Source organism: Oryx dammah, unplaced genomic scaffold, assembly GCF_014754425.2.
Source record: "Oryx dammah isolate SB20612 unplaced genomic scaffold, SCBI_Odam_1.1 HiC_scaffold_27, whole genome shotgun sequence".
Classification (NCBI taxonomy): domain Eukaryota; kingdom Metazoa; phylum Chordata; class Mammalia; order Artiodactyla; family Bovidae; genus Oryx; species Oryx dammah.
The window spans coordinates 105,239,795-105,379,764 of NW_024070211.1; the positions used below are offsets into that span (position 1 = coordinate 105,239,795).

At 38.2% G+C, this 139,970-nt stretch overlaps 1 protein-coding gene, 1 non-coding gene and 1 pseudogene across 2 annotated transcripts; 2 read left to right on the forward strand and 1 right to left on the reverse strand.

The window, feature by feature from the left end:
- Positions 1 to 2,286: 2,286 nt before the first annotated feature.
- On the reverse strand, positions 2,287 to 3,388 carry LOC120854150 (annotated as a pseudogene).
- Positions 3,389 to 12,606: 9,218 nt separating this feature from the next.
- CSRNP3 (cysteine and serine rich nuclear protein 3) lies at positions 12,607 to 117,860 on the forward strand. Its single transcript, XM_040229261.1, has 5 exons — positions 12,607 to 12,812; positions 29,433 to 29,603; positions 89,035 to 89,294; positions 104,883 to 105,179; positions 107,385 to 117,860. The coding sequence occupies exons 2-5, from the start codon at positions 29,456 to 29,458 to the stop codon at positions 108,435 to 108,437; spliced, it is 1,758 nt and encodes a 585-aa protein (XP_040085195.1). The 5' UTR covers positions 12,607 to 12,812; positions 29,433 to 29,455; the 3' UTR covers positions 108,438 to 117,860.
- LOC120855265 lies at positions 72,973 to 73,079 on the forward strand. The gene has a single exon (XR_005719228.1). It is a non-coding gene; the product is annotated as a U6 spliceosomal RNA (small nuclear RNA).
- Positions 117,861 to 139,970: the final 22,110 nt, after the last annotated feature.

Consider the following 139,970-nt stretch of genomic DNA (forward strand, 5'->3'; position numbering starts at 1 on the left):
TATATTGTTTTAAACTCATACACAATCCCTAAATTCCTTTAATTCCTCACCAGTCTTCTTTTATACATTTTAGTTGTAATCATGTTTATTTATATTTCTGGTAAATTTCTTCACTAATTATTATCTTTTAAACATTTATATTTTTATATAGTCATAATGCTGACTTTAATGGCTATATGATATTCTATGACATTGATAAATATGTAATAAGTAATAAGTATTGATATTAATTACATATATAATAAGTAATATGTAATACTTAACTTGTAGTTTATTAAGTCTTAAATTTATTGCTTCCACCTTGTTTCAGGGTGGCTATAATATATAGTAAATTAAAGCAAAGGGAAAAAATAAATAAATAAAGAGGAAATGAAATAACGTAGTCATAGGCTTCCTGGGTCAAAGTGATACTGTACAGACACAATGTAATAAGCATCAGTAGACAACATTAAAGTCACCTCACTGTGCATGGCTGGGAAATGGTAGCAATATAATGCCCAATTTTGTCTCATCATCATAATCCCGTTTCATAGATAAAGATGGGCTTCCCTCATAGGTGACTCAGTGGTAAAGAATCTGCTTGCCCCTGCAGGAGATGCACGTTCAATCCCTGGTCTAGGAAGATCCCCTGGAGAAGGAAATGGCAACCCTCTCCAGTATTTTTGCCGGAGAAATCTCATAGACAGAGGAACCTGGTGGGCTACTGTCCTAAGGGTTGCAAAAAGTGGGACGTGACTTTGTGATGGAATAACAGCAGCAACAACAATCAAAAACTATCAGGCTTCCCAGGTGGCTCGGGTGTAAAGAATCCGCCTGCCAATGCAGGTGATTTGGGTTCGATCCCTGGGTTGGGAAGATACCCTGGAGGTGGGCATGGTAACTCACTCCAGTATTTTTGTCTGGAGAAGCCCATGAACAGAGGAGGCTGGCAGGCTACCGTCTATAGGGTTGCAAAGAGTTAAATACGACTGAAGTGACGGCATACACGTAAATAACTATCAGCAACTAAAGAGGCAAAGATTAAAATCTTGCTTTGGCTTCAAAAGAGTAGCAATACCTGTAGTATCCCTGGTTGTCAGCTAAAGTTATCAGGAGTCACCCAGGAATCCCTCAGGAGTCACAGTATTCAGATAAAATGTATTTACACTTCTTTCTATTCTTAATCTAAGGTAAGAAATTCTTAGAATATCTAGACAGAGTTTAAATGAGACTGTGATCAAAAGTCTTTTTTACCATTTATTTGCAAGACTGATGGCTTTTCTTCAATGGCATGTTGATGTTCCAAATTAAGATAGGTGTGAAAGGTTCTTTAGCCTGATAACCCGAATTAAATAACACCACCATCTAATACAAAGGAACACATATACACTCTGATCACATGTGTATATAACAGTCATGTGTGTGTGTGTGTGTTTTAGTCTCTCGGTCATGTCCAACTCTTTGCGACCCCATGGACCCGTCAGGCTTCTTTGTCCATGGAATTCTCTAGGCGAGAGTTCTGGAGTGAGTTGCCATTCCCTTCCCCAGGGGATCTTCACAACCCAGGGATTGAACCCAGGTCTCCCGCATTGTAGGCAGATTATTTACTGTCTGAGCCACCAAGGAAGTCAATTATATACCAGTACAATAAGGGTGTATAATTTCCTTCCCTCCAGAGTTAAAAATTAGAGCCAAACATGCTTGGATCATGGTTTCATGTAATAGTGCTCTTTGATAAAAATAGATATGAATAATGAATACTAAACAGGAAGCTGACTATATGAACAGGAAAGAAAATACATTCCTCATTTCAAAGAAGTCAGTCACTAGCATTAATAGCAAGCCTGGGGATTAAGCTCATTAAAACACCTGCCTAAAGGAGAAATCTAATTTATTTTTTTGTATGTCTTCATGTTGTATGATTAATATAAAGCATGGAGGTAGATTTTGTGATCTGGACCATGATCTTAATCTGCATAGAACACTTTTATATAGTTTCCTTATATGAGTATCACAGTTAAGTTCAATTAATGGTATTCCAGATTTGAAGTTTGATTGTGAAGTTGATTGTGCTTTCTTTACCTTTAATCAGGCCACTGAGAGAATGGAGAGAAATGTGTATCTGGATAACTGATTTTGTCTGTGAACTCCTCTGCCAGGCACTGAACACTCAGGATGGAATCCTTGTGTTCTTAGGGCCTTGTACTTTTTTGGGTGCATTTTAGGCGTCCAGTGTTTACCACTGACTGGCTCCATATCTTTAATTAAGTACAAAGACTTTGAGAGTCATGTCACCTAGAGATCATTTTATACACTGCTCTGTTTGGCTGCCGATCTCTTGTTTCTCTCCTCAGGAATGCTGAGGCAGATACCCTTTTACGAAGAAGAGCAATCCATGGTCCGTTGTCTGTGCCAATAATGAAATTGTTGGAGAGCTGGATGGCAAAGCTGTTGCCATCAGCACCTTTTACGTGAGCTACATCAAAAGAACCAGGATGTCTCTCCCTGTCGGTGATCGCAGCAACTCTTCCCAAGTTGGCACCTCCAGTCACCATGAGCAGGTTGCCAGTGTTAAATTTGATGAAATCAGTAATATTTCCAGTCTTCAAATCAATCTGAATGATGTCATTCACCTTGATGAGGAATTCGGGAAGCAGATAGAGTGAGCATCATGGGTCACCAGATGAGGGATTCCTTTTGTGCCCATGAAGAGCTGTCTTACTTTCCACAACTGATACTTGGCCTCCTCAGGTGTAATAGGATGAGCAAAGCAATCCCTGATGTCATAGATCAGAGGAAAATTCTCTCCAGTCTTGTCAATGCTGATGACATCCATAAAATCATCAGGGTAGGTGGTATCAGTGTGGACCTTGCCATCAATCTTAACGAAATTCTCTATACAGATCTTTTCTACTTCATCCCTTGGGGCATACTTAAGCCTGTTCCTTCAGTTCAGTCACTCAGTCACTCAATCGTGTCTGACTCTTTGCGACCCCATGAATTGCAGCACACCAGGCCTCCCTGTCCATCACCAACTCCTGGAGTTCACTCAAACTCATGTCTGAGTCGGTGATGCCATCCAGCCATCTCATACTCTGTCGTCCCCTTCTCCTCCTGCCCCCAATCCCTCCCAGCATCAGGGTCTTTTCCAATGAGTCAACTCTTGGCATGAGGTGGCCAAAGTGCTGGAGCTTCAGCTTTAGCATCATTCCTTCCAAAGAACACCCAGGACTGATCTCCTTTAGAATGGACTGGTTGGATCTCCTTGGAAAATGATTTGGCAGAAACATTCCCTCAGCTTATGGGGACTGGTAGCTGAATGAGGAGCAAACACACCAGTCAGTATATCCAGCATGCCATGCTCTGGAGCTGCTACACGTTTCAGGTGCTACTTGGGACCACAAGTCATGGCTGTCCTAGGCATGAAAAGAATTCCTCTGTATTTCTAACATTGGTTACTGATATCATCATCCATACTGTCCTCCAAATAAAAAATCCTGGATTCAGGGTTCCCCCTCATCCCCACCTAAGTATCTGCTGACTTACTTCCTTAATATCTTTCCTTTCCATAACTAGGGCTGCTACTGTCTTCATTCAGAGCTTTGTAACCTTTTCCTATTGGATATTTCAACTGTCTCATTTGGTGTCCTTTTTTTCCAGACCTTCTCCCCAGTTCATTCTCCTAAATCATCTAATAACAAAACACAGATGTAGTCAAGCAGTTTTACATCCCCTATAAGTACAAACTGATTCTTAGTTGAATTCCAAATAAGCCAGCATTACGAATGCACAATCCCATATCAAGATCAAATGAACTTACCATTTTCACAGTAAAGTTTTTCACTTCTTCCACATATACATTAGTCATGCCTCAGATTCTGTATATATTTTAGCTCTTCTGCCTAGAATACTCTTCTCCTTTTCCACAGAAGAACTCTTACTCATCCCTTAAGATTCACTTTCCATATCACCTCTTCTATGAAGCCCACTGTGACTATCTCATGTAACATGATAGCAGTGGAGACACAGTGCATTAAAGTTATACTGTCTGGGTTTGGATACTGACTCTGTCAGTCACTTAACTGACAAGTCACTTAACTAGCCTATTCCTCAGTTTTCTCATCAATGAAATGGAGATGGTAAAAGTAACTTACCTCATAGGCTTGTTGCAATTGTTATGAGTCAATTTATATGTGTAAAATAAAACACGTCAGTCTTAGTTAAGTACTTGATAACTATTAGCTATTTTTATATAGCTTATTCACTCCTGTCTTTATGTTCTTACACATTTTTCAATTAGAGGATGTATCCCATTATGTTGTATCTATTTCTTTATATAGGTCCCTCCCTCCTTTGCTGCCTGTGTCTTATTCATCTCTTTAACCTGTCAGAGCACTGAATCAGATTCTGAGCATATAGTAATCAGTGAATGTAAAATGAATATGTGAATGAATGAATGAACTCAGGTAAATAATATGCTAAAACTATTTCTGTATGTCTCGTATAAATCAGAGTAGATTCAGTCTAGTCAAGTACCTATACACTTGTGTTAGTGAAATAAAATATAAGAAACTCCTTCTTGTGTCTTGAACCCCAAAGCAGTGTCATAGCTCTTTTGTGTGCATGCTTACTCACTTGGTCATGTCTGACTTTGAGACCCTACAGACTGTAGCCTGCCAGGCTCCTCTGTCCATGGGATTTCCCAGGCAAGAATACTGGAGTGGGTTGCCATTTCCTTCTCCAAGGGATCTTTCTGACCCAGGGATTGAACCCCCATGTCCTGTGTCTCCTTGTATTGGCAGGCAGATTCTTTACCACTGATAGTTCTTTTAGTTATGATATAACCTTCCCATTGATATGGAAAAGCCACTGGTCCTATTAAATTATTATTTTTTTCTTTATCTTTTTTTACCTGCCCAGTTCCAGATTTTTGGTCCCATGTTAGACATCTAATTCAGCATAAAAAGAAATCCTTATAATCACAGTTGATGGTCACTATGAAATAAATGTATCCTTTGTGTTCTCAGAGAGGATGTTTGCTTCATTTACTCTTTTCTCTGGATAAATGCTGTTTTCTAATGCCTTTGTGCTGATAAAGAGAAAGAAACGTAGGGGAAAACCTGGATATTTTCATCTCTGGGTCACTTTGCATAAAGACTTCTTTGCAGCTGTGTTCAGATGATTTATATACATGTTGTATATGCAGCAGCAGCAATTATAGCAATACCTACCATTTAACCTGCATCATTCTGCATGGCTGTTCACTGGCTGCTTAACCTAACATCTGATACTTTGGTAGTCTAGTATCCAAATAGAATGAAGAATCAGAAATATAAAGCTCTGGTAGACTTGTATACTTTGATAGGTAATGGTGTGTGGTTTCAGGGGTGTCTTAGTTTGCATTATCCAAGAGTATCTACCTTTTTAATCTTTGTAGAATTAAGACATATTTTTATTTTCCCAAGTTAGGAATCAAATAGCAGAAAGAAACATAAGTGGTCTCCTCTATGTACTTTATCTATTTAAGGAAGATCCTGTTGGTTTATAGTCTTTTGTAAGCTCCCAAACACATTGTTAACAAAATTTGATGTAAACCAATTTTCACAATATTTGAAAGACAAACTGAGGCCAATACAAATCAAACTACCCATGAAATTACTAAATCTATCTAACAAAGCTAGTTAGATGCTCTATACAGGTCGTATATAATTTGTAACTAAATCACAGAACTGTTGAATTTAACGTAATAAATCGGGGAGCTTGGCTTATCCAACCAATTTAAAAGTCCTTCTTTCTTTATGATGAATTCCTTTCTCTTCATTCCTCAGTTGCCAGGGTTTCATCATTTCTTCATATCTCCTCTTCCTCACCTGCTGCCTTGCTCCTCTCCTGCTAGCGTTGACCATCACTTATTCATCCCTTTGACCATACCTCCTTTTCTATGCCTCGGGTACTTCCCAGTGTCTCCTATGTTGCACAAAATCTCTGCACTTCAAGCTTCATCACACTCTAAGAAGGGGCACCAGACTTCCTTTTTTCTCCTTTAACCTCCCAGCACATGCGTCAATCTCCTGCCACCCAAGCTTCCTCACAGATCCTCTCATTATAGTAAAGCTATTACCCCTGTTTCTGCTTTTTTCCCAAAGTACCATTCCTGGGAATTCCCTTTTCTTCTGGCTAGTGAAGCAATCTCTTCTCTGTTAGTTCAGATATCCCGTTTCTGCAATACAATCTTCTTAAATAACTCAGTCTTCATGTGCTTGGACACGCTCTGAATTTTTTTTTTCTTTTTTCTCCACCTTCCTAAATTGTATTTTCTTTTAATGAATCTATTAAATTCATCCATTTCACTGAATGTGCGCATGCTAATTCGCTTCAGTCATGTCCAACTCTTTGTAACCCTATGGACTGTAGCCCACCAGGCTCCTCTGTCCATGGGATTCTTCATACAAAAATAATGGAATGGTTGTCATGTCCTCCTTCTGGGGCTCTTCCCAACCCAGGGATCGAACCCCTGTCTCTTAAGTCTCCTGCATTGTAGGTGGATTATTTACCACTAGCACTCCCTGGGAAACATGTATGTATATGTAAATATATATATGTATTTGTGTGTGTGTGTGTATATATATATATATATTAGACTGCCCTTTCTTGTACTTTTATGTTTTTTATGTTGTCTTTGTCCTACACATGTAAAAAGGTTCTAGTTATCAATATCTGAATAACTACCACAACACTTAGTGCCTAAAACAGCAACCATTTTATTACATCTTTTGAATTATTTAGGACAAGAATTTGAGAAAAACTCAGCTCAGTGATTCTTGCCCCATAGTAACAACTAGGGTAACTTCATGATACACCTTTGGTGGATAGGTAGATTTGGAGGGTTCATGATGGCTTTACATATGGGTTAGGCATCAGGAATGGCCAGAATCCTGGGCTCAGTTCAGATCATTTGATCAGAGTGCTACTATCTGGCTTCTTTGTGACAGTCTTAGTGTAGTTATTCCTCTCACATGGCAACTCAAGGCTCCTGGAAGACTCAAGAGACTCTAAGAGGCTGGAGTAGAAGCTTTATAGTTTCTTAGAAACTAACCTTGAAATCTCCAAAATATCACTTGTGCAGCCTCTATTGGTTAAGCAAATCATTAAGGCTAACTTAGAATGAAGGCAAGGGAAATTAAATTCAACCTCTTGATGAGAAGGATACCACAGGAATATGTAGCTAATACATGTTATATAGATAGATATAGACATCTGGATATGACATTTGATAAATGATTTTCTGATTTTATGAAACAATATTGAAAAGAAATTATATTCATTGTACCTAAAATATATGTTAAGTCAATAAAATAGTCAAACTTTAGAAAACATATCTCTATTGTACTACTCCTCCCATAACTTGCTAAGCAACTTTTATTTTTTAGCTAGATAGATTATAGTCTTCTTGGGTACAGTGTATTTTTCATTTTTATATCCCTAGCAACTCTCTCAATCTTAGTACATAGTAAACTCTCAAATGTTTGTTGAATTGAATTGAGTTAGTCTTGGATTTTGACATTGATGTGGCCAACTTACTGACTTCTTTGAATATACTGTAAAGAAGGGTGAAGGTACCTTGAAAATACAGCCTTATCAAGGGTACATCTAACATGACGTACTGGTATATGCCAGTGTGTATATATATGTGTGTATGTGTGTGTGTATGTGTGTGTGTACGTGCCAATTAATACGGTTCTAGTTAATGCAGGTGATGGTATCTGTTAATCTTCATCTTTCTTCATGCAGTAGAATTTTCAAGGGACCATTCACTTGGCGTGTCTATATCCAAGTAACTGAATGAATTGGATAGCAAACATTCTGGATGACTTCTGACAAGCTTTAGTTATTTTCTAGAAAAGAGGGGCAAACAAAATGATTCTATTATGCCTCTTTGTCATTAGAGAAAATTCAAGCTAGTAAGAGTCAATAATAAGAATTGACATATCTTTTTTGAATTCACAGCTTTTCATATACAAAGCAAATTAAAATTTTCTTTTAATCTTGGATGGAATTGCCTTCTTTAAGCTGTGATCTTGTGTTTCTCCGGTAATTTCAAATGTAAAGAACTGTTGGCTGATGAACCTGTTATATGAGCAGAAGCATTGCTGTTCATTGTGTGAGAATCAGAAACTCTGCTGCAGTTCTCTTGTCATGTCCCTGACCAAGTTACAGAATTTTGATTGGAAGGATGGGTATATTTTGTAATTGGTTTTAATCCTGAGGCAATTTTGAGATTCATTTCAAATTACTTACTAAATTCATTTCTAGTGTATTTTCTGCAGGTATTAGGGAAAAATCACCTCTTGTTTCAGAAAGTCCTATCTACTTACTAGAACTGTTTATCTCTGCTATTAGGATAATGCATTTAAAAATTCTCTTAACTATTCATTAGAATTTTACATCATTTCTCCTTATTTTACTAATATTAGTTGACAATGCTTGGTTAAAACTTATTTAGAGAACTGAAGTATAAAAATGTTGCTATTTATTTCCATGACATGTTATCCAAAGATTTTTCTGTTCCTATTTGCAGACTTGACAAATAAGGCATAAGATGATAGAATAATTCACCAAGGTCATTTAAGACAATAGTAGACCTGGGAAGCTTATATACTGTTTCATGATCATTTTGGTTTTTTTCTAGATCTTTCCAACTCTGTTGTCCATCTTTAAATACCTTTTTCAACATTAATGAATTCAATAAGCTTTTACATTTAATACATTCTTTACACACTATAGTCTTTCCATTGGAGATATTATTTTACTGATAATTTGTTTAAATTGCTTTCTATTTCTATATCCTTTGTTTTTATTTATAGTTCTTTATTATAAATCATTTCTATATATACATTCACACAAAATTCATATATATGGATTTTTATTTCTAATTTCACAACCTTTGCCTCTCCCTCTCCCCAAAATTTGAAGGTAACTTAGTTTTCTGCTGATTCTTTTTTTCCATTTGGCAACCATTTTATTTCACTGTTTTTGAAGTGATGCAGTAACAGAAAAATGGCTGCCTTTTGTTTATTTCCTTGTACATTAACATGATGACATCATCAAAGATATTAGCTACAATATGCATATCTTTAAGAACCCAGAATTACACTATAAGCCAGAAACCCTTGTTTTCCTTTTTCTTTTAATGCCCCAAGGTTTTCTAGCTTTAGCGCGTCTCTTATTTGCAGGGGAAAATGAACATGAGCATTTTGGAACAAATACATTAAAATGGTGGCATTTGAAACATATCTGAATATTTTTTCAAGGTTAAGAAAAACCCATGAAAAGGCATTTACTTAAATCATGAAACATTCTAAATCAATGTTAAGACTACAAAAAATATTATAAAGAATGATGTTAAATCATCGTATTTAGAGACTGGCTATTTAGCCACACATGCTATTTTGGCTTTAAATTATTTTTTAAAGTTTCAGCTGACACAAAAAATTTTAAATTATAATTATTTCCAAAAAATAACTTTTCATTAATGAAAAGTTTAACAGGTATATAGATTTACTATTTTTAGGATTACTATATTATGTACAGGCATTATTAAAATGTTCTATATATCTAACTGTACAGAAAAATTTATTTTCTGATATTTTATTTATGGTTTTCTGACTGACTTTTACTTCTGTGCTCTTCGTTGCACATTGCATGTATTTGTCCTAAGATTCCCATTGAGATTAACAAGAAACAAGCTTTCAATTACCAATTCAATTTAGATTATTAAAGAGATAAGAAGTTTATTTTTTCAACTTCCAATTATTAAATAGCTTTTTCATTTGGAAATCCACTATCCATTTTCAAATTTTGAGAAATAATTTTAGGTAATTATTTTAAAATATACTTTGGAAAGATAATCTGACTATACCTATGTGTATATATGTATGTGTATTAATTCAGTATTTACATAGGAGAAAAATTACTATAAATGTTGAGTAGTCAGCTTTGAAACTACTTGTTAACACTGAAATCAGATAAGGTAAACCATATGCTTTATTGAGGTAAGCTGTCTAAAATAAGTTACTGTGATTTTAAGAATTAATATGAACCACATGCCCTTTAGATCTTTAAATTGAAATCTTCATTGTTCTTTTAAGTCAGCTCTTCTAGGAATGTGTCATCTTTTGTGAAGATAAATTAATCATCTACCTTACTTATATACATCAATAAAAGACACTCTCTCATCTACTTTATCAAAAGTAATTAGAACATCTCTATTTTTATTCATATATTGTATCTATTAGTGACTGAGATTTTCATTGAGGCGATTTTGAGGGAAACAGTGACTTATCCTTTAGAAAACAACCAAGAAAAAGAAACACCAGCAATCTAAAGGTTAAACATACTGTCAAATCATTCAGTTCAGCAAGGTTCTTTAATAACATTTGTACAAAAGTACTTTCAGAAAGCAAAAGGTGGGAAACAGCTTTTTCCTTAGTTCGCCTTCCTTAAATTATTTTCCAGCCTCTTATTAAAATGAAATCTAGTGAACTTCTTTTGAATTCCTGCTCAAATGTTTCCTATAATAATAAAAAAAAATCTTGTGAAGGGATTTCCATAAGTTGTGCTGCATTAATGACTTAGAGCAGCTCCCTAATCTGTTATTCCTTCCTCCTAGCAGACCTCAGCTGATAAAAATATCCATAGACACAGTGAAGTCAGTGGCATGCCTGGCTTTCTCAGACAAAACTCCCATGTGATCACATATAGGCAGCCTCAGTGAGGCTGATGCCGTGCAGCAAGCAGTAGGTAATGAGTCTTTGTGCAGAGTGAAGCTCTTGTCGCTGAACAATAAAGCATACGGTACCAGCAATAAAACACAGGGCTGGCAAATTTCAGAAGATTCCGCTGAACCAGGAAGAACAGTGCCTTCGGTGATGCTGACACACATTAGAAAATGTTAATCAATTTATTTTGGATTCTAATGAAAAAAGAGTGCAAGGACTAAGACTACAGCTATTTGAACAGGTCAGTGATTTTATAAATTACTCCAACACTTCTTTGTGTTTGATTGGATTTAAATTAGGATGGGCTGATGTGTATTTTGCCTTAAAAACTTTGCAAGATATTTACAGTGTGTAACATGAAGGATGCACTTGAAGTGACCCAACTCAATTAAATGGCTGATGTAGTCAGATGTGATAGAGAAATGTTTATATGATTATAGTAAACTGAAAAGTTATTTATCCTATTTAAAAATTTATGGGTTAAAAAATCATTCAGTAATTTCTAACCTTCTATAATGCAGAAATAACATATGGGAGAATACTAACAAATAGCTCAAATAAAAATCTTCACATTTATTTTTCCATGATTAAAAAATTCTGTACTGCAATAGTTTGTGTCCTATGAATTAGATGATATATCATTCAAAATTTATTGATATCTTTTAGTGTACTACAAGAGATTTAACATAGTTAATTATTTAAATAACAAATTTTAAAACCAAGAAAATTTTGAAATGTTAATAATGCTATCTCCCAGAACAATGCATTTTCTATTTAACTATAAAATAACATATATCTATATCAATCTGTTGTGTGCCTTTTATTTTTCATGTTATATTTCTTTATTGCATTAAATCTTTTATTTCATAAATATTAGTCACTCATTAAAGGAGAAAACAAATTAGCTTAATTTTAAAAAGAAGAATGGATTAATTATGTGACGGTGCATACTTCCATTGACTCACCATTTAGAAAAGAATATGTGCCTTCATGGGTATTTCTAAAAATATGTAGACATGACCTTCTGTACCTAGAAAATAATCACTTCTTAGGTTTATGAGCAAGAGAGTTTGTGTTTTAAATAGAGAGACTGCTGTGTGTAGGAAGACAAGGGAAGAAATAACTCTAGCAAATAATAGCACAACACTGAACATCTCTGCCAGAGAGACAAGCGTTACTGCTGCATGAATTTTGGATCAAAACACATAGTTTAACTTTGCTCTACATTTTTATTGCTGTGTTGTTTTAAAGGCATCGTGGGACCTAAATTCTTTACAATTAATTTCTCGGACATCATTTAGGATGATCTTAAGGCACTAGGGCGCATTTAACATTTTATAGAATTACCACAGTGGCTTCATGTATTCGTATAGTGACTCAATGCCTGTAAGATGCTGTTTAAACCACAACAAAAAGAAATATCCCATGTTCCTGATTGTGCGTGCACTGTGCCTTCCAAGGGGGGAAAATAGCTATGTTTCAAAAACAAGAGGAGTTAATGAAAATTTTAAATTGGCCTTCCACATGTATTTAAATGAAGTATTTGACTATTTGGGTTTCCTTGGTTACCATAGTCGCGGCTGACAGCTTCTTTTTGGTGGGGAAGGGGAAAGCAGGACTCTAAAACAAAGAGTTAAAAACACTTATACATTAATAGCAAGGGGGCCTGGGGGTGGGGCTGTGATACGGGCAGCCCGGCGCAGTCGGTGCCCACCCCCTATCGCGGATTCCAGTTCTCGGGTGATTCAGGTATTCTGGCAGAACTGCAGTTCCACAATTCCTTACCCAGCATTCCGTTTCAGCTGCTGGAGGGCTGCCCGAGCCTTATGCAAATGAGACCAGCTCCGAGGCTTTGACTGCAGAAGCGAGGGGGGGGGGGGGGGCAGAAGGGAGTTCAAAGGTCACAGGGCTGGTGGAAAGCTGGATCAGTTGCCCGAAAAAAATGCACTGGGCTCCTCTGCAGCAGTGTTTTGCAGCAGTTACATGAAGTGTGCTTTATGTCTCAGAGTGAAGATCTTACAGCGTGTGTGCCGTAGTCGTTTAAAGTGCACGCAGGTACGGTGACAGATTTCGTGATGCGCCTGATTTTATTTCTATAAAAGACACCGATGAGGATTGGCTATTTTAATTCATTGTGGAAATAGGCAGGGTGTTCTCGATTTTCACCTTCCCTTAACTAGTTTATTTAATCTTCTTAATGTTGTCTCAATTTGAAACGTGGGTGTTTTGTTCCAGTGGAATAATGTCATGAGAGAAAAAAATTGCATTGGGGATTCTAAATAATTCCATTTGGGAGAAAGTTTTTGATTGCAGGGAGGTATCTCGGTTGAAACATCTAGTTGAATGTCAAGACTTTAAAGTTTTAGAGGATTTTCACATTTTTAATAATTTTGTTTTAAATAAGAACCTAAGATTCTCGTGAGGTATCTGGAACTAAATAATGGAGTTCTTTTGTTCATAACCCACATGATACCATAAGGACAGTTGCATTAAGTTATATTTTCGTTTCCTTTTAAGAGAGGATTCATTTTGGAGAGTCTTCATTCTGCATTTCATTACTAAACACCTTATCAAAGAAATAATTTCTTATTTGGGGGTTGCATCCCTTAAATCCTTTAATTTTCATAATTGTTATTAATTTTGGGGGGGACTTTTTAGATAATGCTGTTTTGAACTCAACATGTTCAGCTTCCTATGACTTTTCCTTTCAGTTAAGTCTGGATTGTGAAGTGAACCTCATAAATGTCACAGGCAGGAAAAAAGTCTTTTTCCATGGACTAAATTTCACACTTTTGTAAAATGTGTGATTACATCATAGTAAAGTCTGACCTGAACCAAACAAATGTGTCCTCACTTTTATTGTTCATATTGCTTTTTTATTTAAAAAGCATATTTTTAAATAAACTTAATTAAAGCAGCATGATCAGACTATGTATGTCATTAAAATTTTCAAATATGTCAATTCAGCAGTTACAGTGCTGATGGGGAAAAATGTTATTGTAATTTGCATCAAATATTTATATATTTACATTATAGGTGTATGTGTATGAAAATAAGTTGGAAAGATGAAGAGGCAACATGTTTCGTCATGAAATTACTTTATGCTTTCATATTTGCCTAAGATATTTTGAGTGAATTTTATGAACCTTACCTACAAAGAGCTAGCACATGTTTAGATAATTACTTTCTTTTGCATTGAAAAGGGGGGCATTAATTTTATTATAATGATTATCAAGATTTGGTAGTTTGGCACTAATATCTTTTATTTTAAAATGGGGTATGGGGAGCATGGAGGGCAGACCAAAACAAGAGAATGGCCATTTAAAACAGTGAAGGACAAGTATTTTAAATATTTATGAAATCACTTCATAGTAGTCATTTAGGGCCAGATTCTCATCCTTTATCACTCTATGGGGACATACTGACATTTATCCAGGATCCTGAGATTAAATTAGAAAAAGATACTCATATTTTGTATGAGTTTTGTAAAAACAAATAAACTGCCATTTTCTTCTAAACTCTCTTTTGTCACTTTCAGTAGTGAGCTTAAGGGGGTATATTTTAAATCAATCACTCCTTTTTATGTTGAATGGAAAATGCTGTCCTTTGGTCCAAACAACATATTTGGTTACTTTTGTTTTGTATATAGGTATATAATTGTTCTGAAATACATATTTACATATATTTTATATATTTATATGTTATATATAATATATATGATATGTTATATTATATACATATGCATACATACTACATGCATACATGTATTTCAAACAGCCAAATAAAGTCTTTCTTACAGTCAGCTATATTTTATCCAACAATTTTGAAAAGCAAACCTCTTTACTTTTAGCTCAGGTCATGCCCAGAGTTTATACCTAGCAATCCTCTATGTGTGTTACAGGCAGGGCACAGGGAGGAGGAAAGAACTAGGTTTAAAGTTCATTTAGCCTGTCCAGTACTATTAACTTTGTAAATGCAACTGCTACTACCCGTTAGCACATTCTGAATATAGAAATAAAAACAGTGCGGGCAAAGAAGGAGCGCCTGTGAAGATTCTTGTAGAAAATGTGGTAATAGACAAATGTGAAATAAAGAGAATTGTTGTGCTTTCAAGAGCCACGAGAGAGCTATATATGTCCTGCAGCAAATTTATGGCTTTGAATATCCTGGAGAATTTATGTCTCTATGTAAATTCACTCAAAACTTTGAAGTCTTTTTTGCATTTGCTTGAACCATACAGCTTCCATACAAATCTCAGCAGCAGGTACCTAGTAAGTTCATGGTCTGGATACTTAAATGCATATAGAAAAATGCATTTCTGTAAATGCAAATAAAATTAAATTTAGAAAGTTAAGAGTAAATAGAGTAAAGTAAAAACAAATCATTGAAGGACATATACTTAGTGTACTTTAAGAGGTGGTATTATATCAGACTTCAAAGAAATCTTTAAGGATTTTTCAAAAATTAATTTCCTGCTTTCTGATTACCAATCTGTCTTTGTCATCATTTGAAACTAGAGACCATATTGTAAGCTTGGAAAAGATTTTAGGGCAAACATGTTGTACTCAGTCTAGCAGGATGGAACGTAATCTAAAATCTACAAATAGCTGTTGTTGTCTCAAAATTGTGTGTGTAGGTTTTAGGGTGTATTATCAATATATGTGTCCTTTTCCTGAACTTCTGGTGCCTATGAAAAAGAAAGAAGAATAAAATTACAACATATAGATGGAAAATGTTCAAAATAATTGAGTATTCAAAACAATCACATTTTTTCATCTTAACCTGGCATTTCTTAGGAAACAAAGCAAATGATTGCATTTTTATTGGCTATTCTAAAATGTAAATAGACTTGTATTAATTTTGTTGAAGAGTATAAGGATAATAAAATTGTAAGATGGTTTTAAAGGTCTTATTTTTGTTCCATATTATTAGACAGATGGCAACATTATAGTAACACTTTGTCTAGGACAGTTGGAAAGTAATGTACTAAATTAACCAATTTTCCAAATATGTAAAGTTTATAAGTTAAATGGCCAGTTTTTCTTTAATGCTAATTGGTTTCATGGAAGTAAGATATGGTACATATCATTCTGCTTTGTTGAGCAAAGTGGAAATCAGTTTAGGCCCTTCTTCATGGCATAAGAATCATTATTTCCACCATTACACTGACTTATAGCAAATGATAACACTGTTACTCAACTGTACCCCAGTACTAAATAGTGTTAGTTGCTCAGTCATGTCCAACTCTTTGCGATCCCACAAGCTGTAGCCTACCAGGTTCCTCTGTCCATGGGATTCTTCAAGCAAGAATACTGGAGTGGGTTGCCATTCCCTTCTCCAGAGGATCTCCCTGACACAGGGATTGAACCCGGGTCTGCTGCATTGCAGGCACGTTCTTTACCATCTGAGCTACAGGAAAGTCCAGTACTAAATAGTGTTGCTATTATATACTTTTTAGCATATAGCTTTATATGCTTTCTATATACTTTATGTGCCTTTTATATTTTACTTTCTTTTCTCCTTTTAATATTTATTATTTTAGTAATTAATAATTACTCCTTATCTGACAGTAATTAAAAATGAAGTGTATGCACTTTATTTTACATTAAATTCCATATAGCTTAGACTTTGGTGGGCAAAGTGGGGAGAGGTAAACGTCCCTCTATACTACGCCATGTTCTGACCTTCTGACGCATGCAGATATGTAGTATACTCAGCATAGAAACATAGAATTTGTCTTCATTTTTCTTACATTTAGGATATTTAAAATCATGTTGGAACTCCAGATAAATGAGAAATTGATTTTTGTTGCTACAATGAGAATCATACTAAATCACCAACAGGGATTTGAAATTACTTTTTCTAATAGGGAAATGAGGAGTTTCTAACAAGTATACCAAAGAAAACACACAGACCAATTATCTTGGTGGCGTTTGACTAAACACTGGTGCATATACCTCTTCTTACCAATTTCAGGAGTTGTGGTCTATTTCATTCTTAAATCCTGGGACTTTTAGGTACACCACCTTCTACCACCATGCTAATTATTACTCAGGCAATCTCTCATCTCCATGTAAGCTTATGAATGCACATATTCATTTAGAAATGCATTATTTAGTTGTTTGTGTGTGTGCATGCATGTACACATGTGTACACCTAACATTCCCCCAATCATATACAAGAAAAGTAAAACAACAGAGCCATCAATCCCTATTTCTTCAAAATTCACTAGTATAGTGTATATGTTAAGACACATACAGTGGTTAATATCATACCCATTAATAGATGGTCTCTTACATTCCGAAGATTTTTGAGGAGCTGAAGAAATGTTGCTTCTCATTCTGTAAGAATTAGAATAGTCCAAAGTGCTGGGGAAAATTTCCATATCATGGTCTTCTTTTGCCCACTAGCATTTAAAAATGCCTGAGAACTACTTTAACAAGCCTGGGTAATGTTGTCTAATACAACAAAACATTGTAAATCTAGGGCAATTCATGAACAACTGAAAAATCAGGAAAATGTTGTATATTGTTTTCTTGATAAATAAGTGCTTTTATGATGTAGTTTTAAAGAATGTGAATTCACACTATATTGTGGAGCGTGAAAAGACTGAATAGCATGGTGTTTGGGAGTTTACCTTTAAGTTCCAACCCTGAAAAAAAAAAAAAAAAGTTCCAACCCTGGCATCACTTCTAAAGCATGGTCTGCCATTTACAATCCATGTGGCCCTGGACAGCGTTCTTGAAAATTGTAAGCCTCATCTTCATTTGCAACCTGGAAATAATTGTATCTATATCAAAGAGCCTTTATGAAAACAAAATGGCATGATGCATGCCTGGCACAGAATATGAGCATTAAAAGTGGTAACTATAGTAATAGCATATTAGAAAGCAGAGACATTACTTTGCCAACAAAGGTCCATCTAGTCAAGGCTATGGTTTTTCCAGTGGTCATGTATGGATGTGAGAGTTGGACTGTGAAGAAAGCTGAGCACTGGAGAATTGATGCTTTTGAACTGTGGTGTTGGAGAAGACTCTTGAGAGTCCCTCAGACTGCAAGGAGATCCAACCAGTCCATCCTAAAGGAGATCAGTGCTGGGTATTCATTGGAAGGACTGATGCTGAAGCTGAAACTCCAGTACTTTGGCCACTTCATGAGAAGAGTTGTCTCATTGGAAAAGACCCTGATGCTGGGAGGGATTGGGGGCAGGAGGAGAAGGGGACGACAGAGGATGAGATGGCTGGATGGCATCACTGACTCGATGGACATGAATTTGGGTGATGGACAGGGAGGCCTGGCATGCTGCGATTCTTGAGGTCTCAAAGAGTCAGACACGACTGAGCAACTGAACTGAACTGATAGTAATAAATTAGTAATATTTTTCAACCTACAGGAGTTGGTTCCCTGGTCCTCATATGACAAGTTCAGCTTAAGTCTATAGTTACAACACTCTTGATAAGATTTTAATGGATGAGAAAAAGACATGTTTTCCAAAGATAGAAACCCACTAGGAGTTTCTTAGAGGTCATACCTAGGAAGTACTGGGCAGTTGTTACCTTATATTCAGATGGGACAAGTAGAGGTGGCAGCCACCATAGTCATCAAATTCAAAGTATATGGGGTTTCATAGTCCTACCAACTAGAAGTATAATATCCACAAAATCCTCACAAATGTAGTAATATATGCTTTTTAAAAATTCTCTTGTTTTATATCCTTTGTTGACTTAAAATTTTTCATTTTTAAGGCTTTGCTCTACTATTTTTTTCTTTTCCATGTTGACTTTGTAAAATTAAGGCATTAGTTGTTCATTTGCCACCCAAAGTTCCTGGTTTATCCATAGACTATGTGTTGCAGGAAGGGGGACCTCTTCAGGGCTGAAACTGGACTCTTGTCTAACATTCGGAAATGAATTGTCCAAAGAGACACGTGTGCTGACAAAGCAAGAGATTTTTTTGGGAAAGGGCGCCCAGGCAGAGAGCAGTAGGGTACGGAAACCCAGGAGAACAGCTCTGCCACATGTCTCGCAGTCTCGGGTTTTATGCTGATGGGATTCCTTGCCGGGTTGTCTTTAGCCAATCATTCTGATTCAGAGTCCTTCCTTGTGGCACACGCCTTGCTCAGCCAAAATGGATGCCAGAGAGAAGGATTATGGGAGGAGGTCGGACATGTGGTGTCTCCTTTTGACCTTTCCTGAACTCCTCCGGTTGGTGGAGGCTTATTAATTCCGTGTTCCTTACCAGGACCTCCTGTCATAAAACAACTCATGCAAATGGTTACTATGGTGCCTGGCCAGGGTGGGCGGTTTCAGTCAGTGTGCTTCCCCTAACATATGGACCTTTCAGTTATAGAGGGAGCATGGTTCGTGTTCGGTGCCCAAGAAACGTTTGCTGATCCAGTGCTGTTGTAGAGCAGGATTCCAGTTCTGCCTCATGACTTAAAAGCGCTAATTTGTTTAAATCATGAAAAAAATATTCATGGACTCACTGCTGTTTTAAACTTCCTCTGTATCAGAATGCTGTCTAGAAATACTGCATCAATTGGTTTAGCCACAAGGTTTTTCAAAAGAAATCTAAGAAATAGATCTACATCTTTTTTACTTAAAAATTATTTTAACAGTAACATACATAAAAGTGTTCTGTGATGACTATACATGAGTAGCAAGTGTTGGATAAATTGCTGGTGGAGGCTGGGGGATATCATGATTCTGCTTTTGTGAAACTTGTTTGAATGATGGAACTTTTCTCAATAGTGGGTTTCCAAGTTTTAAAAGATTGTATGAGTTTGGTGTGATTTATTTCTATTGTGAATGATTTTAATTTATGCCAGGAGAATCTTCTCTGAGACTTGAAAATTCAGGTATTTAATCTTACTCTCTAAATTATTTTTACTAATTGCTGCTTCATGCAATGTCAGCTGCAGGTTGAATAACTATTTACTATCTGCCTTCGATAGTAAAAAAATCTATATCTTGCCTAAGGTAATGATCATTTTAAAGAACATGTTAAGTACTTTTTCTACTTATTCTAATTTTTCAAATCTTCTTAATTTTTTTTGCACAGTATTTTTGGCAGGATCCCAGTGCTTAGATGGCTATGGTCCTGAAGTTTGACCATATTTATTATGATGTCCACTTTAGGGTACTTTACAAGGAAGTGTTTTTAAAAGATCTTTCACTTCAGTCTATTCCCGTGATTCTTCTGAAGGAAAAGGATGTCATATCTCTCAAATATCTTTTGATCTATGCTGACTACTCTATTATTTAGTCAGAAAATTTCTAAATGACTGAAGAGAAACTTCTTAAGTGCTCAGGAGAAAAAAATGTTAACTTCCAGTGCTGCAGTAATAATTTTAAATTCTTTCACATTTGTGTGGTCCTTTTTTTTTCCTAATTTGGGAAGCCTTGCCAGTCATCCAAGAAATTAGACTAAGTCTTAATAGAAGCATATAAAATAAATTTTTCATTGGTACTTTTGTTGTTGGGGTAGGAAAAATAGGCTTAAAACAGGCACTTGATCAGTTTTCAACAGTTTTAAAAGCCTTATCATGTTCCTGGTTGGGTCTCTCTGCTCTTGCTAACTGAAAATGCATCCTGAAAGTTAACTTTAGGGAACAACTTTGGCTTTCTGTCCACATGTATTCTATTATACCATGTTGCCAAATAACAACTAATGTACAACGTTTTTAGGGTTACAAAGCATTGAAAATCAAGTTCTGGCTATCTTATATGGACACTAATCCCAATGACAGGCAGTATGGAAAGCTTCTTGGGGTTCTGTAGAACCCCTTCAGCATTAGTAAGTGGAGTGGCCTTCCATTCCTTTGTCAGCAGGGCATGCATCAGTTTAGACACTGCAGTTTGCACACAGTGAGGCAGGACAGTACTGACAGGTAGAGGCACCCACCTTTGATGGAGGCCAGGCTTTTATCATTTACTCCTTGGTTGTGGGGACTGTACTGCATCAGAGCCTGTTCTTACTAGGTATTCCCTGCCCCTTATTTTGATGGAAGTGGAAACTGAGACCCAGAGGAGATAATCCTCTTACCTAAAATTAGGCCACTTGTTAGTAGCTGATCCAGGATTAGGTTCCAAATTGATGACCATTCATTTACTGAACAGGCACTGGAATACATATTCAGTTCAGGAAGAACCTTTCAGTTAAGTATGTGACAGTCAGGTGAACTAGTAATTCTGATGCAGTGTAGTAAATACTGCTCAGTGCATCAACCAGGTGCTGTGCTATGAATGTAGAGAGGTCACTAGGCCCAGTGTGATGCTGGTCAGGGAATATTTTTCAGAGAAAGTCTGGCTCAGGTCTCCTGGACCAATGACCTAGATCTCTGAAATCACAGTTTCCTTTGCTAAAACTACCCTGCAGGTTTTGGGAAAAGATTACAGAGGATAGGTGCAAAGTGGCCCATAATAGATATTCACCAAATGGTGACTGGCATTATTATAAAAGGAATGAGGCAGTCTAAACTACATCTTAGGAAAGACACACACTGTTTAGAAAGGAACCCTTGAAATCAGTAAGGAATGTCCACAGGAGATGCAGTTCACTCTTTGGCACCTATGGCAGAAGAAGCTAGGGGAGAAAGAACCTTGCCTTAGGAGAGGGATGACCCTGGTGTAAAGGGAACAGGAGGTAACAGATGCTCAGACTTCTAGGATACTTTAAACTAATGTGTTCACAATTAATTATTCTTTCAAGTTCTGGATGTCCACCAAAGCTGAGGAAATGGCATTAAGTCACTAGAGCAGAAGTTTTTAACCAGGAAATCCATAGATAAATGGCGTATGCACGTGTGCACTTGTTTCAGGGGCAAGCATTCATTTCTTTAATTAAATTCTCAAACTGCAAATCATCAAGCTACAAAATTGTCGAAATTCAAAAAACATAAAGTAACTCAGACCTTTAACTCAAGGTCACAGCTAACTCTGGCATAAGGAATTCATACATAATTGGGGAACCCTCCAATTGTTTCTCCAACAAAAATATTCATTAGACAAGAGCACTCCCAGCATTTTTGGCTTAAGCAGACACCTGGACAAGAGAAATGTATTTGGCTAACTTGTACTTCTTGAATTGGCAAACCACCAGTATCATTTTTCACATTGGTGGTGCCCCATGGAAACACCTTGCAGGATTTTACCTTGTGAATTCATTGCCAAGTCCCTATCTTCTTGGCAGCAGCTATGTTAATTTCTTGCCAAATGGGTTAAGGCAGAAATGGCCTAGTATTGTGGAAGAAGATATCCCCCCTTTTTAAAAAAGCAATGCATAAGCATTCTGAGACCGTTTGGCATGGTGTGGTCTAGGCATTGAAGTCTGATGCCAACTTCTTAAGATAATAATTATCTTATTTAGTAGCAACTTCAGCCAATAGTCAGTGTTTGCTTCATGTAACAGTGTAAGGGCAGTAGCAGTGTGAATGTTAGGGCAGAACAAAGATTACTCTAATTCATGGTGTAAAAAACAGGATGCAAAAGATTTTGATTTAAACTAACTCATTTAAAATTGTATCCTGATGGGCTTTCTGGTGGCTCAGTGGTAACGAATCCACCTGCAATGTTGGAGACCCAGATTTGATCCCTGGGTTGGAAAGATACCCTAGAGGAGGGCATGGCAGCCCACTCCAGGATTCTTGCCTGGAGAATCCCGTGAACAGAAGAGCTTGGTGGGCTATAGTCCATGGGGTTGCAAACAGACATGACTGAGTGACTAAGCACGCATGCAGTTAGGAACACATCTTGATAACTAATGACATCCCACCAGAAAATACTACAGTATGATATTTTCAGCCAAGCCCTCTTTTCTTAAGTACTGGAATAAAACCTGCACACCATCAGTTGAGCAACTGTCCTCTTCATCCTCTCTCTGGCCCTGAAGACAATCTAGTTGATGAAGTGTGACGTTGTGAATAATCTTGGTTTTGCCAGCTAAGCTTTTCCCACCTGCTATCACAGAAGAGCCATACACCAGTATTTTCATCAACCTGTTTGCGGTGCTTCTCATCTCATCATTTGAATTTGGTGAAGCAACCAGAGGAAACATCAAAATTGCTTTCCATTCTGCATAACAGTAAAGGAGAATGATCTGCTTTTTTCTGTGCAACTGAATCCTAACGCTGGTGGTTCCTGGGCTCTGGGCCCATTGCTGACTGAAGTGAACAGCCTTAGCTTATCAGAGTTGTTGGGAGAGAACTTTATTATGGTTTCTTAGCTTTTTGTGCTTGCTGGAAGAATTTGATGAGGATGTAAAGTAAATTATTTTCTTCTTTGATAAACCAGGAATAAATATCCTTCAAGTCAGGTTACATTGCAAGCTAACACGCTCCTTTGATATATGCCACATCACCAAGGCAGAAGGGTCTTTGTTAATGACCTTTGCAGTTAAAGATTACTCTCATTTTGATTAACTACAAAACTAGCAAGCAACCAATGCAAAGGATACACCCAGGTAAAACTGAGCAGAGGGGCTCTAGACACACCTCTTTGTTACTGAGAGAGGACCATGTATAGCTCCTGGTCTAAGTAGCCTCCATGGAATTAAGGACCTGCAGGTCAAATGAACCATCAGGCTAGGGAAGAAACAGCATCTCACTGAAAATATCTCCCCATTTCAATATAAAGAAATTCTTGCCATGCCAGAATTACTTCCTTTTAAATGCATTTTTTTCCAGCATCAGTGATAGGGCAGGCTTGCCCTTAACTTATTAACTATCTCCCACCACCCCCCTCACCTTTTTTTCAGTTGTTTGATGAACTCATGATTCACCCTAATTACCTTACATGTTTCATCTACTGGGTTTTGTCTGATTGGTAAAGAACAGGAATATTCATATGCAGTGGTTCCAGATCGTGAAGTGAAGTGAAATGAAGTGAAAGTTCCTCAGTTGTGTCCAACTCTTTGCAACCCCATACAGTTCATGGAATTCTCCAGGTCAGAATACCAGAGTTGGTAGCTGTTCCCTTCTTTAGGGGATCATCCTAACGCAGGGATCAAACCCAGGTCTCCTACATTGTAGGCAGATTCTTTACCAGCTGAGATATAAGGGAAACCCAACAGTATTGGAGTGTGGATAGCCTGTCCCTTTTCCAGCAGATTTTCCTGACCCAGTAATCAAATCAAGGTCTGCTGCATTGCAGGCGGATTCTTTGCCAACTGAGCTATCAGGGACGCCCCAGTTCCAGTCGGTAGGTGGCATCTTTTATGTAGATGTTTTCTTGATTTCATAGTCATTCTGCTTTTTCACCAAGAGCCAAGAGCACCAGTTAGGGATGTAAAAAGAAAAGCAGGATGCCCAGTTAAATTTAAATTTCAGATGAGCAACAAATAATAGGTAAATTTATATCTCAAATGTTATTTTTTTTAATCTAAAATTCAAATGTAACTGGGTATCCTTTATTTTAATTTGCTAAATCTTGCAACTCTAAAATGAATCTTCTCCAAATCAAACAACTTACTGTACAGAACTAAGAGATTGACAATGCTCTTAGCCATATTTTCTGTGGCCATTTCCTTATAATACATAGCAAAACATTAAAAATAGGGACAGACTGTCATAAGAAAAAAGGATTAAACATAAGATGAATATAAATGGGATAGTAAGAACTCAGTGAGTTACCTAGAAAAGCTATGAAATTTTTAGTCTGTTGAAAGAGAGGAACATGAACAAGATTCCAACAAATACCCAAAATTTAGCTTCAGTCCTTCTTCCCGAGACATTAAAGTATACATTTTTATCCAATGTCTTACTTATTTTCACCTTCCAGCTTTCTGGTTTCTGACATTTTTCTCCAGAAATACATTAAATAAAATAATCATACTTATAGAAAATCTAGTGTAATTTATCAGTATCTTTTTGAATAGAGATGGAAACATTTCTACTTTTTCACTACTTTTTCTTTAAATGTCCAGAGGCTTCTCACATCTAGTACAAATATGAAATAAATAGTATATGTTAATTAAGAATAACAGATATCCAAGATTATAAGATGTTTATTAGAATTTTAAAGTTGAATTTGGCAATAGAAATGGCACTTGAGTGTAGACAAAAAGGAATCACAAACCAAGAGGCTGGCCAAGTGATGAACTCATGGACTATATTAATAAACAAAAAAATTAGATAAATCAGTGCTAGACAAGGAGAGACTATTGGCTTTGAAATGCGGTGAGCTTATTGAAGCCTCTGAGTGAGGTTCTTCGTAGTGATACCTAATTGGGTGGGTCCTTGCCCAGTGGCCCTGTAGTAAATGGTCACAGGACTGACACCTGACCCAAAATGGGCTAAAGGTTGCTCATGCCTTGGAACATTAAGCTTAAACTGTGAGACTCAGAAGTTGCTAGACTTAAACCCGGTAACAGTGGTGCTCTTAAAAAAAAAAAAAAAAAAAAAAAACACCTCAAGGAATTTCTACAGCCGTAATCTAGAAGTGGTCCTTGTTCCTGCTGTTCCTCAATTTTGCATTTCAGCTGTATTTTAGATTGCATCAACTAGTTCAGTATTTTTCCAACAGATGTCTTTGTGCTTAAGTTAGCTAGAATTGACTTTTGGGTTGCTTGCAAGCAAAAGAAATTATATGATGCTTTGAGGTCAATTTCATCTCATTTTGATTCTCATCTAATCAAATATGCCAGATATTTTGTTAGGAGAGATAGAATGGTGAATGAGATGAACATGATTCTGCTTTATGGAGCTTTTAGTCTATCAGAGAAAATAGACACTGACAACATAATTAACTATGGAAATGGAAGAATTTCATTCATTCATCATACAAATATTTATTGAGCCCCTATTAGATATAAAGCATTGTTGCTTAGATGCTTGGAACATCTGTAAAGAAAACAAATATTCCCACTTTTGTATCTTCCAGCAGGGGATAACAAATAATTAATAAACCTAAAAAGTACATAAACAAATAATATAGATTTAGAAGGTGGTAAGTGCTATGGGAAAATAAGCTAAAAAGAAGATTGCAAGAAATCATGCATGCATCAAAGGGCTTAGAGTCCAGAGAGAAAAGACAGGTTGGAGAAAGTGAGTTATTATTAGAGCTGAAATACTGGCAAGAAGGCCAAATGGTCCAAAAAGGTGAAGTTAACCAGAGTATGTTGTTAAAGACTTTATAAGCCATTTTGAGGATTTTGAACTTCATGCTAAGGCAATCCAACACCACTTAAGAGTTTTAAGCTATGGACATGATCACATTTGCATTTTAAATTTATCTTTCTGCCTCCAACCTGGAAAACCCATTGAAGGCTAACCAGTAGTAGATGAGAGAGAATAATTAGGAGGTGGTTGTCCTAGTCCAAGTGAGAAATGGTGATACTGTTGATTAACATGTGTTTCTTGAATTGGAAAATGGTAGCTGTATTTAAGTGGCTGTTAACGAGGCAAATTTTCAGCTTATCATATTTAGAGTAAATTAATGCCTGTCAGGTTTATCTTCTGTTCTTCGAGCTTTGATGCTGTTTACCAATTGGAAATGTTGACCACTTTTTCATTAGCTTCGTACCTACCAAGTTTAATTATGTCTCCTCTTTAGGAAAAAAAATATATGACAAGTTAAGGAGCTGTGCAGCCACAGGACAAGCTTTGATTCTGTTCACCTGCATCTGTTCCTAGCTACCTACATATGGTTGGCCTCAAATTCTGAGAGAAATAATACAGGGTACAAGCGAACCAAGTATATACAACTCCTTTATTAACAGGCCTTCTCTTTAAGTTCTTGCATTCTTTTCTTCCTAGTGAGACAGTACAGATGATGTAGGAGAAAACCACGTGCTCCTTTTACCATTCCACTATTAGGTCTTGATCACGGTTTATCTGCTGCTAAGCAATAGGTCATTTGGCCCTCATAATTTGTGATAACATCTTGTTACACTCACATAATATTTTTTAAAGGCTGTGAAACTAGACAGGTGTTATGCTTGGTTGCTGCACAAGCAGTTTAGCACTTAACCAGTTTCACTGGTATGAATGAAGTTATAAAGTTATAAAGTGTAAGTCGCTCAGTCGTGTCCAACCTTTGTGACCCCATGGACTGTAGTCCACTAGACTCCTCTGTCCAGGGAGTTCGCCAGGCAAGAATACTGGAGTGGGTTGCCATGCCCTTCTCCAGGGGATCTTCCTGACTCAGGGATCGAACCCTGAAACACATATTAATCAAGGATATCACCATTTCTCACTTGGACTAAGACAACCGCCTCCTAATTCTTCTCTCCCATCCACTACTGTTTGCTTTCAATGGGTCTCCTGCATTGCAGGCAGATTCTTTATCATCTGAGCCACCAGGGAAGCCCAAAGTTAAAGTTATACCCACCTGTAATTATTTGAATGTTTAATTTTCAGCATAGATACTAATCCTGCCTTAAGCAGTCAGTTCCTTTTTCCCTTTGCCCTGGGAAGAGCTTAGGCTCTTTCAGTCCCAAAGATGTGCAGTCAGCCTTCAACTCCACTGCTTCAGGTCTTGCCAGTACAAATGTAACAACAATGGGAAAAGAGATTTTTGAATTCTCTTAGCATCCCTCCAAAAATTTCCCCTCTCATGCTTGAGGAAGTGAGAAAGGAAGAGGAGAGTGCCAAGTACCACATTTTGCCATGCTGGAATGTAGTTTCCTTTGGGCCAATTAGGTGTCCTTGATTCTCAAGAAATCTGCCTTTCTTAAGGAAGTTGGAGGAGATCAGATGGTTAAATGGCACTTAAGGACGTGGTTTTTAACTGTCACCATTGCAATGTCTTATTTAAAAATGTACTTTTTAAACATGGGTTTCCATCTTGTATTACTTTGTGTCTTGGTGTCTCTCCCTCATGAATTACTTTGCATCTTGTTTGAAGTGAACAATTTTCAAATTTATATCCTGTCCTACTTTTATTTCAGGAACTTTACTTAAAATATCTTTTTCCCCCTCCACCCTGCTCAGATATGCATGAACATTATATGCATTTCATACTCTTTAAGACAGAGAAAATAATAAGGCAATCTGAATAATGGTAAAAGAAGAGTCAGAGTAGAGATTTTATTCTCAAAAGAGTGGACAGTGCAGTATCTTCTTATTGCTATCAGTTATCTATTGTTAATATAAGTCATGAAAAGACATAAATTAGTAAAACAAGGCAATAGAACATGAATTTGGAGGTATTCTCAATTCCATGCAGCCCAGCATAGTGAATGCTTGCTTCTTGGGAGCAGGTAACACATTCTACTCCTTTTTGTACCCCCTTACTCAACCGAAGGAGTCAAGCATATGCCTACTGGTTACTAAACACACGGATAGATGAGTAGAGTAAACTGAAATTAATGATACTTAAGAGACATCTAATACTGTCCTTAACTTTACTAGAAGTCACACCAGTGATGGACACAGAAGATTTTGATTAGGAATTGAGTGCTGAGTTATATAACTCTCTGGGGCTGGTGTGTGGCCACATTCGAGGAAGGAAAATTCCAAGAAAGGAGCTACTGGAGAACAGACTAGAAATTAGGCAAATGGCCCTCAATTTGAGTATGTGTCAGAATCACCTGGACAGCTTCAGAGAGCAGTGTCCTAGGCCCTAACCTCCGAGAGAGTTTCTGATTCAGTAGATCGGGAATGAGGCTTTAGAGTTTGCATTTGTTAGAGTTTGCATTTCTAGGATTTCCCCCTTAGGTGGTTCTGATGCTGCTAATCCAAACAGAATTTGAAAATCTGGCCCAGCTCCAGGGATCTGGTCAGCCTGTGCGCTTTGTGATTTGCATAGAGAAGGAGGTAATTACAGCAATTTCTGAAGCCAGTACCTAGATAATGTAACAAAGAACTTAAATGGGAGTTAAAAATCAGCTGACATAAATAAGATGGAAGACAGAATGAATGGAATCAACTTAGTAATACCTTCAGCTTAGTTAATTTAATTTAGCAATGTTAGACCATCCACCTATATCTGAGCTAATATATAGATGTTATTCCTGAAATATGTTCACATTGGCAGAAAGTTTATGCCCTTGTGCATATGTCAAGGTAAATGATGAAGATGGAGAGAGGGCAGCTCAAGGAGAGGAGACACATCATTCATCCTAGAGAAAGAATTTAGGAGAAACTACCTCCACTTCCCACTCTTCACTCTTCCCACCCAATTAGTGCGATATCCCTTGTAAATATCCTTAGGAGGTTTCTGAAACTGTGGCGACAGCTTCAGCAACCAGGTATCATGCGGAAGCGTTTCACTTTATTGTAATAGTTAAGCGGAAACCACCTAAAATATAGACCTGATTGCATATGCTTCGTTGTGCTCAGCTAATTGGGTTTCTTGTATTTTAAAAGTCGAGTATGAAGTTTTTGCATACTTATCCGTGTTCCTTCCAGTAATCGTTTAGGACTTGGGGGAACATTAACGTTTATCTTTGTTGCAGAATTTTACATAGTGAAGTGGATTTTCTCAACTTGCCAACAGAAAGGAATAGAGGTAGTGCATTAAAATGCAATATGTCTAAAAAACTGTTATATTTTGGTAAGCAAATGGTCAGATGCTCATATTCAATCTAAGCTCATTTCTGAAAATATTTTTTAAAAAACTGCTTAGTGATCCTTTCAAGGGAAAACTCAGCTCATGTATAAAAATGACTCCAGAGACCTTGGCTGCACATCCAGCGGTCAAATATTTCAATGCTCCGCTGCTCCCGTTCCTGTTACAGGTACATGTGACAGCCCTGCAGCGATGAGTGGAATTTTAAAGAGGAAGTTTGAAGAAGTTGACGGCTCCTCGCCCTGCTCCTCTGTGCGGGAATCAGATGATGAAGTTTCCAGCAGTGAAAGCGCTGACAGCGGGGACAGTGTCAATCCGTCCACTTCTAATCATTTTCCCCGTGAGTACAGAAGCCGTAACTGAAGCGGATGGTTTGGTTCTACAGTGAAAATAATTGTACCATTGTGGTGATTTTTTTAACTGTTATTACTAATTTTGTTTTGTTTTTACAATTGAACTAAAAGCAAGACATGATTAAGGAAAAATGAAAGATTTTTGAGGCATCTGTGGATTCCTTTGTATGGTGGATTATTTGATTGTGTTAACCAACAGAGTCAATGAAAAATGACTTTTTATATTATTACTTTTCAAAGGAAATGCCCTACTCTGGCAGTAGATGGGGAAAGACGTGTCTAGGCACAAAAAAATGTATCCTCGTCAAAGCTGAAATGATACCCTCGGAGGAGAAAAAAAGTGGGGAGGATGTATTTGGGAGTGGAAGGTCTGGGCTCACTGAGAAAGGGCATGGCCAGCCATGATTTAAGAGATTAAAAGCAGCAAAACTCTCCCAGATGTGCAAGTGAGTGCTGTTTATACCTCTTTTTACCCATCCCTTTATTCTCTTATCCTTAGGAATAATATTTAAAGCCCACAAAATAAAAAAGGTGTATTCTTTCTCTTTTTCCACTGTACTGTAGCATCACACCTTCCTATCAGGCAAGGTATTGTGAGGTTTGAAGGACTGACGAGAATTTCATAAGGTAATACAATAGACAGGCTAAATGAAACTGACTGTTACTAGCTAAATAATATTGAGTTTATGTTTCCCATAGGAAGCTTTTAATATATCGTGATATGATGACAGATAACTAATTTTAGTTTTTTATTTTTCAGTTAAGTAGCTGATTTTATTAATATGTCATTACATATTGTAGAATTTATTTTGGTAATGTGACTACCGAGAAAACCAAGAGAATTAATCATATTTTTAAGAGTTAATAAAAAGCTCAATAAAACTATTGAATATGAAACACATATACTAAAATCAACAGCATTCCTTTAAGCAAGCACAATTCATAGAAAATAGAATGAGGGGACATCTACAATTATTATAACAAAAATGTCATCAAATATTCAGGGACAAAGTAATTGTATGATGTAGGTTGATCTTCAGATATATTTACAAATGTCATGATAGTGTGAAATGAGCTTGTGTTTTGATTTTGAAGATGTATGTTACCTGTTTGGTCTTAATATTAACGGTGATAATAACAACAACATCATCATCTAAGATGTTTTGTGAAGATCAAAGAGCAAGTGCGATAATACACATGAAAGAACTTTGTAAAATGTCAAGTACTGAGCACATGTTATATTAAAATACATTCTCATAGCTCACATTTATTGGGTACATGCTGTAATCCAATAGTTTTATATACATTATTCCTACCCTTTACAGCCATCCTGGAAGAACCACTACCTTCAATTTACCGAGGAAATAACTGAGGCTCAAAGAGGCTAAATATCTGGCCCCAGATCACATAGGATTTAAGACTAAACACACATATATACATGTGTGTGTATATATACATATATATATATCTCTCTCTCTCTCTCCATGTATTTATGTGTCCTATCCCATAGTCTTCACCTTTTCTATTATCTCATTCTGCCCTTTAATTATATAATATTGGACATATCTTTATAATGCGATTTATTGTGAGTTAGAAAAGTACTTGAATTAATGAAGAGACAGGTTATGCTTCTGGATATAAAGGTAAATCTATTAAATCTTTCCACATAAATTTGTAGATATAAAAGTATAATCTTTATAAAACCCTCAACTAGACTTTCTTAGAGATGATGGAATAATGAAAATCTATTTGGAAAAATAAGCTAATGAGAATAAAGGAATATTTTTAAAAAGCCATAAATCTTGAAAAGCTACTCCAGATATTAAATAATCATAGACAATTATATAGTTTAACATTTTTGGTACTGTATTATATATAGGAACTAGAGGCAATCTCAACATAGTATAGATAAGAATTATATATTATATATATACATATGTTATATGAATAGAGCATTATAAAGCAATGTGAGAGGGAGGAAGTATTTAATAAATGATTTTGGTATTAGAGTTTGAAATAGAAAAATTCAGAAGCATATCTCACAACATATACCAAAATACATTTCAGATGGAGTAAGTAGACAAAGATTTTTAAAATACATATCATGGGGGAAATTACATATTTGCTAAATGTTTGGTAGGATTGTTATCTGAGCTTTGAAGTAACATAAAAAAGTCACATTGCAAAATACTTAAAATATTTAATAATAGAAAAGTATTAAACATACCTGATCCCCCCAAAAGCCCAAAGTAAAATAATCTATATTGGAAAGAAATTTGCAGTTAGTATGGCAAAGGATTATTGTCTAATGGCATACAAAAACACACATGTAAATTTTTTATATAAATTAAGATACATACCTTCAAAGATAATCAACATGATAGCAAATATAATTAGCAAATATTTTGAAGCATTACAGTAGTAATAACACAGAGTAAAGTAATACTAGTGAGACTTCATTGTATGAAATCGTGGAAATTTCATCTCCATGAAATTAGTGTTCTTCTCTCTAATAAAAAATGGTAGTACAGTACTTAAGCGCTGGTGACGGTCACGGTACAAATTGTATGTACATCCATATTGCTACTGATGGCAATGAAATTTATAAAGCACTTTGGAAATATAAGAGCCATAATGATATTCATCTCTATACATGTATACTTCAGATAATTTGTCTAAAGGGGAAAACATCAAAAACACAGGGAAAATGCATAATTGAAAATGTAGATGGTTGAGGGCAATGCCAAAAAATGGGGATTGGGGCAGGGAAGAGTACGGTCATGTGTCTAAGAGTGGGGAAATGATTCATTAAGTTTATGGTAGCTGATACAGTTAATGTATTTTCATGATAATTATGAAGATATGGGCTTCCCAGGTGGTGCTAATGGTAAAGAATCTGCCTGCATGCAGGAGATGCAGTTTCTATTCCTGGGTCAGGAAGATCCCCTGGAGCAGGGCACAGGCAACCCACTCCAGTATTCTTGCCTGGAGAATCTGATGGACAGAGGAGCTTGGCTGGCTACAGTCCACAGGGTCGCAAAAAATCGGACATGACTGAAGCGACTTAGCACAGCACAGCGTGAAGACTTGAGGCAGTGTTAAGAAAAGAACACACAATTTTACCTACACTGTCAGGGAATGTCTTTGTCTCATGCTGCTGCTACTGCTGCTAAGTCGCTTCAGTCGTGTCTGACTGTGTGTGACCCCATAGATGGCAGCCCACCAGGCTCTGGAGTGGGTTGCCATTGTCTTCTCCAATGCATGAAAGTGAAAAGTGAAAGGGAAGTCGCTCAGTCCTGTCCGACTCTTCGCAACCCCATGGACTGTAGCCCACCAGGCTCCTCTGTCCATGGGATTTTTCAGGCAAGAGTACTGGAGTGGGGTGCCATTGCCTTCTCCTAAGTTACTGTAAAAACTGAAAGCAATTTGGTTTTTTGAAGTATTAGAATGATAGATTAATTTCATATTTGTTAATTTTTATTTCAGTTAATATTTATATATCTCACAAAAAGTGTTTTAAATTTAAACTAAAATAACTGTAGTTTAGATTGTGTTTATGTAAGCAAATGGCATGATCGCTAAATCATGCAATGCTTCAGTTAGCTAGTAAAGACTTTTTATGAGTTATGTCCAACAGATGTTATTTTTCCTGTTGAATAAAATAGACATATTTTGTGATGCCCAAGAAGTTACTGAAATTTTCAGCTCATCATTTATTGTCAGTGGTAGTTGGCAATGGTTAGTTTTCAAACTTGATAATTTAACTTTGTATTAAATGAAATCTGGCAGAGATTTTTCATGATTTTTAAAAACAATTAAATGATTGATTTAATAAAAAGTGCCCTTTTGATTTAATAGTCTCTTTAGTTCACCATATTAACATTATGGGGAAGGAGAAAAAGTGGGAGGAAAAAAGGCAAAACATCAAAAAACAAAAATTCTCCCTAGAATATTAATATTTGCTGTATAAAAGATCTGAACATGTTAACCCATGTGAGAGTAGCTAAAAAGATTTCTTGTTTCTTGAAATGTATTTCAAATCATTTGCTAGCCCCAAATAAAGGCACAAATTTTTGTAAAATGTTTTGTTTATTTTTTTCAGTTAGATTAAAGTATGTACTGATCTGCAGTCATTTTTAGAAATATGTATTATTATTGATGAATCTTATTTCTTTAATATATTTTTCTACTTTCAAAATAAAAGTAATTACCGTAAAGAAGGATTTTTGATTCCTATCAAATTTATGTGGTATTAGGAAACCAAATTTAGCTTCACACAGATCTTTTAAGATATGGTTATTTAAATCTCCCTCATTGTGAGCTCGTCTTTCAAATTTAAAATGTCAGGTACACCCAGTGCTTTATAAGCACTAACACACTGTGTAACATAACATCTTGTTATCATCACAAATACAGAAATTGACACAAATCAGGTGGTACGAGTCAGCATCTATGGTAGTAGAAGATTCCATGTTATTCCATGCTTTCTGTAAGTATATTCAGTTTGTAGCACATCACATTATGATATCAAAAGCTTCGAAATGTAAATCGGTAAAGACATTATGCCTTTTTCCTTGGACTTCTGAGTTTTGCTAGGCAACTAGCATACTCGCCAGCAATCAACCAAGGTCATATCTTGTACTTCCCTTGAGATAGAAGCAGCTGGATTCTGTATTGCTGTGGAACGCTTTGTTTCATCAAATCCCTGTGGCTCTCTAGCCAGTCAGCCTGTACTTGAGCTCTGTCACAAGGAGAGCTACGGAGAAGCTGGTATGATTTTTTTCCTACCCTCTCAAGATTCTTGGCACTTCATACAAGTAATGAGAAGCTGTTCGATGAAGCATCCTCTCCCAAGGAACACGTATTTTTCCTGAAACATAGTGTTTCTACAAATAAACATATAGTTTTTAGGAAGTGGAAATATAAAAAGGCAAAATGATAGGTATTCTAAATTGCATGTGAAATCTGATAGTGGATGTCTTATACAGGATAAGAGTTTCTAATGTACACTTCCACATTCTTGAGTTCATTGCATAGCCTAAAATCATTGTTTGATTAGGAGCCATTATTATACCCATTTTATACAAGTAGAAGTTAACATTCAGAGATATATTATTAATTTATCCAGTGGCTGAGATTATAATCTATGTTTTGTAAAATGTTTTGTTTATTTTTTTCAGTTAGATTAAAGTATGTACTGATCTGAATCCTGCCCTCCCTCCCTCCTTCCTTACTTCCCTCGGTTTTCTCTCTGAATGCACAGGGTGTGAATATGCTGCCACATGCAGCCGAGTCACCATTTCCCTCCAATGTCATTTCCCTCCCACAGACTGCACATTTTATAGTGGGATTAGAGATAAAAAGTCAATGGAAATCAGATCTTGACATGAAACTTTGTGGTGGAAGTATGACCAAAACATATCTATTCTCTTTACCAAGCGGTTAAAATGCACTGAACATTTAGTTTCGGTTTTGACAGATATCGTGTATCTTATATTCGGTCTCTGTGGTAGGTCTTTTAGACATGTCAAAATGATAGACTACATGCGGTAAATACAGCTCAGATTACAGCGACAGGTCATGTCTACTCAGCATTGTGATAATAACTTAAGAACTTTCTATAGCAAAAACAAACATAGCAATCAATCCCTGAATCAATGATTTTTCAAACAATGGAGGTGTGTTAAGGCAGAAAGTGAACATCGAAGTTTTAGGGAAGTCTTTGAGAAGGAGTTACCACCATGTGACCCTCAAAAGCTTCTTTCTACCTTGTGATAATATGGTTCTAAGAAGAAGGATCAAAATTGGTCTTAAGTTAGAGCAGAAACCAAGTAGGAAAAAATAAGCAACATAGGTCAAGGAACCTCTGATAAGCTGTTAAATTAAGACCTTCCCAGACCCTGACTCCCTTCATCTCCTTGTGCTAGAAAAGAACCAATTAGCCTGGCATTGTGAGATCAGATCTGGAACCAGTTGCAGATTTACATAGTAGGTCATGTCCCTCTCTGGACACTAGCCATGGACCAGTTAAGTAATTAAGTGTTTAGTTTAGTGGAAATGTGGGATTTAAGTAGTTTGAATGAAAGAAATAGATACAAGTTAGTGGTCCGTTTGGAAAATATTTAATACTCATTTGAATATGAATATATTATAAAAGCCATTGACTGATAGACAGTGGAATTATTTTTGTATTATTTTGCCTGAGAAATCTGGGAAATCCAGTGCAATGAATCAGAAATAGTTAACCATTGCTGCCTCCTCTGACTTTACTTTCCCCATCCCTCAGGCTGAAAGTTCTCTGCTTCACAATCTCTGACTATGAAGTTCTGTACCTGCTACAGGCTCATATCAAATGTTTTTTTCTCTATGAAAACTTTACCAAGTCTCTTATTCTATTCATCCTCTTTGCCTGAATCTCCTGGTATTTCACAACATTCAAACACTTTGGCAATGGTTTTCTATCTTCTTTCCATCCCAGTAGTTCCCACCAAACCATGATGTGAATAGCCATGTGATAGCTCACTGAACCATTAGCCTCTTGTTTCCTTGACCACCTCTATTCTGGAGTCTTGTCTTCTATTCCATTCATATCATTTATCTCCACTCCTCATAGCTGCTTGTGTCCACAGCTTTACCCATGATACTTTGACAAACCAGAACAGCTCTATCGTTGAAATATCAAATCTCAGTGCTCTAAACTCAGACCATACCCCTCTCCTTCCACTCCATTTCTCTCTCTACCCATATTTTTATCTCATACCCTTGTTTTCCCCAACATGTGGGTGCATGCTACGTTGTTTCAGTCATGTCTAACTCTTTGTGAACCCCATGGACTATAGCCCGCCAGGCTTCTCTGTCTATGGGATTCTACAGGCAAGAATACTGGTATGGGTTGCCGTGCTCTTCTCCGGGGGATCTTCCTGACCCAGGGATCGAACTCACATCTCTTATGTCTCCTGCATTGGCAGGTGGACTCTTTACCACTAGCACCAGCTGGGAAGCCCTTTCCCCAACATAATACCGACTTACTATCTTTACATATCTTTCCACAGCACCTTTTATATTCACTCTATTGTTTTGGCTTTTTTTGTGGAGAGTGTGGTGAGGCCTGGACTCTTAACCATTTTCCTCCCATATCCTTTACTCCATATTTCCTTTTTATTCAAAACAGCTGAACACTTTAAGAAGTTTTGGAGAAAATGATGAAACTGGGTGTTTTCAACTTGGCTGCCCATTATTGCGACACGGCCTCCTCCTAAGGTGCCTAGGGTTGTTTTCTCTTCCATCTCAAAGCACAGAGTACTTACCAGACTCATCAAGTCCCTCCAGCTTTGACCTCATATTGAACAGATTACCTTGCCTTCTCATCATCACGAACCCTACTTTCCTCTTTTTCTTTTCTGCATGTCCTTCTTTCTATCTTTAAGCAGGGCATTCAAAATGAGTTTCAAAGGAATGAGTGTAAGCTTAGCAAAGGCAGGAGCTAGGTCTTTGTATGTCTCATATCTAGTAACCTCTTAATCAATATTTGTGTAAGTGGATGAATGAACACTTATTAAGTACTTACTGTTTGCCATAGCACTAGTACTAGGAGCTGGAAATAAAAAAGTAAAGGAAACACCATCCAGTTCTGTGGAAACTTATAGTCTAATAGCTCTTCAGCCCTTGTCTAAATTATTGTATTCTGTTTTACGCCATTGTTATTTGTGTGTATACCTTATCTTTTTGGAGATGTATAGAGCTTAAGCATATAGTCTCAGCACTAAGACTGGTGCTGGTTAAATTGGTAATAAATACTTGATAAATAGCACTTAGCTTTGTAAAGAGTTTTCTTTTTTAGTACAAATAAATCACATAAAGAAAAAAAAGATGCATTTGTTGTAGGACTTCATAATTACATGGACATTAGTGGAAATAAATACCAATTTTCAGGCTAACTCTGTAATTTATGAGTTGGATGGGTGTCATTGTGATATATCAGGATCCTGATTTATCGGTTATTATATCCGAATATGTGTAATAGTGAATTGGGTTTTAAATAGGTTCCCACTGTAATTATGTATTCCCAGCATGTACATGCACCTTTCTGGTTTCATTTGCTTATATACAGCTTTCCCAGGCAGAAACATCACTATTTAATTGGATGCTGTGCAGCTATTTAGGCAGTAGCAATATAACACACTTGAGAGAATCCAAGATGGTTTCACCTTCACCATTCTTTGAAACAGCTAGGGAAAAAAGGGTATTACCAACTCATACCACTAACATTATATAAGTACAACTCATTTAGTGTTGTTTGGTTTGGTTTAAATTTAGAATCAGGACCTCACATGTAGCCTTAATAAATGATGACTTACTATATTGAGTTGTTTATTTCAGCCCTAAGATTTTTTAAAAAAATTCTGTTTTGGTCTTACTGTATTTCCCCTAGAGTCACATGTTATATAATAGGTCTCAAATCTGACCGATCCCCATATGTGTTGTACTCCTAGTACATATGACTTGCATCTCTCCTCTGGACTGCTGCAGGAGCCTGCCAGCTGCTCTGAGCTTCCTTTCTTGTAGGAAAATCTTCTTCTTTATGCAAGAGTGTTTTGGATCACATCTCTTTCCTATTTGAGTCCTTTAGTTGCTTTCAGTTGTATTCATTACCTCAGCCTCCAAAAATCTATGACTGAGATTTTGCTCTCCTTTCCAACTCCTCTCCTGCCTTCCCTCCATCTCCAAACTCCAGCCATACTGATCTTGACTCAGTGATTTGAAGGTAACAAAATTTCTTGCTCTAAGATCCTTCTTGGAAGAGTTTTCCAATAACTGACTGTTGATATTTGAGGTTCCGGCTTGAATATCTGCTTTTTGAGGTAGCTGTCTCTGATCACCCTATCCAGAGTGTGCTGATCCAACATCTTCATCTGTTAGTGATATATATGCAGGTTTTTACAGGAAAAATGATACTATCTTAGAGTTGCTTTCCAATAACCTAGCAAAAAAAGGAAAAAGAAAGAGCAGATGAAATGAGATTTAAAAGTATGCTACTCTCTTATATTTTTATTTAATTAAAATTTTACATAATACATTAAAATATGTAGGTACCATTTATCCTAAAATTTCTGTGAAAGGTCAAGGGCTTAAAAAATGACCCAGTAAAATTTTGAAAAAGAATAAGGAAAGGGGAGGATGTGCTTAGCCTAACATATCTCAGTGCTGAAAACGTTATAGTAGTTAAAGAACATGGGACTGCACATGGAACAAACGGGCAGCTTAGAAACAGAGCAACATTTAAATGGCAACTTAGTTTACATCAGAGGAGACATTGCAAATGAGATGGAAAAGCAGAGACTCTTCTAGTGAATATTCTTTGAACAACTAGCCAGTCACATTGAAAAATATAAAATTAGATCCCTGCCTCATACCATATATGAATAAATAAATTCCCAGTGAACTAAATCAGTTCAGCAATGAACTAAATACCTAAATGTAAAAAAAAATCAAATACTGTAAAACTTGCAGAAAAATGTACAATATCTTTATGTCAGGTATGATGCAAGAAACACAAAACATAAAGAAATATTGATATATTTGCATATATTAAGCTTGTTTATATGACCAAATATGCAATTAAAAAGGTGAAACAATGGGCACAGACAGGAAAAAAAAATATGTGTAATTCATTAACTGACAAGGAATTACTATTTCAGTATGAAAGGAACTCTTATAAAAATAAAAGCCAATCCAATAAAAAATAGACATGAATATAAATATACAGAAAAACGCTAATTCAGTTATGAATAGATGTTCAACTTTGTGGTTAGTAATTAGGGAAATTAAAGTTGAAAGAAGACACTGTTTCACACGACATACTATCAACATGGCAAAATTTTAAAGTTTGACAATATAATTTATTGACAAGCATCTATTGAGACAGGAGCTCTCTAATGCACTGTAAGTGCCAGATGCACTGTGGGCGTGACATCTAGGAGACTTGGTAGTGAAAAGTTAACCATCAATATGGGGCTTCCCAGGTGGCTCCGTGGTAAAGAACCTGCCTGTTGGGGCAGGAGACACAGCAAGGCAGGTTCAATCCCAGGTTTGGAAAAACCCCTGGAGAAGGAAATGGCACTTACTCCAGTATTCTTGCCTGGAGAAACCCATGGACAGAGGAGCCTGGTGGGCTATAGTCCATGGGGTTGCAAAGAGTTGGACACAACTGAGCAGGTACGCATGCATGCATGCGCCCATCAGTATAGGGTTGGATAAGCTGTGCTTTGTTCATATAATGACAAAATAGGTAATAGACTGAACTGAATAGTCAGATTTATGTATATATATACCATTCAGTGAAAATTACAAGTTGCAAGACAGTACTTACATCATTAAAACACAGAAAAACAAACTATTTTATGAAACAAAAAATATACATAGGAAGGGATGATAAAAAAGGATGTGAAAATTGGTACCTCTAGAAAGGAAGGCTCTAAGAATGGATGGTAGGTGCTTTAACTGTACTTTCTCATTTTCATTTATATTTCAAAAGGAGGAATCTAAAGTTAATATGCTAAATACTAATATCCATTAAATGTCAGTAATAAGTACATGTTAACATCTGTAACTTTGAAATATTTTACAATTTTTGACAAGTTTTATGTATCTTTCGCTTTGGATAAAAATCTGTGAATTACCCACTCTCCACATTCCCATTATTTTCTTTCTCTGCACCTTTTTTCCCTTTCATAGCACATACCACAATTTGCGACTATTTTATATTTGTTTACTATTGCATATGTATTTTGTTTACCATTGTATTCTGAATAAGGAAAAACAGTATAGCCTGCAGCCCACTAGAAACTTTCAGGCCAAATGTGGTTGTTAGTTCTTAGTTAGTTCTTAGTTCAGTCGCTCAGTCATGTCTGACTCTTTGCAACCCCATGAATTGCAGCACACCAGGTCTCCCTGTCCATCACCAACTCCCAGAGTTCACTCAGACTCACGTCCATCGAGTCCGTGATGCCATCTAACCATCTCATCCTGTCGTCCCCTTCTCCTCCTGACCCCAATCCTTCCCAGCATCAGGGTCTTTTCCAATGAGTCAACTCTTTGCATGAGGTGGCCAAAGTATTGGAGTTTCAGCTTTAGCATCAATCCTTCCAGTGAACATCCAGGACTGATCTCCTTTAGGATGGACTGGTTGGACCTCCTTGCTGTTCAAGGGACTCTCAAGAGTCTTCTCCAACACCACAGTTCAAAAGCATCAATTCTTTGGTGCTCAGCTTTCTTCACAGTCTAACTCTCACAACCATACATGACCACTGGAAAAACCATAGCCTTGACTAGATGGACCTTTGTTGGCAAAGTAATGTCTCTGCTTTTCAATATGCTATCTAGGTTGGTCATAACTTTCCTTCCAAGGAGTAAGCGTCTTTTAATTTCATGGCTGCAGTCACCATCTGCAGTGATTTTGGAGCCCCGCAAAAATAAAGTCTGACACTGTTTCCCCATCTATTTTCCATTAAGTGATGGGATCAGATGACATGATCTTCATTTTCTGAATGTTGAGCTTTAAGCCAACTTTTTCACTCTCCTCTTTCACTTTCATCAAGAGGCTTTTTAGTTCCTCTTCACTTTCTTCCGTAAGAGTGGTGTCATCTGCATATCTGAGGTTATTGATATTTCTCCTGGCAATCTTGATTCCAGCTTGTGCTTCTTCATTAGGTAGAACTAAGTTTAATGTATTCATTTAGCACCTTTCTCTTGTCCACAATGATAGCCAAGTGATGTTATCAAATTTTTTCCTGAAACCTCATACCTTCATTGCCTTGGTCCTAAAATGTAGGGAGCCATCTCTTTCCCAGGTGTCATGTTCCAGGCTTCAGAGTGATATCTAGAAAAATACTCATCAAAATTCGCTTCTTGTACTTACAAAATATACTATACACTGTTATACTCTATATACAGTAAGTCCCACATAACCTTTATGTTTCCTTTATGGTGTTAAAAAGGAATATTGTTTCTTTATTTGATTATCAGTGAATAGCTGCTTGTGTTTGAGAGCTATTGTGAAAGAAAAATATTTAGGTTTGCTATGATTTTGCTTTCCTGATTGCATCAGTTGAATTTGTGAGAAAGAGACTCTACTGCAAATTCCTTCAGTTTGTTGTAATTGAAAAAGTCACAACTGAGGAGCCAGAAGATCCTCAGTCTAGTTTTATTTCTGTTAGAAGTAGCTCTGACCATGATTATATCGTTTATTTGGAAAAAAAAAAACTATGAAAGAGATTGATTTTCAAGGTATTTTAAATTGTGTAAGATTCAGGTAATCCTTTTTCCCTCCAAATATAATATGCCTCTGACGGTCTTTTAGCTTGAGTTAGTATCATGCTTGAGGACATCTTAGTGTTTTCAGTGTTTATGTTTGTATACCATTAATGTAGCTATATACAAGTCCAATAGAATATTCCATCTGGCACTTTTAGTTTATAGATTGCACCAGAAAAAAAAAACAAAACAGAAAATCATGTGAATTCTTTTAATTGATGACATTTTAGGATGTCTTGATTAAACAGATTATGCACTCAAAGTATAGTAAGTTATTGTTCTTGTTTAGTCGCTTAGTTGTGTCTGACTCTTGGCAATCCCATGGACTATAGCCTGCCAGGCTCCTCTGTTCATGGGATTTCCCAGGCAAAAATACTGGAGTAGTTTGCCATTTCTTACTCCAGGAGCTCTTTCCTGACCCAGGGACTGAAACTGCGTCTCTTGCATTGGCAGGATTCTTTACACTGTGCCACCTGGGAAACCCATAGTACATTAGAACTGTAAAAAAAGACAGTTTAATGAGGATGGAGTAAAAATAAGGGATGATGGTTGGAATAAGGAGTTAATGTATGTTGTCCTATTGACATTGAAATGTTAGGGAATAAATAAAATATTCATGTACTTGTAGTTTTAAAAAATTATCTTCAATGCTCTCTTCATCTGAAATGTATAAGTGAACATTCTGGAACATCTCATTACCACAAAGGAGTATTCTAACTAAAAATTTTTAAAGAAAGCCACAAAAGAATGAAGAATTGGAAGGGATGATCTGTCTGGAATATGTTTAAAATACAAAATACATAATCATTTGATGTCATGGAATGTTATTTATAAAACTAAATATCTACATTTGTCTCATTTATGTGCTAGCTGTGTTTTTAAATCGGTAAGGTCAACCCTACTTGTCAGCACAATGTGCAGACATTTGGGGAGTATATTTTAAGAGGCTTTTCTGTCCTAAAATATCTTCTACCACATGACTGAAATTCCCACCATTAATATAATCACTTTGGGATGATTCCTTTGGAATGACTATTAAAATCCACAATAAGTGGCCTTCTATTCTATTAGTTAAAAATATAATGTCTAGACTCAAATTGCCTATATTCTCTTCAAAGATTGTCTGCTCAGTAGCAAGTAATGTAGTAGCCTAACGTTTGGTTCAGAGAAGGCAATGGCACCCCAACTCCAGTACTCTTGCCTGGAAAATCCCATGGACGGAGGAGCCTGGTGGACTGCAGTCCATGGGGTCGCTAGGAGTCGGACACGACTGAGCGACTTCACTTTCACTTTTCACTTTCATGCATTGGAGAAGGAAATGGCAACCCACTCCAGTGTTCTTGCCTGGAGAATCCCAGGGACGCGGGGAGCCTGGTGGGCTGCTGTCTATGGGGTCACACGGAGTCGGACACGACTGAAGCGACTTAGCAGCAGCAGCAGCAGCAACGTTTGGTTTTCTCATCGATGCGTGCATGCATGCTCCGTCTCTGTCATGTCTGACTCTTTGAGACCCCATGGACTGCAGTTTGCCAGGTTCCTCTGTTCATGGGATTCTCTGGACAGGAATACTAGAGTAGTATTTCATTCTCCAAGGGGATCTGTCTTTCTGACCCAGGGATCGCATCTCCCATGTCTCCTGTATTGGCAGGCACTTTCTTTACCCCTGAGCCACTGGGAAGCCGTCCTCATCTATAAATACTGGTAAAAAATATATCTACATTGGAAGTTTGATGGTGGCTTACATGAGTGAATACAGGCAAACTGCTTTCATTGTACTTGATTTTTATTAAGTGCCCAGTAAGTGTTAGCTATTATCATAATGATGGCTCTAATAAGAGACAAAACAAATTTTCTTAATACTTATTCTGGAAAACTACATGAGCAGAGAATAGTTTTCAAGAGGAAGGAGACATATGACAGTTGTGTTTTTGGTAGCATGGGATAGAAGTCTGAAAAAATATCTAGATCAGAGATGCAAATCCAAATAAATCTTCAGATCCAGACAAGTCATAGGTCTGTGAGAAAGGAGCCAAGTGTATGAGACGTGAAGGAATGGTGGATCTAGAGTATACCTCCTCAAAAGACTTTAGATTTAATGATGACAATAATAACAGCAAATCTATTCCAGTGAAATTCTTCTTGAGGCCGTGTTCAGTTTACTGACTACCTGTTTGATACTCATGATCTAGGCAGGGGAACAATATTTAGGGAACATCATGAGATTCAATACAACAGATAACGGAAGTAAGAATTTCCAGAGTTTACTCTCCATTCTTACAGCAGTAATAACTGGCATTTATTGGGCTTGTATTAAACATCTGTACTGGGGACTGCACTTACATTTTACACGTGTTATTTTACTTACTTGGCATAACCTATTAAGTATATGATGCTGATTTTAAGTAGTTGCCCAAAATCACAAAGCTGATATGTAATGGGGCCAGCTTTTGGTCTTTATGTCAGTGTGACTCTGGATCCTGTACTTTTGTATTATTAGAGCATATTGTTTCCCATAATTATTGTTGAAAACAGCATTGACAATCTTTCTCATTCTAGCATCACTGCTCAGACTTCTGAAAACATTTCCTAACTGTCCTCATCCAATTCAGAAAATATACAGTCTACTGATAATTAATCAAATAGCAGATAGATTCCATTTAAAATGAGAGGTGCTAATTTGACACTCATTACATGGATTGGGTTCAAAGTAAATAAGGTGTATTGGCTTATTGTTTTCTTTGTATTTAAAATGCAGGACAGATAATCAGAGTTTCGTCCTCTCACGTTTTTTGAAGCTGAACCCCTGAATTTTTTTTTCTGAGTTGTATTTTCTTCTTAGAGTAAAATGAACAGGGAAGAGTTGCTGACATTGTTATGACTGAGGCGTAAGGCTGGGCATTGTGGCACCACCAGCCAGGCCCACCTCCCTGCAGGAAGTGCTTCAGAGCTGCAGAGAAGAGGGTGTCTTGGCAGCTGCCTCCCCTCTGATTGACCACATCAGGCTTTAAAAATATCTATGGGCTCATTAGCATCAGCCATTTGCAGAGTTCTCTCTCTGACCATTTTAATGGAACCGTGAGAGCTTTTATGAGTGCACTCCACCACAGGTTTTATGGGAAAGAGTCACAGCAGGTGTTCGATATCTTTTGGACTTATTCTCCTGAATTCTAGGCACTGTCAGAACATCAATAAAGGGTGACTTTTGTGTAAATACCGGCACAGAGAAGTACGGTGTTGGCACAGGTATTTCTGGAAAGTTTTCTATAACATTTATCAAGGACAGTGTACTAGAAGAAATAGATAGTAACCTGAGGTTTAAAAGTCAGGGAAGGTGGGAGGAGGAAGGGAGCGAGAAAGAAGATAATGCAGTCGATCACATTGAAAATGTATACTGACATACTCAGAATATGGGATCCAGAAAGGAAAAAGGGTAACAAGCAGGAAAAGCATCGCAGGGTGGAGGCCTGTGCTTGGCCCAGGCCCACAGCACAGACAGTAAACAAGTAATAAATAAGAATATGCATTAAAAAAACAATTGCTGTTCAAGTGAGAGGGGACATGGGTCAACCTATGGCTGATTCATGTTGATGTTTGGTAGAAACCAACAGAATACTATAAAGCAATTTTCCTTCAATTAAAAAATAAATAAATTTTTTAAAAAAGAAAAATTTCTGATGTTCTAGTTAGCATCTCTTAAAGTTTCCAATTAAGAGACAAAATCTATTCCAAACTCACTAAAAGGGTAGGTTTCCTTTCAAATGTAAAAGAAATGTGAGCTTTTTAAAAAAAAATTATATTTACTGCTATACTTTTCATGAATTAATACACTTAACAGCTGTTACTTTTAATCCTAATTTTGCACATGAAGGAACTGGAATTCAGAGGTTAGTGTCTTCCTGGGTCCTATTGTTAGTAAGGGCAGAACCACATTCAAACCCTGGTTACTTCATTCTAGCACCTGAATTTTTAACCATGCACATTTACTTTTCTATGGCTTCCCCCCATGGCTCAGTGGTGAAGAATCTGCCTGCCAGTGTAGGAGACACAAGAGATACAGGTTCGATCCCTGGGTTGGGAAGATCTCCTAGAGGAGGATACAGCAACACACTCCAGTATTCTTGCCTGGAGAATCCCAAGGACAGAGGAACCTTTCTATGGAAGCATCAAATGATCTGCTCAATGAAACTTTTTCTCCTCTGATTTACAGTTCTTAATCTAGGCTTGATTTTAATCTTTGCAGAAAACTATGTGGGTGTGATTTAATTTTCTAAATATGAAATGAAATCATTTAATTTTGTAAGTATAAAATATAATCTTAATCCAAAAAACTTCATTGTACAGCTTTTATTTGTATTGCCTTAAAAGTAAAAACATTTATAATATACATATATACAGTTTTGCTTTTAATAAAGATTACCTTTATATTGTCTATGTAATATTTACAAAACCACAGAATGCTTGCCAAAGTATTAAATGCATATTGGCCATATGCAAAGATTTTTTTAACTTTATTTTTGTGGTTATTCTTGGTACTCAATTAGTTCTCCAATTTTCAATTTTATGCTTTATATAGAGTAGCAAAATCAATTACCTTAGAATTCTTGAATAATAGAACTATGCATGTATAAAAGAGTGTGTCAGAGTACTACATGACCTTCATTCATTTTTCCAAAGGTCTGAGGACATGGGTGAAAATATTGGTTGTAACTCTTAACCAAAATTTCAGAAACTGAGACCTGATTGAAGTAAAGAGGCATTTATTCTGGGTTTGTTAAGACAAAACTTGGGAGACGACAGATTTAAGAAGCGCTTGAATTTGTGTTTCCCTGACTATAAAATGCTGGAGGCTGATGAAACCAAAAAAACTGCAAGGTTACATAAATTGTTTTCAATAATTAGGATTGGAGCTAGTAAGAAGTAAGAGAATTCATTAAGCAAGGATTGGTTGGGATCTGAAGTGGCTTGAGTGTTCCTTGAGTTTGATATGTTCTAGAGAAAATTCAAGTTCTTAGTAATGAAGAAAGGTGTCTGAAACCACATCTACAATGGTAACCTGGCTTCATTTTGGATGCCTGAACTACAACTATTCCATTTAGATTTTTAAATGATCTTAAAAATGACATCATAATCATCAAAACAGAAATTCTAAAAATATTGTTTGACTCTATTTTGATGGTTATCATAAGAGCTGTTTTGCTGTCACTTGTATGTTTGTTGTGTACTTTGAGTTATTCCCATAAATATTATATTGATATAAAATTATATTAATTTACCAGCCTTGGTGGGACTATTTGCTCCACAGAAATTGGCAAATACCCCCACATCAGGGCTATCAATTTGTTATTTTATAGATTGTACAATAGAAAAGAATGGAAAAATGTGAATAATGCAAATTAAATCATTTCTGTAGCTTTTACAGTGTGCATAACACAAGAAGCTGAATAAATATTCTTCTGGTCTTCAAAAATTTTATCCTACTTAGCAGAGAAGTCATTCATGTCATTGGCAGATGAGTGAAGTTTCAGCATGTTTTTGATATTTCATTTTCCTTTTTGGCCTATGTGTGTATGCTCAGTTGCTCAGTCACGTCTGACTCTCTGCAGCTGTGTGGACTGTAGCTTGCCAGGCTCCTCTGTCCAGGGAATTTTCTAGGCAAGAATACTGAAGCGAGTTGCCATTTCCTATTCCAGGGATCTTCCCTGATCTAGGGAACGAACCCACATCTCTTATGTCTCCTGCATTGGCAGGTGGATCCTTTACCACTAGCACCATCTGAGAAACCCTCTTACCCATTTTCTTAAATGAAAATGTCAGCCAGTATTCATATCTTAACCACACTCATCTATCATTTGCAGCTGGAAGTTGGTGATGGGCATAAAACTTAGGCAAAATTCAATTAATAATCAACTCTGTGAGAATCAATTGATTAAATGGAATTATAATAAAGAATATTTATATTTTATTATTTGTAAGTAGTGGGTCTATGCATTCTTTATATAAATAAATACATTTTTGTAGAGAGCCAGTTGTTAACTATTAGATTTAGCTCTATGATTGTTGTTAAACCCACTAATTTTTGTGCACCTTAAACTTTGTCTACACTTTTCCTTTATTTTTTTGAATGCCCTGGGTATAAAATTTTAGTGTTTCTTAACTGATCAAATAGTTAATTATCATAAGTATTGACTCATTACAAATTCTTAAAATTGTTAAGAATTGGTCGGGGAACAGCACTCATTACAATAAAATGAAAAAATAATTTGGATGATAATTTATAGATACTTAAATATTTTTAAAAATACCAACTTTTCTCTTATGTTTCTCAACCATTTCCAGTCTTTTTATGCCATGAGCTTTTGTCTGATTTGTGGTCAGTTAGCTCAGTTACAATTAAAGTGTGAATATCAGGCACAACTCCAGACTAACCACTGCCTCAGCTTCCTTCTCCTCTATTGACACAGGCTAGCCCCAATTCTGATCAGATATCTGTCCTCCAATTCTACAGAAATGAGGTAGAGGACAAATACATGAGAATATGCCACAGCAACAGAAAACCACAGTTCAAACTGTTTGGTCCTCAGTGATCTTTGTACACAGAGTGTACCAACAAAAATATTCCATCTGTGACTTTTTAGCACAGTGGTGGCAGGTCATTTGCTGTGCTGTCTTTAAGTAGATGCTTGAAAAACTAAGAGAGTCTTTTTTTCCCCTCTTAGAAGTTGAAGTGTGTTATCTGATTAACATAGCGCTTATTGTCATCAATGTTAGTGAATATCTACTAACACCCAAACAATACTGTCATTTAATTGGACTCTTAAATTCACAAAGTTAGGTACCTTTGTTATTTAGCAGAAAGACAGTATGAACCAAGAACTAAACAAATTGACATTTACACAAATTACACCATTTCATATAATTGTGAAGCCAGCATTGAGACATCTTTGCTATCCACTCACCTTTTCCCCCTCTCTACAGGCCCACACAGAGAAAATTATATATGTGGAAGGATTATGGAGTGCTAGAAATAATAGCCTTCACAGGGTTGGGAAATGCTCTGAGGTTAATTATAAAGGGTTTATTAGGAGAACCAAACTTGGCTTTGACTTAAAGAATGATTTGGTAATGTGTTACAGTTTGGAAAAAGAATTATACAGCAGTACTCTTGCCTGGAAAATCCCATGGCCGGAGGAGCCTGGTGGGCTGCAGTCCATGGGGTCGAGAAGAATCGGACATGACTGAGCGACTTCACTTTCACTCATGCATTGGAGAAGGAAATGGCAGTCCACTCCAGTGTTCTTGCCTGGAGAATCCCAGGGATGGGGGAGCCTGGTGGGCTGCCGTCTATGGGGTCACACAGAGTCGGCCACGACTGAAGTGACTTAGCAGCAGCAGCAGCAACAGGATTATGCTGGATTACCCTTATGAATGTTGTTATTTATGTGGTGTGACTTTGGGAAGCTGTTCAAAAGTGCTGTAACATGTTAGGAATACATTCTTTTTCATTTAAACCCATCCTTTGCATTATTTCTTTGGGGATGGTTAATATCAGGTCTTTAAAGCCATGAAATTGTCAATCACAGCCAAAGTAGTGAACGACTTGGTTTCTAATAGAAGGTGCATGGGGCCCCAGTAGTGCCCTGCATGTCTGAATTATAGAATAGCTACAATGAAATCCACAAAAAGAGCACTAAAGCCAAATCTCTCCTAATTTATAATTTTACCTAAAATTATTTCTAAAAGAATGTGAGTATCCTCTTCTGTGTCTTCATTTTCCACTTACTGAGTTGTGAAATTAAAAAAAATTACAAGGTTTTTTTTTACCTACTTACCTAAGGGCTCAGTGGTAAAGAATCCAGCTGCCAATGCAGGAGATGCACTTTCGATCCCTGGGTTGTGAAGATTGCCTGCAGAAGGAAATGGCTACCGACTCCAGTATTCTTGCCTGGGGAATCCCACGGACAGAAGAGCCTGCCCAGCTACAGCCCATGGGTGGTAAAAGAATCGGACACAACTGAGTGACCGAACAACCAACTCCTTTTGGAGTCAGATTCACACGTGCTAAAGATAGCAACTGTGGAGTCACATTGACTCTTTTTGCTTCCACAGACTATTTTATTACGTTAAGAGTGAGCTTAGGGAGCAAACAATGCTTCTCGGTGAGTGGGGTCACGTGTCATTTCCCCCTCCCGACCATAGAGTACCTCAAGTGTGTGTACTAAGTTGCTTCATTAGTATCTGACTCTGTGCGACCCTATAGATTGTAGCCTGCCAGGCTCCTCTGTCCACAGGATTCTCCAGGCAAGATTACTGGAATGGGTTGCCATGCCCTCCTCTAGGGATCTTCTCAATCCAGAGATTGTACCTGATAGCTGCTAGCAAAATCAAGACATGGTATAAATATTGTGAGAACATATTTCAAAATCAGTTATAAAACTTTTACACACACACTGTAAAGCATTATCAAAAAGAGAAGCGTTAGAGGCTCAGAAATTCTTGTTTTGTATCCAGAGTTGGTTTACTGTCAAATGTCCTGCTATAGGTAATTTCCACCTGTGCTCTTCCCTTACTTGCTCAATCTGATAAAGGTACTGAATTGCCTATACAGTCACCTAAGTCAGAAGGACTTAGAAGTTCCGAGTAAAAATATTTTAAAGAGTTTTTTTCAAGCATACTAGTGATATCATTCATTTGATTATTAATAAGACTAAACCTGCTACTCTCATTGAAGGAGTAGATGCTTAGTAAGAGTAAGGTTTGGAAATCACAAATTCTCGGATAAAGTGCATATATTTGAAGTGGGTACTCAAAAGACATGCAACCGTTTTCTTCTGTATTTTTAGAGATTTCATGTATTACCTAAGCAAAACTATTTAATTGCCAAGTTGTTTTAAAGTAGAATCAAAGCAACTTTGTAGTTAATAATTACTTATTATGTGGTTTTCTATAAATGTTGTTGGATAAAGCATACAAGCTCTTAAAATTTTTAGTTTATCTTTATGATTAATTTGATCCAGACAGAACTTATAATGATATAAACATTCTAAAAATATCTAAGATATCTGGTCATCTACTGTTCAAAAACAGAAAAGAAAAAAAAAATGGAATGTTTTAAAGTGAATAAATATTTTAAATTTTCTTTTCTTTTTTTGGAAATCTAGGTAGATGCTGTTGTAGTTAAATAAAACATGTTCACTTAAAATGATTACAAGTCCAAAGTAGCTTTTTTATGTGTATTTCACAATTAAAAGTTAATGTGGGGGATGGTAATTTTGATATTAAAAGGGAGCCTCAGTTTGAAAACATTGAAAAACCATTGTTCTAAATACTCCAATATGATTTATTAAGAAATAAGGACAAGTCCAGTGGGGTTGATAAGAAGACAGTTCAGGACTTATTAGTATCTCCTAGATGCCTCTGTCACTTCAATTGAGTACTCTATTCAGATCAACTCTACATAAATGCTTATTTTATTTAAGAATTATTTATAAGGTTAATAAAGCAGGAAAAGGTTTTACTTAAATATTACCATCAAGTTTGCAAAATACTGCAAGCACACTTTGGATAAATTGTGACTGATTTTCCATTATATTTTGTAATGTAAGCTCATAGTGGGTAGTACTGGTATCCCATAAATGCGGTGGCTGATATCTTTTTAAAAATTATTTATTTATTTTGGCCGTATAGCATACCTTGTAGATATTGGTTCCCTGATCAGAGAGCAAACCTATGTCTTCTGCATTGGCTGCGCAGAGTCTTAACCACTGGACTGCCAGGGAAGTTCTGTGGCTGATATCTTCTTACATCTGGTATTTGTAAGGTGCCTTTTCATTCAGTGGATGCTCACATATTTTCATAGAAGGAGTTTATCTGAAAGATATTACATTATAATTCCTTCTCTACAACAAAATGTCGATATTACCTATGGATTAACTGGCCTCAAGCTTTGTTTACCAGCCCTTAATTTTATCTTCTGTGTATGTGATGTATATATAAATAGATACAGTATTCTCGCCTGGAGAATCCCATGGATGGAGGAGCCTGGTAGGCTACAGTCCATGGGTCTCAAAGAGTCGGACACGACTGAGCGACTTCACTTACTCACTTACTTATGTGAAAGTGAAAGTCACTCAGTCACTTCTGACTCTTTGCGACCCCGTGGACCATATAGTCCATGGAATTCTCCAGGCCAAAATATTGGAGTGGTTAGCTGTTTCCTTCTCCAGCCGATTTTCCCAACCCAGGGGCTGAACCCAGGTCTCCTGCATTGCAGGCAGATTCTTTACCTGCTGAGCCACAGGGGAAGCCCAGGAGTACTGAAGAGGGTAGCCCATCCCTTCTCCAGCAGATCTTCCCGACCCAGAAATGGAACTGGGGTCTCCTGCATTGCAGGCAGACTCTTTACCAGCTAAGCTACCAGGGAATATGTAATGATTTACATACATGATGATTATATATTATATAATTGTATTATATATGATTATATATTATATATAGTATAATACATGTAATGATCAATTCTTTAGTGGGTCTTTTTCTAATCTGCTTTTCTTCAAACTTATACTTTAAGAGAGTAATGACCATCGTATAGTAACCTTGCTTTTCTTACTTTATTTCCCTGATGTTTGAAAGAACATATGGATATGGTCACATTATGATACATTTAAGCTGGAAATCAGAAGCCAAACTAAACAAATACCATCCTTGGTAAGCAGTTGTGGATCACTGTAGTCCTGGGTGCTTTGCTGAGTCTTGTCCAACCACAGCTGTTCTTGGCAGCTTTTACTGCAGGCGTCTTACCAAAATATTATTATTTGTGTTCTGCTCACTTCCTTCAATCCGTTTTTGAAATACCATTGATGCCAGCTTTGGCTTTCTTTTCTGGCTTTTCATCTCACTTTCCTCCCAGCAGACAAAATTGTCCTCAAGTATTCTTTCATTCGATATGCTAAGAATGGAAGACACAAAGAAATAAAACATGACTTGGCCCTCAAGGAACTCCCAATTTTAGTGATTGGAAATGAAGATGCAAACAGTTTTCAATGGAGCATAAAATGAGTCCATAGAAGTTAAGGAAAGTTGTGTCAAGCAGTGCAGCAGCAGAATATTTCTGTTTAAAAGAATATGGACCAAGAAGATCATCCAGATGAGGGGATATTTGAACTGCTTTGTTTTTATTTAGCTGCAAATAATAGTATTCCTTTATTAAAGAAAGCTTAATATATGTTCTCATCAAATTCTCTATCTGTTCTTGTTCTTAATGATTTGTACCATTGAAAAAATTAATCTAGTTTAAATAGATTAATTAAAGTCTAAACACATTTTCATCTTCATACCTGTGAGATATAAAGCATATTGCCTTAGTCTTGCTTCCTCCTTGCATCTCATTGTTTTGTCTTCCCATTTGATATTTCTATCTAAGTATGCTATTATTTCCACAAAGGATTTGAATATTTATTTTTCTCTTTAGAGACATCCTGTGGCTCAGCTGGTAAAGAATCTGCCAACAATGCGGGACAGCTGGGTTCGATCCCTGGGTTGGGAAGATCCCTTGGAGAAGGGGAAGGCTACTCACTCCGGCATTCTGGTCTGGAGATATCCATGGACTGTATAGTCCATGGGGTCGCCAAGAGTCAGACACAACTGAGCAACTTTCACTTTCACCTTAGAGCCATCATCTTTACTAAAAAGGGAATTTTCGTTAGATAATTTAACATGTTCCCCTACTCCTCAGTTCAGTCACTCAGTTGTGTCCGACTCTGCGACTCCATGGACCGGAGCATGCCATGCCTCCCTGTCCATCACCAACTCCCTGAGTTTACTCAAACTGACATTCATTGAGTTGGTGATGCCATCCAACCATCTCATCCTCTGTCACCTCCTTCTCCTCCCGCCTTCAGTCTTTCCCAGCATCAGGGTCTTTTCCAATAAGTCATTTCTTCGCATCAGGTGGCCAAAGTATTAGAATTTCAGCTTCAACATCAGTCCTTCCAATGAATATTTAGGTCTGATTTCCTTAGGATGGACTGGTTGGATCTCCTTGCAATCCAAGGGACTCTCAAGAGTCTTCTCTAACACCACAGTTCAAAAGCATCAATTCTTTGGCGCTCGGGTTTCTTTATAGTCCAACTCTCACATCCATACATGACTACTAGAAAAACCATAGCTTTGACTAGACAGACCTTTGTTGGCAAAGTAACACCTCTGCTTTTTAATATGCTGTCTAGGTTGGTTATAACTTTTCCTCCAAGGAGTAAGCATCTTTTAATTTCATGGCTGCAATCACTATCTGCAGTGATTTTGGAGCCCCCCAAAATAGAGTCTTCCACTGTTTCCCCATCTATTTCCCATGAAGTGATGGGACCAGATGCCATGATCTTAGTTTTCTGAATGTTGAGTTTTAAGCCAACTTTTTCACTCTCCTCTTTCACTTTCATCAAGAGGCTCTTTAGTTCCTCTTCACTTTCTGCCATAAGGGTGGTGTCATCCACATATCTGAGGTTATTGATATTTCTCCCGGCAGTCTTGACTCCAGATTGTGCTTCATCCAGCCCAGCGTTTCTCATGATGTACTCTGAATATAAGTTAAATAAGCAGATTGACAATATACAGCCTTGACATACTCCTTTCCCAATTTGGAACCAGTCTATTGTTCCATTTCCAGTTCTAACTGTTGCTTCCTGACCTGCATACAGATTTCTCAAGAGGCAGGTCAGGTGGTCTGGTATCCCCATCTCTTTAAGAATTTTCCACAGTTTATTATGATCCACATAGTCAAAGGCTTTGGCGTAGTCAATAATGCAGAAGTAGATGTTTTTCTGGAACTCTCTTGCTTTTTTGATGATCCAACGGATGTTGGCAGCTTTGATCTCTGGTTCTTCTGCCTTATCTAAATCCAGCTTGAACATCTGGAAGTTCTCAGTTCACATACTGCTGAAGCCTGGCCTAGAGAATTTTGAGCATTACCTTACTAGTGTGTGAGATGAGTGCAATTGTGTGGTAGTTTGAGCATTCTTTGGCATTGCCTTTCTTTGGGACTGGAATGAAAACTGACATTTTCCAGTCCTGTGGCCACTGCTGACTTTTCCAAATTTGCTGGCATATTGAGTGTAGCACTTTCACAGCATCGTCTTTTATGATTTGAAATAGCTCAACTGGAATTCCATCACCTCCACTACTCCTAAGGATCTTGAAGACAGGTAGAAGTTCCCTCTTTGCTCTGGTCTTTCTATTCTATTTTTAAATGTTTCTTTTATAATAGGCATCTTACTTGTTCTGCCATATTTTCCACTTTGAACAATAATTTCAGAAGTTACTGTGGCAGTGAGAAAAGAGACTATGTCTCTCATAGATGATATCAACAGTGGCGCAGTGGAGTGCCCTGCTAGTTAAGAACTGCAAAGGAAAAAGAAAAATAAAGGATCATTTGACAACCAAAAAAAAAAAAAAGAGAGAGAGAGAATATGTCTCAAATTGAATTCAAAAGGTTCTCCCTTGCAAATAAATATTTTTAATTCCAATAGCCCATTTTCCTTCTTTCGTACATGTGTTTTCCACCACATCATTATCCAGCTAAGTCTCCTTAATTGACATCTGGCTTTATAGACCTTTTGATGGGTTAGTTCTGGGTCTGCATATTTTTGTAAGAGTCAAATATGTATTTTAAAAATAGTATGTTAAAGAGAGGCTTATATTTAAGACTTCTCTTTAGTATCTATGTATTAGTTTGGCTGATGTAACAGAATAATAGCCACTTTAGCTACACTATAGAATATAGCTTATGGTTAAGGTTATTATGTAGCTTAAAGAAAAATAAAAGTTTGTTTCACCCTACACATAAAGGTCTAAGCCTAAGCAGCCCACTGCCCATTTGGCGGCTCCCTGGTGGAGGGAACTCAGGCTGCTTCTATCCTGTTGATCTTTGATATTTCACATCCAACTGATTGCTTGACTGGCCTCCTGGCAGCGTGTTCACATTCTCACTCGTGGGTAGCAGATAAAAAGAATGATGAGGAGAAAGACACTTCTTTTAAACACAAGACCCAGAAATTGCCCATATGGTTATTACACATCCCCACTGGTTAGAACCTGGACATTTCATCACCCCATTTGACTGTCAGGGAGGCTGGGTGACCAGCTTGAAATGACATTAGCAGAGAAGGAGCCAAAATATTGGTAAAAGAACTATCAGTCTCCATGCTCTTCTGCACCGGTAATGTCCCGTTTTCTCCTCCTCCAACCCAGACCTCCTGCCTTGAAATCCACTTGTCCCTCACCTTGCTGAAGAGTCTTGCCCAGGCCTTTTGTATGACAGTTTATTGGTTGGTTGATGTCCTTGCCCAGCAGAGTCTTCAGTTATCACATATCGTGGTGTGATGTCATTAATCTCTCTCCCGCCCTTCCAGTTCCCACTTTTGAACCTCAGACTCCTCTTATAGGTGGCTGTTGCCTCGGCTTTTTGCCTCTTACCATCACTTTTTCTAACACCCTTCCTGTCTATTTTAGAGCAACCTCAAGTGAAATGACCCTAACTGTCTCCTCTCTGCAAAAGTTATGTTTTCCTTGTCTAGCATTTCCCTCGATTCCACAGGAAGTCTATCAGCCTCATTTCCCATTCCTCCCTGGAGCATCCTTTTGCCAACCTCACCCCTGCTCCCCGCCCCCCGCAATTCCCTGCAAACAATAACAAAAGAGTCCTGGCTGCCTGCACTGTTACTCCAGTCAGTTGCTTTATTTCTTCTTTCATCCTGGGTTGGGCCCTAAAGATAATTCAGAAAAGTCATCCTGGAATTTAGGGGGAAAGAGCAGAAGGAAAATAGCCCTTATTTTATATAATTTGGTCTTTTTAATAAGGACATTTTATTAAACATTTTATTTACCTTAGGCTTTTCCCTATATATTCAGAAGCTAAAGGGTTTATCAAAACACAGAACTGTGTTGGGATTCTGCGTATCTACGCCCCAGCCTGGTTCTTTGAGACCTCCTGAGGGCATGAACAAAGCCTCCGTGCCTGCGGTGCAGAATCACACAGAGGGCTCCTGTCAAGCCAGCCCTTTCTTCTTCCTAAAACGGCCTCCAAAGGCAGCCTTTTTCCCCCTTTGATGTAAGCTCACAATTTCCTCACTTTCAGGGATTTAAATTACAACAAATGTTCCATGGGTTCACCTGTTTTTTATTTTTTCTGTCTTGTATTTTTTCCCCATTGAGCTGAAATTCACATAAAATCAACATTTTAAAGTATACACTCAATGTAGGATATATTTTTTAAATTTCACCTTGATTTTCTTCATTTCATAAAGGGTCAAGATATTCTTTCTTTTTGTAATTTTTAAATAAAAATTGTATATATGGAAGGTATACAACATGATGTCTTGTCATACATATACAGTGAAATGATCACTCTAGTGAGGCTAATTAATATATCCATCTCCTCGTATCGTTACCATTTGTGTGTGTGTGTGGTTGGAGCACCTAAAACCTACTCTCTTAACAAAGTTCTGGTCTACAGTACAGTATTAAGTAGAGTCTTCATGTTGTACATTAGCTGTCTACACTTACTCATCCTGTATCACTGCAACTTTATGAAGGTTCACCGTTCTGGGGTAGCGTGGTATCTACAGAGTCCATTGCTGGCCAGCTGCTCTCTTCCATTGCTAAACTGGGGCCTCATATATTTCCCCTTAAAGGTCCTCCCTTTTTATAAAAGCTGCCTGGTTTCTGCTTCTTAACCAAGAAGCCTTCTTTCCATCCAACAGCTCTCAAGGAAAGCCAAACACACCGAAGTTCTCACCTTTCCTTCCCAGCCTTTCCCTATTTCCTCCTGCTTCCTGACACCTCATTCTTTTATTTATTCTGTCCACTCCAGTAGTCTCACCTACCATTCACTAGGAATTGCTTAGGTGCCACACGTTATACTTGTTAATCTCCACATCCCAGTGAGGTAGATATTCTCATTTTACAAAGAGGAAACAGGCAAGAGAGGTTACAAAGCCTGAAAAGGGTGGGAAACTAAATTGTGGCTGAGCCAGGATTGAAATCCCAGTCTGGCTGGGAAGCCGACACTGTGTCACACTGCCCTTCAGACATACATGTTCTGCTTTTAAAGAGGTCACACAGAGGAACTGAAACAGCATGCCAGTCCAAAAGATTCAATTTCAAATCCTGACTCCATCATTTTGTGTCCTAGCCAAGTTACTAAACTTCTGAGTTCATTTTCTCACTTGTAATATGGGGCCAATGATTCTTTCTTTCCAAAAAATATTACTGAGCATGTTTTTTTAAAAGAATTTTTTGATGTGGACTATTTTTTGAAGGCTTTATTGAATTTGTTACAACATTGCTTTTTTTTTTTTTTTTTAATCGGCTTATTGCCCATGAAACATGTGAGATCTTAGCTCCCCAACCAGGAATTTAACCAGCACACCTTAAGCTGGAAGGCAAAATCCTAACCACTGAACCACAGGGGAAGTCCCTATAGGAGTACTTTTTATATGCTGGACACAGTTCTCGGTTCTGAGGGCACAGCCTCGGGTAGATAGATGTTACCCTGCTCTCAAGGAACCAACATGTTAGTGGGAAAGCAGATAATGAATATACATATCTTGTAAGCACCTTAAAGAAAAATAAAATAGGGGAAAGGAGTGCGTGAAAGAAAAGAAGGGAAGACAAGACTGCTCCAAGAATGTAAAACTTAAGCGGAGACCCGTAATAAATAAGGAGCAATGCACAGAGGGAGCAATGTGGTTATTCTGGGACAAGAATATTCTAGGCAGGAGAGTAGAAAGGGCCAAAAGCAAGATTTAGTAGTAACTAATACAAAAGCTTGTAACTATTAAATTAATCCTGACAGTGCATACAGATTGGTATATTTCAGGTGCATAAATATTGTCTTTTCTTCTTCAGAGTTTTCATGTGTTGTTAACACTCGATAGTTCCTTGTGCAAAGCATCGGTGAGAGCTGCACACATCTTAAAACTTCCTGTTTTGCTTCACTGCCAAGATGCACAGTTTCTTTGTGCCTGCTGCCAACACCTTTTACTGCCCCCGCTGTCTCCTCTTTGTACCCAGTGGCCAAGTAGCTTCACCCCAGGGTGGACCAATCTCTCCCAGTGTGAAAACTCTTTATTCTGCCAAGCGTTTTAACGCAAGGATAAAGTTACTTATGTTTATCCTCAAACCATAGAAAATCCCTGCTCATGCCTCTAGTTTCCCATACCCCCAATCCCATCCCATTTCCCCAGGAGCACAATGAACAGCTTCTTCCTTTCTTTCTCCAGCAGCACTCCCCTCGCCACTGTATAAACGGCGTCTCCGGCTTCCTTGTTCTGATGTGATACATGTTGCTTATTCAGGCTTTATGCTTTCATGCACTTTAGAGAACAGGCTCTTCATGGCTTCCTTTGAATACCCCTCAGCTCCTGTGAGACTCTTCTCTTTTACTCCCACCTGGTTTTCTCAGATAATCTCTTAAAGACCCTTCTTGTCACCCAGAACTTGACAGTGTTGAGACATTGTGGAACCCATTTAACTGGGCTGGATGTTGCCCTTCAGTATTCTCCTCAGAGCCTGAGAAGGCTTCTGCCTCTGATATAAGCCCACCCATCTCCTCTCTTCAGCAGGTGCAGTCATCTCCTTTGCCTTTTCTTGATTTCTGTGTCATCCACGCTGAGCTTTCCATCGCCTGAAATCCTCTGCCATCCTGCCTGCAAGCCCTTTCGCATCAGCTGCTCTTGCTGTGCTACGGTAGCCACAGGTAGCTTCCCTGAGTTCTCTTTCATTCTCCACCCCTGAAGTAGGCATAGCCCACTTTTACTGAGAAACCATTTGTGGCAATCTGCTAGAAATAGCCCTTCCCCCCTCGTCTAAAAGGACGCACTGATAGTCTCTCCATTTTGAAGCCCCTCTTCTCCCTTAACATTGTACTTGATTGCACCACATGCATCCATGCTTTCGGTGCCCTCTCTTGGAGCCACTGTGGAATTCTTGAAGAAGAGAATGGGTCACTTTTAGCCTCAGCCTGTTCGATGTATGGAAACATATTAGAGTGTGATGCGCATTAAGTTTGAGAACATCTTCATGGATCACATATGACCCTGCTCAGAGGGGTGATCTGCTTCTTCAGGCTCTCGCCAGTTTGTTCTGATGTTCCTCCCTCCTTTATGCTTTGGGTCCCATGGATAGATAGAGGACCGCTGTGTATGCTCACCATTTACCTCCTCCTGACTCATTAAATAATGTGCAACAGCAGTGGATCCCATGACCCTGGAACTCTCTCACATTCACTTCACTTGGAGTAGCTGTGCTTTCTCATTCCCCAGTTCACGCACCTCTTTCACATAGGAAAAGCGCCCATGATTTTTCTCCCACATGCTTTGAATTCAGAAGGGTGCATATGATCTGTCTATCTCTGTGAAGCAGCTGAAGCATCATCAGGTCATTTGGGTACCTTTCAAGTCAGGAAAGAGGGCAGAGTTGGAGGCAGAGTGTAATCTTTTTCCAGATACCGTGATATAGTCTCCAAGTGAGAAGTGAAGCTATCTCTAGATTCAGAAACCAAATTAGGAAATATGAAACTCCAGAACCATCAAATTACTGGGTTTGTGAAAACCTGAAGCACAGCTGAGCATTAGTCCTATTTGATCACCCCCTCTTTATTCCATTTAAAAGTTTTCATCTTTATTTATCTTCACTTTGCACTCTACTGTTCATTGATTCCCTCTTTTAATCCTGGACGCCCTGCCTGCTGTATTCAGCAGACTCTTCCTTCTCTCAGATCTAGAGGAGTCTAAGCTGATTTCCTGTGGTTCAGTTCTCAACCACTTAAAAGAAAGGTTGCAGCTTTTTCTTTTGTAGTCAGGTGGGTTTGATTGTTTAAAACAAGCTTTCTTTCAAAGAATCTCAACAGACTACACAAAAGCTTAATCTTCGTATCTGTATATAGACTAAACTAAGACCTGGGGTGCACCATCCGAGGTGCTTGTTCTTTGACTTTTAAAGACATTTTAAAGCTCCTTTTTGTCTCCTTTTCTGCCTGCAAAATTAAATTCTAGTGTTTTTAGTGAACAATGTATTCATCTTAATCTTGCATACATATTTTGGATTGGTCTTTTTCTTCTAAAACGGCATTTAGCATTGCAATTTTTATTTCTTCTACTGCTAAATCTGAGTCCCTTTCCTCCAGTGTTTATTCACCCTGCTTCATTGCCTTTCTTGGTTCACTCATTTGTAATGCCTTTTCCTTAATCACTTTGAAATGCACCATGTTTTCTCCTGTTAGCGCACATCCTCCCTGGGGCACTAGCTGTAGCAAGTGGTGGACACATTTTGGGTACTCATGAGAACCTGCCCATGGAGCTTTGTCCCTTCAGTTGGATGCCAATAATTTCTCCAGCCTGGGTCTCCAGGATCCTCCCCAAAACTGCTCTTCCACAGCATCTCTTTTCCTCTCAGATACCAGATGAAAAACAAGGTAGACACTTCATATTTGCCCTGAACATGGATATCTCTCCCTCATGGTGAATTTCAGCACCATTTTAAGAGACATTGACCTTGCACAGCCATCCTCCAGTGGGAATTTTATCAGAAATTCTTTTATATCTCATCATAAAATTGCTAATATTCAACATGTTCCATGTCAGCCCTTCAGTCCCTCAAAACTGGTGGAGCAAAGGCCTATTGCCCTCATTCATTCAACAAACATTTGTTGAAAGCCTACCCAGGGACACACAGGAACATGTGGATGCCTTGGGGAGATGAATTGTTTGTTCCACATCCTCTTACTAGGGCCGGGGTTTTCAATTATTTGTATACCTTTTTCATTATGTTTAAAATGAGAGATTTATTACCTGCACTACACATTATATAGCTTTACAACTTAAATGTAATTGCCTCGCTATTGCAATTTTCTGAACCAGATCACTTCTGAGGAGGCATAGGAGACGGTTTTTAATTTAAATGATAAAATAAATCACATGTTCCTGGTAAACAGTAGTTATGCCATATATCAGGCACTTCCAGTATTTCAGCTCCCAGTGACTACAACTTCAGGCAACTGACTTAGTAGCTGGGTCGGGGTGGGCACTGTGTGTGCAGGGAAATGGCTGTTCCTTTCCTTGCAAGGAGAAGCCTGGGGTGTGTGCCATGCATATCAACAAAGATAGATGGTGACAGTGAAGGCTTTTTTATATACTTTAGTGGGAATGAGACCAATTTACAAGTTGCCAGTCTCTAGAAATCCAGCTTTACTGGCACATATATTTTATTTATTCCTGTGATATTCTAATACCCCGTTATGGATGCCCTAATAGGAACCCTTGGCAACCACCCAGTTGTCCTGCCCTTAATATACCAGGGGTATTAAGGGAAAGCCAGATGCACGCCATGCTGTGAAAGGTCTCAACCCAATAAAAGAGGCAGCAGTGAAAACAGATTAATTGCACAAACTAGTAATCAGGCAATCAGAATATGTTTTCTGCTTAAATGATATTTTATAGCAGTAATCTATTTTATAATTCAGAGTTCAGCAAACTACAGTCATTGCAAGCCTAGCCTCTCCTGTTACCCGCTTTAGTAAGTAAAGTTTGACTGGAGCACAACCATCCTTGTCCATTTACATATTACACATTGTCTGTGGCTGCCTTTGCACTGTAATGGCAGAGTGGAATAGCTGCAGGAGACAGAATGGCCTGCAAAACCAAAATGTTATTATCTGGCCCTTTACAGAAAAAAGGTTTGTTGACCCCTGCAATAAAATATGCATGAACCTATTTCAAAGTGATGAGTTAAAATACTGTTGGCACTTAAAGCTTTCAACTCGAGAACTGCTTGGAGTATTTTCACAATTTCTGTGCAGTGTGGTCAAATCTAGAAACAATAATGAAATATGACCATCCTCACACTAGCAATAATAGAATACCATTAAGCGTTGTATAAATGCTTAGAATACTGCCTAGGTACTAATTCTGAATTTAGTGAGAAAATGTTCTTTGTATTTTCTTAGCAATGTCACAAGCCTGACATCCTATTAAGAAAAAAGAAAGTAAGAAAAACCAAATGTTGTTTTATCTTTCTTCAACAGTCTCTCCCTGCAATGAGATTTCAGAGTCTTACATTTACATTTTTCAAATCTAAATCTAGAAATCAACAAATTGAAACCATTTGTGTTGAAAGAAATTCTCCAGTAGAATACTTGACCATGATTCATTAAAAAAAAAAAAAAAAAAAAAAAACCTTGGATTAAATGAACATCTCCTCATGGGATAGTCCAAATAAATATGATTGTGGCATACCTCATGATTCGCTTACATTTTTATTTTGCTACTGTGTTTGTCAGAATTTGCACTCTCCAGTCTAGTTGAACGACATGGACGAAGCGACTTAGGCAGCTGTCAATTTCCATTTCCTATCTGCAGAGTAGAAGCCCTTTATTTCATTTGTAGGACTGTGCCAAGAATTAATGAGATAAAACCTGAAAAACACTGAGCACTATGGTATAAATGTGAAAAATGTTTATTTTCTTTCTCTTTTTTTAATACAGTCTGTGATATTTGACCATTCTTTCATGTCATGCTTAATGCAAATATTCCTGTCACCTTAAACATAGCAAAAGGACCACCCAAGTGAACCAGATGCTCCCTGAATGGTTAAGCTGATTCCTTGTCTCTGAAAGCCTTCATCTCTGTCATTACCTGATAATACCATTTCAAGTGATTAAAACATAGGGATGCTCACTCCAGAGGGCTGATAATGTAATAATATTGTTAAAAGAAAGGCAACCAGAACTGTCTTTTATTGTTTCTATCACTTAAATCACCTGTAACTACATTGGAATACAGATCATTAACCTCCCAGAGTCAGCAGGTTTGGGGTTTCTATCTTTAAGGAAGAATGCAATGGTCTATCATGAAACCTCAGATTCTGGCATTCATAGTATTTTGATCTCGTTATTTTTCTAGAATTTCTTATGAACCAGCTTGGGAAATATTTACTTTTTAATTACAAGAAGAAAGAAATCTCTTCTGATAATTGGAGCTTCTTTAGTCTTGCTTTAGTCAACATTCTAATGCCTTTCTTTGTTTTCCGCCTAATAACTTCAATCCCCTAGTTTACAAGATTTCTGAGACACCCCGCTGAGAACAGACTAAAAATCCAGTCTCCTGATCACAAGATCTGAGTTTAAAACCAAGCTGGTCTGTTCTGTGTTGTATTGTGTCTAACTCCTGTGTTTATTTCCTCAGTGCTAAAATAGTACTTGGCATATAGTAGGTGCTCAATAAATAGCTGTTAAATTTAACTAGTAACTATCGTATAAACGGAACTTCATCTGCAGCCATCCACTCTGTGGTCCCTAAATGTCTTCTGCCACTGGCAACCTTGGGGTTCTTTTCAGTACCATTGAAATGTTACCCACACTTCCAAGGCCCTGCTCCATAAAACCTTTCCTGATCCTTCAGTAGCCAAGATAAATTTCTCCATTGAGTTTTCATAGCATTCCCTACTTCTTTTATAGTATTAAAGCAATCCATTCATTCTACAAGTATTTATTTGTTGTAAAATATTATTTATAAAATATGCAGTGAGCACCCATTCTGCAGTGTTCCAGCACTGAAGATACAGTGGTGAAAAGACTGATAAGGCCCTGTAGGTTTATATGCTGATGGTCATAATTATAACAGACAAATGTATAACATCAGGCAGTGATAGGGACTCTGAGAACAAAGGAGGGAAAGGATTGAAGAATGGTGGATGGGCTTCTCTGAGCAAAAGGCACGTGAACAGAGACCTGGATTACAGGAGGAAGTGCGCAAGGCCTTGTGCTAGGGGCTGAAAAGATAAAGACGTGAAGCATGCTCTTTGCTCTCATCAACGTGAAGAAACTTACCTGCTAGGCGATCATTATTGCACACTAGTGTCGGAAAACTACAGCTAACACGACCTCTAGAGGAAAGCCATTCTAGCGCGTTGTTGCCTTGTTATTTGAGGTACTTCTGTGTTCCTTGCTATATTGTCAATTTGTCTAGGAAGAAATGACAGATTGTTCATCTTGGTGTCCGCCGGCGTGCTCGCGGTGCCTGGTGCCTTCCTGGCCCAGCAGACTGGTGGGCTTGGCCAGTGCGGTCCTGAGCAGAACCTTCCCTGCAGAGCCTGCAGCTGGGGGAGGAGGCGCCTGGAGTTCCTTCCGGGCGTTCTCCGCAGAGGGAGCCGATTGCTCTCCCCTGTGAATTACTGTCCACATTGAGAACCCCGCAGCAGAGAGTCTGATGAGTGGGAGAGCTGCCAGAGCAGTGCGGGGAGGCTGGGCCCTCCGGGCGCCAGTGAGGTTCATCCTCTAGCTTTCTGTTTGAAAAACTTACTGTGATCACAGTGGGGGATGAGTGGGCGGAACCTGGAGAAAGTCTACTCTTTTTCTCTCCATATATGTGTGTATATATATATATCCCAGTACCACACGGGGCAATTTGATTTATCCAGGTTGACAAAACCCTGCCTCTCTTTTTTTCCCAGGAAAAGAAGGAATTTTAATTGGAAACTAAATTCCAAAGTCTTCAGAAACCGTAACCCTTATTTGCAAGGCACGTCTGGGAGTTTACTGTCTGGGATAATTGTCTGCTTTAATAAGTTGGTTGGCCATTTAATAAAATGGTTGGCCATTTGTTGGAGCAGAAAGAAAGACAGCAAGTAGGAAAGAGCAAGTGCGTGATTTCTATGCAGGTAGGAACATGGCATCATAGAGTGTTGGTACATGCAGTACAAATAGCTATTTTGAATCCCTAATCTTATTTGTTATACTATTTACATATGAGGTAATATCATCTTGCCTGCACACAGTGTCTCACCCAATGATGAAACTAGTCTGGACTGGTCTAGATTTTGTGTCCGATAGCAGAAGTCATCTCAGAGTTGTGGCCATGATCCAATGCAAGCTCACCAGGATTGCACATGAGAATGACCCGATTCTGTAGAATTGAAAATCTGTTTCAGAGTCATAGGTAATCGTTGCATGATAAAAAGTGCAACCTCGCTTCTCTCCCTAGCTCTATTCTTCCTCTGTACTTCTCCGTTTTCCTCCTGAATTGCTCCCCTGAGAGCGGCAAGGCACATCCTTTCATTATGCAAAGCCCTTTAGCTCCCCCCAGCTTCTGCTCTCAAATATTCAAACACAGCATGGGAGTGGCAGACTAAAGAGTAAAGAAACCTGGTTTCTGTTGTAACAAGTTCCTACATCTATGTAAACACATGACACCATTTTAGTAGTGTTTCTATAAACATTAAGAAAAACAATGTCTTCCATTGGGGCAAATGAACATCCTTATCTTATCAGCTTGGGGCCAGTGGCAAACTCATTATGTCAGCAGATTGGTAATGTATGCGGAAGCCACATAGAAATTGCCAGCGTTATAGGTGCTTAATATATGTTTATTCAGTGAATGAAAAATATGAATGTGTGCCTGCATGCTGCTGCTGCTGCTAAGTCGCTTCAGTCGTGTCCGACTCTGTGCGACTCCATAGACAGCAGCCCACCAGGCTCCCCCGTCCCTGGGACTCTCCAGACAAAAACACTGGAGTGGGTTGCCAGTTCCTTCTCCAATGCATGAAAGTGAGAAGTGAAAGTGAAGTCACCCAGTCGTGTCCGACTATTCAAGACCGCATGGACTGCAGCCTATGAGGATCCTCCATCCACGGGGTTTTCCAGGCAAGAGTACTGGAGTGGGTTGCCATTGCCCTCTCCTATGCCTGCATAATTGGGTGCATAAATTAGGTGTTTATATGTGAGGAACTCTTTGAAAGAGTGAATAATATAGGAAGATGATCTGTGTGTTTTCAGAGATCTGAAATGAGGAAAGCTGTTCTAACTCCATCATAGACATATGCCTTGAGGTGCTTTCAGGAGTGCTAATGTATTTGCCTTATTTGGGTTCATTTCTCCCATTTAATTCTCATAACTTATAGCATTGATGAGGTAATGATACAGGAGAGGTAATTACTGTTACTATGTACAACCTTGGCTTCACTAGAACCAAATTAGCAATCAACCAGATACTTGAAACAAATGGATATATGACTATTTAGACATACCTCTATGTTATTTGTATATATAACTACACATATATTTGAATTCTAGCAAAACGTAGACTCTATGGATATTCTTCGCATCCATTCCAAAATTCCATCATGATAATTCTCCTACTCTTGCATTCTTTTTTAAGTAATTAGAGAATTAAGCATTAGTTGACTGATAACCGACAAATTCTTTTGCTTTTTACTGATGCTGGAGTAGAGCACACAGAGATTTGGTTTATGACTAGTGGATTGGGATTGAGGGCAGTAGGGACTGGGCAGTAGGGTTGACCCCTATGTATGAAAATCAGCAATCCTATTCACAATATCATGGCATATGGCTCTGATCTAGGTCAGTTATTTCCTTTTAGCTAAAATGGCTGACATGGTGAAAAGAAGTATGGCAGAGGATATTGTGGGATTAAGGAAATAGGCAGGTCATAGAGCTTTGATTCTTGGTTGATTCAACGAGTCTTATTCATAAAGTAGCTGGAATTGAAGGAATAAAACCAAGTTCTGAGTAGGAGGAAACTAAATGAGACTAGGGTTCTCGATAAGAAAACTTCAGTTCTGACAAGGAAATGGAATTCGAATTCAGAACCAAGAATGAGGCTGATTTAAACTGTCTGAATCTTTATGTAGAAATTTGTAGAAACACTACTGTCCAGTGATGGTGAGGATGTCCTGTGAAGAAAGAACAGACTAATTGTATACCTGGCATGCTAATGGAGATGAAGTTATTAACATATCTCTAGGTTCATCCACATTGTCGCTGAATTAGTACTTAGTTGGTTGTGATGAGATAGACAAGGAATGACACATTCATAACCAGTTTGGAGTAGTTTAGGGTCTTAAACATACTCTATGGAATCTATGTATAAGGACTTGTGGTTATGTTTAATGGAATTTTCAAAATGTGAAACATATGGTCATAAATGCTAGAGTATAAGATGACTCATGTATAGTAATGCCACTTCATGAATGCATTAAACAATTTTATTGTCTTACATTCAAAAGCGATAGAATGATCTTAAAGTACAAAATGGAGAATTTACGTCTATAACTTTTCTGCTTTTTTGGCATTCACTGTAGAAAAGTTGGAAAATTCAAAACTGTAAAGAAATGGATTTTGTGGAACTGTAATACTATCACTCCAAGATGATAATAGCATTATGGTATATTTTCTCAGTATTTCTTTTGTGTGTTATTATATAGCTGTTATATATTGTTAAACATTTTTTTCTAATCTATTTTTTATACTGAACATTGTATCAGGTATTTTACAGTATTATTAAAATATCTGCAAAATCTTATTAATTTTATTGGCTACAGAACTATCCTTTCATATAGGCAAAGCCTTATGTTAACCATTTCTACACTGTCAACCATTTAGGTGGTTTTCAGTTTGTCATTATTATACATAACTTAATGAACATGTTTGGACACATAATTTTTAAAACTTCTGATTACTGTATCCTTAAGGTCAATTCCTAGATCCAGAATTATTTTTATTGAAAAAAAAAAAGATGAACCTTTTCTGAGGTTCTTGGAATACACATTGAGATCTTGCCTTCTGAAAATGTTGTAATTATTTATATACCAATCAATAGTATAGAAAAATGCTCATCTCTTTGTACTGTTGCCACAACTTAAGATTATTCCAATTTTTCATTATTGGCTAGTTAAATGGCAAAAATTTATTTTGTTATTGTTTTGATTTTTACTTATTTGATTATTAGTGAGTTTGAACACTTTTTATATATTTTAATCATTTAAGTACCACTTTTTGTCACTTTTGTATTAACTTTGCTCAGCCGTCAATTGTTTAAAAAATGGCCCATGAACAGAGAAAAAGTACTGCTAATTCTCGTTGTTGCTAGTAGTTGTGATCTATAAAGTTGCAGCAAACAATAAATTAGCAAATACTGAACCTCTGCACCTAGGAAATACAGGGTTAGGTTTCTGGGAGCCTGTGGTCATGTTTTCACCCACCGGTCAATACATACTTTGCTTAGTGTGTTTCTGTTTCAAGGTAGTAGTGGCAATGTGAGTTGCTGAGTTGTGCCCGATTCTGGGGCTCCATGGACTGTAGCCCACCAGGCTTTTCTTTCCCAGCCAAGAATCCTAGAATGGATTGCTATTCCTTTCTCTGGGGCAGTCTTCTCAACCCAGGGATTGAACCCGAGTTTCCTGCGTTGCAGGCAGATTCTTTACCATCTGAACTACCAGGGAAGCTTACCTAATTTTTATTCTTGATTAACATTAAACTCATAGTCAACAGCACAGTGACTCATGCCCATACAAAGCTTATCTAGCATGACATCACAGCCTTGCGCTTAGGGACACTGGACATTTCAGCACTATGCTTGGGGGCATTTCAAACAGCAAACTGACCAACAAAACGCCCCAAAGTGCATCTCCTGTGACACTAAACATACCACGTGAAGGATGCTGGTTTACATTAGGAGAGCTGAAACAGATTCAAGCAGTCAGCTTGTTCAGCCTCAGCTGAGAATGTGAGGCTTCTCAGAGTTTGCACTGCTCTGGGCATGTCTGTGAATGATCATGAAAGTACCATAAGTATTGATTGGAGGTTACAAATAAGTTTCAACAAGAAGGCGAATTTACAAATCCAGAATCTATGAATAATGAGGAATCACTGTATCTTCATTATCTTAGTGATCTGGCCCCAGGTTAATGGTGATAAATATGGGTGGGTAAAGAAATGAATACACAGATAAATGTAAATCAATTCTTGTTGAAGGTAAAAGAAAAGTGTTACTTAAATCCTATAATTTTGACATATAGACAGGATTTGTAGTACCCACAACACAGAAAGAGCAAAACTGAGAATAGTGAAGGATGTATGCTGACACCTGAGGAGAAAGAGCAGAAGAGGGAGATGCAAAGGGCACCAGCATGAAGCCAGACAGAGCGGAACATGCGTCTCATCGACCAGCTTGTGACCTTGGATGAGAACCACTCTGGGCCTTTATTTTCTCCTCCATAAAATCAAGATTAAAATATCTTCCTTAGACTAAACCTCACTTGGGGAACCTTTTGTCTCTTATTCAGACAATCCTAGGACCTTCTGTAATTCCCAAAATATATATTTAAGCTATGTCAGGTGTATATATATATATATATATGTTAGATACTCAATGACAAAAATGTACCAAAAATGAAAAAAAAAACTATTTAAAGTCCAAAATATTGCAGATGGTAATTGCAGCCATGAAATTAAAAGATGCTTACTCCTTGGAAGGAAAGTTATGACCAACCTAGACAGCATATTAAAAAGCAGACATTACTTTGCCAACAAAGGTCCGTCTAGTCAAGGCTATGGTTTTTCCAGTGGTCGTGTATGGATGTGAGAGTTGGACTATAAAGAAAGCTGAGCACCGAAGAATTGATGCTTTTGAACTGTGGTGTTGGAGAAGACTCTTGAGAGTCCCTTGGGCTGCAAGGAGATCCAACCAGTCTATCCTAAAGGAGGCCAGTCCTGGGTGTTCATGGGAAGGACTGATGCTGAGGCTGAAACTCCAGTACTTTGGCCACCTCATGCGAAGAGTTGACTCATTGGAAAAGACCCTGATGCTGGAAGGGTTTGGAAGCAGGAGGAGAAGGGGACGACAGAGGATGAGATGGTTGGATGGCATCACCGACTCGATGGACATGGGTTTGGGTAGACTCTGGGAGTTGGTGATGGACAGGGAGGCCTGGCGTACTGTGGTTCATGGGGTTGCAAAGAGTCGGACACGACTGAGCTACTGAACTGAACTGAATATACAGAATAGAACATTTTCATTGTAAAACACTTGTCATATGGGACTAGTCCCTGCCAATGAATAGTTAACACATATTGATGTCTCCATTTCACATACTCTACTGCTCTATATAAATGATTTATGTCAATTCAAATTATATGAATGATTTATTGATTTCTTTATTTTTATTTAACAAACACTTGCATAGTACTTCCCTGGTGGCTCAGACGGTAAAGCGTCTGTCTACAATGCAGGAGACCCGGGTTCGAGCCCTAGGTTGGGAAGATCCCCTGGAGGAGGAAATGGCAATCCGCTCCAGTACTATTGCCTGGAAAATCCCATGGACAGAGGAGCTTGGTAGGCTACAGTCCATGGGGTCACAAAGAGTCAGACATGACTGAGCGACTTCACTTTCACTTTGCATAGTACTTACTATGCACCAAGCTTTGTATAATGCTTAACAAATATTAATTTGTTTAATCCTTGTAACAACACTATACAGTGGGTTTTATTATTAAAACTATTTTATATTAATAACATGAGTCATAGAGGGAGTAAATAACTTGTCCAAGGTCATACCACAAGCAAATGGCAGACACAGGATTTGAACTAAGTGTTTTGTCTTCAGAGTTCATGTTTATAACCTCTACTCTGTCACAACAGCCCTAGGAAATTTGAGATAAAGAAGCAGGGGTTAAGTCACTGCCCTAAGTTAGCAATGAGCCTACTGGTATGTCTGACTTCAAAGCCTGTGTCATTAAGATTTATAGCTCCAGGCCACTAGCATTCTGGTAATCGGGCAGAGTCTTACAACAGTTTACTACCTATGTTGCTTCTAACTGCTTCTAAAACAAAAGCAGCTTGCTTTCTCTCTTCCTGTTTTCTTAATAATGAAGCTAGATTTTCATTGCTATAATTCTAGTTTTTTTTTTTTTTTTTCCGGGTCCCTAAAGCTGATTTTCATGGAACGTGAAAGTGAAAGTTGCTAAGTCGTGTCTGACTCTTTGCGACCCCATGGACTATACAGTCCATGGAATTCTCCAGGTCGAAATACTGGAGTGGGTAGCCTTTCCTTTCTCCAGGGGATCTTCTCAACCCACGGATTGAACCCAGGTCTCCCCCATTGCAGGCTGATTCTTTACCAGCTGAGCCACAAGAGAAGCCCATACCTTGGCATAAGCCCTCTTTATTTTTATGGATGCCAATCCTTGACTAAAGTCTGATCTGACAAACATACTCACGTCATGGAACATAAGAAGGGAGAAAAAAGAGTCAGCCCATTCCAGAACTAAGAATGGGCAGGAGATTGTTAAGATTAACAGCTTGAGCCTTGGACTGATGCTGTCTGCATTCACATCAGGCCGCTCTGCTACCAGCTGTGAGGTTTTGGTAAATCGCTTCACCTCTCTGGACCTCAGTTTCATTTATAAAATTGAACAGTCTACCTATTCTAACAATGCTTGTATTGGTATGAAGATTCAATGAATTAATACCTATGAAGCACTTAGAAAGGCCTTGGCACGTGGTCAACACACAAAACTTCATCAATAGAAGCAACATTTTAAAATTACCCAATTATCATTACTAGTTTTACAGCTTCACCACTGGTATACTAGTAACTTTTTAAACTTTGTGATTACACACCTCTACCATTAAAACTGGCCTATGTACAAATATCCTTACTTTATGTATAGATTGTCAAAATATGTAGCAGTGGTTTGTAGTAATAGATTGCATGAAACTTTAAACTAGATCACAGCAATCATTCACCAAGTCTTGGTTTATCTTTTCCTAATGCCCCTAAGCTACCCCTGGATTCTTGTACCCAGACCTCTCCTCCCCGAAGAGTTCTTTGCTCAAAGCTACATATGGCCTTTTCTAGTCTTTCTCAGTTTCAATGGCTTGCTGAGGAAGAGAGGGTAACTTCTTCTGTGGAAGGAAAGTAATTATATCCATTACCATCTGGGAACAATAATAGTCCCTTAACTCTCTCAAGATTATTCAAGTACTCAAAAAACATCCTGTGTTATCCCTACTGAATCCTTGATCAAAGACCAGAAGTCTGGGGGGTCAAGGCAGGGTCAACCTCAAATTGATTCTGCTTCTCACTTTTTTCCTTATGCCATCTCCCACCACCAATTCCATTTGGTGAGCGAATTGGTCCCTGGCAGGGGCTGGAGATGAATGCTTTGCTTGTGAAAGTCACTTAAAAGTTGAATTTAGAGTGCTGGCTTCAGCATCATTTATACAAAAATTGGAATAATCCAGAGAAGATTAGCCTGGTCCCTGCTCAAGGATGACATGCAAATTTGTGAAATGTTCCAGACTTTTTTGACATATGTACACTACTATGTATGAAATGAGGGCAGGAGGAGAAGGGGGTGACAGAGATGAGATGGTTGGATGACATCACTGATTCAATGGACATGAGTTTGAGCAAACTCAGGGAGATAGTGAAGGACAGGGAAGCCTGGCGTACTATAGCTCATAGGATCGCAGAATCAGATAGGACTTAGTAACAGACAACAACAACATATAAAATAGATAACTAATGAGAACCTACTGTTTAGCACAGGAAACTCTACTCAGTGGTCTGTGGTGACCGAAATGGGAAAGAAATCCAAAGAGGAGTGGATATATGTATATATATATATATATAATTGATTCACTTTGCTGTATAGCAGAAGCTAACACAACATTGTAAAGAAACTATACTCCAATCAAAACATTTTTTAACTGAAAAGAAAACCTTGGACTTAGAGACATTGAAGACCATATATGCATGAGAGGAGGTCAGGGAGCTGGTTAGTGGAGAATGCTGAGAACCAGGGATCCAAGGTTGAGTTCACTCCAGATGTAAAAGAAGCATAGAAATCATTGAGAAGTGATGCTCTTGAAGACAGATGGGGTTGAATCCTACTTTTATGAAACTTAGTATTCTCATTCTGCTCATTTTTTTCTCTTCCATCCCAAGGAATAGAAAATCCTAAAATATAGAAGGAAAAGAAACCTTTTTATACCTTCGTTTCTCCTTCATAGCCCAAGTCACATTTAGCTTTGGAAAAAATATTTCCTGTAACAACCTATATGTCATATGAGTAGCATAGAAAGGGAAAACATAGATCCCAGAAGGGGGACTGTTTCTATACATCCTGAGGCACCTGAGAGTATATGCAGATGCACACAGTTGACCCCCCATATTCGTGGATTCTGCATCTGCAGATTCAACCAACAAATGATTCAAAATATTCAGAAAAAAATTCCAGAAAGTTTAAAAAGAGAAACATGAATTTGCTGTGCTCTGGCAACTATTTACATAATATTTACATTATATTTGCAATAATCTACATAGTATTTACATTGTGATGCTGGGAAAGATTGAGGGCAGGAAGAGAAGGGGACAACATAGGATGAGATGGTTGGATGGCATCACTGACTCAATGGGCATAAGTTTGAGCAAATTCCGAGAGAGTGGAGGACCGAGAAACTTGGCATGCTGCAGTCCACGGGGTCGCAGAGTCAAACATGTATTAGCAACTGAACAACAAGGCATTATAAGAAATCTTGAGTTCATTTAAAGTATACAGGAGGATGTACATAGGTTATGTGCAAATATTATATTACTTTACTTAAGGGACTTGAGTATCTATGGACTTTGGTTCCATGGGGGTCCTGGAACCAATTTCCCATGGATACCAATGGCACCTTTATCCCCCTATTTACCCCATAGATGTGATATCAAATCATAACCGGGTCCACTACTGGGAACTGCCAAATACATTCCCAAGAACTTTGGACTGATTCCCTCCTTTGGCAAGATATTTTCAAAGGGAAATATCTGTGAGCTACAAAGAGATCCTGGTAGCTCAGTGGTAAAGAATCTGCTTGCAGTGCAGCAACTAGAGTTTGATCCCTGGGTCAGGAAGATTCTGTGGAGTAGGAAATGGCAACCCACTCCAGTATTCTTGCCTGAGAAATCCCATGGACAGAGGAGCCTGGTAGGCTACAGTCCATGGTGTTGCAAGAGTCGAACACAACTTAGCAACTAAACCACCACCACCCTGAAGGATGAGGTAATGTCTCCTTCCCAATGAACAACAGGCTTGTTTACTGCTTGCTAAGAAAAACAATGGATTCCCAAACTCATGTGCCTTTGGTACAGTGCAAACGCACTCTGTGTGCAGCATCTGTTTGGCTCCTCCACCTTGCCCCTGTAGAATCTGGTGAACAAGGAGTACCAACAGAAACAAGATGCTCGTTCTGCTTCTGGTACTGTGAATAATGAAATAGTTTGTTTCTGACCCAGAAACTCGTGTTTTTGCGAAATATTAAGAGGACAACTCTTTAGTTGCAGAGTCAAATTGTCCCAGACAAGATAAATAGCTGCCTTCTCTCAAATTACATAGGAGCCTATATTGTATCAGTTCTGCCTGGCTCTCATATTTCAATAAAAATTCAAAATTCTCCTTGCTTGCTTCTGCAGTTTGTCTCAGGAACTCGACAACCATGGCTTTTACTTTCATTTCTACCAACCACAAAAAGAGGAAAATTAGATGTCTTAGAACATGGCTGTATATCATAAAATTCCATAGGAAATTAATGAATCTTGTGTGATATGATTTTATTTTTACAGGATAGTCATGACTCTAAGGCAAAGATAATAATTTAAATACCAAGAGACAGAATTGTTTTGTAGATCTATCACTAGTGAACTGCTAAAGGCAAAAAGTTCAGTCTTGTTTTTGCTAGAGGTCAGTACCAATTAGTGATGTTTTATCAGCAGGATTTCTCTTTCAAAACTGTTTTATAATGTTCAGGTAACTCCGCTACTAGTTACTTGCTTTTTAAGAGATGGGTTTATCAGCTCATTATTAATGGATTATTTAGAGGTTTATTATGGTGCCAGGGTTTTTGTTTTTATGTCTGATCTATTGAAATGGAAAATATAGCATATTTCAAATGGTTTGTAATACAAAAATTATGTGTACCCTGAAGCCATGAAGGCAAGGGGTCCTCTCTTGAGTATATTATGTTTTTTATTGAAGAGTACCTTCAGAAAATAAAGTGACTAGAAACTAAGAAGGAAGGAAGACCCTGACCATGAGGCTTTGGGGGAAAACTGTCAAATGCCATCTTATCATCTAAAATTAAGGAAAGTGTATTCAGGAAATGTATACGTTTACATACTTACCTCATAGCTCGGTTATTCATTCATCTCATTTGGTTACACAAACATTTATCAAGTGAGTCCTCAGTGCCTGGCTGTGTGCTGTCCCCTGAGGGCTCTTTAGGGAGCAAAATGACCTCCTTGCCCACTGGGTGTTTACCAGGCAGTGGAGGAGAAACACACCCTCATATTATCTATACCAAGTCAGGGGTGTTCTGGAAATGTGTAGGAAGGGCACATACCACATATTAGGGATTCTATGAAAGGCTTCTTAAAGTTGACATTTGAGCTGAATCTCAGCTAATTTTTCTATTAATAGTAGATACGGTGCGGCAATTTTATGCCAAACATGATGCTTTAAGCAGTTTCCTTATTTGTAGCTTTTAAAAGTGTTAAAACAGACAATGAGAGGATTATGAGAAGTTGAAGCATATGCTCAGTCAACAAAAAACTATTTTTGGAGAAAACCCATGAACTTTTTCTTTTGTTTTTCTTTCTTTCTTTTTGATGTTTACAACCCTCCCAAATCTTTCGTTGACAGCCAGGAAACAGAAGGTACCACAGTAACCCCAGCTGCCCCACTCCCAGCTGCCTTCCCAGACTCCGTTTTAATCCCAACTCTGCAGCCCTAGATCTTTTTTAAATTTAGAATGTCTGACATATGGAGCCAGTAATACAGCATTGATGAATTTCTTCCTTTTATGTTTTTTTTTAATGATTTCGATTTTTGTTTGGGGTGAGTATAGTAAAGGCTTTTTAGGTTAAGGATATAAAAAAGAAATGTGCTTTCAGATTTCCTCATTCTTAGCAAAGTTCAAGTGCATTACCTTTGACCCAGTCCTCTCCAGAATGACTTGATCTTAGTTGCTCTTGTTATTTTTGAGGATTTTGTTTCATTTTGTTGTTGTTGTTGTTCAGTGATGCTCTGACCTGGATTATCATGATATATTAGGCTTGATGGGCCTACATTGTTGGGCCAGATGAGATACAGTGTGGGGAAGTCGTTGAGCAGGTGGGAAGTGCTGTTTAATCCTTCTAACAGGGGAGGCTCATGGTGGTACTGAGAAAATGTAAAAAGCAGCAAAACAGGTTAGTAGAGCCAAAGAATAGCAAATATCTCCTTCTGTCATTGTGTGAGCATTTTAATCAAATGGCCTGCCTCATGCAGCTTTATTTTGCATTGAGATATTCCATGTCCCCCAAATATTTCTCAGATGGTGGTAATGAATTGCATTGCCCTCTCAGTTGTAAGAGCGCGGGTATTCTGCTGTGGAGCCATATGGTTCCCATTTATTTTAATGTGTCTTTGACATCAGGAGAATTGCTGAGACAGCAGAGGAAAGTGCTTACAACTTGGACTGCAGCCAGAGCTGCGAATATTTATGTTTAGTGACGACTACCTTTTTTTCCCAGCAAAAAACGATATGGTCCTAAGATGGTATACATGTTGAGATTTTAATAAAATGAGAGTTTATATATTTTGGAAATATTTGTTACTTTAATAGCAGTGAAATGTATTTCTTAAGCATGTAGTTTTAGGGTTTAATTGCACATATGAGAGATTAAGGAAACAAGCTGGGAAGTAGGTGGTATTTATTTTCTCACTGATAATAAAGGAACACACTTTTTGTTTGGTGTAACAGCATCACCAAGTTAGTAGTCTGCATATGTAATGCTTTCCATCTGTGATTCTTAAGGTTTTTTACAAAGGTAATATTTCTGATAATACTCCTGAGGTAAACATAATTCAGAAAAGACTAACGGAGGGATTGAAAAATGCAGGTGCCCCTTAATTTAATCTGTATAATGGAAGTCAGCAAATTTAGAATTCAGATTTTGAATTAAGTACATTATCTAACAATTTATTGTTTTCCAAGTATAAGGATAGGATAATACTTTCTCTAATTCATTAGTGATAAGGTATGCTTACAATAAAGAAGCATTCTTTAAAAAATGAGATGACAAAGACCTCCGTAATAATCAATGTTCCATAATGTTAATATCATCTCTATAGAAATCTTAGATTCTCTGGAAAATTATTATGTTATCTAAAGGAAAATACATACTGTTAACAGAGAAAAGTGGTGACAACATTGATCAGTTTCTGTGAAATTGTTCTCACTAGAAATAAAGTCAGATGGCCAGTTGAATATATGGAACAGGGAAAAAATTTCTGAACTTTCAGTTGTTTGAGACAGAACTGAACAGAATGCAGGTTCTAAATTTAGCAAAACATTTTAATATTATATTGTCTTTCAATATCTTGCTAAAGGATTTTAATATATAAACTTTATTTAAGTGATATGTTATATAAACACACTATTTATCATATAAAGACCAGAAGGAAGACTTCATTTCAAATATAGAATTAGAATCCCAAGATTCATGATACCTAGTACTATAAATTTGATGGATGAATTGATGAAAAAGGAAAATTAGATTGAAACTTGGTTGATCGTTCAGCTAATGGTACTATTTTAATCAATGGTTTAATCTAAATTTGTTTTAGTTTAACAGTTCACTATTCCCAGTATTAATTGCATTTGATGTTGATGGATAGGGCTTTCTAAGTCACTTTGCATTTTCAATGGGCATCAATTTAATATAAGCAGTGAAAGGGTTAGTGCTAAGTCATCTATAAAGATTAAAGATAAGGGAGAACATGATTTCTTTTTAAAATTTTTGTTCTTTCAATTAAAAAAAAACTATATTGGAGTATAGTTGATTTACAGTGTTGTATTAGTTACAGGTGTACAGCAAAGTGAATTAGTTATAAACTAATATCAATTGTTTTTCAGATTTTTTCCCCATATAGTTTATTACAGAATACTGAGTAGAATTCCCTGTGCTATACAGTAGGTCCTTATTTGTTTCTTTCAGTTTTTTAATTTCAAATTTATAACTTCAAAATACAGCATTTATTCCTTTTGTTCTAATAAGTATGAGAATAAAATGACCCCCTCCCTATTTTTTTAGATAACTCACAAGAATTAGGGGGAAAGTGCAGAGGGCATTTTTAATAAATTCAAATGTATGAATAAAAAAGAGCTAGTTCTGAAAAATGACCACTCTTTGTGAGTTAATCATCATAATTATTTATGACATCAAAGCTGGAAGGTCAAAGTTCTCAATTTTTATTTGCAGCTTTCTAAATATATATCAAAATCCTGGACAATAAACTTTATTTTTTTTCAAGCAGAGAATTGCAAGTAGATGATTACACTATTAAGCCACCTTCTCTAATGTCAAATTCAGCTTGCGGTGTGCTGAGCGGCCTGGGCTGTAGCTGTCAAGAGACGGGAGAGAGCTGCCTCCCTGCGCGCCGATCTCTAGCTTGCTTGTGTGGACGGAGCTGACAGACTGGCTGGATGACGACGTGACGCGCATGCTCATTGTCCAAAACAAAGCGTTGGTCGTCCAGCCTGAAGGGGCAACTTTTTATATTATTTCTGGTTTCTTGTTCAATTTTTTGCTTAAATGCGTATGCAGTATTTGTACGTCTTGATAGAAAATTTATTATCACATAGTCTTATGTGAGAGGGTGTTTTCTTTTGTTTTGTTTTTGTAAAACTAACGATTTAAACAAAAGGGTTTCATCTTGAGTGATTTCCACCCAGAAGCTTCAATGCACCAAAGACGTTATTAGTCTTCAGAGTAATCCATTGTGAATATTTTCAACCTGTTACTAGGATGGAAAATACTTAGGGCTAAATGGTTAAACTACCTAATCTTGTCTGTGAATTATAAACCTATTTCTCCTCTACAGAAGGACTGACATCAGAATGCTGACTGGTTCTTATGTATGTTTATCATACTTTATATTCTCCAGTTGGTTTGCCGCGTTACTAGAACATAAATTGGTTGGTTGGTTGGAGATGGGGAAGAATGGCATTTAGGGGCTGGAGAGACAGATGTGCTGCAGTTTGAAAAGCAGTTAGAGCTACCATTCATACTACAGGGAACCAGAAACAAACCGGGACTTGGTATCTCAAGCATCACTTCAAGTGGGAGCTACTCTTCCTTGATTTTTATTTTTGAATGCTGCTTTCATAGAAATAAGGGCATAGTAAAAGAAAAAAATCCCTAATTTGATAGGTCCTGACATTTTCTTACATTTACCAACTTTGTCTCCATTCTGATGGCCTTTTGGGAAATGCAAAGCACTTCAATTCCAAAACATTGGGAATATCCCAGTATTGTCTCTAACAGATCCAGTGTTTTGAAAAGTCTTTCATGATTGTTTTTGCATATGGTATATCTTTCATGAAGTGAAAGTGTTATTCGCTCAGTCCTGTCCGACTTTTTGTGACCCCATGGACTGTAGCCCACCAGGCTCCTCTGTCCATGGGGATTCTCCAGGTAAGAATACTGAAGTGGGTTGCCATGCCTCCTCCAGGGGATCTCCCCAATCCAGGGATCGAACCCGTGTCTCCTGCATCCCAGGCAGATTCTTTACTGCTTGAGCCACCAAGGAAGGTGTATATCTTTCATCACTGAATATAAAATAACATCCTGAGTATAACATACTATTGATTTGGCCACCACTTTTTTTTATATACTTCAGGTAATTTGAATTCCGTTCACAGTTGGAAGGAAAATACTCCCAAATAGTCTTTACTTTCATTTGCCTCTCATTTATCCATGCCTTAAGACATTTCCTTTTATTAGTCTTTTGGAATTGTTCCCACTTGAAAGATTTATTACTTCCCTAAATACCTTACTTGAGCAAAATAACAAAACAAACAAACAAAAAAACCCACAAAAATACAACTGTGGTAAGTAGATTTGAGAAACTTGAGAATGTGACATAAAAGAATGAAAGGGAACAATTAGAACAAGGAAGAATTACTTTTGACAGAAAACTTGCTTCATTTTCAAAGGAACTACTCCTGTTTTGCTTGGTTGCTAGCTTCATTTCACGCCTTACCTGTGATTAAGCTCTGAGACCATATGTGAGACACCATGATCAAGACGGGCCGATCTTGACAATTGTGTCAAGCTGGAGAAGATGTGAAAATATGATCACAGGAGATTTGTAGAAGTCCCTTGGATAGATTGAGGACATATATTTTTAAAAATCTTAATAACTTTAACCATTGGAAGTTGATTTAATATCTAAGCTGTTATTGTTAATTCTATGCAAAATATTTTCTGATGACAATGGGGTTTTTGTTTGAAAATTAGGTTTCATGACTTCATAACTGATATGATCTTGATTTGTTCTTCAAAAGGTGAGAAACAACATACTTTCAGAGCCCCTGATTAACTTGGCCTGTATAATTTAAGAAAACAAGTTTTTATTACCCAGGATTTACCTGGATAAACTAATTTCAACAATCTCACTTTGCTTCTACTAAATTCCATCCCACTCCTACAACAAAGAAAAATAAACTCAATATTGACTTACAAATCATCTGGTATTTTCCTTTTGAATATACTGCATAGGAGAAAGAAGTATACTATTAACTTCATCAGACCCAAATGATAAAATATTATTTTCCACAATTTTCCCCTTGTTTAACATCAGACTGGACCAAAAACTCTCAACCTCCATGTGGCAACTTCAGAGCCAAAATACATAGTTCTGTTTACTGCTGTCTGCCTTTCCACCTCTATCTGGACTTTGCTGATAGTTGTTGACACTAAAAGAGCCAAATGTGCATTAAGAGAGTAACTGAATTACTCCTCAAGCACTGGCCCCAGAATGATTGTGCTATAGTGGAATCAATGATCCAGAATCTTGTCTTCAGTTTTATAGGTTCAGACACACGATGGTCTCTGTGCATACAGAGAGGGCAATCTCAGATGCAATGACACACACATTCACAAATGTCTGAAGTATAAACCAGAAAGCAAATTTGATTATTTTCAGCAAGAAATAGAATTGACAAGTCAATCAGATAGTCTTGTTGACTTTTGAAGTTATATTCCAATGTGAATGAACAGGTTGGTTTATGCGTGTCGAAATGGAGCAAGGTTGGTTGCATTTTCTTAGAGCCTGATGTGAGGCAGCTTTGATTTCTTGATATACTCATCTTCTCTGTAGGATCAGAATATTCACTTAGCTTTGGCTTCCATTTTTTAAACATGTATTTTATTGAAGTATCGCTGATTTACAATGCTGTGTTTATTTCTGCTATATAACAAAGTGATTCAGTTATACATAAATATATTCTTTTTCATATTATTTTGCATTATGGTTTATCACAGGATATTGAATATAGCTCCCTCTGCTATATAGTAGGACTTTTGTTGTTTATTCATTCTATATATAATAGTTTGCATCTGCTAATCCCAAATGGCTTCCATTTTTAATCCACTCTGAGCATGAACTCTTTATATAAATGTATGGTATAACTTATTTTATTTTATCTACTTACTTTCTCACCCTGGCATTGTGAATTAATTTCTCAACTCTCTTCTTCATTCATTTTTAAAAGCATTTTAAAGATGAGTAGCTTCTGCAGATAGCTAATGCTGGTTACTCTGTGCTGTTTATTTAATTTACAAGGATCAATGTTATCTCCATAATATGTGATGATTGTACAGCAATACCAGTATACCCTGATGTTATAGCCATAATGGTGGTCCCAAGAGCCGTGTCCTGGTTGGGACAAATAATACAGCTGCACTTAGACACTTCTGCTGCAGGATGGTAACTGAATGAGATAAAAGAAGAGGAGCTAGAAGGCAGCAAAAAATTAGCATTGCATATGAAAACAGACGAGTCATTTTTCAAAGCAGTAATGAACGCCACCTTCTCCATTTTTTTTTTCTTGCTCTTGACCTTGCAGTAATAAAATGAACCCTGAACTCTGTAGAGATACAATGTTGAGTTCAATTATCCTATAAAGGGCACAGATTACTAGGTAGGTGTAGCATCGAGGTTTCAGATTCCCTATGGCAGATGTGCTGGGTGGATTTCATCTGTTTTTCTCAGGTTTGAAAAACAGACTCTTTTTTGATAAATTCATTCTGTGATTGTTAGTCAAATTGGTTCTGGAGGGAAGAGACAGCCCACAAGGGCCTGTTCTAGGGCTCCAGTTCAATCATCAGAAGAGAGACATGAGTGCCTCCTAAGTTTAGGAAAGCCACATTTAAAGTATTCCTCATAAGGCTAATCTTACAACATCTCAAAGCCTTCCTTTAAAATGTATTCTATAGGCTTTTTGATCATATTTCTACAGTGCTACTTATAAAATGCAAATGCTGAAACAAGTATAAGCACGTTTGAATTATAAGCTGTAGTGGATAGGAAAAAGCATACGTCCACGTGCACTGTGACAGTGTTAGAAATGCCAAGAGCCCAGGTGAAGGGCTTCTACTCTCTGCCACTGTTGTCTTTTTCCAAGCCTTGGAAAATCATCTCTTAACAGTTTTCTGGGGAAAGTATAATGTGGCATTTTGTGAAAGGATGGTACAGTAGATTCATCCAAAAGGTGGAATTCTTTTATCAACTAAAAATGCAGGTACAAAATCTTAATAAAAATTTCTAAAGGAAACTCATGTAGAGTACTATGAATTATCTAAAAGACAAGTAAGAAAATTATCAGATGTGTTTATAATAATTATTTTAAATGAGTACATTAAAATATTTTTATTTTATTTGTAAATTATGGCCTTGAAAGATAGTATTTTCAGGGCATCATTTTTATGATGTGAAGAGCAAAAATAAGTTCAAGATTATCACCCAAAAAGCAGAGGCTCTAGCCTGCTGTAAGGTGGTGATGGATGAGGTTGTCGGATCAGGTAGCAAATTACTGGGCAGATGGTTGAATTTTGCTTTCTATGGTGAAATCTTTTACATTTTGACAGATTCTTCTTTGTTCTGAGATGATTTAAACCTACAGTTATGAAGCAGATCAGAGCTTTTAAATCTAAGTTGAAAATTGTCACTACTGCCAGGAGTACAAGTATGTTGCCGTGAACATGTACATAGATGACTAGAAAAGATAAATGGAAAAATTACATACATGCTAGAAGCATTTGCTCCCTGGCAATCTCTTCTAGAGAAGTAAAGCATTAATGAGGAGGAAAAGTTGAGATAGCTAAATTCTTGCCAAATGTCTTATTTCTTTTACTCTGTTTGAGTCTATTTATTCTGAGTTTCTCATCACTGGAAATGAAAGCTCCATGTGGGCAGGGATCACATATGTCTTTTCCACCAATATATCCAATCATTTAGAAAGTGCCTGGGAAAACTACTGGTTTATATTTATTAAATATATAAATCCTCAAAATGATATGTATCACAGCAACCTCTCTATTTGGCTTGAAGGTTTTATAAGGAGAAAATGAGACAACTGAACTTGGAAGTTCATTCTATTCCCTTAGAAGCATCAGTTCAGTTCAGTCGCTCAGTCGTGCCCGACTCCTTGCGACCCCATGAACTGCAGCACGCCAGGCCTCCCTGTCCGTCACCAACTCCTGGAGTTCACTCAGATTCACGTCCATCGAGTCAGTGATGCCATCCAGCCATCTCATCCTCTGTCGTCCCCTTCTCCTCCTGCCCCCAATTCCTCCCAGCATCAGAGTCTTTTCCAGTGAGTCAATTCTTCCCATGAGGTGGCCAAAGTACTGGAGTTTCAGCTTTAGCATCATTCCTTCCAAAGAAATCCCAGGGTTGATCTCCTTCAGAATGGACTGGTTGGATCTCCTTGCAGTCCAAGGGACTCTCAAGAGTCTTCTCCAACACCACAGTTCAAAAGCATCAATTCTTTGGCGCTCAGCCTTCTTCATAGTCCAACTCACATCTATACATGACCACTGGAAAAACCATAGCCTTCACTAGACGGACCTTTGTTGGCAAAGTAATGTCTCTGCTTTTGAATATGCTATCTAGGTTGGTCATAACTTTTCTTCCAAGGAGTAAGCATCTTTTAATTTCATGGCTGCAGTCACCATCTGCAGTGATTTTGGAGCCCCCAAAAATAAAGTCTGACACTGTTTCCACTGTTTCCCCATCTATTTCCCATGAAGTGATGGGACCAGATGCCATGACCTTCATTTTCTAAATGTTGAGCTTTTTTTTTTTTTAAAAGAAAAAAAAAAAAGAAACACTTTTATTTTCCACAAGGAAGAGCAATAGGAAAAATTAAATCATTTCCCACATGTTGTTTTCTTAAAACAGCCTACAAGGACATATTTAGCACCAAATTAAAAAGAAGAAAAAAAGAGAATTACAAACAGCCATAGAATATAATCTATAAAGCAAACATTTAATATTGCATTTCGTTTTGCTAACATTTTGGATTTTACTTTTCCTAATTGAAAAATCAGGAATCTATCTTTGAATACTGGAATACACCTGTGAAGCTCATATCTTGTATCAGGAATTGACCAATATTTAGAAAAGAGCAATGCCTCTAAGTAAGAAAGTAAAGGAATAATGGGGGAAATAAAACTTTATTTGATAAAGTTTTATATATTTAAAATTGTATCACATTTTGTGACCCAGTGCCAATTATTAGAATATTGGTCATTCCTTCCTCATGTGTTATTTATAAGAGTATATGGTGATAAGTATTCCAACGCTATGCATATCAACAATTGTTCCCTAGTCAGTTAGACATAAGAAGAGAGAAAAGAAAAGGGATTTTCTGACAATCCCCCCCACCCCCAACAAAAATAAAACCACCAAATGCCCTTTATGCCAAATATTCCATTAGCTTCTTTTGAGGGGGACATTCACAAAATGATTTAACAACAATAAAAAAATATGCACCCCCATTTCCTTATTATCTAGTATTAATTTGCTACGGGAGCCCAAACCCTTTAACCGAATCACTTAAAACGTGATTCATTTTTACATGGGCTTTCTTCACCCTGTCAGCATTTTTCAAACATGAATTGTCTTCCATGTTTTCTTAAAGGCCACTTATGGAAAAGCCTGTTTGTTTTGTATGAAGCTTTAAGACAGTATTTAACCAGGTCAAGCACCAAGCCAGAGTTACTATTATTTTCAGCCACTTTATTAACTGTGGGATTAAATGGCAGGATATAAGACCCATTTCACACATATGTTGCAACATCAGAGATGCTGATTTTCATTAAAAAAAAAAAAAATCAGAGCTGAAATCCTTCTAAAATAAAGACATTCAGTACACTTGGTACCTTGGAAAATGCAGTTTTAAGGGTCTTCATGAATGCTGGTATATTTATGAGCTAACTGTAAATTATCTTTCATACAAGCTGTAATTTAGTGATGTAATCATTCTTCATAACTATGTACTCAAAGTGAATGATTTCTCTCGTTTAGCAAAATCTTCTTTAGGTTATGGAAAAACATACTTTTGTTAAAAAAAAAAAAACCAAAAATATAACTATTTCAACAAATATTCTAGTATTTATAATTTTGACATTCTATACTTTTATAATATACTGGGGCTTTCAAGCTGTGAAGCTTGAGGACAGGAAATGTATAAAATGAGCTCTCTCATAATCTGAACATCCATATTCCTGCTCATGAAAATACCTTGCACCAGCAAAAATGATTTCCAACATATGTGTTTTGGAGGTAATTAAGTAACTCTGTATAAAAATAAATGCACTTTCTCCTCCTTTCCAGTGACCAGAAAACTTCTATACTTTTAAAGTAATAATAAAAAATAACAATAATTTGTAAGAGCAACAGCCCTTAACTCTTTGCTGGTGCCTGCCATACTGCCTTTCTTGACTCCATTCTCAGTTCTGCTAGCTTCTTCTTATATGTAATGATAAAAAGGGAATGCGGGTGGGTTATCACTTTTGTGTATGTCCCTTTTCCAAATTTCCCTCTCCAAAAAGCCAACCAAACAAACATAAAAATAACTCAACAGTGCAACAAAACACAAATAGCATTCCAACAGTTTGGCAAGTGATGCGTTCACCTGAGATTAAGTGATTTTAGGCAGTCAATAACAAAATGCTGCTTTGCTGTAATAGTAGAAAGGCAACAAATTCTTAACAGAAACCAAGAAGGTATACAATCTTGACAAAGTCTATTAGCTTCCTCTTCTTATCTTTTCCCACATATCTGTTGCTTATCTACCACAGTAGGCTCCAACTTTTTCACTCTCTTCTTTCACTGTCATCAACAGGCTTTTTAGTTCCTCTTCACTTTCTGCCATACGGGTGGTGTCATCTGCATATCTAAGGTGATTGATATTTCTCCCAGCTATCTTGATTCCAGCTTGTGTTTCTTCCAGCCCAGCGTTTCTCATGATGTACTCTGCATATAAGTTAAATAAGCAGAGTGACAATATACAGTCTTGACGTACTCCTTTTCCTATTTGGAACCAGTTTGTTGTTCCATGTCCAGTTCGAACTGTTGCTTCCTGACCTGCATATAGGTTTCTCAAGAAGTGGGTCAGGTGGTCTGGTGTTCCCATCTCTTTCAGAATTTTTCACAGTTTATTGTGATCCACACAGTCAAAGTCTTTGGCATAGTCAATAAAGCAGAAATAGATGTTTTTCTGGAACTCTCTTGCTTTTTCCATGATCCAGCGGATGTTGTGAATCTGATCTCTGGTTCCTCTGCCTTTTCTAAAACCAGCTTGAACATCTGGAAGTTCATAGTTCACGTATTGCTGAAGCCTGGCTTGGAGAATTTTGAGCATTACTTTACTAGCGTATGAGATGAGTGCAATTGTGTGGTAGTTTGAGCATTCTTTGGCATTGCCTTTCTTTGGGATTGGAATGAAAACTGACCTTTTCCAGTCCTGTGGCCACTGCTGAGTTTTCCAAATTTGCTGGCATATTGAATGCAGCACTTTCACAGCATCATCTTTCAGGATTTGAAATAGCTCAACTGGAATTCCATCACCTCCACTAGCTTTGTTCGTAGTGATGCTATCTAAGGCCCACTTGACTTCACATTCCAGGATGTCTGACTCTAGGTGAAGCATATTTTTATATAAACCCAAAGTGCTCCTGTAGTTACTTTTATTTCATTGTTTATACAGTCTTACAAATAAAAATCATCTTTGGAGTCTGCAGCAATTGACATCTCCCAGAAGCAGTGTGGCACCAAATCTTAGCCTTGTTCATTTTCCTTAGCTTGATCCCAGCTTTCTACAGTGACCTGATGGCTAAAAGACTGGGTTCTAGAATAATGAATCCCATTTTCATTGCTAGTTATATGACCTTGGCCACATCATTTAACCTTTTGTGGATTGTTTTCCTCAGAATGGAGGCTTGGCTTATTCTAACTCAAGCAGTCATAAGAATAAAATGAGATAATTCATGCATAGTCCTTTGCCTCGTTCTTGGAACAGTCCATAAATGTTAGCTGATATATATATATATATAAAACATCGAGGGGTTCATTGTTTCTTTTTGTTTCATTGAAAGAAATCACTCAAATTCTATAAGACTGGGTTACTTCACAACAAAATAAACAGACTGGCACATCTTCCAACTTCAAAAGGTCAATGTGTAACTCTCTTTCTCTCAACTACAGAGTTCATCTCAACCTTCCATGGTGCTCTCTGCATCTTGATGTCTCTGTAACTAATAGTAAAGGTTCTGATATATCTCATGATGTTTTTGATATTCTCAATGTATACTTGGATTAAAGTCCTACTGTCCATAATGTTACTTATTGGTGTTTTCATCAGATGATAACTTGGCTAGATTTAGATTGTAAAAGTGCCTAAATAGTGCCATTGAGCCTTTTTCTATAAATTTTTATTGCATTTTGGAATTTTCTAAAATTTAAAAATAGACATTTCACACCAAGAGCCTTCCATATCAAATGAGAGCCAAAAAGTTTGTAGTATGTGTCTTTTCTGATTATAGTAAAATACAACTCATGTGAAAATCATAAAAGCAAAACTTAAAAGGTGAAGGGAAATGAGAAGTTAAATTCTGCCACTGATTCACAGACTACTGGCAACTTGCCTAAAAGTTTGCTTGGGCTACCATTATAGAGGACTTAAAAGTCTACTTCACCACAGCTAGGAGAAAATCTAAGCAAGGAATGTGAAGTCTGTGCCAATTCTGAGTGACAACATTTTTAGTGTCTCCCAGCCAGAAAGGGTTGACCGTAAATTTAAGATCATCGAGTGGCATTTTGTAATTCATCACCTCATGCGAAAGCTGCTGTGAGGCTGTTCTCTGAGTTGTTTCTTTCCCTTTCAGCTTCCTCCATCCTCAAAAGAGAGAAGCGGCTGAGGACCAAGAATGTACATTTCAGCTGCGTCACTGTGTACTACTTCACCAGGAGGCAGGGCTTCACGAGTGTGCCCAGCCAGGGCGGCAGCACGCTGGGTATGTCCAACCGCCACAACAGCGTGCGCCAGTACACCCTGGGCGAATTTGCCAGAGAGCAGGAGAGGCTCCACCGGGAGATGCTGAGAGAACACCTCAGGGAGGAGAAACTGAATTCTCTAAAACTAAAGGTAAAAAAACCCTTAGAAATGCACCTTTTTTTTTTTTTTGCCAAACCCCCAATCCTTACCTCAATCTGGTTGCATTAACCCATTTTCATATCTAGATCCGCAGGCTAAAATGGGTATTTTCCAAGCAGACTCTCTGCTGAGGCTTTTTAAAGGAAAACAGTATAGTCTCATCACTGAAAACAGGGCAGAAAACTTTCCTGACATTGTTTATTTATTCACTCTATAAATATTTATTTAGGTCATAACCCCTGTGCTTCAGCTGGGACTAACTGCTATGAAAAATAGATGTGCTCCCTTTTCTCCTGGAACTTACATATTAACAGAAAAGAAGAATATTAATCATGTAGACAAAATCACAGCTTCATGAAGTACCATAAAGGGGAGTTGCTAGGTGCTAGGAAAGTATGTAACGAGAATTGATGTGGGCCGGATATCAAGGAGTTTCCTCGAGAGAGTGACGATTGAACTGAAATCTGAACAGGTAACTAGGCAGAAAGGGTTGGTGAGAATCGTTCAGGCAGCAGGGAACGATGAGTTACCTCGTGTCAGGAGGAAGCACGGGAGCACGCAGAGGCAGGTGAGCCTGGAGCAGAGATGGAAGGAGTAGAACGTGATGGGGGTAGGGTTGGGCTTGGTCAGTCTGATTAAGACATTGTTTTTCTCTTCATCCTAATGCCATCAGAAGTCATATAGGAGTTTTAGGCATGGGGTCCACTGGCAGAATAATGTGATATGGTTCATGCTATGGTTTGAGAATGGTTTAGGGGCAGGGGTAGCCGTGTCGGGGGAGCTTATGGAGTCAGACCAGTTAAGAGGCTATTACAATAGTCCAGGAGAGAGATGATGGTAGGTTAGATTACACTGATGGTAGGGGAGATGAAGAGAGATGGACAGAGGGAGTAATTTAGGAAATGAAATCAACAGTCCTTGATGGTGTGTTGGATTTGGAAGGAAAGTGGGGAGCTGTCAAGAATGACTCCTAAAATTCTGGCTTGCAAAACTGAATGGGTTGTGGGTGATAGTACCTTTCTCAATGACAAGAATATGACAAGGAATCCAGGTGATTCTGAGAGGCTTTTGAGTTATTAAAGTGATGTCAGGGAGGGATCCAGGTAGAGATAACTATCATTGTGCCATCTTAGAGATTAAGTGGAGAGAAACACAGCTCAGAAAACCTTTTCCTTGATCAGAGACACTCTTTATATTTGTATTGATCCATCAACTTATCAGCTTATAGTAAATGGCCTCCCATTATTATCTAAGGACAAAGGAAGAAAGACAAAGATTTTTCTTACATAATCCAGGATGCTTAACATAAAGGATCACTGGTTAGGTAGCAGAAACACCATAAGCACACCTGTGTTACCTGTACCTTTAGATGCCAATATGAAGTCAGTTAGCAGAGGTGTGATGTGTGTTTCAAAACACCTGTTTTTAGGTATTTTGCACCTTGTGTATGTGCTTTGTTCCCAGCTGCGCAAGAAGACAATCGCTTAAATGAAGCTAGTTACAACCTAGCCTAAAGCAAGTCTCATAACTCCTTTGGAGGTATTTTTGACACAGTTCATTGAAAGGCCCTTAAGATTTTTTTGGTAACAAGTCACTATTGTTGCTGTTCTTCATGATAGCTTTGAATGTAGCCTAACTTAATAATAATTCTCAGATTTGCTTCTGAAATACACTCTCTGCTTTTCTAACTCACTACAAACCAATTGTAACCCTTACTCAAAAGATGAAGTCATTCTCCAAACTCAAATATTGGGGGAACAATAGTGATGGCTGCCATTCATTAAATGATTTTTTACTTGCCAGGCATTTTATAAACATTATTTAATGTAATCCTGACAAAAACCCACTGGAATAGGTAAATTATGAGACCATGTGTACAACTGAAGATAAGCACAAAGATGTTAACTGGCTCACTCAATAGAAAACTATTATCTTGTTACTTACTATTCTAAAATTAATTGATTATCCCCAATAGGTGTCGGGAAAGACAATCTCTGTACCTATTGGGAGTCATCCCTGTCTGGGGTTTGGTACTCTGTGTGGTGGTTTTTAACAGGTGGGGAACTGTAATTCTATCTGAGAACCAGAAGATTTATTGTGGTGACCTTTGTAGCACACACACAATGACTATTGGGGAAGCTACATACCTTCAGGAACATTCCTCCTTACCAGGCAGTGATGTATTCTGATACTATAATTTGTATTCAGTTACTTCTACCCTTTTATTTTTAGCAAGCTGAAGAAGAAGCAAAAAGAGGCTTCTGTCATTGATTTACTTTTGTCATTGTGCTTAGCGTTGCAAGTTGAAGAGGCAATCTTCCGAGTGGGTGTCATGCCTTGGTTTGTCATTGATAACTTAAAACATGCAACTTTCCATTTTGGTGAAGATACAAACAAAAGGCATTTGGATATCATCACTCCTTTCAAGTGAATGCCAAGCAAAAAGATAATGAATGGGATTCTAAGGTGATCTGATCTAATCCTACTGAAAGTATTCAGAAACTGGGAAACACATTTCACAGAAAACTAATAAAAGATCAAAGCAATGTAAACTCATTGACTGAAAAATCTGAGGGGTATTAATGGAGGAAAATGTATATTAACTTTAATGAGTTTTTAAATATCATTGACTATGTTTGTCTAAGGTTTAGGTATCCAAAATCTAAAATTAGCTATCCAAAAACATTACGGATCCAAAAATTTCAATCAGATACTTGAGATTTCACTTTCAATATGATATTTTCTTTGAAATGTACCTCTGGGATAAGCAACAGAATGTGACTAAATTGATTCCATTTTTTGGCTAAAGAAGCTAGAGAGGGTCAGTAGCAGAGAGAGGGACCCAAAGAAGAAAGGGAGGATTATTAAGGACAAACTTTGCCCCTTAAATTTGGTTTTCCTGGAGATGGTCCTCTGTGGGTGACAGTGAATTGCACATTAAGGGAGGAGAGAGAAGGAACCTCTGATCAAAAAATAAAAATAAAAAAACACTTTGCAAAGCTTTCAGTGTCAAACTTTTTCCAAAGCTTTCACTATGCCAACCAGATAAAACATACCAGGAAACTCAGTGGACTTGGTACTGGTCATTTCCTTCCTAACTCCCTGAGAAACAAAAGCTCCAGGACATAAAGGAGATGTTTTTCTTTCCACTCTACCTGTGTGTCTTTCCAGGGTGTCTCAGGTTCTAAACAGTGAATCAGTTTATACAATGACATCTCCTCCAATGGGGCCTTTTTTTAAAATTAATTTTTTGGCGTATTGTTGCTTTACAACGTTGTGTTAGTTTCAAGTACGCAGCAAAGTGAATCAGCTATATTTATACACATATCTCCTCTTTTCTGGATTTCATTCCCATTTAGGTCACCACAGAGCACTGTGAGTAGAGTTTCCTGAGCTATACTACAGTTTGTCATTAGTTATACATTTTGTACTTAGTATCAATAGTGTATGTATGTCAATCCCAATCTCCCAGCTCATCCTATCCCTCCTTCCTCTCTTGGTTTCCATACATTTGTTCTCTAAGTCTGCGTCTCTATTTGTACTTGCGAATAAAATCATCTATACCATTTTTCTAGATTCCACATACATATATGCATTAATATACAATATTTGTTTTTCTCTTTCTGACTTACTTTACCCTGTATGATAGTCTTGTGTTGTGTGCTTAGTCACTCAGTCATGTCGGACTGTTTGCAACCGCATGGACTGTAGCCCGCCAGGCTCCTCTGTCCATGGGGATTCTCCAGGCAAGAGTGCTGGAGTGGTTGCCATGCCCTCTTCCAGGGGATCTTCCCAACTGATTGAACCCAGGTCTCCTGCATTGCAGGCAGATTCTTTACCATCTGAGCCACCAGGGAAGCCTAAGAATACTGGAGTGGGTAGCCTACCCCTTCTCCAGGGGAACTTCCCGGCCCAGGAATCAAACCGGGATCTCTTGCATTGCAGATGTATTCTTTACCAGCTGAACTACCAGGGAAGCCCACATGACAGTCTTAAGATTAAAGTCTTAAGTAAAAAGAACACAGGCATGTGTTTTAGTGTTTCTTTATAATAAAATACTTCAGAAGCAAAATAAGGATAGAAATTTAGCTTTTCATTGTAAAATGTCTTCTTAGTGATTCATCTCAATCTAATTATGAGTTTGATATATTGAGAAATAATATATATAATTAGATTTGTAGAACGAATCCAATTTTATTTGCGGGGGGGGGAGTTCAAGTGCGCCTTTATTGGTGGTGGTGGTGTTTGTTCCAAACATTGTCTAGAAACAATTAATAGAGAAAGCTTATTGAATAAAGTACATGTTTCTAGAAGAAATAACTAGCTTTAGATTTCTAAATTACAGAGAACAGTTCTTTTTCCCTGTCAAGCCCATTCAGACATGTCATGCTCTTCACAGTAATCATTGCAGTCATCTTAATACTACACATTTTTCCAAATTAAGTACTTAGATTTCATCATCTGCACCACACTGTTGAACAATTACATTAGCTTTTATTCCCATTTCATGTGTATCTGTAAAATCCATTAGGCGGCGGCTTCTATGTTTCAAAAGAAACTTGGCATTGAATTCGCCTCTGGGGTTATATTTTTCTGGATTCTATTACCATGGTATAGGAAATGTAACTTAGTTTTCACAACTTTCACTGGATTCGTTTTCTCAATGTTTTCTCAACCCTGACCGTTCTTCCTCTCCTTTCTAAGGTCAAAGCTATTTCTACATTGTGGGGTTACCATGTATTCCTTGAGTAATGCTTGGTTGTTTGCTCTCTTTCTTCATAAAAAAGAGTTGCCAGATGGTAACTCTTCCTTTAATGAGCAAACTTTAAAATGTCTCTGTCTAAACTTCCTTCACCCAGAGTCTTAGATTTATGACTGTGTTTATTCAGTTAGTAATTAATTACCTGTACAGTATTATAACTCTCCACCTGCACGCCCAGTCTTCCAGCCCTGCCCTCTTGTTTCCTCTCAACAGTTTTATAATTTAACTAATCTTCAAGTAAAATTCCTAAATGCTTTAGGAGATAGAAGCCATTAGAGGTTTGTGAGAGATGACTGATGCCAAGTATCTCTAACCTATAGTTTCCAAACTTAGGGATAGATTTTTAACTATTTCCTCATACTACAGTTCTTACTAGATGGATCAGAGAATGCTGGTCTTGTTGTAAAGTAAATAAATAAATAAATAAATAAACTCCACTTAGTATTTTTAAACTCCATACAGAATTTCTTTGTCAGCCTCTGTAGAGATTACTCAAAAGCTTATATAGGACCGGTACTTTAGAATGCATTGCTCCGACACCAAATGGAAAACAGGGTCTTCCCAAATACTTGCCGTATCATATGCGCAACATATTTTGAGAGGATCAGAGAAAATACACCTAACCAAAGTGGTGCATCCTGAGAGGCTGGGCTTCAGTCCTGAGCAAATGCAATATTTAAGAATCAGTTCCTTCAAAAATGCTGGCATTTTTATTTAAGTGGAAAAATTAAACATATGTAATCAATCTCTACAGTTTTCCTATGCAATAAACAGTGATCTTCTAGTTCAGGAGACATCCATTCAGCTGATTCTTCTCATTAATATTTGGGGTTCACGTTGTGGTGTTCTGGAGTCAGCGTATAAAAATTCATCGCTAGCAAGTGGACAGGACTGACCTCTTCCCCCATGGTAGCTTGAAATCACCAATGATGGGAATAGTTGTACTATGGGACTTGATAAGCACAAAGCAAACACATTAGACAAACACAACAAACTCAACAACAAATTAGAAACAGCCCTCCCTTTTATTTTCTGAGACATAGTTATTAAATATTTACCAGCACACTCTTGGATTTATTTCACTTATTAGCCTCTGCTAAAAGAGACAATGTTTGTCTACACCAGAAGGAAGAATAAAGGAATGTATGGAAAATTTATGGCTTATTTTTTGATATTATCATCTTTTCTGGTGACTTTTGGGATAATATGTAAACCAAGGCCTCGTTGTAAATTCAGGTTGTTGAAATTCTTATCAGCTGACAAAACAGCCAAACATAATGAATCTGGTTCCAAATTGCCACCTACAATTAACAGCTAATGAGCTGAAGACTTATACTGTAAGATCTGACTGAACATCAAAGTGATATGAATGTTTTAGTTTGGTTTCCCAGAGACATTAGCACCCAGACTATTTATTCAACGCATAACATGTAACCAGGAATTCCTCTCATCAAATATATATCCTATGTGTATTTGGGTATACAAATGCAGATATGTATATCCAGCCTCTTATTACACATCTCTGGCAACCAAAGCACATTGCTTTTTTTAAAAAAATGTATTGAAGTATAGTGAAAGTGAAAGTAAAGTCGCTCAGTCGTGTCTGACTCTACGATCCCATGGACTAGCCCACCAGGTTCCTCTGTCCATAGGATTTCCCAGGCAAGAATACTGGAGTGGGTTGCCATTTCCTTCTCCAGGGGATTTTCCCGACCCCAGGATCGAACCTGGGTCTCCGGAATTGCAGGCAGACGTTTTACCCAAGTATAGTTGGTTACACAGAAGAGGAAAGAAGGGGAGGGATAAATTAGGAGGTTGGGATTAACATACATATATATGTATGTTAATTTATATTGTATATTATAATGTATATTTATATATACTACTATATATAAACACACACTGCTTTTTGAGAAAGCCCATTCCATTTTGTAGTGATAATTGTTAGAAAGCTCTTTTTCGTATTGATCAACCTGCTATCATCTAATTATACCTTCTGACCCTGATTCTGGCCTCCAGAGACATAAAATAAATCTTGTTCCTGTTCTCCAAACTCCAAGTATTTGAAAGCAGTCTTGATGGACATGCAACTATTTGACAATAGGTTATATGGGCTCCATGTGTCTCTGTTCTATAGATTTAAACATCCTTAGTTCTTTTCTCTAATGCTCCTGTTTTCCAGACACCTTATAGCCTTGGTTACTTCTGAATATAATGCTGTTTATTAATGTCCACCTCAAAATATGGAACCTGGTGGTGGGGTGGGAGTGAGGCTCATGAGAGAGGGGATATGCATAGACATAAAACTGATTCATGTCATTGTACAGCAGAAACAAACACATTATAAAGCTATTACACTCCAGTTAAAAACTATGGAACTTGATCTGGACATTGCACTCAAGATGGGATTTTTTCAGTACATAGGGATATGTTACATTACCTGCTAACTGAGCTGTAGATACTCTATCCACAGGTATATGCTAAAGGTACAGGAGCTTTTTGGATCTTAATCAGTTTGTTTGTTCATATTATGCTGGTGGTAAGTAAAACAACAACAAAAAGACAGTGAAGCAAACGTGCATATCAGGCCTGGTAAATCAGGTCTGCATCATCATGCAAATTAAAACTTTTTAACATCTCCTGGATAAGAATCCTTTTTAGTACTATACATGGTGTACAGAGAGCAGTCAATAAAATTTTGGTTTTTTTATTTGAATGAACTTGATCTTGTCATCTGAAAAATGTGCTAACCTGCCTTTTAGTTATCCATCCAAGATATTATTTAAAAACTACATTTAACAAGACAGGGCCAAGCTCATGATACCCTCTCAGAGGGTTCTTGTCACCACCCCATGGTGACCTTCATGGAGATTCCTTTCCTGGGTTGGTCTCTATCTACTGCCAATAGGATCTCTAGGCAGCATGTGCCTTATTGGTGGTGCAAAGAGGCTGAGTATCTCTGTTCTTTGAAATATTTTCAGCATTTCAACTAACTAAAATCCATGCATTCAACCATACCCTTATTAATCAGCTGGTATTCCATCCTTCCATGTACAGAACATAAGAAACTTTGTCAGAGAATCTCAAGACTAGATCACTGGTTTTCCAGTTACGTTCCATGGGGTCAAGGCTTTGGATAGATTTCTCACTTTTGTTTGTTTAATAGGTTAAGATTCTGCATGGACTTTAATTTGACAAATGGACATTCTCTCCCTAGTGAGCCCAGGCAAATGTCTTATAGTTACTGTTCCCTGTTCTCACCTGTACAGAGACCATCTTTTTAAATCATCTTTTTTTTTTTGGAATTTTATCTAGAATTTACACTTTTAAAAATAATAATTCACTTGCATTTTGATTACCCTTTAATTCCTTTCTCCATAACTCTTTGCAGATACTAGACAGAGCAGTCATAACTTTCAACTTTTTTGTTGATTTAAAACATGAATAGCCCAGGCCTAAGGATTCTTACATAAAACTGCTGAGCACTCTTTCACTATCTCCCACCTTCTTTTTTTACATGAAATTCTTCCTAACATATCTGTTCTTCCATTTCTTGTTTAAAGGTTTTTCTTCTTGATACAGACTGTGGAATCAGAATAGGAAGTAAATAATTCTACTTTGTGTCTTTTTATCTCCCTCCCATTTTATTTGTCTGTCATTTCCTCCTCTCCACTGCTTCTATAACTTGCTCATATATTTTATTGCACTTACCACACTCTATCATATTTATTACACAGTCATCTCCTCAGCAGACTAGTAGCTGGTGGTCCTTATCGAACCCAGGTCTCCCGCATTGTAGACAGACGCTTTACCATCTAAGCCACCAGGGAAGTCCCTATTCTCAACATATTCCCATTATAATGAGGGAGATAGACATAAAACCAATCACCAAAACTAATATATTACTACAAAATTAGGCAGCATACTATGGCAATGATGGCTCAGACAGTAAAGAATCAGCCTGCAATGCGGGAGACCTAGGTTCGATCCCTGGGTTGGGAAGATCCCCTGGAGAAGGGAATGGCAACTCCAGTATTCTTGCCTGGAGAATCCCCGTGGACAGAGGAGCCTGGTGGGCAACAGTCCATGGGGTCCCAAGAGTCAGACACGACTGAGTGACTAAGCATATAGCACAGGGTAAATGAGTTACAAGTCAGCTGGGAAAATCAAAAGTAACACATGAGGTCAACAGTGGTAGCTATCACTTGGACTAGCTTCTTTTGCTGGCATGTCTATTAGAAAGAACACCTCCACAAGCTCACAAAATAGATTACTCAAAGGAAATGCTAACTGGTGAGAATGTCATATCTTCAGCTGGCTTCCTGTATTCTTTTTTGAGCTCTTGTTCTCTGTGTATGAATCATATATATTTTTTTAAATTTCTGAATGAGCTAATTATAAGGAAGCTTTTCTGCTCTCTTACGTCCTGCCCTACAGCACTGAGATCAGCTCTTGGAGTGTAACTGCAACCATATCCTTCTCTTTTCTTCTATTCAGGTTTTCTATTAATATTATTCTAAGAATTTTCACTCCAAACTGGTCTTGTGAGCCTGGCTCAAGCTTTGGAGTCAAACCAAACCTGAGTTTGATTCTCAGTGCAGTCACCAATTATCTAAGTAGCTAGACTTTGGCAAATTATCTTCTTCATGCTCCAGTTTTCTCAACTGTTAAAATACTTCCTAAGATTGTTTGCACATCAGGTGAGATAATTTATATAAAGTAGAGAGTTCAGCTCCTGGTTTTCAATATTGATGGCTTGGGTCATTCTCCACATCATCCTCATTATTATAGACAGCAATCAGTGTTTGTGGAATTGAATTATTTTTTCACATTCTTACTGCCACTATCACTGATACATGTGTTAATGACTTTGTAATAACCAGGAGTTTTTATTATTAAGAATGCATTAAACCACTGAAAGAAAGTGTTTTTATTTTTGTGGGTTTTTGCTTTGTTTTTAGCATTGTGAGTACTGCTAAAACATTTTAGCATTTTCAGTACTGTTTCCCTCGCTATAATTATTTTACATTAAATTAGTTTCTTCAAGCCTTCAATTCATCAAAAAGTTCATCTTGTTGGAATTTACAGTGGAATATATTCACTACATGATATCGGGAAAAAGAAAAGATTGACTACTGAGGTGACAATCTCCCACTCACCAATCCCCTACCCCACTCACTCCCCCATCCCATCTGGTCCTTGATTCAGAATAGTCTAAGAATCACTCTGCTGATTCTGGAAGTAATGTGTAACATGTCCCATCCCTCAAACATATTTAGATGGGCAAACCTTTTACTCTGTTGGGCTTTGGAAACTGTTTACTCATACTTATCAGTACATATCAGATAGATTTGCAAAAGTAAGGAGTTTCAATTCTGTTTAAGAAAAGCTATAATCCTTTAATTTGCAGAGTGAGTCTGTAGAGCCACACAGTGGCTCAAGAACTAAGTCCTATCTTAAGTAGCATCATTAGAACAAAGCAAATACACACACACACACACACACACACATAGCATCCCTCGAGATATTTCCAGTACAGGATAAACCCACGCACGCATAAACGAGATAAATAAATATAAGCTAAGGCTCACTAAATCAAATTATGTGTTAAGACATTACTTATCACCTGAAGATGGCAAAGGCAGAGGAAGAGGGATGCTACTTTCTGAAAATGTTCTGTTTGTTTACTTTTTGTTTTTTGCTTATAGGCCAAGACAGGAAGGGATGCCACACGAGTTCATCCAGTCTGGATATTTTGTAGGCCAGTGAAAGCTCTGTCCCATCTCAGGCCTGTAAAGCTACTGTTGCTCAGCAGGGACTGCCTTCTGCCTCCACCTGTTCAGCTAACTGCTACTCCATCTTCAGATTCAAGCTTAGATGTGAAGTCTACCCTCCTCACTCCACCACTCGCCCCACCACTAGATGCCGCTTCTGGTGGTTTAGTCACAAAGTTGTATCACTCTTGCGACCCCATGGACTGTAGCCCACCAGGATCCTCTGTCCATGGGATTTCCCAGGCAAGAATACTAGAGAGGGTTGCCATTTCCCTCTCCAGGGGATCTCCCCAACTCAGGGATCAAACCCCAGTCTCCTGCATTGCAGGTGGATTCTTTACCATCTGAGCCACCAGTTGCCCCTTCTACATAGTCTCAATGCCCTGTGTTCAAGTTCAGTTAGAAAATCGTTATCAGTTCAGTTCAGTTCAGTCGCTCAGTGGTGTTTGACTCTTTGTGACCCCATGGACTGCAGCACACCAGGCCTCCCTGTCCATCACCAACTCTTGGAGTTTACTCAAACTCATGTCCATTGAGTCAGTGATGCCATCCAACCATCTCATCCTCTGTCATCCCCTTCTCCTCCTGCCTTCAAAAATTACTAGATTCCTCTTCTCTTTAATCCATTGATTTCAAGACCCATATCTTGTGCACCAACACACCTAGAGCCTAATGCAAAATAAGCACAAAAGATTAGTGAATATATATTAAATATATAAAAAGAGTGTATCTAAATAATTATCAAAGCAGTTAAGAACACAAGCTGCAGAGTTAAATATTTAGGATTCTGACATAGTACATACCTCACTGCCTATGATTTTGGACAGGTTATTTAGCATTCCTGTGCCTCAGTTTCCCCATCAGTTAAACAATCTAATGCTAATATCTACTTTATGAGATATTTTGTGATGCTCAGTGAGCTTATGCAGGTAAAGTGCTTGAAGCAGTGACATGCAGATTCAAAACTATTGTTATTTATATTGCTATTATTATCTCATATCTGATTCTCTCACCTCTCTTTCACCCCCACCTCCAATCTCTCTCTCTCCTTCTCTGTCATACACACACGCACACACACACACACAAAAACAGGTTTGAAGGTCAGTATCTTTTGATGGTCTCCTTAAATCACATTTTTTTGGCAAGCCTTCTTTGAGTTCTTGGAAAGGCAGCATTCTTTGGGAAAACAACACTGAGCCAGAAATGGTCCAAGACAGATTGTCTTCTAAGGAATCAACTTCAAAAGAGAGCATTTTTTTGAATGTGGCCGTTACTCTGTATGCATTTATTTTATAAACAAAGGAACTTTTTAGACACATTGTGGTTTAATTTCACATTATATTAATAGTCCCCATACTGCATTAGGTACCACTGGAAACTTGGAATCCATCTGTTTTATACAAAGAAAGCATACTAAAATAGAAGTCAGGGGATTAGATTCTATAAGCATGTCTTAGAGAAGATGTAACTGTTAATAATCTGAGCTTCAGGAATGCATAAAATAAGGAGGCTGCATTTGATGAACTAATGTCTGAAAATTCAATGATTCTATTTTAAGATGGGAAAAAGACATTTAAAGGTATCATTCATGTCAAAGAGAAAAGAATTGTACAAAATAAATATTCCTGTGAAGATGGGTCATGGGGTAAAGGAGTCAGCAAAAACAGATGAGGAAATCTTGGAAGACTCCCCAGAGTTTGTTGTACTAGATCTTGAAAGCGAAATGAACATGAGTTAGTGAACAGAAATAAAATGCATTGACTTATCTCTCCATTGCTCTAATATAGAAAACGCATTTGAAAATAATGTATGCAGTAGTCTAATGTAAAAGAGCATTTAAGATCAGTAGGTTTAGCCTGAGTTTTAAAGGTGCAAATGGGCATATCCTGGAGGAGAGAGTTGGAGAAAGACTTCCGAGGCAACAGCAGAGAATAGTACCTGTCAGTGGTTACACACCAAACCAGATACTGGGAGGAGGGGAGACAAGCCAGTTAACTAGGATGAACTGGAATAGTTCCAGTCTTCACTAGAAATGACAGAGATGATATTGGATAGGTGAGGAGAAAACCTTGCCAGACCACTTCAGTGATAATATGAGATTTTGAAAATCTTGATTAGAGCCCTTGTGTGTTCTTGAACAAGAGTAAAAATAGTTTGCACTCTGTATCAAGGATTTTTAGATTCTTAATTGAATTTTTATTTTAAAATGAAACTCCTTATTGTAATTTAAGGGACAGGTACACAGCAAAGTGATTCAGTTTTATATATATATATATATTTTTTTTTTTCTCAGAATCTTTTCCATTATAGGTTATTACAAGATACTGAGTTCCCTGTGCCATACAGGGAACCAACAACCAACCTTGTTGGTTATCTATTTTATACAATATATAGTAGTATGTATATTTTAATCCCAAACTCCTAACTTATCTTTCTTTTCTCCTTTCCCTTTGGTAATCATAAATTTATTTTCTGTCTGTGAGTCTATTTCTGTTTTGTAGATAAGTTCATTTTATCATTTTTTTTATTCCACATATAAGCAATACCATAAGACATTTATCTTTGTCTGACTTACTTCCCTTATTATGATAATCTCTAGGTCCACTACATTGCTGCAAATGGGATCATTTCATTCATTTTAATATTCCATCACACAGACATATATATATACTTATACATACACACACCACATCTTCTTTATCAGTTTTCTGTCAGTGGACTTAGGCTGCTTGCGTGTCTTTGCTAATGTAAATAGTGCTGCTATGAATGAACACTGAGGTGCATGTATCTTTTCAAATTATAGTTTTCTCCAGATAAATGCTCAGGAATGGGATCAGTGGATCATGTGGTATTGGATTAAGAATCATCTGTAGTTTATTTGAGATACAGTTGTTTCTTTTTCATTCTTAGATGCCAGTTGGGTTATTCATGTTGTCCTAAAATTTTTCATGTTTTTAAAATGCTTGCTTATTTTTATTGATTTTTAGATTCCATATGTTATTTGACAGATACCATTATTTTTTAAAAAATCAAGCCCTGTTAATATGAAATGAAGTTCTTTGTTGTTTTTGTGATGTTACCAGCTTCACAAGGGAGCATAAATATTATAGAACATGGAGATTAAGTAGGAAGGAGGTACTGAAATGAATCATGCTAAGTCCTGAGTGTCCTGCATGTGCTGCGGAGTCAGAATTTTGATGAAGTTCACAAAGACAAGCCAAGAATTAATGAAAACGTAATTTAAATTCCACAGAAATGACAAAATAGGAAAGGTAACCCTCCTGTTGGTTAATTGAGTATATGTTAGGCAGGACTGAGTATATGTTAGGCAGTTATACACTTGAATTCCTTCAAAAATCAAATCTTTACAGATGGAAAGATGCTTCTGTGGGCAAATAAGAGTTAACAAAAGTGCTAATAGCAGCCAAACAAAGTAATATCCTATTAGTGGACATCAAAGAAAGTGAAAACAGCTTAACCAATGCATTTATAAAGAAATTTCAAGGAAGGTAATAAATTACAGATCACAGCAAGAAACAAAACCCAATAAAAGGAAATGCCTTAACTTTGTTAGAACATAGATTTAAGCTCTGAAGTAAAACAAAAATTTTATATAATAAGTCAACAGCTTTTGAGAATGTATTTCAGGGACTCTTTGCAACACACAGACACACACACACACACACACTTGCTACTGTGTTGTTTCCTCCACCTAAGGGCAAAGATCAACCTTTTATTTGTTTTTCAATACATTCAGAGTTGTCAAGTTGTCAAGTTTGGGATTTTGGGTCAGTAATGAATATTCTTCTCTAAATGTCAGACTTTTTCCTATGAAGATGAGAAAATGATGTCTGGTGTCACCAGGGTATTTTAACTGTGTAATAACTGAATTGTTGTTAAGATCAAAAAGCATAGTAATGGCTACAGTTAATGAAATCCATAAAGTAATACACTGAAAAGCTAAAGAATCAAAAAAGTTCTATTTAGAACTTCCTTGAATAGTCCCCTACTGAGTTTCTGCATTTATTCCTGTGCTGCTTCTCAGAATATATGTTTTGCTCATATTCAGAGAAAGTGTCTCTTTCTAAATGCTTATTTATAAAGAAAACATGTTATGTGGTGATATAGCAGTAAGAAGTGAAATACTGACTCTGGGTTTCCTGATGAATGAAATTAATTTAGAAAAGAAATATACATGGAAGAGAACAGTTATGGTATGAGACCCAGCTGCCCACAGGGGCTGTATTGCAGAAGGTACTGCTGTGGGTACTCTCCTATGAACTCCTTGGAGGGCGGAGTTTGTTTGGGTACCTGTGTGCAAGAGCCTGCCTCACTGCCCTCTGCTCTTGTCTTACTGAGAGCACACTGACCTGACTGACTGCTTCGTATCAAGGCCTCACTCATGGAACGTTCTGTACAGAAACCATGTTTGTAATCCCAACAGCACAGGGCAGCAAAACTTTATTTCCTAGTACATGGCTTCTCTGGAGCCCAAAAGACAGAGTTGTTTCAAGGACATGTTTTGCTGATTTAGGTGGCAGCAGCTTCCACTAAGATGCTATCACCTCTGAACAAGGATACATTTATCCCAACATCAAATGTGTCCATCACGAACTGAGTCTAAAGATAGCTTTCACTGATGGGCATCTATAACCTTTGACCTGTTTCGCATCATGCTGGCTGAAGGCTCCAACAACTGTAGCTCCTAGATTAGGAGGTTAAGAGTTCCAATTAACAGGTCTTGTGTCCATATAAAAGCCTGTCATTTTGATATGTTCATGTGCCTTCCTGTAACTTCTCTAAAGAGAAAAGTACGAGGAAATGATTTGACTCACAGTTTTTTGTTTTTTTTTGTTTTTTTTTTTTCATCCCATATGAATCATTTGTAAGTGGACGTGTAGATCTCTTAATCTCCCACACCTATCCATAAACACTTATGGATTATGGGGACATAATGTTATATAATAACTTCATTCTTACCAAGTGCAAAAGTGGGGATTTTCAAACCTGCTAAGTCTCTTATTTGCTGCTTTGTATTTCTAGATGACAAAGAATGGCACCGTGGAATCTGAAGAAGCGAGCACTCTTACAGTGGATGACATTTCTGATGATGATATTGATTTAGACAATACCGAGGTGGATGAGTACTTCTTTCTTCAACCCCTGCCGACAAAAAAACGAAGAGCACTGCTGCGGGCCTCTGGAGTTAAAAAGATTGATGTGGAGGAAAAGCATGAGCTGAGGGCCATCCGCCTGTCTCGAGAGGACTGTGGTTGTGACTGCCGGGTGTTCTGTGATCCAGAAACGTGTACCTGCAGCTTGGCAGGCATTAAATGTCAGGTAAGGATTGGGATTTCAGGGAACCCAAAGGCAAGACATTATACACTACCACTAAGAGGCAGTTGTGTTACATATAATGAAGTTTCCCACACATGAAAAAAACTCTGAAGCAAGGTAAGACACGCGATTCAAGAAGAGAGAAATGCTAATTCAATGACATGAGTATATGTAATATATATACTTATACATAATAGATATTATATAAACATGCATATATATATCTATGTAAATATATGTGTACATAATATTTTATATATTATATATGTGTATTACCTATATGCACATATATTTATGTTATATAATATTATTTGTATATATATGTATGATATACATAGTATACATAATACATAAATGTGTATATATATTAATGTGTATATATACACATATTACATAATATATATACACACACATATGACATAGTGTGAAAGGCAATCCAAGCTGCAATTATCAGTTGAAATTGTTTCCCCTTGGATTCGTTTATTATATGAGCTCATTTTGGCTTCTAACAAGCAGCCTGGGAGATCAGGTCATCCCCACCATTTGAGTTTGCATTCTCTAATCCATCCATGGGCTATAAAATGATGATTGGTTAGAAGTGGTGCAGACTAGTGAAATAATGATTATACTGGAACTTCAGAAAACTGAGTTCTCCTGGCTCTGTTTTCTGCCACTATGTGAAACTGGCAAGTCAGGTAAGCTTACTGGGTTCAATTTTCACACCTCTGACCTGAATGGGCTAGGCTAGATCAGGGGTTGGGGAATGATTACTCTCACAGGTCAAATCTGGCCCGCCACCTGATTTTGTAAATAAAGTCTTATGGAGGCACAGCCATGTTTTTTGTTTTTTTTGTTTACATGTTTCCTATAATTGCTTTCATAATTCTACAGCAGAGTTGAGTAGTTGCTGGAGAGACTGTATGACTCACAAAGCTTAAGATTATTCTCTGGCCTTTTACGAAAAAAAAGCTTACCAACCCCTGAACTAGATGATTCTCAGGTTCCTATCCATTTGCAGCATTGGTACTATGTGATTCCATAGGGGGTGGTATTTTATGCAGAAATTCAACTTTTTCAGTTAAAGCCCTCAGGCAGACAAAAGGAGAAGGTGGTTCTCCTGAGCTGAGCAGTTGCTTGAGGTGGATTCACAGAAAAGGAAATCACAGCTTAGAAAGCCGGCTCTAGATTCTGGCTCTGACATCTGCTACTGCTTTTTGTTGGGGCCAGGATGACTGGGATCGAATCTGCTTTCTTCTTTGTAACATGGGAAATTCCTGAGCTTGAATAGGTAGCAAGAAAGGCAAGTTCTTCCTGGTTGCCTATACTCTGGTCTGCATACAGATGGGGTCTAAGACAGTAAGCATATCTTAGGCGTTCCTTAGGATGCCCAGAATTCCACTCATCACCTGAGTGAGGAACTCAGTCTTACAGCCCTTGCTGAACCCAATCACTCTATCTACAGAGTCCAATTATTGGAGTAATTCGGGGGTACTGATTAAATAAGCAGCTTCTCTAGAGAAGCCTGTAGTCTAAGGGAGGGACAGGGGACCGGGAGCCAGCAACTAAACCGGAGTCCACCAGTCACAGTCACGAATGTGTATACCTATCACAGCCCCTACAGTGCATCAAGTACCAAGGACCCAAAAGAATAAGACAGTGAACCAATGCGAGTGAATTATCAGGCTGCATGAGACTAAATGGTATCTCAGGCAGAGAAGTTCATTTGACAATAAGAAAAGAAAAACTCATGGCTAGTGTAAGGAGTGTCATGTTATTTAGACTAAAAATAGCAGATGGGTATTGAGGGCAATAAATTTGTTTAAAATTGGGCATGTGAGCTGGCTTGCTGCTAAAAAAAGAGAGCTCAGGAAAAAAGAGAGACGCCCTGGGGGGAAAAAAATGGAACCGAAATTAATGGGCAAGAGAGAAGGGGTAAGGGAGGATGGAAACAGAAGAAAGCGCAGGAGGGATAAACGGACTAGAACCATACCGTCAACTCATTTTTATATGAAGCGTAGGTTTAAAATTAGTTTAACTCTTCTGTCGTAAGCCTTCACTTCCCCTTTTGCTTCTGTTTGCTGTTTGATTGTCATTTATTCTGGCGTAGGTGGGTTTGTCATCCCAGATTCCAAGGGTTTGCGGTGCAGTACCGGATTTTGATTTGATTTGTTGAGTTCCGGGGGGCTAATCTGTGTTCTTCCTCCCAAGGTGGATCGAATGTCTTTCCCCTGTGGCTGCACTAAAGAAGGATGTAGTAACACAGCAGGTAGAATTGAATTTAATCCTATCCGTGTCCGGACTCACTTTTTGCACACAATAATGAAACTTGAACTGGAGAAAAACCGAGAGCAGCAAATCCCGGCGCTGAACGGCTGCCACGCGGAGATAAGTGCGCACGGTAGTTCCATGGGCCCGGTGGCTCACTCCGTCGAATATGCTCTCGCAGACAATTTCGAGATTGAAACGGAACCGCAGGCTGCCGTGCTGCACCTGCAGTCGGCCGAGGAGTTAGACTGCCAGGGGGAGGAGGAGGAGGAGGAGGAGGAAGAGGATGGCAGCAGTTTCTGCAGCGGAGTCACGGACTCGAGCACGCAGAGCCTGGCCCCCAGTGAGTCCGAGGAAGAGGAGGAGGAAGAGGAGGAGGAGGAGGAAGAGGACGACGACGAGAAAGGGGACAGCTTCGTGGAAGGTCTGGGGCCCCACGCCGAGGTGGTCCCTCTTCCTTCCGTCCTTTGTTACTCCGATGGCACCGCCATCCACGAGAGCCACTCAAAGAACGCTCCTTTTTATGCCAACTCTTCGACCCTCTATTACCAAATAGATAGCCACATTCCAGGAACTCCCAACCAGATCTCTGAGAATTATCCGGAGAGAGAGACTGTCAAGAGCGGTACCCTCTCGCTGGTGCCTTACACCATGACCCCGGAGCAGTTCGTGGACTACGCCCGGCAAGCCGAAGAGGCATACGGCGCCTCCCACTATCCAGCCGCCAACCCCTCCGTCATCGTTTGCTGCTCCTCTTCGGAAAGTGACGGCGGCGTGCCCTGCAATAGCTTATATCCCGAACACAGGTCCAGTCATCCTCAAGTGGAATTTCACTCATACTTGAAAGGCCCCTCCCAGGAAGGGTTTGTCTCTGCGGTGAATGGTGACAGTCACATTTCAGAGCATCCTGCTGAAGATCCTTTGAGCCTTGCAGAAAAGAGTAGATTGCACGAAGAGTGCATCAAATCGCCCGTGGTCGAGACTGTCCCTGTTTAGTAGTTTAAGTCATTCTAGGACCAACTCGTCTCCTATTTAAAGAACTGCATTTAATTGGATTTCCTGGGCTCGTTGTGGTTTCAACTGAGGACCAAGAAAACTTGGCCCGTGGTGAAGCTTCCAGACTGTATTTTGTTTTCTCCTTTCTAGCTACATGACTGTGCCATTGCACGAACGCAGTCTCTATGAGGATTTTAAATGATTTCAGACTGTTTTGATAGAAAATGCTAATTTTAAAAAAAGCATATCTCACAGTTGCCTACCTGTCAAACTGTGTGAAACCTGCCAAGCTGTTTAGATCAGAGCTCCAAGTTTTGGATTATCGGGCCTGTGCAAGATTGTTAACTAAGACTGGGAAATGAGATTTAGAGTCCTAATTTTCGATATATCTGAAGATGACGGTGACTTTTTAATGTAAAAGTTATTATTGTAAGAAAAAGATTTAACTGCCCCATGTGTATTTTATTTATGGTAGCTAGAAGTCATGTTCTGATGAAAACGAACTGCAGCATGTTCTTTTCAGCTGAAGATGCATAGTTAGTACCACTGAGCATGCCCACATGGATTGCCTCTGGAATCCATTCATGCTTTTATGATCATGTCTGATCAGATTTGCAAATACTTTCTTAAGGGTGAAATAGGCCTATTTTTGCTATTTTGGACAAACAAATGAATCTGTATGTGCAGGTCCTTACACAGTTTTCTCTAAAGTTAAGAGTTAGGACAATCCTCTGGTGAGGGCCTAGTTCATTGCCCTCCCTCAGCTGACTCCAGAGATGGAGGTAGAAGGAATTGCCTTTCTTTTTTAAACACAGCGTCATCTTGGTTCTTAGCTTGGACAGCACCTTCAAACTCTACTCCCCTGCATCAAAATGCACTTTAGTGCCCCTTCATGGTACCTTGTGAGGGGTGGGGACTAAGAACTCTTTGAGATGAAAAATTAAAAACAAAAAACATTTTTAAAATCTGTAACTATTATAAGGTTCATAGAATTAAATAGAGGAATCAATCCAATGATACTTTATGAAGGAAAATGACCTGTTTTCCTTCACCACTCTCAAGACCTAACTCGGTCAAAGCAGAGGAGGCTGAGAAAACATGGAAGAGACACAGCCTCAGCAACCAGCCTTTTTCTACAGCGTGATCAATCCGTCTCTACAAAAATGAGTGTTTAATGAAATTTACACTTAGTGACTAGCTGACTGAAGTGGGGGCCTCTACCCAAATACTCAACTAGGCCTTACTTTTCTGAAGCATTTTGATTTCTCTTGCCTGGGACAATTAGCAGAACAGTCCAGAATGCATTGAATACTTTCTAATTACCTCATGTTCTCTTATAAAAGGGGACAGATAGAAATAAAACATGCACTCCCCACCTTTAGATTAAATGCACTTGGTTCGTCGGAGGACTTCTAAGATCCTGTTTTCCTGTAAATTAGTTTAGGTAACTAAATAGTGTGTTCTAACTTTTTAGTTCCAATGCAATATGACTATGCTAAATCTGTTTCATATTTTTGACCTTCTATTGTTATGTCATTTCACATTTTATGCCTCTTTGAAATGTGGACATGCCTTGCTATTCAGTGACTGCATAACTACTTATTTTTTGTCTCTTAGACTTGGATGTTTAGAAATATGGATATAAATACATTGTAGATCTCAAGTCCTTAAAAAATACTATTTTATTTCACTGATAAAAATGTTTGGTCTAGAGAAAGTCCTCCAATGGAAGAATTTCTACTAAGACTTGACTTGGGGAAAACATGTTTACTTGGCAGCTCTTCCACTGTGCCGTTGGTTACAGCCCCTACTCTACCCCCACAATGAGCCAACCCAACCTTAGAACCATTAATATTAATATTAAAGCAGCTTTGGGCTGGTCTTTATGGAGGTAGCAGTAATGGGGGCAGGGATGCTCCTTTTGAATGACAGGCCCTTTGGGCTATTTAGATTGGGGTTTTGCTCAAATCTTGATAGCATATCTCATGTTGTCTGTAAAATTACAGTTTTTAGTGCTTGATCTCCAAATTTTTCCCCCTATCAATACAATCTAAAGAGCACAGGCCCAAAGAGAAAATGACAAGAAACTATTGTTCCTTCATTTGAGCACATGAAAAATCCTGTGTGCTGTATTGATTAGACCACTGCAAGCCTTTGAAATAGTTACTCATGTGTGAAGCACTCAGCTTATGCTTGGAACACAGTGCGGCAGAGTGGGGCAGAGGTGTCTCTGTGCATAATTGAAGGGTAGAATGCCAGTCTAGATTCTGAAAGGATGGATATTTAATTCAGTTCAGCTTTATTTTCACAAGAAGGTTGACACCTACTTGTTTATGTTGGACTGGGTCTCTGTTTTGTAGCTTCATTTCCAAAAAGATGCTTAATCTAGAAACAGGAAAACAAACAAAAAAACAGAGCTTTTTCCCCTATCTGTCTAATTGGGGTCAAAAGTCACTGCTACACAGGATTAACCTTCCAGCCACGAGAGCTTCTGTTCCAAACGTTCATATATATATTTATAACCTAACCCCTAAATATTGCCTACATACATAGATTACCTATGAAAACACTCACGCACATGCCTCCCTCAATACACACAGTAGGTGTAATACCACATATCAGAGAATGACAGATTTTTAGGCCAATAAGGAGTACTGAATTTTTCCTACCCTAGCATTTGGTTGGGTTTTATGATTTAAAACTGTGGTCTGGAAATGAAGATGATTTTTAAAACTATAATTTAAATATACTGATTCAAAGTTGTAAATAATACTAATGGTGGAATCATTTCACTGTTACTTTTTCCCACAAAAGCTGAGAGAGCACAGTGTGCCGTTTGACTTTTTTTTTTTTTCCGTTAATAGATCATCTATTCAACAAAAAAATGCCCACATGCCAGAAAGGGCTACAATTTTTCTAAGCATTTTTAAATGGGGACCAAGAGCTGGACGCAGCCAGTGGATTCTTCAGATCTTTACACGGAGACACAGTAACCTGACCTGCAGCTGTTGCATTACCCCCGTAGCATAGCTAGCCAAATTACAGTCTTGTTTTGACACACGCCTTTTTAGTCATTTACTGTCAATGGCAAAGTTTCGTGCTTTAGTCCCTGTTGTTTTAGCACCAGCCCTCTACCTTTTATTAGGGTTTGATTCCCGGTTATTATCCAGGCCAAATTGATTTGCAAGTGAAGTGGCTGGAGCAGCTTGCATTTCCTTTGTCGTTCTAGGTTTCCTCTGGGAGAAAGAAGTCAATCAAAGAGATTTACTTTTTTCCCTTCTCTTGATCATTGATTATTTAAGACATCAGTAAAATCCATTTGTCTTCTGCCTTTTGGTTAATTGAAGAATATGGTTACTTTGTGAAAGCCAGTCTTTTCTTTGTGGTAAAACAGGATTTTTCCCAGAGTGCCAATCACATATAAAATTTGAAGCTAATACTTACTAATTAATTTTATTATTAAAATCTTCATAATCATCTATAGCCCAGCAATACCTCCCCCAATAAAAACAATAAATTACAGAAACACTGGTCTCACACATTAACAAAGGGAAAAGAAGATTATAAATGATTATGTTCTTTAAAATTTTATCCTCTGACATGATTTCTAGGCAGAATTCTGGTTTGGTTGTCATTAAGCAAGGAAATGAATGATTTATTTCCTATTAACTGATATATCACTGATTCTTTGGTTAAACTTCTGAGATTGTTGTACAAGTCAAAATCCTTTGGTCTTAACATATTTACAGTGTGTTTATCAATTCTTTCTTTTAACAAATGTTTATTGAACACCTACTATGTTAGAGGAACTGTCCTAAGTGGTTAAAAACAGGGGGAAACACTACAAATTCTAAGGATTATGATAATGATGAAAAGTGGAATGAAATAATCAAGCCTCATTACAGTCCTTTTAAGTTATGACTTTATAAAGTGATGTTAGAAAAAATGACATCAATTCTTGTCTGACTACATGAAAACTGCAACTAGAAAAGATACTTCTTTTGCCCAAATTAGTAGAACTCACTGGATCCTCCTACTTCCCTCTCTATCTGAAATTTACGAATTAAATTTGGCCACAACTAGAAGAACTTAAACCAATGAAAAAGAGATTTTCACATAATTGCTTCTTCGGTATTACACCTATGTAAGTTATACTAAATTTATACCAGCACTCCTACCAGACAGTTTCAAAGGCAGGTTGACTCACAACCCAGGAAACCTTTCAGGAAACCTTTGAAGCAACAATGTAGAACACCATCACTCATTTCTATTTACAAAGAGCCTATAAAATAGCTAAGCTTGAGTTCCTGGTTCCAACAGCATTGCCTTGCAGCTTGTAGAAAACAGGTCACTCGGCATCCTTACTTTTAGCCAGGGATTACAAACCATTGAATTAGCAGGTAAAAAATCGACATCCTCCAAAGTTAAGAGACTACCCTTGTAAAAGGTGCCACAAGACTTCCCATTCTCCAAACACAGACTTAATCTTTCTCTTCAAGATGGCATCTGCTCCTTGTTGTCTCAAGATAGTTCAGAGTTTATTATTGTAGTCGATGTATAAAATACCAACTTTAAATGAGAACTAGCTTCATGCTTTCAAAGGCAAGACCACTATAATTCAAAATGGGAACTAAACTATGAATTCTTACCATAACCAACACCAAAAGCTAAAGCCTTAATCACTCTTAGTTCTAACACAAATTTGCAACTACTGATTACATTATTCATTCTGAAATCTGCCAACTTGTGCTTGAGTAACTTAAATGCCTAAGCCGAATGCCACAGCTCTGTGCAAACAGCACAGCTCATCAGATGTTTTCTGTAGCATTAAAGAATGTAATTGACTTAATTTAACTGAATATCAGCAATTTGAAAACTCACTAGAATTATAGAAATTTTGGGTGGGGTGAGAATGGACTATAAGCTTAATAAGTTATGGTGTCTCCTAAGAATCATAAAGTTTCAGCTGAGCTGAGAAACTAGAATTTTATTTTACTAGCAAAACTGAATTCATAAATGGCAACCCAAAACCTAGAAGTTACAGTGTGGACCCTCACAGCCCAGTTGGTATTCATATCTGTGACCTACTATTGCCATCAATTACATCTTCCTATCTAAAAATAATTTGATGCTTTAAAAAAAAAATACAGAGCTACAGCATGATAAAAAAAAAAAACTTTTAAAGATGTAAACACATTTTGTATTAAAAAGACTGATAGAGTCTTGTCAAAAGTCATTAATATGGAAATGAAAGAGCTCTTTGATATTTCACCTGCCAAATCTGTGTATTGAATGTGATTATTTAAAAGAGTTGTTTCTAAGTTTCATTTCAACCCCTCTCCTACAAAGGGGAGCAAGAGATTCCTCCCTTTCTAACAATGCAAGTATTTTGTTTTTTTTCTTTCTTATCAGAAATTCAGATTTAAAAGCTTGATGTGACCTGGGTTTTACTTGATAAGCAGCCTTGGGGTTAGTCTAACTTTGTGCTGTCTGGATAGTGCCCTGATTTCTGTGTCCTGGCAGTGGTGATTCAGACAGAATGATGGGAAGCAGGAAGGTCTGTACAACCAGATTGAAAACCTAAGCCAGTTCATTTGTATATGCAGTTTTTGTAATCTAACATATAGGCTGTAATTTTAGTAAATTCAGATACTTGGCACATTCATGGAAAATGAATTTCAAAGATTTAAGTCAGGTTGTTGACTACTTTCTTTCACTTTTGATAAATATATCACTATACAGGGTAATTGTTTTCTCTTCATACTCTACACTTGCTTATAATTCAAGAAAAGCCAACTCTAGTGTGTCATTTTATTTCTTCTCATAGAAGCTTCTGGCAGGACTGAAGTTTCAAGGATGTAGAATTTATGTTGGACAGTGCTTGTATTCAGCATACTAATGGTGGCAATCCCTTCTTTGCGTTACTCGTTACCATGGTGATAGCTCAGTTCAGTGACTCATTCTAGTGACATGTGAGGCCGCTTAAATATTTTTAAGCTAATATATATTGATTAGAAGGGTTTAGGAGAAGACAAATGTATGGTAGAAATTAGCCTAGTCTTTGTCTAAATTAATTTATGTGAACTGTTGGAATGACTTCAGTTGTAATTTTGGAATACTTCTTTGTTAGGTATTCTCCTCTCTCTCGTGGCTTTCCCTCAATTTTTCAATCTGGCTTAGCAGGATATTGCAAGTTACTTATTAATGAATATTTTTAGAAGGGAAATTGACTTAGAAAATATCTCTTTAAAAATTGTCTGGGAACTTCTGTCACCCAAGCTCTTTATCAAGTTCTCCTGCCTTGTTGGGTAGGACCAGAAATGATCTTGTCAGGGGTGTGACCTCCTAATATGGTTTTGTTATTGTCTCTAAGTAGGGAACCTATACAAAATAAAATTGAAATTTCTAACTTTGTAGCAAAATTTATCCAATTTTGTTTTGTTCTTTCTTTTTATGTTGGCCACCAAGCTTTTCTCCTTAGCTATAAATAAAGTGCTTATCTTTAAAAAAAATTCAAAGATCTATATACCATTTTGAAAAGATACTTAAACATGAAAGAGAAAGAAGAAATGAAATGAAATCCTTATCTGAATTCTTCTAAAGAGGAAAAACCCAAATATCTAAAACTAGAATATAAATTGCCCAAGGTTAGCTGTTGTTTTATTTTTAATTTAGTGTTGATCCTTGAATGTTTTAATGATACCCAAATGACTTCTGAATATAATTGATTTTAAATTTTAGTAGTAGGCAAAGTCATTTCCTCTTTACCATAACCAAATAAAGTCCACTGCCATGGGTTACTGTGTCTTGATTCATTAGGCATTAGTCATGCCAAAAGGGTATCTCAGCATAGTTTCATCTTTTCAAAGATACTTAAAATGGCCAACTGTGTGTGAATAATGGAAAGTTTGAGATTCTTCTGTATTCTTCAAATTTTATAGCCCTGTGGCTCCAGAGGTCATCTAACTCATCCATCTACCTCTAGGGAAGACTGTCACTCAGGCATGCTCTACAGGATAGATACCCATCTATTCTTAACATCTCTGGGGAAGATGGTTTCCTTAGCAACACAATCCAGTTCTCTTAGGCTTTTCTCACAGTAGGAAAATGTCTTGGCCTGTCTTTGTGAACTAGGCACCTGGCAACAGATGTGATTTGGGCCACTGTCCTGGGAGCCTCAGAAAGTTGGGTTTCCCTTACCTTTGGTGTTTGTTACATTTGATGATTCCCTAAGACTCCTAAGAAATCAGAGTTTTAAAAATAAAGATGTGGCTATTGGGACAATGTTCGGTAACTTGACCTGCTCATGACAAATATTGCTGTAGTTTTTGGTTTGTTTCTATCTTCTTTTTTGTTTTGCCATTGCTATGATATCAGGAAAAGTGACTGTTTCAGATCCGCAGTGACAGATATCAGAACTAGGATCAAGTGACTCCGCTTTTAAACTGCTCAATTTTCTGAGAAGTTGCAGTTACAAAAAGGGAGCATTTTCTCCCTTCTTGCTTCCAAATAGATACTTTCTCATTCATCTTTCTATACCCTAAAATGACAAAGGAGAATCTCTACTTTTCCCACTTTTTCTAGGGAATGGACTGGCGATGGAGAGTCTGGTGTGGGATAGAATGACTCCAGAGAAATTACTCAGCCACCATTTGATCCCAGCCTTTGTCCCCATGTTCTGGAAACAGTGGCTGCGTGCCTTCTCAGGGTTCCACACAATGATTTAAAAATGTGTTGTCCTGACAAAGCCTGAAAACAGAAGGAGGAGTCCAGGAGGGTGGTGATTTTTTCTGCTACATCACTTGACCCAAGCACCCCCTGCAGAGAGCTTTTTCTGTTTGTCCAGAGTTGCCTCCAGCTTGGAGTTAGAACTAGCAGGAAAATAAGGAGCACCCTGGAAATCAATTTCTCCTCTCTCTGCGGGATTTTTTCCAGTCTAGGTACAGCTGCTTAACTCCCCCAACTCAGATGATCTTGTGAAATGACAGCCACATCCATGTGGTTGCTCCCCATAAATAACCTTAGGGGAAATAACCTTTTTTTGCTTTTAAAAAAAAAAAACCTATAGATTGCTTATGTAAAGAATGTTGAATCATTTGGCCCATGTTTTAATTGACTCTAGACACCTCTATGGAAATAAGTCTGAGGCGTAGTTTGTGAAACATGTTTCAAAAGTGTTTGATGTAAAATAAATGCTAGACATTTACAGTACAGAAATAGTTTTTTTTTTTTTTAATGTAGATTACAACTCTATTCCTAAGAACCTCAGCCTTTATTGTGTCTTAGTAAAGCTGATCTGCTTTCATTTTAGTTTATTGCATTTCTGGTGTAATAGCCTCTTAAGATAGAACTATTAATACATATGTACTGGTTAATGCCTGTTAATGCAGAAAATGGCACTTTGTTATTTCAATGTGTTTCCCTCAGTGTCACAGGGTATAACAGTTTGATAGGAAAAGGTCATCTGACATTGGTCAAAAATGCATTCTCCCCATTTAAAATGTGTATGTATAATTGGTTGCATAGACAAATGTCACCTTTTGCAGTATCTTTATCTTGATCATAGTCTTAGACATCAACTGTGTGTCCACTTTCCAGCTGCCATAGAAATTTGGTACATTTGCAAATTCTGGTGAAATTTTGTGAGCTGAATGTAATGGTAGATCAAATGATCCAAAGCATTTGGGTGTTATCCTTCAGTCTACATTGAACCATTCGGACATTGGGAATGGTCTTTACACAAGGGAAGTCTTTTGAGAGTATTTGTGGGTTTTTTTGTTTCTTATCTGTTGGATTTCACTGGCCAAAAAAAAAAGTAATCTAAACACAGTGGGATCAATTCACCACATAACATTTTCTATATTGTGATTGGTTTTATCTTTTTGTTGACTCTTATTATGACCTTTACTCAATTTCAACAGTTTTCAATAGATACTTTATTACTGTTATGCTCAATATAATCACTTAGAAAGGTTGACGGGAAGAAAATCAGTCATACATACCTTCACTTTACACTAAGACATCATGTTGTATGTCACATAGTTTCTAGATTGATTTCTCTTGTGTATAAGTTATAACATCAAAGATGCCAAAGGGTATATAAAATAAGCTACAGTAATAGTCAACAGAACTTAACCTGGACCTTATGTTGTAATAATTTATTCATATTAGCTGTAGTCTTCTGTATTTATATTTTCAGTATTTATTATGAATGACATGGAAATTTGTGTATTTATTGTGGCTTTTTATTGCAGTGTGTATATATATATATATATATATATATTACAAATAAGCATTTTTAAGTCTTATCCTTAAGTTTCTTTTATTAGTGGCCCTTGTATTATGCTGTACTTTTTATTATATATTGTACAAATATCTTGTCCATTTGTTTGCAGCAGAGTAAAACCAGTTTCTAAATTGTACCTACTGTTGCATTTTCTGTAAATCTTTTGTTCTTACCTTCAAAGCAGTCATACACATACAAGAATACCTCCCTCCTTCGGTGTAACAGATACATTCCTGAAAAGTTGTCTGTGAAGCCAGTTCCTGTGAAATGACTCAAAGATGTGCTAACTCTACTGTGATTGATCTCTAAGTGGAGATGCTTAATAACATTTTTCTTCCTCAGCTGTATTCAACCCTTTCATCAAGTAATGACATGTAAACAAATATGAGGGCCAGAGAGGAACCTCCTGTCCCAGTGAAATTGGGGAGGATATTTTTACCAAGACAAATCCAATCTTTTGTAAGTAGTATCCTGCAATTCACCTGTTTAGTAGTATTTGTGTTTTGCTTTGCTTGAAGCAGAATCTGTGTGATCTGGTATTTAGAATATGTACACATAGGTACACATACATGCCTATCTGTTTAATCATGCTAACTCAAGGTAACCAAACTTCTTTTTATTGGCAGTAGAATGAAGAGAAAAGAAAATGGATCCTTCCTAATTTCCTATTATGTACAGGTCACTGTCTTCAAACAACTTGTTTTTCTTACATTTGAACACTAGATCTATATTTTTGAAAGTTAAATCATAATATGTAATTGATCACCCCTGAACACAGATTTGATCATGTTGCTCACTTAACTTAAAAAATCTGAGGATTTCCTTCCTCATTGTTGACAAGATAAAACACAAACTCTTTGGAATGTACCCAGGGTTTCTCTGATACTTCAGTTGGTAAATGTGTCTGCAATGCGGGAGACCTGGGTTTGATCGCTTGGTTGGGAAGATCCCCTGGGAAAGGAAAAGGCTACCTACTCCAATATTCTGACCTGGAGAATTCCATGGACTGTATAGTCCATGGGGTCTCAGAGTTGGACATGACTGAGCAACTTTCACTTTTGGAGTGTCCCCACGAGGTGATGTAAGATCTGGGTACAGCAAATCTCTCTAGCTGTTTTACTTGTCAGACTGTTCCACTGCACACAGACAGACCGCTTAGACTTTGCCTTTGCTGTTTTTGTTCAGTTGCCCAGTTGTGTCTGACTCTACTGCATTGTTTTTTCTCTGCCTCCTCCTTTGCCCAGAATATACACCCCACAACTACATCCTGACAGCACAATTCTAGTGAGTACTTATTTTTGAACAAAAACTCAAATACCCCTTCAAACTCCATGTTGCCTTTCTGAATCTCCTGGATGGTCTGCTCTTTGGCGCTAGTGGTAAAGAATCTGCCTGCCAGTGCAGGAGACGCAAGAGATGCGGGTTCCATCCCTGGGTCGGAAAGATCCCCTGGATTAGGAAGTGGCAACCCACTCCTGTATTCTTGCCTGGAAAATTCCATGGACAGAAGGGCCTGGCTGGCTACAGTCCCTGGGGCTGCAAAGTCAGCAGCTTACATGTCTGAGTGACAGCACAGCACTTCAGGTCTCACTGAATTTATTTACCTATTTACTCCCTCTGCAGGACTCCCTGAGAACCAGAAACGAACGTGTCTTTTTACTCACCATGTCCTTGGCATCCAACTTAACACCCAGAATATAGTAGATGCTTAAAACAGGTTTACTGACATATGTGCAGTACAAATCTGAGTGGTGCGTTTGCAGGAGTTCAGATGAAGGAAGGATGACTGTCCGAAAGAGTGGAGATGGTGTCAGATTCAACAGGAGGAAGACATTTTACAGGTAGGGGACATCCAGATTCCAAGATGTGGGATGGCTTGAGGAGGGACTGAGTCAGGACCAGGTCACCCCCTTCTGTGCAGGGTAGAAAGACGCTGCTAAGAGCAGATGATATACCTTGAAGGACAAATGAGCAATCGGATGAGGAAAATCTATTGAGATATTGCAGAACTCTGAAGACTAGTCTGCAGAGTCTTCCTTTTATCCTTAGGGAAGGAGGGAAATCTTGAAGGTATTAGAAGAGGAGGTTCAACCAAGTAAGAGTGATGCTTAACAGTGTGAAAGCACTGTGGTTGCAGGATACAGACAGTTTGGGAAGATGGGAATGCCAGAGTAGAAATCTTCCTTGTAGCTACTGAAGTCACTACTCATTCATCAAATCATTGTCAAGGGCCTACTATGTTTAGGACATTTTGCTAGATTACAAGGGGGCAGCATGAACAAGACAGGTCCCCTCCAGACAAGCAAGGACAGGGATCCAGATGATTATGGCAAAGAAAAGATTGGTTATTTGAAAGCCTGCTTGGGTGAGAGAGATTAAGAGCAGCAAAAAGATGATGAACTCAAGACACTACAGGTGGAGAATTTAAGTGAACAGGGAAGAATTCAAGTGAATAGATACATCATCAACAGAAATTAGTGTTACAAGGAGGTGTGTTCATTTTGGACAAGGAGTGTTGCTGGAATACTCAGTGAAAATACCAAATGGGCAGAAGGAAATAGGAAGCTAGAACTTAGATAAAGATGCGAGATTGAGAGTGAAAGGGTGTTTAAAGAGGTAACTAAAGAGAGAGAATGAGAATGGTACAAAGAAGAGGACTGAACCTCTCAGAGGCTGGGGTTGCAAGCTGTGCTCTCCAGCAGAAATGCTGAGATGCAGTGTGGCAAGCAGGATTTTCCTTAGGGACCAACGCTTGTGGAAGCTTGAGGAGGACACAGGTGAGGAGATCAAGCTACAAAGCAGATCCAAAAAAGCCCCAGCCAGCCATCCCCAGTTGGGTGCTCTGGACAAGAAAGGGCTTCTCCAAGCCTGAGGGCTGAAAATGGTTGGACCTTTATACCCACCCCACAATCAGTCACTGGACGAGGTCCCCCAGGAAGGGAGTGCTCTGGGGCAAGTTGGTCCTCTGTAGTAGAAATGCCCCCAAAATAGAGCTGCACGCTGGAAACTGTTTACTGAGCACTCTCAGAAGCTGGGGAAGCCCTCCCCCAGAGGGGAATTCTTAAAGGTGACAATTCTGTGTCTTTCACAGACCACAACTCAGACCCACTTCTTCATTTAAATTTCAGGGAGCAGACCCTCTGGGATTCAAGAAATTTAGAAGAGCTTGGTTAGTAGAATGAACTACAGCTTTTGCCACTGCGGATGGTCTTAGAACCACCCCAATACACAGCATCTCCGCTCATTATATGTTCTACTTTCTCCTCAGCTTCAGCGACCACTTCTGCTAGTCTCAGTGGCTTCTTTCGTGGTGAGACCCAGACCCAGGAGGCATCCTAATGAATAGTTCTTCCTGTTCCCACTGTGTCACAGTAAACTCATCTCTTCCTGATGATCAAGGGCAATTACTTCTACTAAGATGGCAGCTCTTCTTCCTGCCCCACATGCCCAGGCAGCAGCTTACATTCTATGGGAACCTTTAGACCCCTGATAAAAGTGTGCCCACCTTGAGACCTGGGACCTCTAGCCTGGCCGAGCCTATAGAGTTGTGGAATAGGACGCACAGTTTTCCCCAGGGGGTCATGTAGGGCCACTTCTGCTTTCACCCTATGGAAGAAACACCTGGGTTCCTAGACCCATGTGTTCTTTCTACTGGGGATGTAATAGTATATAAAGGTCCAATGTATAGACTTCATAACCCCATCCTATAGAATTTCACCTCCAAACTTGCACTCCAGCTGCACCTTTAGCAGGCTGGTCAGCACTGTCCAGTCGGCAGCTTCTGAGTCCATGATATGGCCAATGAAAGCTCATAGTCACAAGCCCACTACACACTTCCTTTCCTATAAGTTAGTTCACTGTTCCGAAATGGTGTGATATGGGGTCTCATTTGAGCAGATTAAATATACTGTAAGCCTTGCAGCTAAGAAAAGCAAAATCATATATATATGTATATATATACATATATATATTCCAAGTCTGATTTTATATATATATATATATATATATACACATAAGTTAGAAGCAAACAACAGCAGCAATGAAAAACAACCTCTTATCCATCTAGGATGTAGGAAGTCCAATGAAATTAATCTGCCAGTAAGTGTCTGGTTAGACTTCTGGAAAAATAGCATCATATCGAGGGCTTACCATAGTGAGTGTCTGTTGCTGGCATTTTGTAGTTTGGGCAGCAGTGGTAGCTTTATCTACCTTGGTAAATGGGAGGCTGTGCTCAAGGGGCCAGCATAACTTTCCTATCTCCCACTGCTGCCCAATTCATGGGCCTATCACGGCTGCACTGAAGTAGACAATGGCTGAGGCTCACTGCTGTTAGCTGGCCAAGTTTTTCTGCCTACATCAGCATAATGTGAGTCACAGGGGTGAGTTGCACATACAACTTTACATTTTCTAGTAACTGCATGGAAAATAGTAAAAAAAAATTTTTTTCAAAAAATTTTTATTCACCCTAATATTAAAAAAATTTCAATATGTAATCAACAACAACCAAAAAAAACATTTTATGTTCCTCTTTTTTTGTACTCCTAAATCTCTGAAGTCCAGTATTTTCACTAACAGCATGTTTCAGTTTGGACAAGCCACATGTGGACAGTGGACAAAGTAATAAGCAGCATGGGTCCATAGTGCCGTTTTGTGGCCCTTCTGCCGTGGATGCTGTCTGGTCAGTGTTAACGTGAAATACCACAGTCCTCAAACTGTGTGCCCACTCCCAAATGCCCACCTACATGATCCTACCCCAGACCTCCTTTTTCCTAATCTTCTGATCTCTCTCATCTCAGGGCTCTGACTAATCAGCCAGGCCATTCACTTCTGTTCATGATCCATATATCTTAAGAGAGCCATTTTCCCTTCCACACTAGAACAGCCAGGCACACCACTGATGCTCTGCCCATATGAAAGGTCTTCCCCAGCCACTATCTTTCAAAGCTAACTTTAAGTGACACCACCCTTATGGCAGAAAGTGAAGAAGAACTAAAGAACCTTCTGATGAAAGTGAAAGAGGAGAGTGAAAAAGTTGGCCTAAAGCTCAGCATTCAGAAAACAAAGGTCATGGTATCCAGTCCCATCACTTCATGGCAAATAGATGGAGAAACACTGGAAACAGTGGCTGACTTTATTTTTGAGGGCTCCAAAATCACTGCAGATGGTGACTGCAGCCTTGAAATTAAAAGACGCTCACTCCTTGGAAGGAAAGTTATGACCAACCTAGACAGCACATTAAAAAGCAGAGACGTTACTTTGCCAACAAAGGTCCGTCTAGTCAAGGCTATTGTTTTTCCAGTAGTCATGCATGGATGTGAGAGTTGGACTATAAAGAAAGCTGAGCGCCAAAGAATTGATGCTTTTCAAGTGTGGTGTTGGAGAAAACTCTTGAGAGTCCCTTGGACTCAAGGAGATACAACCAGTCCATCCTAAAAGAAATCAATCCTGAATATTCATTGTAAGGACTGATGTTGAAGCTGAAGCTCCAATAGTTTGGCCAACTGATACGAAGAGTTGACTCATTTGAAAAGACCCTGATGCTGGCAAGATTGAAGGCGGGAGGAGAAGGGGATGACAGAGGATAAGATGGTTGGGTGGCATCACCAGCTCAATGGGCATGAGTTTGAGTAAACTCTGGGAGTTGGTGAAGGATAGGGAAGACTGGTGTGCTGCAGTCCACAGGGTCACAAAGATTCGGACACGACTGAGCAATTGAACTGAAATGAACTGAACCCCTGAGTGAGGCTGCAGAGCAGTTGCCATGTGTTTTGGGCTTACACTGCATCTACTTTGCAAACAAAATTCAGGTTTTTTTTTTTCCTCCTCCATAAGGAATGGGCATAAGGAATCCTCCACATGGTAGAAGGGTGAGCTGAGTGAGAGGTGCTGGCACAGAGATGGAAGATGGGGCTCCCTGTTCATGCAGCTTCCTATGCCTTCCAGTCTGGTTTGTGCTTAGCCCCAGTCTTTCTGCTTTGACTTTACTGTGGATCACTGCTAGCCCCCTTATCTTTGGACTTAGTGGCTTTGTTGGAACCCAACTTCTGAGATCTGATTCCAAAGGCATGGGCTTCCATGGGTAGCTCAGAGGTTAAAGCGTCTGCCTGCAATGTGGGAGACCTGGGTTCAATCCCTGGGTTGGGAAGATTTCCCTGCAGAAGGAAATGGCAACCCACTCCAGTATTTTTGACTGGAGAATCCCATGGACGGAGGAGCCTGGTGGGCTATAGTCTATGGGGTTACAAAGAGTCGGACACGACTGAGTGATTTCACTTTCACTTTCACTTTCAGTCAGGTATTTAGTCTCTACCAAGCCTCAGGAATATATTGAGTTGTTTTTCAAAAGGCATATAAATTACTACTACAAATGGCAATGCCTTGATCCACAGGCCTGGCTTGTGATTATACCACTGGTACTTGCCCTAACCTCCATACCACATCTTTTACCATCACCTCTGATGTCATAGCTTCTGCCACACTTTGACACTGTAACCAGGACTTGCTGCACAGACCTTGTCTACTCTGTGTTCACTCAGAGATGGCAGTTTGTCCCATTGTCCAGTTTATGATCAGAGCGGCATTCCCATTCTGTGCAACATGCTGCCTCCAGAACCCAGAGTCTTACCAGGTACTACGCTTCCCTCCTCATGGTCGGAGATGCAATAACTTACTTCTGCTGTGAAGGATATGTCTTGGAATGCCCCAGACCACAGGATCCCCAAGATTATGCTGATGTGGCTGGCTCCTGAGTCTTCAAAGGGTTTATCTCCTGCCCTTTAGAGCACCTAATGCCTCCAGCATGCTGACCATTTATTACTCACCTGGCCTGATTTGCAGAATATCATAGATGGTGTGGTATTAACTGCAAGATATCCAGACAATCAATATCTCTTTGCACTATATTATGACTCACCGAATCCACATGAATGCAAACAGTTTCCCTTCTTTTTTCTGGTTGGAAGAGAAAGGAATACATTTTCCAAATCAATGACCTCACTCACGTACCTGAGGTTCGTTAGCCTTCTCTTGCAAACGTTCTCTTTCTATCTGACATAGCAACTGCAATTGCAGTGGCCGTTTGGTTGAATCTACAATAACCTATTCTCATTCTCCAAGATCTATCTGCATTCTACAGGGACTTAGGTGACTTAAGTGAAGATGTGATGGGACCTCCACCCCTGGACATCTTAGGTATTTAAGGATAAGACTAATTTCCACTATCCTCCCTGGAATGCAACCTTGTTTACTTTATTTTACTTTGATTAGAGGGAGAGGGCAGGAACAGTTTCAGAGATTTCCTTTTGGCCTTCCTCACTATTATAGCCATCATCCCATAGCCAAATGTCCTGTGTAGGGACTTCATGTATACCAAATATGCCAATCTCAATTATGTGATCTGAGACAGGGGAACTGACCACTGGTGGATCTACAAACCTAGGGGACTTAAGCCAGCCCTGGACTAGGACTCTGTTTATTTCCTGGTTCTTACAGGTCCCCTCTGAAACAGGAGGCTCATGATGAAGCTTCGTTTCTCCAGACATAGTCAAGTCTAATGCAGCATCAAACAGTCCTTAAATGTTGGGATACTCCTCTTTCCCTGGTGCACAGTCATCTAAGTAAATGGTTGTAGGTCCCTTTTTAGGAGGACTGGGGGAACCATTACCATATAGACTTGTATGATACAGTTGGGTCCTTCCTCCTAGGGACTTAGCCCCTTCTTGGGTCAATGCATCCTGAGTCTGAAAACTAACTCAGGTCTGGAAAATGGGCAAGAGCTATTACAATTTTTTATTGGAGTGATTGCCTTTAGGCTTTTAGTCATCTATCCTAATTTCTTGTGATGGTATAAAGGCTGTCCATCTATTTTGTCAGTAGATACACCAGTATCTATGAGCCATTTCCATAGCTCTCTGTGTCAGGACCTTTTCCTGCTACTCTGACTCTGACACTCATTATGAAAAGTGCAACCTTTTGGCTTTTAGCAGTTAGATGCCACTACCTGTCCTTTATTGTGTTTGAGTTCCACTAGCCCCAGTGACTGCCACCTTGGGCATCTGTGGTCACATACCATCAGTGATGGGCAATCCCATCATATTGACTACTTTTTTTGGACCACTTCTTCTCAGACTGGATTTTAGAGAAACAGATTCTAAAATGGGGGTTGACATGCAGATATTTATTAGGTATCAATACCTGTAGAATCAAAGAGGCCGAAGCAATTAAACAGAGGAATAAATGAAACTGTGATGTGAACTCAGTACAACCCACAGGGAGCCCCAGAGCCAATATGGCCCATTGGAGTTGTCCCCTAGTGAGCCAAGGACATCAAGTCTTTAAGCCCACTGTGATCAGTCATTGCATGTGAGTACCCTGGATTGGTCATGGTTTTAAGCAAGGCATCTCTCTGTAATTGAGGCCCTCCTTGAAAAAGAAACAACGTCAGCCTGACATGAATTGGGATGGGATATTACCATGTCCATCACAAACTCAGGATTCAAAAGAAGGAAGTGAAGATGTGTAACAATTAAGAGCTAAACATAAAGTGTTGGACTTAGATTTTAAAAATCAACATGTATGTTCACCTGGACAAGATTTATGCTTCATAATAGACTCCCTGCCCTAACCACACCACTCCCCCTACACCACCACCCCGATACCCACCCCGATACCCACCCAGGCTGTGAAGTGCTGACTTCAGTTCTGGTTACTGCAGAGAAGAAGGATCAGAATTGTAAAGACTATAATGAAAGAGGTCTGCTCAAAGAACTGATGTTTACACTACATAGAAATTTTCTTCGAATACTTAAGGACTCTTGAAATCATCCCCTGTGGAATTAACTGCCAAGACTCAGTTCAGTTGTCAGTCGTGTCCAACTCTTTGTGACCCCGTGGACTGCAGCACACCGGGCTTCCCTGTCCATCACCAACTCCTGGAGCTTGCTCAAATTCATGTCCATCAAGTTGGTGATGCCATCCAAACATCTCATCCTCTGTCTTCCCCTTCTCCTGTTTTCAATCTTTCCTAGCATCAAGGTCTTTTCCAATGAGTCAGTTCTTTGCATCACGTGGCCAAATTATTGGAGTTTCATCTTCAGCATCAGTCCTTCCAATGAATATTCAGGACTGATTTCCTTTGGGATGGACTAGTTGTATCTCCTTGCAGTCCAAGGGACTCTTAAGAGTCTTCTCCAACCACAGTTCAAAAGCACCAATTCTTCAACACTCAACTTTCTTTACAGTCCAACTCTCATATCCATACATGACCACTGGGAAAACCACAGCTTTGACTAGACAGACCTTTGTCGGCAAAGTAATGTCTCTGCTTTTTAATATGCTGTCTAGGTTGGTCATAGCTTTTCTTCCAAGAAGCAAGTGTCTTTTCATTTCATGGCTGTGGTTACCATCTGCAGTGATTTTGAAGCCCAAGAAAATAAAGTCTGTCACTGTTTCCATTGTTTCCCCATCTATTTGCCATGGAGTGTTGGGACCATCACCTCCACTAGCTTTGCTCATAGTGATGCTTCCTAAAATCCAGGCAGAAGTTTTCATAATATATAGAGAGTAATTGTAATAATTAAACCAAGTAATAAAGCAGTGCAGGTGTAAGTCAGCCAGATGAAGGAGTGAAGGGGTGTGTCCAGTCAAGGCAACTGTGCAAAGTTCAGGTTCACCAAACATAAGACCACAAGGGAGTGGCAAAAGGGAGAATGAACATAAAGTCAACATCAGCTTATCAAGGTCTTTGTATGTCACACTTAGGACTTCAGCTATAAAGCAGTGGTGAGTTTTATTCCACTTGGAGTTTTAGAAGAGTAAGTCCGACAGCAAAATAGAATGGATTAGGGGAGATGTACAAGACAGGTAGCAGAAAACCAGTTAAGAGTAGCCATGATCGATGGACCCAGGTCTTGCTCATCATGGTATTTGCAGTACCTGGCATTGTGGCTGCATATGAGGAGAGCCTCAGAAAATCACCATCAAATGAGTAAATGCTCAAGCCAAGTACAAACATTCACCTGAACTAAGTGGCCATGGGAACAGAGAGGTGGCAACTACATCAAAATATATATCAAAGACTGAGTGGAGAAGAGAGAGAGGAAGGAAAATACATAGCTTTCCTGATTTGTGCCTGGATGTATGCTTGCTCTAGACAGCAAACACTGGAAGAGGGGTAACCGGTGACAAGGGAAGAAAAGAAAGACTGAAATCTAAGGTTCATCTAATAATCTATGATTAGGAGCTACTAATTTCTCAACAAAGTCTCCACTGCTAATGTGCTTATAAGCATTTTCTCTGCACAAGTTCCCTATGATCAGCACCTCCCTGTCAGTATGGAACAGCCTCTGCCTCTTTGTCAAGCTTTCACTAGTAAAGCAGAGCAGCAAGCCAATTACTGGGATCATTCAGATGAAAATTTTACTTTTGCCTGAATTAGCCAGAGAATTGAAGCATAAGTGGACCTTTTCACTTGACTGATTGAGATAATTGCTTCACTTTTCTAGGGGAGACCTATAGCTGGGAGGCTGTGTTTGGTCACCAAAACATGTTTGTAATATGCATTATTGACTTTTCTTGAAACATCTATGTTTGGCTAGGTGCCACACTCAAACACTCTACCTCATCTCTCGAGTTATCAGAAACAAATGCAGAGAAATACCATACCGGGAATATTCAATACTTAAATTCTTTCATTCTGGGCCAACCTGAAAACACATGTACTCAGACCTCCAGAAGAAGTAAAATAACATTGAGGGGAATCTGGGAGAAGGCAGCAGGGCAGGAGGTTGGCTCAGTGGATAAGATGCTAGAAGTGAGAATTAGCTCCAGGTGCATGGAGACAAATGGCTTTTCCTGAAAGAGGTGGGTAGGTGGACTTGAAAGAAACATGCAATTTACATTTGTTATTGGAGAGTGAGAGGAGTTGATAAAGAGACCTGAGTAGGGGCAGGCATTAAAACAGCAGGACTCAGATCAGAGCCTTTGGCCTGGTTCATAGGTAATAGAAGCTTTTTCTAACAGCGTGGGACATGGGGAAAGAAGGATTCCAAAGAAACAGCACGGCAGCTGAGCATTTCTACAGCATTTACTATCTGATGGCCCCCCACTATGACAGCCTGGGAGCTCACAAAGCGTGGTCAGTGATGACCTAGAAAATTCCCTGAAGAGCAAGACGGACATTAGAAAAATCCTCACAAACGTTCATTCTAGGAGGAAAAGTAATGTGTTCGTAATTACTTTGTGATGGCTCCCCTTACTGGCCAACAGGCAGAACGTCCTAGATCCTGTTCTAAAGAGAAGAGGGAGCACACACACTGCCAAAGCATCCTCATTAACTTCTAAGCTAACTGCATTAAAAAAAAAAAAAAAAAAAAAAGTTATGCTAAAGGAGATTTTATTTTCTGAGGATCAAGATAAACGGAGAAATTTCAGCCATGGTATTTATAAAATGCATCAGAATTATTCTTTGTTTTTTGTATTAATGATCCCCAGTGGATGTCTAGAGTCCAATGTTAGGATTTGTGATTATAAAGGAATACAATTGCTTTTAACATTTTCATTTTTCAACTTTTATGGTTACATCTAATTTTAAAAACTATTTGAGGTGATGGATGAGGTGCACACACAAGTACACACACACACGGCAGAATTTTTTTTTTACCACTTTAATGGCAGTGATCAATTTATTTTATTTTTTATATAAATTTATTTATTTTAATTGGAGGTTAATTACTTTACAATATTGTATTGGTTTTGCCATACATCAACATGAATCCTCCACAGGTATACACATGTTCTCCATCCTGAACCCCCCTTTCTCCTCCCTCCCCGTACCATCCCTCTGGGTCGTCTAGTGCACCAGCCCCAAGCATCCAGTATCATGCATTGAACCTGGACTGACGATTCGTTTCATATATGATATTATATATGTTTCAATGCCATTCTCCCAAATCATCCCACCCTCTCCCTCTCCCACAGAGTCCAAAAGCCTGTTCTATACATCTGTGTCTCTTTTGCTGTCTCGCATATAGGGTTATTGTTACCATCTGACACAATTGATATACATAAATGAGTTGCATTTTTTGAAGACTATATGCTTACAATGAGGAGGTTTGGTTGTTGTTGTTATTCAGTCGCTAAGTCGTGTCCGACTCCTCTGCGATACCATGGATTATAGCCCACCAGGCTCCTCTGTCCGTGGGATTTCCCAGGCAAAAATGCAGAAGTAAGTTGCCATTTCTTCCTCCAGGGAATGTTCCCAACCCAGAATGGAACCCACATCTCCTGCATTGCAGGTGGATTCTTAACCACTGCACCACATGGGAAGCCCCATAAGGAGGCTGTCATTGTTCAAAACAATCTTGATGTTTTTTTTTTGCTTTATTATTTGGACTATAACTTTTAGCAAGTATTAACACATTAAAAATCTATTCAGCATTTTGAAACATCCATAAATAATTCAAAATCAACCACATTAGTTCATGAATGAGCTAGTAAAGTTAAATAACTGTGTCTAAAATAATAAAAATAAAATATATGTTTTCCACATTATTCCCCAGGATTTCCCCCCAAATAATCTTTAAAAGGTTAAATAATGTACTAACTATATATCACCTACCTTTCCCATAGGCTGCGTATGTGTGTTTTTTTTTTTTTTAAACATAAGGACTGGAGTGTTTATTTTAAAAATTAAATATCTATATATTAAAATAAAATTTTTAATTCAATATCTATATATCCTGGAGGAGGAAATAGTGACCCACCCCAGTATTCTTGCCTGGAGAATCCCATGGACAGAGAAGCCTGGTGGTCTATACTCCATGGGTCGCAGAGAGTTGGACAGGACTGAACCAATAAGCATGCAGCAGCTATATATAGGTATCATCAGATGTCTTTGTGTGAATTTTTTCATCAAGGAGTCTGAGTAGAAAAATTCAGTTGCTAGTGCAAGGCTAATTTTTTACTTTAAACCAAGACTAATAAATTTTTCTGGTAAGATAAATGATATTGGCATGGAAGTAATCGCACTATGAAAGTGATTTTTTTCATTTACACTGACCAGCGATAGATTGGATACTCTTGAGATGGACAGTTTACATTGAAATTGTTCATTCTTATTAGATTTTTCACTCTTTTTTAAAAATTTTGGCATATCCACTGTTTAGTCAAGAGATTTGAAAATATGTTATGTTTAGCATCAAACAAGCTTCTAAATCTCAGTGGTTTGAAACCTGGTCTCACTTCGGGTCCGTCTTTAACGGTGGGGAGGGCACTCTGCTCCAAGCTCCCCTCACCAGGTGTTGAGACTGATGGAGCCATGGAGCCTTCCAGCATCTGAAACATTGCAGGCAGCAGAAAAAAAGTGGTTAATTGTGCACTGATTCTTAAAGATTTCTGGCTGGAAGTAACAGCAGTTCCAGGACCATTGCATTGACCAAAATAAATCATATGGACAGAAATAGAATTGCATTTGACTTCCTATTGTCTTAATTGACTCCCAACAAAGATAATTTAATCTTTCATAGAAACAAAGGGGCTTGGTAATGATATCTTACTAAGTGCTTGGAAAGAAAGCAAACGCTGAACAGTACCAATGACTACCACAGTTACCCTGAATGAGAAATGTCATCTTAAAGCAAGGAAAAGGGACACTGCTTCCTACCTAAGAATCAAATACATCAACAACCATACCATGAAATTTATGTTTTGATTTTTTAACAGAAAGAGGCTGAACATTACATTTGCTGATTAGATTTAATGCCTGAAATTTTTTCCAAGTCTTACTTTTTACTGCAATAAATTGTACTTAAATTGAGCTCTCTGGGGAGTTCACAGTGATTGATTGATTAGACTGTGGTTAAGGCCACTCAGCGCAAGTGTGAGGTGTGGGGCAACCGTGTGAGAGCAGCTACCAGGGCTTCAGCCTTCATCTTGAGTGTTGTCATGGTGACAGCTGCCAGCAGGAACCCACTGGAGCCTAGTAGGCGCACCGGCTGCCAGACCTTTGTATCAGACATACCATCCCCAGCCTTTCAGACTTACGCATAATGAACTCTTTAGCCAGGGTGTTTCTGTTTCCTGTCCTAAGGGATGGTTTATTCTCACTTCAACTGTCAATTACCAGATGTCAATCCAGAAAGACAAACTCTATTTTCTCTTTCTTCCTGCACTCTTCTTCTCAGCTTATTCTAATAGCCCAGCCCACCCTTCTCCCCATTATATAGTTAAATAATTAACAGTTCTTAATTGAGCAACCTCAACATATAGGTGCTCTAACACAATGCTGGTGATGAAAATGCTCTATGTCTGTGCCGTTCAATACAGTGGTCACTGGTCACATGTGACTTCTCAGCACTTGAAATGTGACCAGTACAACTGAGTCACCAAGTTTTTAAAAATTACTTAATTTTAGTTCATTTTAATTTTATTTTAAACAGCTCCATATGGCTAGGTACGATTACACTGAACAGCACGGTTCTAGAATCATATTTAAGTCCTTGGAGTTGTACCACCTACAGCTGGCCAGAGAGAAACCGTCCTCAGCATCTCCTTCTCACTTGAAGTAGCAAATTATCTGCTCTAAAGCATTTTATTGCTACTGCCACATAAGCTGTGCCCTGCCCTGTACTAACCTCCTCATTGCTTGTAAATTTAATTATGCAGCCAAAGAAAGAGGAGTAAGAGGAAATATGATGATTTGGACCATTACAGATAAGTCAGCTAGCAGCACACCTTTATAACAGAAAATTGTTACTGTTTCTAATTACTCTATTAGCCACATTACTGTGATTCTGCAAAGAACCAGGTTCCAACTAAAAGCCATCAGTTCTACCCTCAGAGTTTAGGCTAGTCAACTGTATTTATTATTTAGGGAATACACACAACAAAGGGTTTTTTGCTAAGATTTTCTCCTCTGTATAAACAAGGGGATAATACTACTTACTATGTGTGAACTAACATGACAGAGACTTTATTTAAGTCTCGTTTATTCCTTTTAGCAAGTCCACAAGTCAAGATATATTATGCATAATATACAGAAGAGGAAACTGAAGCTTAGAAGGTTTAAGTAGTTAAGATTTCCCAGCAAGTAATTGGAAAACCCAAATGTCCTTCCAACCCAAGTCTGTCTCCAAAGCTCAAGCTCTTTCTACTAAATATTATTAGAATGTCTCTATACTCTCTTCCAACTCTTAATTATCACTAAAGTGAGTGGCATGAGTTTAAACATATTGAATGAGCTTTGCATACAAACAAAAAGAGAATTCTTAACTGTACTCTAGTTTTAAAAACACTAGAATGGGGGCTTCCCTGGTGACTCAGTGGTAAAGAATTTGTTTGCCAATGCAAGAAACACGGATTTGATTCCTGGTCCAGGAAGATCCCATGTGTCCTGGACCAACTAAGCCTGTGTGCCACAATTATTGAGCCTGTGCTCTAGAGCCCGGGAACCACAGCTACTGAAACCCGTGCACCTTAGAGCCCATGCTCCACGACAACCGAAGCCACAGCGATGAGAAACACATACACGACAACAAGAGAACAGCCCCCACTCACTGCAACTAGATAAAAGCCTGCATAGCAATGAAGACCCAGCACACTCAAAAATAAATAAATAAAATTATATATAGATAATATTATATATATATATATATATATATAAACTATTAGATACTTCCCAAGCTGGACCCATCTAAGATGCCCTAAGTCAGTCACTTTGAATCCTTGCAACAGGGTTCAAAAGGCTTCTCTCGTGGCAGGTAATGCCATGGGAACGTGGTACTATGCAGGGCCTAGTGGGGCTCCTGGAACAAGGCCTTTCTTGTCCACCATTTCTTTGGTTATAGGAAACAACCTTCATTTAGCCTCCATGACCTTCTCTGAGTTCCACTGGGCAGATACAAGCAGTTGTTAATTAGTGAAGGGAGAGGATGTGAGACCAGAGAGAAACAGTCAGGAGCAGCCTTGGACCAAGGTCCTGTTTCCCCATCAATGGATACACACAACAATATCTTTGAGCTATTTTGTAGAGACTGAAACCACCGCCAGATGGGAGAAGTTTATGATTAATGACGGTATGCTGCCCACAAGTATGCAGACCCCAGACTAATTAGATGTGAAGGTTGATGACGTTGATTTCTACTTACCACCAATCCATCAGAAGAATGTCAACATGCTGATCATGCCCTCTTTGAACAATTACTATAAAACTTCTCACTATCTTCCCCAAGTTGGGGACACAGTCTTGAGGGCATTAGCCCACTGTGGCTGCCTTTGCTGGCAAAGCAATATGGCTATCTTTTTCTGCTTCACTCAAAACTCCAAGATCTGACTTGGCACCAGTGCACAGAGAAGCTGAGCTTCCGATATCAAAAGCAGGTATGTTAAAGTGGAATTCCCCCAACAAGCAAAGGAGTTTAGTAATTAGGGTGATTCACAGATTACAGAAACAGGCTTCCCTCACTCTCACACCTAAACTATTTGCTTTTGTTTTCCATTTCTTGATCCAAATTATTTGCAGAATTTTCTGTTACCAAAAAAAAAAAAAAAGCAAATGTAGACCAATACTTAAGTAGCCCTTAACAGAGCTTAACTCTCACATGATTTTAAAAAGCTCAAGCTTTTGTTAAAATACTGTCTTACTAATCTCACTCCTGTACTTATCCACAAAAATTTTGAGTGACATGTCTTTTCTCATAGTAGTGATTCTCAAACTTGGAGAAGTTTGTTTAAAATGCATATTCCTGGACCCTACTCTTTAAGATCTAGAATGGAACCCATTTGAAATCTGTATATCTTAAGTGAAAGTTGCTCAGTCATGTCCAACTCTTTGTGACTCCACGGAGAGCCCACCAGTTTCCTCTGTCCATGGAGATTCTCCAGGCAAGAATACTGGAGTGGGTTGCCATGCCCTCTCCAGGGGATCTTATCAACCCAGGGATCAAACCCAGGTCTCCTGCATTGCAGGCAGATTCTTTACCATCTGAGCCACTGGAGAAGCCTCCACCGGGGTTTAATGTAACTACGAGGACCTTTATAAGATGGAGGTAAGAGTGTCAAAGTTTAAAAAGGAGATGTGGCAATGGGACCAGAGGTTGGAATGAGGCATGTTGAAGATGGAGGCAGGACTATGAGGTAGGAAATGCAGATGACCTCTAGAAGCTGGAGAAAGCAAGGAAACAGTTTCTCAAATTATCTCCTAAAACCTCCAGAAGGAATGCTGCTCTGTAATGTCTTGATTTTAGACTTCTGACTTCCAGAACTATAAAATAACAAGTTTATGTTGTTTTAAGCAACTAAGTTTGTGCTGATTTGTTATAGCAGTAATAGGAAACAAATACAGAATTAACCCAAATAAAACATTGTAGAAATCAATTTCAGTATCTCCCATTATAGAAAAGTAACCTTAAGCACAAAGAGTGAAGTAAATTATCTAACTTCACTCACTGACCTATAGAAAGTCCAGGGCCCCAGTGGAATTCTCTTAGCTTGATTCTGTCTCTGAAACTTGGCATTCAAGGTGTAACTCCTCAATCTAACACAACATTTTCTGCATTTTACTAGTACTCCTATATCCTTACTCCTGTGGACGAGCAAACTAGAAGACACATTTCCCACCCCCAAAGAAGCCCTGTATTTGCTGTTTCACTATCTTGGCACCTGTATTTCTCACTTCCTCTTCCTTACAGCCTCACATTCTTGAATGTTAAGACTCAGTCAAGGTCAAATCCTGCCCCTTGCTGAGCTGTCCAGCATCAGATGAGTGTTGGCTTCTGAGTCTTGTGGAGTCCCTACAGATGCTCTGTAGGGATCATGGTGAAGACTGCCATTGGTCTATTTCTTCCTCAAGATGATGATCTAATTAGCTCTGGGGCGATGGATACTCTGTAAAGTAATAGTGTTTAATCTATAACTAAAGATGTTTAATCCAAGTCAGGCCCCTGGATTTTCCTTGTTCAATAATTAAAATCTTCCAGTTCCTTGATTAACAGATAGCAACCTCAATGTTTACATCTCAGTAGAGTAACAGCTTCTTAAGATATGTTTCATATTGAGATACAATTCACATACTATAAAATGTACCATTTAAAGGTGATTTTTTAATATATTCCCAGAGCTGTGCCACAATCACCACTATTTAATTCCAGAATATTTTCATTACTCACAAAACAAACCCTTTAACCATTAATATACACTCCCCATTCTCTCTCTACTTCCCTAGTCCCTGGCAACAACTAATCAATTTTTTCTCTGTGTGGATATGTCTATTTCATGCAAATTAAACATCCAATGAGTGATCTTTTGTGGTTGGCTTCTCTCACTAAGTTTAATGGTTTTAAGGTTCATCCATGTTGTAGAATATACCAGGGTCTCATTTCTTTTTATGTTTGAATAACATTCTATTGTATGGGTATATCATACCAGTGATTAGATATTTAGGTTGTAACAAAATATCACTATGAACATTTGTGAGCCAGTGTGTGTGTGTGTGTGTGTTAAAATATGTTTTAAATTCTATTTGGTATATAACTAAGAGTAGACTTGTTGGATCATGTAATAACCTACATATGCCTTTTTGAGTCACTACCAAAGACAAATATTGTATGATATCATTTATATGTAGAATTTAAAAAATAAAACAAATGAATAAATATTACAAAATAGATTTACAGATATAGAGAACAAATTAGTAGTTATCAATGAGAAGAGAGATGAGGGAGGGGCAAGATAGGCTTAGAGGATTAAGAGGTACAAAATAAACAAGATACAAGGGTATATTGTAGAGCACAGGGAATACAACCAATATTTTATAATACTTATAAATGGAATGTAATCTATAAAAATACTGTCACTATGTTGTACACTTGAAACTAATATAATATTGTAAATCAACTGTACTTCAATAAAAATAGATAAAGCTGTTTCACTAGAACGTGAAACTTAAGAGTCTCAATATCCCAGCGAGGGATATTGAAGGTTTCCTCTTCATCACTGTACCTGAGTATGTACAAAACTGAAAAGTTGTTTTAATTCAAAAGTAAAAATGCACAATGCATTTCTTAGTTTATAGTCTTTGTTCCTAAAGTTACCACTAAAGTAGTTGCTTCAGTTCAGTTCAGTTCAGTCGCTCAGTCGTGTCCGACTCTTTTCAACCCCATGAATCGCAGCATGCCAGGCCTCCCTTGTCCATCACCATCTCCCGGAGTTCACTCAGACTCACGTCCATCGAGTCCGTGATGCCATCCAGCCATCTCATCCCCTGTTGTCCCCTTCTCCTCCCGCCTCCAATCCCTCCCAGCATCAGAGTCTTTTCCAATGAGTCAACTCTTCGCATGAGGTGGCCAAAGTACTGGAGTTTCAGCTTCAGCATCATTCCTTCCAAAGAAATCCCAGGGCTGATCTCCTTCAGAATGGACTGGCTGGATCTCCTTGCAGTCCAAGGGACTCTCAAGAGTCTTCTCCAACACCACAGTTCAAACGCATCAATTCTTCAGCGCTCAGCCTTCTTCACAGCCCAACTCTCACATCCATACATGACCACAGGAAAAACCATAGCCTTGACTAGACAGACCTTAGTCGGCAAAGTAATGTCTCTGCTTTTGAATATACTATCTAGGTTGGTCATAACTTTTCTTCCAAGGAGTAAGCGTCTTTTAATTTCATGGCTGCAGTCACCATCTGCAGTGATTTTGGAGCCCCCCAAAAAATAAAGTCTGACACTGTTTCCACTGTTTCCCCATCTATCTGCCATGAAGTGATGGGATCAGATGCCATGATCTTCATTTTCTGAATGTTGAGCTTTAAGCCAACTTTTTCACTCTCCACTTTCACTTTCATCAAGAGGCTTTTTAGTTCCTCTTCACTTTCTGCCATAAGGGTGGTGTTATCTGCATATCTGAAGTTATTGATATTTCTCCCGGCAATCTTGATTCCAGCTTGTGTTTCTTCCAGTCCAGTGTTTCTCATGATGTACTCTGCATATAAGTTAAATAAGCAGGATGACAATATACAGCCTTAACGTACTCCTTTTCCTATTTGGAACCAGTCTGTTGTTCCATGTCCAGTTCTAACTGTTGCTTCCTGACCTGCATACAGGTTTCTCAAGAGGCAGGTCAGGTGGTCTGGCATTCCCATCTCTCTCAGAATTTTCCACAATTTATTGTGATCCACACAGTCAAAGGCTTTGGCATAGTCAATAAAGCAGAAATAGATGTTTTTCTGGAACTCTCTTGCTTTTTCCATGATCCAGCGGATGTTGGCAATTTGATCTCTGGTTCCTCTGCCTTTTCTAAAACCAGCTTGAACATCAGGGAGTTCACAGTTCACGTATTGCTGAAGCCTAGCTTGGAGAATTTTGAGCATTACTTTACTAGCATGTGAGATGAGTGCAATTGTGTGGTAGTTTGAGCATTCTTTGGCATTGCCTTTCTTTGGGATTGGAATGAAAACTGACCTTTTCCAGTCCTGTGGCCACTGCTGAGTTTTCCAAATTTGCTGGCATATTGAGTGCAACACTTTCACAGCGTCATCTTTCAGGATTTGAAATAGCTCAAGAACCACATAAATATATTTTAGGAGATGTAGTAAATGGTGAAAATTGTTAACGCTTTTAGATTTTGTAGCGTATTAAATGTCTATTTAAAATAATAGCAGAAGAACGGTAGAGTAGACCTATCTGAAGTTCTGGAAATAGAAGGTTATGGAGAAAAGGAAGGAGGAAGACAGAGGAGCTGAAAAAAAGAAGAAACAAAGGAAAAGTGTTTCCTCTTCTTTTTCTGAATGCAGGCACACCATAAGGAAAGTGGTTTTGCATCTTTCTTTGCTTTTTATACCCCTCTTCTTTGGCCAGTGTTGTCCTCGTAGCTACACAACAGATTGGCTGGCCTTACCCCAGTCAAAGCTCTCCTCCACTTAGCGAACAGAACTTTCCTTCCTCTGAAAGTGAAAGTGAAAGTGAAGTCGCTCAGTCGTGTCCAGCTCTTCATGACCCGGACTGTAGCCTATCAGGCTCCTCCGTCCATGGGATTTTCCAGGAAAGAGTGCTAGAGTGGACTGCCATTTCCTTGTCCAGGGGATCTTCCCGACCCAAGACTCGAACCCGGGTCTCCCCCATTGCAGGCAGACACTTTACCGTCTGAGCCACCAGGCAGCTAAGCTTATCGATGGCACCTACTTTGTTTTATAAACGCTATAACCCAAGACAAATTATACATATATATATATATATATATATATATATATGCTCCTCTGAAGCTCAGTCGTGTTGACTCTTTGTGACCCCAGGAACTGCAGCCCGCTAGGCTCATCTATCCACGGGATTCTCCTGGCAAGAGTACTGGAGCAGTTTGCCATTTCCTACTCCTGGGTATCTTCCCCACCCAGAGATCGAATCCATATCTCTTATGTCTCCTGCATTGGCAGGTGAATTCTTTACCACTAGCACCACCTGGGAAGTCATGGTGGTGCTAGTGTTAAAATATCCACCTCTTTTATATAACAGTTTTATATTATATATGTATAATATAATTTGTATAAAATTATATATATATATATATATAAAACTAGGGCTTCCCTGGTGGCTCAGAGGTTAAAGTGTCTGCCTGCAATGCGGGAGACCTGGGTTCGATCCCTGGGTCGGAAAGACACCCTGGAGAAGAAAATGGCAACCCACTCCAGTATTCTTGCCTGGAGAATCCCACAGACGGAGGAGCCTGGTGGGCTACAGTCCACGGGGTCACAAAGAGTTGGACATGACTGAGCGACTTCACTTTCATATAAAACTAGTTAGGGAATATAAAACAGTGAAGAACAATGATAACAATAATGAAATCAGGATACAGGCTGGAATGCTTAGGACCTCTAACTTTATCCCACTTTTCAAAAAACTTGAGGGGTAACACAGCTTATAGTATCTATGTAGATTGAAATGTGAAATCCTCTGTCAAGCCCTAAAAGACAAATTCCTTTCATTAACAGAGTCCTAACTCTGTCAGGTTGGTAGCATTTAAAATAATTTATTACCAAAACAGTGGTGCCCAGCTTTCCGTAATGTATGCCATAAAGAGAGATGGATGCAAGCCTTTATTTAAATTGTTTGTGTCAATGTTTTCATTATACTAAGGAAAAAGGTAGGGTGAAAATGGTGATCCATAGTGTTTTTTTATTGTCTTCTTCAGTTTTTAGTTTGTTGTAGCTGTCATTTTTTAAACTTTTTATTTTTACATAATTTCAGATGTATAAAAAATTTCAAG

Excerpts from the sequence above, each read along its gene's own strand:
- CSRNP3 (XM_040229261.1), top strand. The coding sequence starts at position 29,456 with ATGAGTGGAATTTTAAAGAGGAAGTTTGAAGAAGTTGACGGCTCCTCG. Across the intron at positions 29,604-89,034 it reads CACTTCTAATCATTTTCCCC|CTTCCTCCATCCTCAAAAGA; the intron begins GTGAGTACAGAA and ends TTTCCCTTTCAG. Across the intron at positions 89,295-104,882 it reads TGAATTCTCTAAAACTAAAG|ATGACAAAGAATGGCACCGT; the intron begins GTAAAAAAACCC and ends TTGTATTTCTAG.